A 135633-nucleotide genomic window follows, 5' to 3' on the forward strand; every position below is an offset into this window, starting at 1 on the left:
CTATCTCAAAAGGCAGTGGCATGAAACTCAAGAAAATCTTAATCACTCAACGGAGCCAACGCTGGAATCATGCCCCGTTAAGAGAAAGCTTTTTTTAGGCTCTTGGCCACTGCCAGAACCACCTGCTCAAAGTGACTGCTGTAATTTACTCCCCTAGCACTTCTGGCCATGTGAGACATTGCACCAAAGGAATCCATCAGCAATCAGCCTCCTGGAAAAGGACTCACAGTGAGCTTGAGGAGAGTGATATGTGAACAGCTAAGGGTCTGGTGCCACATAGTGATGCAGTACCTACATTAAAACAGCCTTTGAATTTCTAATCCAGTTGGTTTGCGTTTGGAACTACAGTATTTTCTATGGGTTCTGCCATTCCAAGTTGCTACAGAATGAGGAATAGGTACTAAATAAAGAGGGGGAAAACAAACAAAAAGAGAGAGAGAGAGAGAGAGAGAGAGAGAGAGAGAGAGAGAGAGAGAAAAGAAATCAGAGCACACATTCATGAATCAATACCAAGCTTCAGAATTGATTGGCTACTAGAACAGAATACAACAAGCTGTGAGATTTATACAAAAGATGTTCGTTTGGCTCATAGTTCTAGAGGCTGGGGTGTCCAAGGACTCAGAGCCAGCATCTGGTGAGGGCCTTTGTGCTACATTATAAGGTGGTGGAAGTGGAAGTGAGGACACAGGAGACTAAGAGGAAACCTAGCCAAGCTACCCTTCTTATCAGAAGCCCATCTGGGGGGTAAGGAACCCACATCTTGATGACAGTTCTCATCCATCAGAGGCAGAGCTCTCAGGCATCTTTTACCTCGTAAATACTGCTAAATACTCTTAATACCAGTACAACCTCTAAATACCAATACAAGAGAAACAAAATTTCAACTTAAGTTTGAAAGGGAACACTCGACCTTCCACCTTCCGCTACAGGTGAGAACATTTTCCAGAGGAGACAGAGGCCAATGATTGTGTAACATCCACACTAAGCTGTGGTAGAGACAGATCTGGGCCTTCAGTGTTTTTGAGGTGGGAATTACACGATGGAAGTAAGCTCTGAATCCTGCAGGATTTGAGGTATTTACCTCCATTTCCACTGACAGTCTTACATCCCTCTTCTTAAGGAAGTGGATAATCTTTTAAATTTTTGTTACGGTTTGGATCTAAAATGTCCCCAAAGGTCATATGCTAATGACTTGGCTGCCCGATGACAGGATTTTGGAGGGTGATTAGGTCACAAAGGCGCTTTACCTCATTTACCAATGAATGGATACTTTGATGACATTATTGGTAAGTGACAGAAATTTAGGAGTCAGGGCTGAGTTGAAGAAGATGGGTCATGAGGAATGACTTTGGGGGCTATATCTTGTCTATAGGTGCTCTGCTCTGGCTCTCTCCCTCTTTCTGTTTCTCTCACTTGCTCTCTCTCTCTCTCTCTCTCTCTCTCTCTCTCTCTCTCTCTCTTTCTCTCTCTCCTCTTTGGCTACAGGAAAATCCAGAGTAAACCGTTCTTCCTTTAAGTTTTTTTCCTCAGGCATTTTATCACAGCAATGGAAAGCTGACTAGTGAGGTTAACTGTTCATAGGTCAAGGGCTTGAGACAGCATGGCATAGATTTTTTTATTCCAAATGTAGCAACTCTTCACTCATAATTGTGTCTAGATTGAACAACCTGGTCACGCTGGTATTTGAACAAGATGAACACAGTAATTTTCTCTGCTCATGAAAGGCTTAGTGCCGTTCTCCAGTCCCATTAGCTCAGGAGCAGCAGCAGGCAGGGCAGCCCCCCTCCCCACCTTGGGCATATCATACCTGCCGCTGGGCACAGCTTCACGCCTTGGATGGGATTCAGAAAAGGGATACCAATACTGCAGAATATTCTTTCTCCTTTAGGTGATGCCTTTGTGATTGGTTGCCCTCTGAAAAGCATAAAGGTTAGAAGTGTTTATTTGCTGCTAAAAAAAAAAAGGGTCTAAGTTTGGCAGAAGACTGACTACACTCTATGTGATTCTGAGCAGCACAACTGTCAGTGAATTAAAGAAGAGAAGAAGAGCAGGAAGTCTGTTCTGAGCAGGTTTCTACAGTGTGGAATGGTCTCCCTGCTTTCCCCAACATCTAAAGGCAGGCTCTTGACAGTCACCAGAGCCCCTGAGATCTGAGAAAGGACAACTCTGCAAAGCACCCCGCGAGATCCCAACACACGCCACACATTTGATAGACTGATTTAGAAATGCATCGCAACAAGCATTCCCTAATCACCCTCTCTCTCCTGGCCCATCCTCTGCCTTGTGGTTGTTCAATGGGCCTTTTCTCCTAGAGGTAAAGGTGAGATCACTACTGATACATTTTCATTAGTGAAAGAATCAATCCATCCGAAAGGACAAAAAGAGCAACGAAGGGAAGAATCAATCACATGGGCATGGATCCCTAGAAGGATTCCAAGCTGCTCTGGGTTGAGCACCCCCACCACACACACCTCTTAGCCCTGCTTAGTGCTCAGGTTTACGGAACTCAGAAGGGCCCCTGTGTTACACTGACAGGTTCCGTGTTGGACCTCTCAGTGCCTCGCCTGCAGCTTTTAGCCTCGCTTGTTTATTCCAGTGAGACTTCAGAATCTATTTTTCAGTGTGTGTCATAATGTAAAAAAGTAAAACTATATTGGGTGTGGTGGTGCACACCTGTACTCCCAGTGCTCTGGGAGGCTGATAAATTCAAGCCCAGCCTGAGGAGCTTAGTGATTTAGGGACACTTTGTCTCAAAGACAAAACAAGGACTGAAAAAACACTTTAGGGAGAAAATCTTGGGTTTAATCTCCCGTATACTGTGCATAAATAAATAAATAAATTAAATAAGAGCAGGAAACACTGACATTTTCCACCCCAAACATATGTGTTTGCTTTTTTTTCAACTGGTTGCTTTGGAGTGGGATATCTTCAACACACTATTGTTGAATAGGACAAGGAGGCAACATTGTCACATACATGTGAGTTTTTATCAGAACTCACATGTAGACAAATCATATATATAGATCAATGGATGCCTCTGAGGAACAGGTGGAAGTCTGTGTTGCTGCTCTGTGGTTTCCTCGTGTCCCACACTGCAGTCTGTTCCAGAACCTCCCATTTTAGGATCCTCTCCTCTCCTCTCCTCTCCTCTCCTCTCCTCTCCTCTCCTGTGGCTTTCTTTCTTTCTTTCTTTCTTTCTTTTTTTTTTTTTTTTTTTTTGTCTTTTTCATTTTAATCGGTACCAGGGATCAAACTCACGACCGCACACTTGCAAGGAAGGCGCTTATGCCGCTAAGCTAAATCCCCAGCCCCGTGGCTTGCTTTCTTTCGGAGTTCACTTCTCTCAGCCCTGGCTGTGTTATCTGGATGCTCCTGACTTGCCAGCAATGAGAAGGAAAAGTGCAGGGTGGTAGAGGAGAATGGAAAATTCAGAGGCAGATGTTCCCCTACCATATCCACCTTAGGCTACCCTGATGGAAAGATCCACGCATGCCCTTGTCCCTGACAAACTGGACACCTCAACGACAAAGAAATAGGTACTTTTCCACTGTCTTGTGTTAAGATTCGCCAGGGTAACAGGGAGCTGTGTGGGGCTGTGTGACCTCAGATACTCGTCCACACCACAGCAGTTGTGAGTCCATTGCTGAGCTGAGGGATGGACCACTTGACCATCTGCTTTCACCCACGGTTCCTCCAGCCAGCCAAGACATGATGAGGGCCTGGTGAAGAATATTCCTGGCAGCAATGCTTCCAACATTCCTTTTTCCAGAAGAGTAACAGCAGCAGTTTAGGCAGACATGCCCCAGCTGGTCGTTTTCCTCTGGGAAAGGAGAGCAGTCATATGCTAACTTTTGTGTGCTTAACTAGCACGTCAGGGCATCTGTCAAGGGAGCTTTGGCAATACTGCCCATTTAGCACAGCCTTTGTCCACCACTTTTTTGAGGACAAAACACCATTACTAATTCAGTGCACTCCTTCCCAGACCCCAGATGCCAGGCAGCCCCTTGATGGTTTTACCAAGCTGTTTCTTTGTTGTCTCCAGGAAGTTATAGGCCTTCTCACAGGTCTTCCAGATAGAAAAGGCCAAGGGGGCAATTGACTAAGAAAAGGGGCTATTTGCTACACCAGTTTTAATTTTGTTAACAGTGTGATGCATATTTCAATGGAAAGTGATGCTATCACGAAGGTTGGATCTCTGCAAGAGGATTGATTCACATTTACATGATGAAGGAATATTTGTGGTTGTACATAAATAGAGTAACCCATTCTCGTGGTTTATTTTTACAATCTTGTGACTTGCAGTAAACAAAACAACAAAAGAAAAGTATCAAAATGTAGCAGGGTGTGATATAGTTTTAAGTGAGTTTTCTCTTTCTTTCTGTTGGATATATTTTTCCAGTGTTCTGTGCGCAGCACTTACCTTCAGTATAATCAAGAAGAAGACACACCACCTGGACACTACCACACCACAGCCTATAGTGTGAATGCTACTTAGTGGCTGATGCTTCCCTGAGGGTGGGCAGGGAGCAAGCATGGTAGGATTATTTCCATGAATCATGCAGGTGGAATCTAGCCACAGAAAATCTCCTGATGGGAGGAACCATCTTCTCTCAGCAACGTGCTGGAAACCTACCTCACCCTGTGCAGGACTTTAGAAGCAGAGATTAGCAAGGAGCTAATAACCACACTGATGAAACCAGCTCAGTACAGGTTTCTAAGAAAATGTATAAGCTCGGGAACCTGCATTTTATAGAGACCTACCATCAAACATCCAATCTTGGATAAAAGGTCAGGGAGCAAGACTGGAAGAGAAAGGGAGATGAATGGGTTTCCCCTGACTTATCTGATTCTGTGTCTCTGGCCTGGAAAAATGGCAAACATCAGCAATCCTCTTGCAGCTTGCATAGCTTGGGTTAGCAAATCAGTCCTCCAAATTGTGGTAGCCCTGAGAACAGACTGGGGATAGGAAAGAGTGGGCATATGCAGACCTTTCTAGGTAAATATATTGAATTAAGCCGTCTGCTTAAAATAGGAAGCAAATGAGAACTTTCCCTCTTGCCAATTTCTAGCATGGATCTTTCAGGGTATGTGAGGGACAAAGAAAATACTCACTCAGTGTGGCAGATATTGCCGTATCTATTTATTTATCACAACCTTCTTCTAATAGTGCTCTTATATTGTAAATTGAATGATCCAGTCTTGCAACTGGATCATTTAGGTGGCACCTAAATGCAGCCATGCAGTCTTGAACTGGGAGCTGAGTTAAGCAAAGAGTGAGGCAAGCTTGTGGATGCATTTGTATCATAAATATTTTTATCCCCGGATCTCAACGGGACAAAATTTGCGATATTTGTAAAATATGCTGCTTCCTGATCTTGGGGGTGTGGCTGAGGGGTTTGAGGGTAGGATTCCAGAGCCATGTACTTGCTATGGTGGCTTGCTGATTCCCCAGTTCCCTGAAGTTCCTGTTCATCATGCTGCTAGGGAGACAAATCTGCCCCCTTCCTCTAGTGAGCTCAGAAAAATAAAATATTCTCCTGGAAGCAACTGGGCTTTGGAAGATTTTTTTCAGTGTTTGTTTACTTTGTGATACCTACTTGTAATATTTACTTAATGTATTTAATCAATACCATTTATTCATCTGGTTGTTCCCAAGACAGAAATTTAGTTTATTCTTCCATTAAACAAATATTAGAAGCCTCCACAGTTTCCCATATAGAGTGGTATATTTGACCAGTGAAAATGTCTTGTCAGCTCCTGCGCTGGACATGCTATAAACACAGATAAATATCTGACTCACACAGGGGGACATGTGTCTCTTCAGTGAATCAAGGATTTATGTTTGGGACCCATGCGCTTTGCTTTTAAAATAGATTCTCCTCTCATGTGCCTTTCAGACCCTCACAGCAACCCTTCCTACACGTCACTCATTCATCTGGACACTCCCAAGGCTGACATTACTCCCCTAGTGCTGGACACTCAGGGAAGCATGGAACTCTCTAATGCCACTGGACACCAAGTTGTCACACTCGCCAACCGCCACTCTAGAGTGGAATGGTGTACAATTGTCCGTATGCCATGGATAAGTCAAGGCCTATCCCCACAGAGCTCTTCACCATCCCCACAAGCCTCCTCTATTCAGCCCTAGAACTTTCTATGCATTATCACAACGATTACAGACATATATTAAACCCCAAATAGACATAGATTCCTTGGTCTTGTCACCCATCAGGGTCAGCTCAGAATCCTTAACCTGTTTAATGGCTCCTGCTTCACTCAGGTCAAAGTCCCAACTGTTAACATGCCAGCAATGCCCTTCCTGACTGACCTCACTCACAGGTGCCAATCCTGCAGACCTCACTGAGGCCCAAAAGCACCATCCTTATTCTCAACCTGACATGCCCTCTGATGAATTACCCTTCTCCAGGCTCCAGTGCTATTGCATGCCCTTTCCTGACTCATCCCACCAAGTCTTCAGATCCCAGCACCGTGTTCATGCTGGTATTCACAGCTTTTGGCTCTGGTTCCTCTGTGTGCTGTACCAGGTGCTATCAGTACAGCAATGAACAAGCTGACCTGGGTTTGCCTGCCCAGAGCTTTTGGGTCAGTGAGGCAGTGGAAGGTCATAAGGGACCTGGCAAGGACATGACCCTGTGAAGGTGCTGTGACAGAATAGGAACAGCTATGCTGAGACCTGACTCCTGTCAGGGTTCTTTAGAGAAACGGAACCAACAGTTTGTGTGTGTATGCAATAGAGATTTACTATAGGGGATGGACAGGTCCCATTGTCTACAGGGTGAGTTGGCAAGCTAGGGACTGAAGGAGTTCCAGCCCAAGGGCAGGAGGAGGCTGATATCCCAATCTAAAGGCAGTCATGTCGAAGGACATTGCTCTCACTTGCAGGACATTGGCTTTTTGTTCCATTTGGGCCTTCAACTGAGTGGATGAGTACATACATGTGTGCGCACACACACACACACATACACACACACACACACACACACACACACACACCCAGAGTAGAGGGGGCAATCTACCCAGTCTACCCAGCAAATGTAAAGCTAAGCAAAAAACAAACAAAAAAACCCAAGAACATTCAAAATTATGTTGGACTAAATATCTTGGCATCTTGAGGTTCAGTCAACTTGAAGCATAAAACTAGTCATCATGGGATCCAGGGGGACCCAGAGTCCCAACTCCAGAAATGCTTCTTTGACTCTCCTGTGTCCACAGGGCTCCACTGAGTGTCTCCCTCTGCTTGCCCTGCTCTCATCACAGTCCCTATCATATCATGTCATGCATGTCAAACCATAGTTCCTGTGGGCTTCTTGCCCTCCCACTAGACTGTAAACTCCATGGTATCTTCACAGTGCTACTGAGATCTTTTATTTGGCTGTTAGACCAATGAAGTCTAACACCGTGGTCCTCCCATGGTTATCTGGATACTTGAGTCACTTTCTTAATAACCCAAGCCTCAGCTTACTTCTCTGTAAGAAGGGATAGCACTAGAGCCTGCTGGCCTCACTGGCACACCGTAAGGGTCAAACAAGCTGTGCGTGTGAAGATGTAAAGTGCTTAATGCTATGCGGGCACTTTTGAGATCCTCAGAAAATAGATGCCACTATTCTCACTGAACATGGGACTCCATCCCCAGTCCACTTTCTTTTATGTGACACTTATTGGGCACTACTCTTGTTGAAGCAAAACTGATTCAGGGAAAGGAACAATTCCCAGGGAAGTCAGGAGGCAGTGAATAGCTTTATTTTACACTGGTGGTCTTGGCTGAACAACTTCCAACAAAAGCCAGGAAGTAAGTATACATGAGCCAGCATTTTTATATGAAGCTTAATCAGGGGTTACAAAAGCAGGACAGGACAGCCTGGCAGTTCCTTTGATTAGCTACCAGGATAGGATCATCAGTTATGGGGCTAGATTAATGACCACAAAGCTTGGTACAATAGAGTATCCTGAATTTTGGTTATGTTTTCATAGTTATAGTAGTCAAGAAAGCAATTAGAGAGCCATGAAATAGTTACGGAGCTAGGCAGCTTTGAAGAGAACAAAGCTTTAAAAAGAACAATTTTCCCTAGTAGAGTCTTCCCTTTTACTCTGACTCCCACTTTCTCTCACTTACCTTGGTATATTTGTGCTCAGCAGCGACTGAGGACTTTTTAACATTTTCAGTACTGGGGATTAAATCAGGGCCCTCACACTTAGCTGCATCTCCAGTCCTTTAAATTTTTTAAATTTTTGAGACAATCTTGCAAAGTCTCTGAGTTGTCCACTTTGGGCTTGAATTTATAACTTTTCTGCCAAAGCCACCCAGAGTTGTGAGAACACAGATGTGTACCACCACATCCAGCTAGGAATCTGCTGGCACTGCTGAGTTCCCTATCGACCGACTGAGTGGGCGGGGAAGTGTCTGACCACATCTGCAGGATGAGGGTAATGGGATGAGCAGCTATGTGTGGAGGCCACAGGGAGCTTTGAGCAGCTGACAGGAAGATATTCCCAAAGGGACTGAGCACTTATCTTTAGTGACCCGCACAGTTTGCCTTGCTGTTTAGTTAATGGCAAGACTGACTTCAGTTAGGCAGTTGATTTCAGGCCAATCACTCTCAGGAGGAAAGGTCTTGGGATAACTCATTATCTAGCATTTAATTTCCACTCCAAGAAGAATCAGCATCCAGGAGAATGAATGGACAGTGGGCAATTGCTTCTCTTCACATCAGTAAGGATTTTCCTCTCTGTGAGAATTTTGGGACCAGCCCGTTCCTTGTACAGACTGAATTCATAGGTGCACACAGACATGGAGAGATGTACAGAGTCCACCAAAAAAAATGTATCCATCAGGAAAAGAAAGATGTGTAAATATTTTAATATTAAATTTATTGTAACATCATAAGATTAATACAAGCTACTTTTGGCCTCTATAATTATAAGAGGTGCTCAAAGTGATGGCCATTATCGTGTCACATTTTTCTGAGGAGGGGGGCTCTGTACTGTTCTCCAACCACAGCTTCTGCCTGAGGCTATGGAACAAATTCCAGAGCAGGGATTCTGTTTGGGTCCTGATTGTCCCTCATCAGCCTCTGAGTATCACTGTACCTACTTTCTGTGGAGACAGTCACTCTCTATATCCTTCAGAGTGCAGTTTATCTAATAAAAATAGGTGACACTTGTGACAATGTGTGAGGGGGTGAATAACACTATACAAATACAGAGCAGGTTCTTTATAAGTGAAAGATTCATCCTGAAGGCATCCTGAATGTAACGGACTGGAAAGGGCTGTGTTCAACCTCCACTACTGTGATTTTTTAAAAAAAAATTAATTTGGTGCTTTCTCTGATACTTCCCTGAACTGCCTCTGTTTTGAAGTTAATAGCATTATGATCATGTTTGCCTTTGTTATGATTTGTATCTAGATGTCCCCCCACAGCTTCATGTCTTCATAGGTGAGGCTTTTGGGAGCTTCACATGCTCATGGTAGCATGATACCCATCAGTGGAGTCCACTGAGGAGTTTATGTCTAACTTGTTAGGAGGAGGGATTCAGTCATAAGAGCTGGGTCACTGCGGGCATGGCCTGGAAGGGTTTCCTTCTTCCGCCATTCATCTCTTCACTCTCTCTGCTTCCACTATCATGCCTTGAGTTGGCTCTCCTCTGTCATGCTGCCCTGCCTGGGAGCCACCTGACTATGGACTGAAACCTTTACAAACTGTGAGTCCAAACAAATGTTTCTTCTTTCTAGTTGTGGGTCAAGTATTGTGTCTCAGTGATGAAAAAGTAATTTAGACAGCCTTTATCATAGTTTTCACTTCTAATTTTCATTCCAAAGCATTTCTAAGTACAAACATAAACTGAATGAATGCTCACTGTAAGATATAACAAACGATGTTGAAAGACGGCAACAATCAATGGTAAAAGAGGAGTGCGTGGACCCTGATGTCACTCTGGCTGGAGTTCCTCTGCATGGAACCACAGTGTGGTTTGGAATTGGGTATTTAGTCATCAGCTAAAGGGTTATCCCTTGGGATCAGAGCATAAGTACAGTCCTAGCTCACTGAGCCTAGGGGGAAAGCTGTAAGTTGAATTTCCTCTGTCCCCTAAAAAAGATATTTAAGTTCTAACCTCCAGCACCTGTGAATATGACCTCATAGGAAAGGTGCTCTGCAGATTATTACATTACAATGCAGTAAGTAGGATGAGATCTAGTCTAACATGACTGGTGTCCTTACAAGAAGGAAGAAATCTGCACATTTAAAGAGACATATACAGAGGAATGTGACCTGAAATCAACAGGGAGAACTATCTATGGATGAGCCCAGGAACCCTGAGGCTGCCAGAAGCTGAGGAAGGGCCTGGAACAGGTGGTGCCTCGGAAGGAACCAACCCCACCAGCAGCTCGACCTTGGCCTTGGAATCTATGAGGCAGTAAACGTCTACTGTGTTAGTCACCGTTTTACTGCACTTTGTTATGGCAGCTGCAAACTATTATCTCAGCTACTCTTGATCATATTCATTTGGAAGGACTGTCTGCCATAAGGTAATATCAAGTATTTAAATAATCTACTTCCAATGTACAAAATTAGTGGCAGGAATCTAGAGAATGCTTCAGAAAGAAGAAAACACACTAGTCTAGACATCCTACAGGTGAAAAAGGAAGTGAAAGAATTTAGGAGTACATGTTAATAATAAAAATAATAGCCAGCAGGGCTGGGGCTATAGCTCAGTGGCATGGTGCCTGCCTGGCAAGTGCAAGGTCCTGGTTTGATTCCCAGTACCAAAAAACAAAAGCCACCATTTACTGAGTATTTTATATGCCAGAATTGAATTAAGCACTTCATATGCATTAACTTATTTTACTGGTATAGTAACCCTATACAGAGAATAAAATAATCACCCTCATTTTCAAGTGAAGACAATGGGACACAGCGAAAGTTGATTATTTGTCAAGATGGCACAGCAAAAACATGAGGAGGCTGTGATTTGATGCTAGGCAGTCTAGTTGGGGAGCACACCTACAGCTGGAAAGGGTTAGTACATTGTGGTCAATGCTGTGATCAACATCTGTTTACAACTATTCCTGCATGTTTTTACTGATAGCAGACCATGGCCATGCATTGTGGTGGGTGCTGGGCATCTGAGGCTGGAAAGAATCCAGACTTATCTTAAGGGATGCCCTGTCAATTGAATACAGACCAGTGCATGCTTCTTTGGTTTCACTTTTATCTTCTACATGCTAGCTCTTAGTTCTGCCCACCACAAAATTGATGCTTACACTAAAAGATTTCTGTAATATTCTGGTGGTGGGTAGTTTTGTGTCATCTGGGCTACCCTGAAATACTTACTATTCAATCAAACAGAAAAGGTATTATTTGGATGTGGTTAACTTCTACAGTTAGTCAACTGTGAGTAAAAGAGATTGACCTTAATGGGTACAGTGGTCTCATTCAATCAACTGGAGGGTTTAAGAGCAAAATTTGCAGTTTCCCTGCACAGGAAGTATTTCACAGAATCAACAACTGAGATCTCATCTTATTAAAAGTTTTGCCCATCAAAAGGAATCACCAATGGCATGAAAAGACAATCCACAGAATAAGAAAAAAAAATTAACTAACTGTCCCTCAGACAAAGGACTTCTACCTACAACATATAAACAATTGAAAAAGTTTAGACCCCCCAAATTCAAAGACCCAGTCCAAATATGGGCATCAGAGATGAATGTACATCTCTCAGGTAAAGAAATACAAACGGCAAATAAGTATATGAAGAAGTGTTCAACATCATTGATCATTCAAGAAATGCAAATTAAAACAACTGTGAAACTCCATCTCACCCCCAGAAAGAATGACTATTGTCAAGAAATCAACCACCAACAAATGCTGGAAGGGTAGGAGGGAAAAGGAACCCTCTCCACACTGGTAGGAATACAGACCATTGTGGAAATCAGTGTGGAGATTCCTCAAAAAACTAGGATTACAGGTCCCATTCGACTCAGCTATTCCCTTTGTGGATATTTTCCCAGGTGAGTTAAAAATATCATACAACAATGATATATGTGCACCCATGTTTATAGCAGTACAATTTTGGAAACCAAATGCCCATCAACTGAAAAATGGATTAAAAATTGTGGTATTTTATATAATGAAGTATTACTTAGATATAAAGAAGGATAAATTTGAGGCTTTTATAGGTAAATAGATGCAACTAGAGTTCATACTAGTAAGTGAAATAAACCAGACCCACATGTATAAACATTGTATTATCGCTCTAGTGTAAGAAACTGAAAAACTAAAGAACAAAATCTACAATAGATATTGTGAAAGGGAAAGAAACAGCACAAAAGTAAAGAACAACTGGAATGGGTGAAAGGATAAAAGAAGGAAGGGAAAAAGATATACATATATGTTACATATAAAAGATAACTAAGATAATTATACTGCTGATTTCCATTAGTTCATTGAAGAAAGTGGTATGTGCTTACATTGTTTACTAAGTTATGCTTGCCTATATCTTATAATCTGAGCAACTACTTTGAAGATAACAATATGCAATATATTAATCATTGTCGATTTCTTATTTTCTTTTTGAAACTCCATATCTTTGTTTTTATTGGTTTTTCTCTTTAAAATAAAAAATTGCAACTTCCTAAAAAAAGAGTAATTTATTTCCTCAAAACTGCAGCATTAACTTCTGCCTGGTTTCTTATGTTTCAAACTTGCCAACCTTCAAAATACCATGAGCCAAGTCTTTATAATAATAAATTGCACATATATATGTGCATAATGCTTATGCAGACACTTATATGTATATACACACATAAAAACACATACACATATACACACTTGAGTGTACATTCACTGATGCATGTGTATCCTATTGTTCTGTTTCTTTAGAGAGATGTGGTTAATTAACACAATGGTCTTGTTTAAAACTCACAGGATAACATGTGAAAGATTTCAATCTGTGTCCCACATCCAGCTCATTTTATCTGTGGGATCTTTAGAAATATCTTGAAGATCTAAATTTTTCTGCCATCATTAAATTCCTCATCTATAACGTTACAATGGGAAATGGTTTTGAATAACAATATTTGCCACACCTATTTCATGGAAATATCAGATGACAGAGGTAAAAACATTGTTTAAATAATAAAATGCCACATTAATGTCATATATCAAATGCCAAGGATGTACTTCTTGCAGATGACAGCAACCATTTCTAATTCAGTCTGCAAAATTAGTTTCCAAGTGGGATGGTGAAAGAAGGATGCTTGGTCTCCAAAGGAAAGAAAAAAATGCATATGAAGCTGGGCCTGAGGTCACCATGCATCCATCAGTCAGGGAGGTAATCAATCCATTGCCTGGCCTGGGCTGTCTTTGCCCCAGGCAGGCACTGAAGAAGACAGAAAAAACTATGGGGGCTAGTCAGTTTTCCATTGCAAAGGAGACACAGGAATGAAGGTATTTTCCCTCTATCCTGCAGTATCGGGATATGTAACCAGAAAAGTGGACAGGCAATGTGGCACCCCTCAGCTTTGTGGGTGAACTGCTATCTCCACAACACAGTTATGAACAGCTTGTGCTTGGAACTATCCCTGAGCATTGCTGAGCAGGTTCCCCACCGTTGATCTGAGAGGTAGAGGAGAAGCTCTTGACCTCCACAGTACCTGAAATGGACCTTCAGAGATGTGCACATCACTTGCAGAGGACAACACTGTCACCTGGAAGGGGTGGCACCGACTTGGTGTCTCCTTGTAGAATAGCAGACCTAGGAGAAGACAAGGTAGTTCCAGAGCACAGAGTGTAGGCAGGGTCACAGCACAGCAAGTGCCTGTGAGCACAGCATTCGGTGTGTGCAGCACTCTCCAACTTCATTTCATCAACGACAGAAAGCCAACAGCAGGAAATGCTGACCAGCAACCCATTAAAACACTATGTACAGATGGAGAAAGGTAGGAGAGAAGTAATGGGGTGGTGGTAGGCAGGGTGTGGGGGTTTAAAGCAGAGAACAGACTCTGAATTCCATAGCAATCTCAATGAAAAGACAGAGAGAGAGAGAGAGAGAGAGAGAGAGAGAGAGAGAGAGAGGCAATCTAAGACAGCAGGGAAGAAACTGTACAGTGGATGCTTCTGCTTATGGAGAGAATCAAACAGATTACAGCTACCAGAGAATAGTGAGAGCCACAGAGAAAGCCTTGAGGCCAGGAACAAAGATGCGGCTAATTGGAGTACATAATTTAAGAGGTGAACACAGCACAAAGCCCCAGAGGGAATGACTGCAGGTTTAATTAAAGATGATCTTCCATAACCTTGTCCTTAATTTAAAAAACACTGGCCTTGAGAAATGCTTGAGAAACATGTGTACTTCATTAGATGGGTTTTTCTTTTCTTTCTTTCTTTCTTTTTTTTAATCTTAGATATGTTGTTCATCCAGGGATTCTCTTTGTTTAGTTCCTCCATTTTTTAAACTGTGTCTTCTTTAGATATGTTCAGCATCTCTTTCATTTCTTTTATAATTTCTTCTTTTACCTGGGAGATTATTTCTAGTTTGAATTCCTTTAAAGCTTCCTGGATTTGCTTCTTTATTTCAGTTGCTATTATTTCAGGTATTTCAGGTGTATGGCATACATTGTGTTCTTCTGTGTACATAGCTCCTAAGGTTTCTTGGGATGGGCTGGAGGCTTGAGATTGTATTTTGGTCTTTCATTTTGTCATTTTCCTATATTTCCATGTTTCAAGTGTTATTCCAAAGCTTCACCTGGGCCTGCTAGAAATCCTCTTCTATGCTCTGAGCTTCTGGGACCCTGGCCACGCAGTTCCCCGGATTGAGAGATGGTCACTAGAGGTGGGGCAAGCAGGGCCAAGCCCTGCTGAGCCCGTCCAGTGTGGCAGGAAGACATAAAGTTCCCTTGCTGGTGCGAGCTAGGATCTTGGATCTTAACTCCCTCCTGGGGCTCAGGATGGTGCAGGGACACTCACCCCAGGCTGCCTAGTCTCCAGAGTTCAGAGCGCCTAATCTTAGATATGGTGAACCATTTTTCTACCTATAATTTGGCCCACGGAGATGGAATTTAGGACTCTTGTTCATTGGCTACCCCAACCTCTGGCCAGTTGTAACCCCAAAAGAGATAAAGGAAATAAGCACATTTCAATATTAAAAAGGACAAAGTGTCACACAGAGACAACAAAGCTTTTAAAACTTTTTCTTTCAGGTCTTCCAACTCTCAAACTGGAATTCTAAAGCTAGAGAATTTTGAGATAGTCACTGAGATAATGACCCTGGCCTAGCCCTGCTTCTAGAGACATAAATTTGCAACCTGGAAGGTGTCAGATAAACTGGCAGCATCTATGGTTCCACAATCATGAGCAGCAGGCACTGATTCAGAAGGAAGAGGAAGAGGGAGAGGGAGAGGAAAGCAAAGACCTTAGGGAAGTGGCCACTGTTTTTAAGAGTCAAGCACCAAAACTACTCCAAGTAAGTATACCCAGGATCATTCTACTTGTACACGGAGGTGCTTTCTATATAAATATACATTTACACAGATTATCCCTGACTTAGGATGGTTCAACTTACACTTTTTCAAAATTTTGACTTTACGGTAGTGTGAAAATGATAGGCATTCAGCATGCATGACTTTGAAAGAGGATCTTTTCCCAAGCTTGCAATATGTGGTACGATCCTCTCTCTCTAGGCGCTGGGTAGTGCCGTGGCAGCAAATGGTGCTTCACAATGGACTGCGCTGCTGGCATTTATGGGGGTGTTGTGTTCAGGTTTTTATATCTCATCACATCATCAATAAGTTACATGAGATATTAAACACTTTATTATGATGTGGGCTCAGTGTTAGATGCTTGTTGGCTAACAGATGTGTTCTGAACAAAGTTTAAGGTAGGCAGCCTAGAGATAATATTGGATAGGTTCCATTTCCGACTTGCAACTTTCAATTTATAATGGGCCATGGAAAAACATAATCCCACTGTAAATCAAGGAGCATCTTTAGACATATGAATGCTAATCCTGCAAGTGTTCACACTTCACAAGTAAAGACAGCAAAGGACACGTGCTTAAGACAGCCCTGGGAGTCATTCAGGGACAGCAGAGCTGAGCAGGAGTGGATTCTGATTCCGATCCCAGCCCTCTGTTACTGATGCACTGATGGCTGGGTGGTTGATTGGTTGGGGAGTTTGTCAACTGACTGTTTGGCACCACATCACTGCAAGTGCTCAAGCTTCCAAGCTCATGAACATATGTCCTTCCTCCTGTAGATGTTTACACTGTGCCAAACCTTTTCTCTTTAATTGCTCATTTGAGCCTTGATACCCCATGGGATCATCAAGGCAAGTGTTTATAAGTTTACAGATAAAGAGACTGCAGTCCAGAGGGGTTAAATCACTTTCCCAGACACCAGGCTAGATAATGACAGACCCAAATATTCTTCATACTCTTATATGAGGCTCACAGAAAAATCACAATTAAGACATGCCCTTATAAATTATTGTTTTGAACAAAACATTTCCTATAGTATTTCCATTGCTTAAAATAGTCTGTGAGTGGAGAAAATATTCTGATCAATGTACCATAATCACAGACCACTTAATCTAGCACCTAATTTAAGACCTGTCTCAATACATGTACGTATCACAAGACGGGAGCTAAAAGACATCATCATCCATGTTTTTCTATCCCAGATAACTATCCATACAGAATTCAAGTTCCACCTATATACAGTTTAGCAGAATTAGCCTTGTAATCAGATTGTCTACCTTGAAGTTGAAGCTTCATCATCTACTGACAATATGTCTTCAGCATATAATTGGCCCTCTGTTCTGTGGGATTCTGCATCTATGAATTTAACTAACTATGGATCAAAAATATTTAAAAAATTGTGGCTGTGCCTGTGAATATGTAGAGACTTTTTTCTCACTATTAGTCCTTAAACAGTACTGCATAATAAAAGATTTACAGATTTACAGGATATTAACTCTTCTATCCAGTGGTAATTTAAAATGTAGTCGGTGAGATGGCACATGTAGATGTAGGCTATATGAGGGACTTGAGCATCTGCAAGTTCTGTGACTTGGGGTGGGGGATTCTTGGAACCAATGTGCTGTGGATGCCAAGGGACAAGTATGTTTAATCTCTCCAAACCATAGCTTCGTTGTCTATATTCATGGGAACAACAGCAACCTCCTGCAGCAGATATAAGCATGAGGATTCCTTGGGTAGTGCATCCTGGGTCACAGAAGCCAATTCAGGGGGTATATAGTAAATGACACCAATTACTTGGATATGGGTATGATGACTTGGGTCTGGAGAGAGACTTTTCACAGACTCTGCATAACGTCATGTGCATGGGGCTGAAGCTGGAGGACTGCATGGGATTGTCTAAGATTCAAAGTGAAAGATGCAGGCTCCTCTGGGTTATTTTCGCTACAACTGCTTGGGCTGTTCTGGAGAAGGGAAAAAAAATCCCTTGGTCAATATGTTACAGAGGAAGCCAATCCCAGTCCATCTCTAATTCTTCAACTCATATGTATGAATCTACTTAACCCTCTGTACTTCTAAGGTCTGCTCAATCCTCCCTGTTGGAGTTGGACAGCAGTTTTTTCTGCCGTTTCATTTTCTGCTTGACCAGGGCTATGGATCACAAGTGCTCTGGCTGAACAAATCTTATGGCTGTTATTTCTCTGCATGGCCCACTGGAAATGTTTCAAACCTGTGGCACAGTCACATGGGCCCAAAGCACAGCCAGCTCTTCTGACAAGCTAGACACATGTGAGGCTCCCAGGGGCACAGCTGGGAACATGGGCCAAAAACGTTGCTCATGAGCTGTGTGACTTTTGGCAAAGATGTCTTATTTTTCATTTCTGTTTCTTTTAAATCCTCTGCTATGACTTCTGCTACTCTATACTCAAACCGTGTTGCTACGATATAATGTTCTATGGATGAATATGGGGGTTGTTTCCCATTGAGAGTGTTTCACATATATATGTATGTGTACAGGTACAGTATCAGATACATTTTTAGAAGTACAGTAGAATTGTTGGATCAAAGGCTATTTGTATGTTATATTTTAATAATGATTTCAAAGTTGCAGTTCCAGTTTGGACAGCAACCCTGCTCTGTCATTGTGCAGCTCGGCTACTAACTATAAGTGCTGGCATGCTGCTGCTCACACCATGCAGCTGCTGGAAGAGGTAATTTAAAACATTTTGTAAGCAGCTAATGACATCCAGGTGATGGCTGTAATGGTCCCCTTTTCCCTAGCTCTTCACAGCCCTCTCAGCCAGATCCTTCTCTTTCGCAAAGAACTTGATAAAAGTCAAAATGAGTGATGCTTCAGTCCCTTCCCCCATACATGTAGGTTCACTAGAAAAAGAAGGGACATTGATTGCAGGACCTTGGGCTTTAACGTGCTAGGGGGGCAGTGACATTCAAGGGGCTCCCTGTGGCCACTGACACCTCATCTTAACAGTGCCTGCTAGCTTCACCCCTCTCAGGAACCAGGTTGGCCTATGTATTCTTTTCTTTCAAAACCTGTATCATATAGTTTGGCCTAGGGGCCAAATTTAAAAAGGGGAGGGCATGGGCTGCAGCAATATTATTTTTAAAACCCAGATTGTAGTATAGTGAGCAAGCTTCATCCACTTCCTTGAGGAGACAGATCCCTGACATTACAGGTGATTTAAAAGCTTTAGGGAAGCCTTAGATGAGAAAACAATGAGACTTCTAAATCCAGGCAATTCAATACAAGCACCTGAACAGTGGGCCAGACAGTCTTCTTTCCTAATCCCTAATAGACATTAACATTTCACCTTAGTTACTTTTTTCCTGTTGTTGAGACAAAATATCCAACAGCCAAAATTAAGGAAGGAAAGTTTTACTTAGCTCACAGTTTGTGGAGGTTTCAGACCATAATGGATTAGCTCCAAGGCAGGATGGCATGGCACAAAGGCAACAGTTAAAGGCAGCAAAAGACAGCAAAAGCATCATGAACAAAAAATGGGGGAGAACAAGCCTCTTCTCTTCCGTTATATTGTAAGCAGTATACCCCATCCGTTATATTGTACCACCCCATCAGAGAAGGGATAGCAATCACAAAATCTCCATGACCCCCTCTTCCACGGGCTTAGGATGTTTACGAAATAAGGACCCTGGCTCCCTGCTCAGTGACTCAATGAAACTTCGCTAGTTGATACAGTGTTTCAACCATAACATGTTTACTTCCCAGTTGCCAACAAATTACCTCCAAGGGCTAACCTCTGACTACACAAAAAGAATAACTCTCTTAATAATAACATGCCAGAGAGGGAAACAGTTGCATTGATGGTGTTATGATTTTGAAGCCGTTTGTTTGTGCTTGATTTTTCCTTGGACATCAGCATTGAGTGAACACTGTTTGATATTTGTTGTTGGCAACAAAATGGAAATTTCAGCTCTTACAAGGTTTCTGCCTTCAGGCTCTGGAGTTCACTAGACACTAGGCTCTGTCTGGTTCATTATATGGTTGAGTCATTCTTAATCTCTGTTCGTAGAAGGCTGAGCAAATACGCACACCAGGGCACTTTCTTGCTTAACATTAAATGCGTGACCTACTTTCTCTGTACAATGGCAACCAAGAGATACCTTTAACATTTCCTCAACATAAAAATCATAAACTAAGGAGCAGTACCTTAGAATAAATGAGACTCATAAGTAAAAAAGAACCAATTAAGGGCTTACTTCCTCCTTGAAGATATTAAAAAACATTTTATGGAAGTATAATTCTGAGCCCAAATTCAATGCAACAGCTATATTTATTTGCACAGATATAAAACAATACAGAAATATAGAAAAGGACACAGCATCCTTCATGCCCTTCTGGTCCTCATTTTTTCAGGGACAAGTTGACAGTATGTGGCTTTTATTGTGTCCATTGCTCTGCATTGTACACTGCTATTCACATGCTTATCTTAATTTGCTTTTTCACACAATGAAGGATGAGGGAAGGGTGTACAAATGGCTTTGGACCCTGGAGTAGAGGTGAGAAACTGAGTGGGTGACAGATGAGTCCACAGCAGGGTGTATAAGACAAGAACTCCAGGCAGAAGGAAGGCGGGAGAGACTGGCACCTTCCTCCCAGACAACCAGCATGTGCATGAGGGGTGGGAGAGCCTAAGCCAGGCTTCCCTGGCACGCAGGGCCTACTTGATCCTGTGACAGCACCGTGGGGAGAAGCTGCTGTCCAGGGAAGGGACTCAGCAGAGTGGAACATCTAGGAAGAGAAAGGCAGAAGAACAGGAAATCCATCAGGGTCAGGTTTAAAACTGAGGACAGGAGGCACAGATGGACACCAGCTATTTCTGGGATATTCAAGCCTGGCTTCCAGCACAGCTGTAGCCTCCCTTGGGCCTTGGCTCCAAGGTTCTGGGACCTGGTCTTTCACCGGTTCTAGCTCTAGACATTCTGAGAATCTTATGGTACCACAGGGCCTTTCCTCCCTCAAATGTTTATATCCCTCCATTACTTGGTCTATTTTTCTTTCCAGCATTCTGTTTTTGGCTCACAGTCTCTCTTGGCTGCTCTGTGTGGCTGGGTCCATCTGTCTGTCTGCCAGTCTTGGACAATATTGCAGTTTCAGAGGTTGTGAGGATTTCCAAGGCCCCAAGAACCGTAGCTCTAAGAATCCGCAGCATGTGTGTTCTCTTCAGCATAACCTACAATAGAAGATTAGTATGGCCCCCCCACAAAGTTGATTTGCAAATTCCTGAAGTGTTCCATATTTTTCCTTCCAAAGAAGGTGCATCTGTTTACAGAGATACGTCATTCCATCCTTTGGGCCCTCTGCTAATGCCTTTTTAACTGTATCCTCTAGTAGTATAGATGTAGGTCAGCACTGTTGCATACCTCTATAAATACAAAATATTTATGATACATAGCAGTTACTGTACTTTATCAGAGCTGTTTAGTTATGTTGCTCTAGATGATGATTGAGAAGCTTATAAAAATGGTGGCAGGTACCTCAAAGTAGCAGAAAAAGAAAAGAAAAAATTGTAACATAGAGAGGTTTTGGGGGAAGGAGTTCTTAGCTCTAAAAGGAGCAAAGTGGAAAATAGAAATAAGATTTCCAAAAAATTATGCTAGCTTTTCCAGCCAATTTGAAGTGGTTTTGTTTGACTCTTCATCCATCAGCAATCAGGATTCACTAAGTTTTCAGGTCATTCTGTGATGATGATATAGTCCTACGGTCCCCAGACGTGTTGGTCCCCCTTCTCGGGATTATAGCCATAGAGGGCAAGAACTGTCATGCGTGTTGTAAGATAATGTTATAAAAAGACAAATAGTCTTATTTTTCCTTTATCCATGAGCTATCAGAAGGGAGGTTTGCACCTTTAAAAATACTTAATTAGCACCAAAGGAATAATTTTCTGCTCTTAACAGGAAAAAAAAACCCTAAATAATAAATCACTTAAATCACTTACCCTCAAGTAACTTGTGACCCAGAAATGTATTGGGTTATACTTTATGGATCATGTTAGTGCCATGAACAAAACCAATTGGTAGCACCTTATTTTTCTTCAGCTCAGTTTCTATTTTTTATTTCAGTAAACACTGGGTGCACCGTGATCTTACAAATAAATCAAGTTACTACACATAAATTAAGTTAGCAAGCTGCTTCCAGAGTTTAGTTTGGGAACATCAAAGTGTCAAGCAATGATATTATTTGTAATATTTAGGCATGTATGCTCTTATTCTATATTATTAATAGGGTTTCATGTGACATTTACACACATGGTTATTGTGTGCCTAGATCATGCTTAACCTTTCCCTTGCACTGTTCCCAATTCCTAATAATCACTATTTCAGTTCTAGGTCAATTTTTTTTCCTTTCCTATGTAGATAGAACACACACCTCGTCTTTCTGTGCCTAGCTTGTGTCATGTCCTCCAGTCCCATCCATTTTGCTGCAAGTGACAAGAGTTCACACTTCTTTACGGCTGAACAGTACTCCATGGTGTATATATACCACATTTTCAATCCATATAGTGATTGATAGGCACCTCGGCTGATCCTGTAACTTAGCTATTGTGAACAGCACTGCCATAATGTGGGTATCTCTTTGGTATACTGACTTCATTTCTTTTGCATATACACTCAAAAGTGACATAGCTGGATTGTGATAAATCTGTTTTTAGTGTATTTATTTTAAAGAGAAACATTTGAAATGGGAACTTATGTTTGCTTCTTTTCTCTACCTCACTTTAGGGCCTCATTTTTCTGTAAATTCCCAGGACAGTATCTCTCTTCCATCATTGTGTCTCTCCTCTACCAGCTAGTATTCACTTCACGTTGGCGACAAGGAAGGGGAGAGAAAGTGGCTTGTGTGAAATTATATTTTGTCCACAGAACAACCATTTCCAGGCATGAAAGCACTTTAAAGAAAAATTTCTGATCCTATGTAATTGAAAATGATTAATGAAGTTAGAGTCTGAGTACTGGAAAGATTCTATTAATGTAAGAATGATACAAATCATATTGAAAGAGACTAAGAAGACTATTGTTAAGACTTGCATGGGGTCTCTGAGATTTTACCCTGCTAAAAGCTCACAGCCGATCACAGAAGCTGTTGGAAGACTCTCAACACTCCTGAATAAAGAGAAAGTTTATTACTCTAATAATAGCTGGAGTAGTGGCTTTGGGGGGGGTGCTGCTTTTACTGTCAAGATTTTGGAAATCTCAGTTGCCACAGTGTTGTAAAGACAGTCAAATGACACCTGCCCGTGTAGTGGGGTCGCATTCCGAGATGGAACTCTGAGCTTAGGGAACCCAAACCTTTTATAATGGGCAATAAACATGTTTGCCTTTTGCTCTGGAAGGAGCCATTCTCTCTTGCCTCCAAAGATGTTTGCTACACATGTTAACATTGTTGAAAAGATGGTCTGGAACAAAGGCAGCCTTTAGCCACAAGGCATTCACGGAAGTGAGCGATCCCTTCAGAAATTGACTCCAGACAACTGAGTCCTTCCACTTGACTCCTAACATATAGAAACAGGATCAAGCCTATGTAGCAACTTTGCTGGAAGTTTACCTTTCTTTTTCCTCTTGATATTTACTAGAACAGTGCCATCTAGGCTCTGTGGAGTTTCCTCTCACTCCTACTCAGAAACAAATGCTAAAAGAGCTTTGCTTTTTAAAAACATTTTGATACTTCTGATACTACCATGAATGCTTCCATGAATGCTCTTGTTGACTGATGTAATTTTCCTCAGAGTGTACTTTTTTTTTTTTTTGAGTTAGAGTTTCACTAGGCATTTCAGACTGGCCTTGAACTCACTATAGCCCAGGCTGCCCTCAAACGTGCATTGATCTTCCTGCCCCAGCCTCCCTAGTGCTGGGATTACTGGCACAATCCACCACACCTTTCAGGGTGTTATTTTTAAGACTATACTGTCTTCCTCCTCCTTCACTCTGTACATCTGCACACCATACAGACATCTCAATACAGCACTGATTCTCAACAAGCTGCAAATTAGGTCATTGCTGGCCTTTTGGCTGGGTCAAACAGATCAATAAGGCTAGAGCTAATTTTGGCACATTTCCTTCCCTTTTAGACTCCTCAAGGAGTTTTCTATAGTCTGGTGTCTATTAATAATCAGGTGCCTATAGTGTTAAATGAAATGGGCTGAGTGGCTTTCCTTGAGCTCACCATGTTCTGGTGGGATTCTAGAAGCAGGTGGTCCCACCAAGCTAGTTTTTAATAACACTTGAGTGTCATTTGGGTTGGAAGGAATTCAAATGAAGAAAGACCAGTGGCAGAAAATACTGTCCAATTTGAAAATGGCTGGAATTCTCCATACCCAGCTGCTAGGCCTCAGTCCCGGGACATTGTCTCAGGGCAAAGGGAAGGGGATGGCAACTGAGGGGCAGAAGCTTGGGGCCCGACTACACAGCAGGGGAGGACTCTCTTGTTCTTGGGAGCATGGAAGAACCCTGTATGTGACTGCGGCATCCCTTCATTTACAAATCTACCACTCTTATCCACTGATTCAGGAACCTGAATCAATTTAGATGCAGATCTGGGGTTTCATTTTTGTCAGTGAGACTGAGGGAAAAGATTCAGGAAATCTTAGTGCTTCTGGGGTGTGGAGTCATACAGGCTTGGTTTTGTGTCTCAGCTTTGTAACTATGTGACCTCAGGTGCTAAACACTGAGGGTTTTTTTTATCATCTATAAAATGAGGATAATGTAACCTATCATAAGATTAAAGTCAGGATTAAATGAGATAAGCCATGTAAACATTTAACAGTGTTTTTGTTATGACTGTTATCAAAGGAAGCACTTCATCAAGTTTAAACTTAGATTTCCCAATGTTTGAGCAGTGAACTACTACTTTGGACCCAGTTCCTAGTGATGAGAACCTCTGAATGAGAATAAACCATAGCGCTAAATCCAATGAATTTATGTCATAGCTGCCACGTGTTGTTACCAGTACAAATATGGAGAGATGAGCTCAAACCAGTGAATCAGACCACACAAAAATGACCAGAGGGGCCAGCAGTGTTCAACCTAGGGAGCTCAAAAAGAATATCCCAGCTTCTGGTCCTAGAGATTCCGGTATTACTGATCAGAACAGACTGAGGTTCGGGGCCTCAATTGCTCAAATGTTCATTCAGATCTGAGAACTACCACCCTAGCTGAGAAGTAAACTGTTTTCTTGAAGAATATATATCATATTCCTTCCACTGGAAAAAACATATTGATCTCTTTGACAGGGACCAAGCATAGGACCAGATGCTGGATTAAGTCATGGCTTCAAATTTAAGATTCCTACAAGCTGACAGAAACCTACAAGCAGGCAGGTTTAACACCAGTGTAGGTGTGTGTTCATAGGGGGAAAATACCACAGATGTTGGGGAAGATCAAGATGTCGGAGATGTTCTTGATTTTTGGGGAGGATCTGCTCCAGCCTGCTGGTGGAGAAGGTGCTTCACACAGAAGCAACAGGTTAAACAAAACCCCAGAGAAGAAAACTCACAGAGTGCTCCAGATAACCCAGTGAATTCAGTGAGACTGAGTACAAGAACAAGTCTAAAAGATGAAGAAGGACAGCCAGAACGAGTTCCTCAGAAGGTAGGCAGGGATGGGTTTTAAGCAGGAGGTGGAACAGTCAGATCATTCTGGCTAAGAGGTGAAGAGGGGAGCAGAGAGAGACCGAGGTAGAGTTGCAGAAGACAACTCCAAGGTGCCTACAGCAACCAAGAGAAGTTTAACATGCAACAAACTTGAGAGGTGTTAGAAGAGGACATGCCTGATGACTAGGGCCAGCTGGGGAGGACAGGAGTCAAGGAAGAGGCCAAGCCTCGAGTGGGAGCATTCAAGGGGGTCAGGTGATGTCTGCCAAGCAAGAAAGGGAAGGAAAGGAGGCAAGACAGGTATATGAGGGGATCAGAGCCTTCAGGGGAAATGTTAACACTGGCTTCATCTGAAGACCATAACTTGCACTGGTCAAGCCCAGGAAAAATCCTGAAAATTTTGTTTCTGATTTATTCAGTGCATGATATTCTAGTAATAATTGGAATATCTTGTTCATTTGAAACCTTGAGGATTTCTATCAGACAGGAAAAATAGAGTTTTAAGGAAAAGCACACATGTGGACCTAAGTATGTTTTGTTCTCTTGTTCCTTGCTCAGCCCAAGAACATGTCCATGGCTGCCACCAGGTCTGAAGATGGCTCAGAAGAGGACCAAGATTAAATGCTTGCAGGTGTTTTGAAAATGAAAGGCTAGGTACAAGAGTGCTTGGTACCCTCATCTGCAGAGAAATTAATAAAGGAAGTTATTACATTAATATGTTCTGCAAGGCATACATGGAAACAGGTTTGTAAGCAGCTCCATTTATTTGAGTAAATAGCTTGTAAATAAATCATTGGTAAACATTACAAAATTAAATACATTTTCAAAAGCTTGCCAGTATACATAAAATTCACAAACATAGTTTTCTTAAAAAATAAAATATGTTCAGAGCACCCTTGATATAAAATGCCCAGTTCCTGTCCTCTGACAGGACCACCTGGAGACATCTTACAGTAGGTGGGGTTTCCATGAGGAGGCAGCAGGGACCTCCTATAGGGCAGGAAGAGTTTCTCCTCTCATCCCCTCAACCCACAACCACCCTGCCATGCCATCTGAATTTGAATTCTTCTCCAGAGAGCTGGTATCTAATGGGGCAGGGCAGGTGTTAGGCCTAGCTTCAAGCATGGAGAGCAAGGTCAAAATTAGGGCCAGGTACTCCACAAATCCTCCCCATGAGCCACTGAGAGAAGCTAAAATTCAACCGTGTTGCTAAACCTGCAACCCTGCTGTATCAACTTGCAGGAAAAGATGATGTCTTTTTATCTCTGTACTTGTGCAACATTCAGTTCATACTCCCACTCTGATGCTACCCAAGTGCAGAAGGAACCAGAATCTACTTTTAAGGAGGAACACGCTCAGTCCACTAACTTCTGACCTGCTTGTGTGGAGAAAAAATAATATACAGTATTTGGCTGAAAGCAGAAAATTCACTGCTTTTTCCATTGTAAAATACCATCCAGATAGCATGGGCATTTCTCTAGAAATCATGTTAGTTCTTCAAATTAAGGGTTCATAAAACTTTAAACAATCACAAATGAGGCAAAAATGATCTGGCAAAGCATCCCAACCAATGAAACAACAGAAAGTTCAGAAATTAAGCCCTTGACCAACTCAACATTTTTGTAGTGTAGCTCATTTCACTTTGGTACAGAAAGTAAATGTTGAAGGTCAACAGCATTCACATGAAGAATGCCTCATGGCCTCTTGAAAAACCCATGTGCTGTGACCTTCCATGAAAGAATGATCACAAGCTTATTCCATCAAGATGAAATAAAACTCACATCTACATTTTAACTTAGTTGTGTGTAGATATATACAAGTACAAGAAGCTAGACATCTGAGTCAAATGTACAACTTGAGAAAAATTATTACCAAACTGCTTGTAAGAAAACCATCTTCCCTGTATAATAAGGTCCTAAATATCTGAGTCTTTGCAGAAAACAGCCTGGCCCGGCCTATCCTTGTATGTCCACCTGCTTTAATTATCCGTGGTTGGACTGCAGTCAGAGTTATGATATCTTTTCTATTAAAATATTACACTAATAAAAGCCTTTTAAAAAACGACAAAAAAGAACACTCTTGAATAAATGTCTAATAAGAGTCCCTCCCCACACCCCAACAAAACGTTTTTCATAAGAATGACTATTGTTTAATAAAAGTCTTCATGAAGTCTACATTGCAGGGCCTTTCTTTATCTTTGACAGAATCCACCATGTTCAGAATCATACATTCTTCTTCTGTGGAGGGCTCAGTTTCCTCATACCTCTTATCCGAGACAGCAGCTCTTTGATAAATTCCTAAAAGAGATCAAACAAGTTAATACGAAGTGTCACAAATAAAATTTGTGTTTCAAGTCTGCTTAAAGTAATTGGTGCTAACTGCAATTAATCTTAGTTGATGAATTTGATTGGGTACATTAACCTTAACTGGTCTAACACAGGAAATTTTTAAACAAATGAGTCCTTAAATGTCACAGCAATGCAATCTCTCTGCTCTACAGTCCTTGGGAAGGAAGGCAGACCACTTTCCCTCCCTACATGACCTGTGACAGATGGGTGGCTTCAGCACTCCTCAGTCTGGCTGCCAGCATATGGATTATCTGCATAAGATTCTGACTGAGTAGGTCTAGATTGGGGGCTTAGATTCCAAATTTCTAACTAGGTCACAGGTGGTACCAGCGTTGTCTCCAGGCTTTTCTCGAAAGAGCAAGGCTTGCCTAACTAGTGCTTCTTCAAGTAGTTCCTTATGAAACCACAGTGTTGGACACCCCCCCCCCGCCCTGGTGTCTGGTTCACGGATGGGTGTGGGGTCCGAGTTTCTGACTGCCTCCCAGGTACTGCTGATGTCTATGGTCCCAGGAGCAAATTGAGAATCACTAGTCCAGATCACATGAAGAGTCTATGCATATGTTTTGGCTGAAAACCATAAAAAAAGCCAAAACAAAACAAAATCACATTTATGTTATGATTTTTAGTACCTGCACATGTCAAAATTAAAATTTACAGAATATTTACCACTTGCGATGAGTTGTGATTTTTTTATTCTACTAATTTCATTTACAAAGGAATATTTTTATTCTATTAATTTCATTTTCTACAATGATTTCATAAATGCATCAGAACCCAAAAACTGAAGAACCTCTAGAATATTCTCTACTTTATGCCATCAGAAATCGGCTAAGTCACTTTTAAAATGTTTGGCTATTGTTAAGTCACATTTATTAAGTAACAGTAACTTCCTCATCCTATTTTTTTATATATGAAAGACAAAGCTGACAGCCATCCTGACTTTCTGATTAGCAAATAACAGTGAGGAAGAAAACTAACCATATCAGGATCACCGCAGGTAAAACCCCTGTACTGATTTCCAGTTCTAAAACAGTGAGCTTAAATAATTGATTTTTGTACATCATCATAATTTGCTTCTTTAATAGCCTTTTGGCTATTATAAAATACATGCTTTTTTCTTCCTAAAATGCTTGGAAAACATAAGCCAGTTACAATGTATTTCTTAGAATTTTCTACTATGGATATTGTTTTTACCTAATTAAGATCATACTGTATAACTATATCATTTTTTTCCTCACTCAGCATGATGTCAGAAGCTTTTTCACAAGTTACAGTTTTCCTGAAAATTATGTTAATGGTTATACAATGCTTTATTATATGGATTTTGTTCACTCTGCTTAATTTCTCTAGATTTCTAAATGGTTCCTGGCATTCTAAACTTATAAACAATGATGCAACATGTGTATGTATAATTCTTTGTTCAAAGTTTAAATTATTCCCTTTTGATAGCTATCCCAGAAATGGGTCAAAGAATGCAAATGTTTTAATCACTACCATTTCTGACCTTGGACAGAATGGAATAGAAGTCAAGTAAAATGGAGGCCTTATTTCAATTTTCTTTGAACACTATCTAATGTGAAGAATTTTGTTAAGACAAAATTATGCCACATTTTCTTATATTTAATATTCATTGTGAAAAGTTAAATGGATTTCCTATTGCCCCTTTTACTATGTGATTTAACCAATATAGAGTATTTTGTACATATAGTTTCAAGTTTGTTGTTTTTGGAATCTGTTATCCATATGACTATGGTAAAGAGTTTCAGCATTTGCCTATAATTTTGCTTTCTTTCTTTTTTTAAACCAAGGTCAGAATCACAAATCTTGTAACCTATTTTGTTTATTAACTCTGGTACTTTATTTGCATAGCATGCACGAAGTCCTAGGTTCAATCTCCAGGCCTGCCAAACAAACAAACAAACAAATAAAAAACAGGTGTGGTGGTGTATGCCTGTAATCCCAGCATTTTGGAGGCTAAGGTAGAAAGATCACTGTGAGTTTAAGGCCAGCCTACACTACATAATGAGACCCTATCTCAAAAATCAAAAAACAAAACAAAACATAGACCTTTTTCTTCAAAACAAAAATGATTTGGTATTTAAATAAAATCCAAATATTCTCAAAACTTTGGTTATTATGTGCATAAATCTCAAAAATTAGAAAGTTTAAATAAATGATAAAATTTGCCTTGTGCTTATGATGTATTCACAGTAATGCAAAACTCTCATTTAAATTTTATTTCATCATAATTTACATGTCAGTATCTTAATATACTGTTTTGTGCACAAACAGTTAAATTTGCATACTTGGGTGCTCAGCTGAGAGGTTAAAAAATAGCACAACCAATATTTATTTTTCATATAGAATCTTGGCAATGCCACTTAAACAGAAGGATTCTGTTGATTACAGATGATTGTTGAGGAAGATTCAATCTTAGAATCTTCAATTAGAGATTCAAGGATCTCTAATCAAAAATACTTTGATAACTCTTGGTTTATATTACTCAAAAGCATTAGAAAGCAGTAACGACATATATCATTACTTCCAAAACAAATCACTCAGCCTTGGATGAGTTACACTGATTTCATCAGACAGGGTCACTCTTTTGAGGAAATGACCTCTGAGTTGAATGCTGATTTAACACAGGCCAGTGTGGAAAAGTCCTGGACATCCAGCTGGCAGCATACAAGCAGAGCCCTGCAGAAAAGCAAGCCAGGAAATGGGGGCCATAGCCAAGAAAAGCAAGGGTGAGCAGGTGGGGCGATGCTAGAGGTACTGGGTGAGACTATTAAGGCTCCGTAGGCCACAGTGAGTTGATGATAGACAGCTATCCGGGCAATGGGAAGACCCTGGAAGCTTGATGTCACAGCAGTATCACCTGATTCGTGTTATTAAGAGTCCTTTGGCTGCAGTATGATGCATGGATCTTGTAAAGACTGGAGCTACTGCAGTGGTGCAGGTGAGAGATGTGGATGGAAACCAGAGTGGCAGAGCCAAGAGACCTTGCTGCTGGGGGGACTGTGGAAGGAAGGGGCAGCTGAGAGTGGGGCAGGAAAGAAGGGAATGAAAGTCATACTGCTCCTCACAACTAGCTGGTAAAGTGGCATCATTTGCTGAACAGATGGGGACAACCAAAGAGAAAAGCAACAATTTACAGATTTGTGACGAGATGACAAGAAGGCAGATAACTACGACTTGGAGTTACAGCTGCTTCCTGGAGACAGCATAGACATCACCAGCATCCTGATCAGAGGCTTTCAGCTTAACAACATGACAAACAATTATATTCATGTGACTTACAGAGACACAAGCCTGAAATAAAAGTTTCATGAAGAAAATATAGCTCTCCTATCTTATTTTGAAATAATACAGGTCAAGACCAGCTACTGGAATTCACATCTAGAGTTTGTAAACACAATGGTCCAGACCTAAACTACTGACTACAGCAACCACTAACCACATGTGGTGACTGAAACTGAAATTAGTTAGAACAAATTAACACTTAGCATATATTTTGTTAGTCACAGTAGCTACCCTTCAAGCACTCCATAGCCACATATGGCCAGTGGCTACCACTTTGGACAACACAGATGGAGTGTATTTCCGTGGTCATTGAAAATTCTACGGGTGCTGAAGCTAGAAAATGCAGGACAAGTCGGGATAACCCTGGAGGTGTGAACAGAGAGGAAAAAGGCAGAAAAACAAGACTGACAGGCGAGGGCTGGTGGAGGAACTGGACCCACATGTGGCAGCAGGCAGAAACAAAAAGAATGCTGCTAGGGTCCACGAAAAGAAAGCATTTTTAAAACGAAGAGATGTTCAGTGAAGTCAAGTGCTCATGAGAAGATGAGCAAACCAAGAAGACAAAGTACTGGATTAGGCAAGAGAAGGGTCATTGAACCCTGAATCAGAAAAGTTTCAGCAGAATGGATGGAAAAGAAGCTCCCACCACTACAACTGTCCCAGTGACTCTTCTGTCAAACAGCTTCCCTGAGGTACAACTGACATGCCATAAAGTGAACATACTGAGGTTTACAATCACCACAGCCATCCTCTCTGTATAATCAATATAATGGATATATCCAAATTTCTGGAAGTTTCCTCATAATCCTTGGCAATGCTTACCTATAATTAAACAAACAAACAGGGTGTCTCCAAGCCAGGTACTTTGTCACTGCCTTTATGCAGCTGCTTCCCTTGTGACTCGCATATGTACTGAAAATGCTTAAAGGATGAACGCAAGCTCCTCTCCAGCCCCAGGATTTCCAAATGAAAATGAAAAGTCATTTCAGGCAATTCCCTCACAATGAAGGGCATGATCCTCTGTGATACTCAAAAAAGAGCCCTTAACTCTGTTATGACCTCTCAACTCCTGGCTCTGCAGCTGGTTGAGAATGGATGAGGTGCTCCACATCCATTGTGGGCGTGAGAGTGGCTTCCACACCAGGAGGTGGGCTGGGATTTCCTCACACAGAAAGAAAAGGGAACTACCACTGATGGAGGTCTCTGAGGAGCCCTTTTCCATGGTACCATGTTTAATCCAATGCAGCAGGTTTTACAGTTCAGAAAAACTTATCTTCTCATTTGTTACAAATCATTTGCCCAGTGCCACAAAATCAGTACAATATTTGAATGCAGGACCCTTGATGCCAACACAATTGGATAAATATGTACCAAGCCTCAACTTGACCCTAAGTGGAGTCCGTGCCAGATTCTGCCCTAAATTCAGAGCTACAAAGCAGAAAGGGCAGATGTGTTGTTTTCCTGGGGCTTCCAGGCCTGTTGGGAAGGAAGACAGAAAGAGGACAATCTTAACAAGGCCTGAGCCACAGAGCCATGTCACCTTGCAGGCAGAGGGACAGCCCAAGCCAGCCTTCTCCTGCTTCTCCCACTCAGCCTCTTGCATGGGATGACAGGGCAAAAAAAAGGTCACTGATAGCTTCAAGAGCACCTGAGTGAGTACAAGCTCTGTGTGCACACAGGAACCATACAGTATTCAAATTGCCAGTTCCCTCTCCCTCCATCCCCCTGGCTTCTCTCCTCCCCCATGTCTCCTTAAAGGGAACCTCGTTTACTGATGGTCTTGCCAACAGTTTCCAAGGTGTGTCTACTCTGATTTCCTAACAGTGGAAATACTCTTTCAGCCAACTGCTCCAATTTTAAAAAGCAAAATAGTGCCCTGAGCCATCTTTCAATACAATCTACTTTTTAGGCTGTTTCAGCAGCTTTTGTCCAAATGTTCCTCAAAATGCCACCTAAGATCCTAGATGGGCCTTAGGCACCTCAGACTTTGCCTACAGCTGAAATGCTCCCCCACTGTGGGCTGCCAGACCCAGCACTGGCTGGGTACCCAACGGCCACTGCATGGATCACTGAGCGCTGTGGTTAATGTGTGCTTGGGTCATGGTATGAACTTCAGGCTGTGAACAGCACATGTGCTGCTTCCAGGGAAGCCACCAGTGACTCAGCCAAGCATGTTTCTGCCTATGTGGGTGTCAGATCCCCCACGGTCACTGCTGAGGAGATGCACCCTGGCCTCTCGCAGTCCTGCCTGCTGGAATTGCACCTACCTCAGCAGCTTGCTTACCTGACTCCTGCCTTTAACCTCTCCTTCTGCAGTTCGAGCAATAGCCCAGTGCCAAATCTACCCCTGCAGGGCCACTTCAGCCACAGAACTTCTCCTCTCAAAGGCCACAGATGTGTAACTGTTCTTCACTTCATCAAGTGTTCGCAATGGACCTGAACGCATTCTTTCAGGATCATTTGCCTATCGGCTACCATGCCATGAACACACGCACGTGTGCACACACACAAAGCCAGCACCAACCACCACTGCTAGCCCTTCTTCTTCCTCCCAACTGTGTGCCCTTGAAAGTCTCACTTGTTCACACTGTAAGCAAAGTCTCCACCCTTCCCTCCAACAAAAATCCTCTCTTAAACCAAATAAAAAATTCCCATCTCCAATATGTGCCTCTCTAAATTCCCCTGGACCCCAAGCCCAGCCCTTCCCCACTGCTGGACACTACTTTTGTATTCATCTTTTTTTATACATTAATTTACATGTGTACTACTCTTTCCCACAGTGTGCGTAGTTCTGTTTTGCTGTACATGTTTCAAGTTCAGATTCAGTTCACTGAGCAGCTTCTTGGTGGTAGGAACACTGGACATTTCATGTGTCTTCTTCGTCTGTCTGTCTGTCTCTCTCTCTCTCTCTAAAGAATGGGATAGGGACCTAATCTAGCACCCACGGCCATGCCTCCAGGATTCACCCAGACACACCCAGGAGTATGCTTTACTAATCCGCTGGGAGTTTCTCAATCCAATGAATCTGACATCGGGATTAACAGTCACCAAGTGTGTTGATTTAGATGTGTTGGTGCCCTCACACCATCACAGTGCTCTCTGAGAGAGGAAAGGGTAACAGAGAGAGGCCAGGCTGCAGGCCATTATGAAGGGACGAGATGATACTCTGCCCTGCCAAGTGATGGGCATCAAGGACCATGCCAAGATCCCCAACTGCCTGTATGAGGGGTAAGGTGAAAGGATGCAGTAAGAAAAAGAGAGAAATTTAGTGATGTATGAGAGAGGGCCGGGAGGTCAATGCCTCTATGTGGGCAGAGACCTTCGCATTTAATAATTAAATGCATATTATAAAAAAGGCTCAGCAAAATTTAGGGCTTTCCTGAAGTTACACAGTTCCTGAGTGGTCAGAGCAGCATTCATATCCTATGTCAACCTAAAGGCGTAAGGAATCTGGGATCATCACTCTAGAACGGAGGTGTAATTTCTCTCTGCATGAGAGCTCTTGCTTATTAAACCATCATTTTAGGTCATTTTGGTCAATTGCCAGCTCAAATGGCTTTAGTACATACAATACACACATTCATCTTTTAGCTTGTGAGTATGGGAAAAGGATAACAGACTTTATCTGTGAAAATGACTGCACTTTGTAAGTAGACTGTGAAAGTTGTCACCGCAGTGTAAACTTTTCCCTCTAGTTCTCACCAGAGCCTCTTCCCAGACAGTGACAAATCCCCAGAAGCAGGTCCTGTACACAGGGAAATTTGATACACTGTATCTCTGAATTGTACTTCTGTGGCTGGGGATCACATCCAGGGACCACAGAAGTGCAAAACAGAGAAAGATCAAATGAAATCCCTGCCTCAAACCACACACACAAATAAATTGAGGGAGTGTCAATACCTGGGTTTAAACAGTCAAAACTTTTAAAACTAAATATGAAATTCTATTAAAACAAAACATAAGCCTTTATGTTACCATAGATAAATTCTGCTCTGACCACTCAGGAACTGTGTGACTTCAGGAAAGTCCCTAAAATTCTCTGAGCCTTTTTTAGAACATAATTTTAGTTATTAAATGAGGTCTCTGCCCATCCTGAGCACCAGAATAGTAAAAGATTTCTTAGATAACATTTTTTAAAGCACATGCCATAAAAGATATCATTGATAAATCTGACTTCAAAACTTAATTCTCAACATAAAAGGCATCATAGTGAAAAGTAAGTTGCATAGTTTGAGAAAATAAATTTGCAATCTACATAAAGGTCAAAGTATTGTCATCTAGAATACTAGAATATATAAAGAATTTTGAAAAAAATCAAGAAGTAAAACTCAACAACTCAAAGAAAAGGAGTCACAGAATTTGACACAAAAATTCCCAGAGAAGAAAAATAAACAACCTATAAAAATGTGCCTCCCAAAGGCTAATCTTCCTGCTCTTGTCACTCCCCTCGGTTGCAAGTCTTATTCACCCTTGTTTTCTTGGCATATTGCTTAATGTGTAAGAGGCACTCAGCAAAGTTTGCAAAGCAAAAGAATTATACTTTGTCAAGTACAAGGAAGGAGAAATGTAAGAAAGGAATGAATCCATAAACTGGCATGAAAGGCGCTAGAATCTCTGATGCCCATTAAGTGAGAGGGAAAAGAAACTGTATCAATTGGTCTAACAACTCTGAAAGCTCTCAAAGTGATTCTTAAGTGCTGTGAAACTAGCCAGGTGCAGAAGGTGGGCCAGGGGAGGCATCTGAGGAAGAGTGGAGCCTAGGTTGTTCCTTCACAGGCCTGCACACAGACACAGGTACACACACACACACACACACACACACACACACACACACACACGATGAAAGAAGCAGTAGGAAAAAAAAGGAACATTTCCTGGAGTGTGAAAACTGACTCCATATAACACATAGCCACCTGGTTTACAGGCTTCTAAGAAAGAAGTCGAGACGGGTTCTGAGGGGCTCTGGCAGCTGCCATGAGAACAGAAGGTGCTTTCTTACTCCGCAGTTCCTGCCACATGGCTGTCACAGGAGCCTGGCATCGCAGGGCACTCTGTACTCTGAGTCCTCATCTTCCCCATCCTTCTGACCCTGGGGCATTCAGTGCCTGCTCCAGCCTGCACCACAGGCAGCAGATGGACACACAGCTTGTAATTATCACTATAGTCAGGCGTCTGGGAGCCTTCCCTGGTCAAAGTAATTAATGTGTCACACTCATTGATGATAATGTGCTGCTTTAAAAAGATGGGTCCATTGGAAATTAGGAGTAAAAAGGAGAAACCGCAGTGTCACTGAGAAGCATCACTTTGTGCTTACAGTGCATTTATGTCAGTCTTCCAAAAAGTTTAAGACATTAAAAAAATATAAATAGATATCATGCAGTATCCTTTTAATCAGAAATATTTCCCAACAAGAGGACTTGTAAAAGAAAATGTTTTGAAGTCACTGCCTGGGAACAGTGTCACTCGGGCAAGCTCCCATAACGGTCCCAGGAAGAACCCTAGATGCTCAGTCTGCTTTTCCAGAAAATACACAATCCAGAGGCACAGTGCATAGGGTGGGGGCCAAGGGATGCAGCAGGTAAAGATTAGAAAGGTTGGGATCCACATAGGTCACACACCTCTCTGTGTGCCCTGTCCTTTTTCTTCTCCAGAGCAGTCACTGCATATTCACAGGTTGCTCCTGGCCCCAGTGTCACTGCCAACTTACAGCACCTGTAGTCACCTTGAGTGCAAATGTGACACAGCTGCCTGGCACTTCTTCCAAAAAGCCTGACAGTCAACAGGGGAATGAGGCAAGTTTGCATCCAGGTGGAGAAAAAGAACTATCAGATCCACCAAAGTTTAGATCAGTGAGGAAAATGAAAGGGTAGGATGTGCCTCTTTGAAAAGGTGATGGTAACATCTGAAAACTGTTCCAAATGGCAAAAAGTTGTCACCCAGAGAACCAACTAAGCTCTCCAGATCACTGTAAACTTCAGCTTGACTGTGTGGGTCCCTCGGGAGGCCAAGGAGTCAGTCAGTGCACCAGCACAGACTGAGCTGTGGGCTGTGTGCCAGCCTGCGGGGCTCGGATGTGGTCCCCACTGTCACAAATGTCCCAGCCTCCTCAGGAAGGCCTGTACCTCCTCGCTCACCACTGAGGTGGTTCCTTTCTCCTCTTTGCGGTGAAGGAGGCTAGGACTGCTATCTTTTCTTATCTGAGTGGATTTTGTTTTTCTTTATCTGAAAAGAGGCCTATGCTTACAAGCCTCTTACAAGGAGGTGTTCGTGGCCACTGCTTCTTGCCACTTCTGCGTCCTGGTCCTTGTTTTCCTTCTTCAGCTAAGTCACTGTTATTTTCTTGACTATCTGCCTTGAAGGATTAATCTGTTCTGCTCAAAGGACAGTCCCACTCATCTATGTCACAGCTTCAGCCCACTGCTCTTAATTTACTTTTTAATGTAAATTCCAGGCTTTACTTGAGGAGTTCACTTACCACCATCGGATGGCATGTAATTCTTTCCTCACTTACTGAGCGAGGATTTCTCAGTCTTCACATTTGCAATCCAGGCATCAAATAAAAGCCACATAAATAACGTGACCTCAGTAAATAGTTACTGGGGGGAATTCAGGAAAAATAATCTCGTTTTATAATCACTAAGGAAACTAAAGTAATTTCATTAAGATTCCTATTATCCACAACAGAGAATACTGTTTGCTGTGTTGTTCAAAAGAGCTCACACAATCAGTAAATCAAAAACAAATTTATTTGAGGTTTTAGAATTGCAATTTGGAAAGCAGAGGTTCCTGTGGAAACTACAGTTAGGGAGTGGTTTAGAGGGCTCTTTCAAGAGTGAAAGGAAGAAATTAAAGTGGGTTGGCAGATTGCTTATCAACAATAGTGACTGTAGGGAAAGTTTACATCCATAGCTTGCAGGTCTGACTAGACTACAGTACTTTTCCAGCAGAGTTAAGTTCATCCAATTCGCAGGATATTGCATCTCTGCACATGACTTTCTTAAAGAGAGACAGTGAAGTTCACGGAGGAGCCCCCGCAGCACAGAATGGGGCTGGGTGACAAAATGGAACTGCTGGTGTCAGCCTTCTTTCACATATCTAAATCTTGTCTACATAAAAGAAATTCACTCATAGACTTTTTTATTTGCTTTTTTTTTTAATCTTAACTCTTTGTCAAAGATATGGAAATCCAAGTGTCATTTGTGGGATGGTCCTTTGACTTTTTTCCAACCTCACACTTGCCAGGTGTGGGATGGTCTTTAAGTCAAATTATTTCTTCTATCCAAATAAGTTTAAACACAGGAAGAGAAAGTAGAGCTTTTTCAATATAGGATCGACCATTCTGTATTTAATGAGTAAGAAAAAGCCACAAAATCACAGTCAATCATGAGAAATGTCTACCAGGTGCAGTGCCTTTCAAAATCTGTGATCTGGAGTCGGAGGTATTTTAGTTCATGGGTAGAGCACTTGCCTATCATTCACTAGCCCTTGAATTTGATTCCCAGGACCACTAAATAAATACATAAAGTATAACATCATTAATTATTGGGGACAGGGTAAGATACATTTGGCTTTTTGGATACTGGGCATCTTTTTTATGTCATTATTACTGTTATCATCATCATCATCATCATTTCTTGTGGTCATCCGGTGTCTAAAAGCATGTGGTAAAGAATTTAACTGTGTTACAAAAGGACTATTCACTGCCCTCCACTCTGAGATGAGTTCCACACCCTTAGAACATCTGCCTCAAAAAAAAAAAAAAAAAAACTGTCTTCTGTTTACTCTGGAGCTTGGGCCACAGTGGAGCAACAAAGTGATTTGGAATGGGGGCTTGCAGTCATGTGGTATCAGCCGGTGACAGAGGTCACTGTGTGGGCAGTCAGCCGTGTTAACATGACTCACCAGGCCCATGCAAGCTTGCCTGGCTGTTACTCTGTTCATACCGCTGCACATCATGGTCAAAAAATGTCAGTTCCACTGAGCGGAGACAACTGGAAGGTTCCTATTTGGAAATTACCTTGACTCAACCCTATACATCTTCTCTTGGCTGATTTTAATCTGTAGCTTTTCACTATAATGATGGACTATAATTTTAACGAGTTCTATGGGTTCCTCCAGTGAGTTAACAAACCTGGTTCTAGGAAGAACTGAACTTGCAGCTGGTGTCAGAAGGAGGGTAGTCTTACAAACTACTTCCCTAAATTGACAAAAAGTGCTAAATAAAGACCAGGAAATAAGGTAGACTTCTGCTTTACAGCTGTATGTCTGGGGCAAGTTGGTCTAACATTTCTGGAATGATTTTTCCCAGTGAAGATAATGTTCATAAGCTTTATAAATATTCCACAGTGGAGCTTGTGCTCATCTGACAAAAACTCAGAAAAAGACAATGTTGAGTAGGCACAACATAGAATTTGGACTTAAACGTGGATCAAAATGCCAGCTCCTGAATGTCCTGGCTGTTTCACCCTGGGCACACAAAGTCAGATTGAGAGTAGGTGACCAATTGAAAGACTGGGACTAATATCTTTTCAGCTACTAGAAAAGCCACTTGTCTCTGGCCAGCAAACCCCAATCCTTTAAAACGCCCCTGTCCAATTACATTAAAACGGTGTGGAGCCTTCACAGCCATGACCACAATCACTGGAATGCTGTTTCCATCTGACTGTGGTCTTTAGAAGCACCTAATTCCCTAAGTCAGAAACAATGTTCTGAAGATGAGAACTCTTTTTAGAGGAAGACCCAGGAGGGGCCAGACTGGAAGGGTCTGACATAAGACAAGTACTTCTTCACTTGGGCACTGAAACCACAAGTTTAAGCTGAGTCATGTGGCTGCTCACCTAGCATGAGCAGATAGGTCCCCTAAAACCACAGCTGGCAAACAGCTTAGTTCCTAACTTAGACAGTCACTGAATAAACTGACGGCCTGACAGTTCTGTCTTTTATGCCTATCTTATTATTGGACATTTAAATTCTCACCAAATTGACCTGTGGCCTTCTATGAGATATTTTTTAAAAATGAATACAGATATTCACTGTTACATCCTAGTTTCTAGACAAATTACAGACAGATATTTCATATGCATTTATTAAACAAATGAAAAAAGAGAACGTAGTAGAGCAGGAAGCTTTGTCTCCTCTGGTCACTCAGTTTTTTGTGTTTCAAATACCCAGTTTGGATGTTCTCTTTGCTCTAAATTAGCTAAGTAAGGACTGCCTGTACTTCCATGCATATGTAAACTAAACAATAATTTTTAAAAATAGGTTAAGAAGCTGAGTTGATAGGAGCCAGTGTGAACTGGGTAAGTTGATAATGTGCACTGCCAAACCCCATCAGAGAAGTGACACACAGACATGATACCAGGGTTAAAAAAAGGGAAGTCAACAAAGAGAGAAAAATAGAGCCAGCCTGTCTTGCAGAAATTCTAATTCTACTTTTACTTCTAATTCTACTTCCAACCCAAGATCATCTGCACCATGGCAGGGCCATGACATTTCTATGATGACAGCAGATGAGGGACCTAAATGCCTCTCATCACTTACACTCAGACTGAATCATTCAGGTAAAGCCTTAATGCATAGAAACTCACAGATTTCAACTGTTAAAAAAGCTCAAGTTCTATTATAACCTCTGGTTCAAAAAACTAAATAAATGCACAGAAAGAAAAACAGTGTTTATCAGAAAAATGATGCATGAGCTCCAACCAGAGACATGTTTTTCAAAGCCCACTGATGGGCCTGACAGCACTAACAGATGGTAAGGCAGAGCCCTCAAACTATACAAAATGCATTTCCTGTCCATCTTCCAGGACAATGAAGCTGTTCCTATGTGACCACAACACTTAAATGCCATTCAAGTCAAAGATGAGAAATAGGAAAAGCAGTTCCTTTCTGGCCTGATTGCATGTCCCCAAACCCCATCTCTAACATGAACCACCTCCTTTGGGCCACCACTACTGATTATTCAAGTCCAAGTAATAGCCAAAATGAAACACCTCCTTTTCTTCTCGTGTATTATACACACATCCTTTCTATGCTCACTTAGATCAGTTCAATTCTTATATCAACTTCATGTAAAATGTATTTACTACAGGAAAAAAGTAAAATGTCCTTCCTATAATCAATCATTAATACATTATTAGTGTGGTGCACACAATTATATTACTATGTTTTGATGTGGTCATATTAGGAAAGACTTATAGGTCACAAGTCTACAATTTGAATCAAAATAGGGAAACACAAGTTTTTCCCTATTGGCCCTATAACCCATATAGGAGAAAAACTACAGACTCAAAGTATATGACAGAAGGGGATACACCAAAAACAGTATCAAGAAATTAACAGATTTTTAAATGCCTATCTTCACATTTAATAGTCTAAATAATGTAATTACTGTGAATAAGAACATTTCTCATACACAACACATGGTGAGGAAGCATTACTTTCTATGGAATTAGATTTAATGAGTGTGTTAAGGACCTAAGGTATGCCAAGCTTTATATTACACGGTTTCCTACATAGCCTGACTTTTCCACTTGTTGTGGGACCTCAGGCACTCCTTCTATGTCTCAAATTTCTTAACTGTCAACAATAGAGTCTGTTTCATAGCTTTGTTGTAAAGATTAAATAAGATTTTTGATTTCTAGGTAGCATGAAAGAAACTTAGATGCTGCCACCCTATCTTGCCAACAAGTAAAGAGCTACACAAACTCAAACATCAACAACTCTCTGAAGACCCATAAAAGAAGTAAGATCACAGAGCAAATGCTGCCCCAAAGTAGACAGACGGGCAGATAAGTAATTAGGACTCACTGAAGCATAAACCCTAAGTAGCCGCCTCTGTGGGAATCAGGAGACAAGAAATCTCAACTGTAACTGAAAAACTGCTAGAGGTTCAGAGTGGATGAGAGGGAGATTAAAACTCCAAGGAGACTCAGTTATCAAGGAGCCCCCATTCTCTGCAAGTTTTACCTGTAAGAATTAGCTCTACCTGGCCCTCACATTGACTACAAGAAGGAAAGTCCTTTGTGTTTCCAGCATGAGGTGGATGAAGGGACCACTGTGAAACATACCACAACATTCCTTCCTAACAAGAACTGCTCTCAGGAAAAACTAACCAGAGCTTAACCTGGTTGTCAGGTTTTATCAGAACTTAACTGACCTAAAGAAAAAGAACACCCAGCTCTAGCTGGCTTGAACCAGGAGCCCAGGCTAAAGGCAGCAGGGTAGGAGCTGGGGATGGAGAAGGAGAAGCTCCTGTGAAGTTTGCAGTCGAGGAGCACAGGCTCACTGAAAGGCTGCGACCTAGTCCTAGGATCTGAAAGTGCTTTTCCACCCTCTGTACCCTGTCACTGCATTACTAAAGGCTTTTACCCAGTACAAAATGCCCAGTTATCAAGAAAAATTATAAGACAATAATAAAAGACAAAACTAGCAGTTTTTTAAGAGGGAGAAGTATCAAAACCAGAATGTTGTAGGGATGTTGGAATTATCAGGATGGGAATTTAAAACAACTGTTGTTAACATGGTAAGGACTCTGCTGAATAACGTATACAGCATGCAAACACAGGTGAGCAATGTATGCAGAAAGATAGACATTCTAAAAAGAAACCAAAACGATTTCTAGAGATCAAAAACACTGTAGTAGAAATGAAGAACATCTCTGATGGGTTCAACGGTAGATTAGATACACTAAGGAAAGAATCTCTAAGCCTGAGGCTATCTCAGTGGAAACATATGGTGAGATATCCCATGCTCATGGACAGGAAGGCTCAGTAGTCTCAAGATGCCAGCTTTCCCCACTCGACCTACAGATTCAATGCAACTTAATCAATACCCCAGAAAATTACTTTGTGGACACTAACACTGCAAATAAAAATCAGATAAGGAAATTTTTGTTCTAGGGGCCAAGACCCACAGTCTTCACTTAGCTGCATGGTCATTGACCACTGTAAGAATTCTCATTTTTAGACACTGGGACAGGAGGGGAAGAAGGACAATGCTCACTTCAGGGGAAAATAGATGTCAGTCTTGGCTTCCTGTGGAATTAATGGAAGAGAAATCTGTAAGTTCAACCTTTCTCACCAAAAACAACAACAACAACAAAGCCAAGAACTTCTCCAATGGAGGAGAATGAAAAGTGGAATGGATATATTGCATTTCTGCACTACCAATCTGGTTACCTTCAACAGCACACCATCCACCTCCACAGCACATGGCTGTTCATCTGTATAATTCATCACTTTTCTTCACTAAGGTCCTACTACTCTAACCCACCACAACGATTCAGAATCACTCTCCAGGTATCATTGTTTTAAATCACATTATTTCCCAACTACTTATAAACAAAAAATTCCATTTCTAAAATGACTAAATAGGAACTCTCTTGCCTCATCCCCTCTGCTTCCAGAAATCCTGAAGTCACATTGTCAAGCTGCAGGCAGGAGATTAGACAAATTCAATAAAACTCAATTTACCCAGAGAAACAACATTCTAGTAAAGTCCTGCATCATTTAACACAAGGGGTACATTCTGAGAAATGTGTTGTTGAGTGATTCTGTCATCATGAGAACATCATGGGGTGTACTCACACAAACTAATATCACTAGGTAATACAATCATATAGGACCACTGTTTTGGGGAGTTTTGTTTTGTTTTGGATACTAGAAGTCAAACTCACAACCTTGGGCTTTCCAGGTAGGTACTTATGCTATTGAGCTATAACCTTATCTTAGACCACTGCTGTATATATGGCCTGCTGTTTACTGAAAATTATAACTACTATAGTTATACTAACACTTTAAGAAGTACTTCAAATTCACATATGACAGAGTATATTAAAAATTTCTGGCTTTCAACCTGCTGAATGCATAGAGAGACCCACCAATGGACAGGCTATGCTCATACACATAAATGCCGACCAGTCTACTGTTCCCTTATATTTCAAAAGGCACGTGCTGCCAAAAATCAGCAAAGATAGGTCAAAATGGGCACTAAAAAGCTGGATTTCAGAGGAAAAGAAGGACAATGCAGATACCAGAGTAATCTTAAAAACAAAAAAATATTTGATTAATAGCCTTGTAGAGAAAAGAAAATAAAATGAATCTATGACACAAGAAGAAACACTAAATCAAAATGGTAACCAAATATCAAAAAGTAGCTCTGGGATACTAAAACTAAGACAGGTGAAATTTTAAAATATCAGTAGAAACAGTAGGAAAAAAAAAGCCAATGAAGTCACTTAGAAAGAACAAATGATTAAAAAGATCTAGATACAAGATCTGTTTTCCAGAACGAAAGATCTGGAAAATAAAAGAAAAAAGAAGTTAAAGGATTCATCTAAAAGGTAATATCCACTGAGGTTATTGGGCACGCGCCACCACACCCAGTAAGTTACCATAAGAGCTGCCTACCCATTAGGTTACCCCCACCCATGCTGGTCCCATTTGCTCTCCATACTTTTCAAAATGTCCCTCTGATTACATCACTCTACTTAAAAAACATCGCAATTACATCCCAGTGTTCAAAAGACACACCAAAGAGCTCTAGATGAGAAAGGAAATGGACAGGTCTCCACCTCTTTAAACACCTCAGTTATGTTCCAGCTATAACAGGCCTTTTTTTATCCATTAACATGTTAATTGTACATAAGACAGGATCAGTGTGATACTTGCATACACACACTCAGCATGCACTGTGTGTCTATGCCACATTTTCTTCATTCATCTGTTTTTTCCCTTGCTTTTTTTTTTTTTGAGACACTACATAGTATCTCACTATGTAGTGCAGGCTGACCTTGAACTCATGGCAATTCTCCTGCCTCAGCCTCCTGAGTGCCAGGATTACAGGTGCGTGGCACCATGGCCAGCTTCATTCATCTGTTGATGGCCACCGAGGCTGTATCTCAGCCACTGTGAAGTGCTGCAGGAAACATAGGCAGGCATCCCTCTGGAGTGATAACTTCCTCTGGATACATACCCACAAGCAGGCTGGCTATGTTTTATAGTACTTAGTGTTTTTTTGAAGGTATTTCCATGCTCTTCCCTCTAATGAGCATACTGATTTATATTCCCACCAACAGTAAGTAAGAATTTCTTTTTCTACACACATCTTACTTTGTTTTTTAAGTAGCAGCCATTCTAACTGAGGTTAAATGGTATCTCACTGTAGTTTTGATCCATATTTCCACGATGGCTAATTATATAAAACATGTTTATATTCTTTTGGGGAAAAAGGTAATATACAAAAACAGGAGAATCACAAATACAGAATACTGGAAAATAAATAAATAATAAGCCAGCCCATAATGAAAGAGAATTTCTGAAAAACTGAAAGACGATTTCTTCAGACTGAAAGAGCTTGCAAAGCATCTATACATGAATAGAAAAACACCCACTCTACAGCAGGTACCTAACTGTAAAACTTCAAAATATAGAGAGCTAGTCATAAAAGTGAACTGAGAAGAGGGAATAGATCATACGGAAATACCATCAGGCCTTTTAAACCCAGAAGTAAGACAACAGAAAAATATCTTTAAATTTGAGATTCAACAATGCTTGTTAGCCTAGAATTCTGTACCACTCAAATTAACTATGGTAGAGATACACTGTCACTTAACAAGAATACAAAGAAAAGAACTCCTATACATTCTTTCTTAAGAAGAAAGTGGATGAGGTACGTCATAAAAATTCAGGAGACTGAGACTTAAAACCAAAGACTAAACACTGCACAGCAGTGAACAAAAAGCTCAGAAGAGTAGATAATCAGCAAACTCATATAAAGGGACTGAAGAAGGGAAGTCTGGGGTGAGGAGACAGTAATGAAGTGCTTGTGGATACAGGAAATGTATTACATGCTCAACAAAAACATTTGGATGATTCATTATAAAACAGCAACTGATCCTAGACAAAATAAAAGACAAGAAGTTATCAATTTCAGGAAAAGTAAAGGGCTATTCCAGGAAGAAGACATTGTCATAATTTATTGTTGATTGAGGCATGAAAATATTCATTAAATCATAATATTATAAACCTTAACCACAGATTTAATGAATATTATTACATAATTTTGAGGGGATGGACAGAAAGGAATTATATGGAGAGCAAGAGAGCTACCACCTTTTCCTTTAAATCAGTAATGTTTTTCAAAAAGTACTAAATACATATTTAGAAATACGAGAGTATAGAACAGAGAAAAGCCCAAAGTATTGTATATAAGTGTATAAATAAAATACGGAAATATAAGATATAGACCTTGAGGGAGGAATGTCAAAGGATGAGGAACAGTACTACTACCTTTTCTTTGTAAGCCTTATAATACTTTCTGTTTTTAAAAGTGTGAATATGTATTATTTTCATTAAACAATTTATTTTAACAGCTAAAATTAAAAATCTATATAACTGCAAAACAATCAAAATTGGAGGTTATAAGGATGCAGGTCAAATAGGTGACTAGCCTCAAAGTAAATGATCATGAAACATCTTAGTCATTAAAATTTTACACTCTCATAAAAGGCATGCTTCCCTTTCTCTCTGTAATTTACCACTTCCAAAATCAGAAATCTTACCCACTGCTTTGATTTTAAACATATTTCAAAATATCTGATGAGTCTTTACGAGAGAAACAAACTGAAATTTCTTTCGATAATATTTTCGTAACTAATCAAAACCTTAACTCCACGCTATTCCTACTTTTGGTCATTAGAATAAACATTTATATGCTCTGGATTTATCAGATTGCTATGCATGACTTTTTATACTGTTTATACTTTTGATAAATATCCAAAAAAGCATAACTTTTTTGTCCCAAGAAAGGTAATTTTCTTGAAAACCAGAACTTTAAGCTTTTAGAAATTACATACAAATAAACTAGCAGAATGCATTCATGAGTTATGAACCTAAAACTTTTACTATGGGGATTCTATATCCTCTTATAATTTTATTTGAAGTTTGGTTTTCATCTAAAACTGGAAATATACCCATTACATTAGTTTTCAATCTTCCTGAGCTAGACATGTTAAGGTTAGAATTAAAGAAGATCGTATTGTGCAAACACAGGCTCTCATGAATGATAGTTGCTCATTAATATTTGTTTATTGTGCTTTAGCTTAAAACTAGACAAGTAGACTTAATAAAATCCACTTCAAACACAGCATTTAGGAGAAATGATTTATTTACCTCTGTTGGCTTGTAGCAATCCACAAGAGCTTCCTAGAAAGAAACACATAAAAACTCAGTTTCATTATTTTAAATTTCAATATAGTTTTCAAAATTAAAAATCATTTCATCTTTATACTAACATTTTACAATAGCAGATCGAGACTTCAATCCACTATCTGCAATAACTCATTTCAGCACCAACTGGTCATCCAAAGATACAAAAAGATCATTAATATGCAGGAATGCTTTGGCTAAATGCACAAGCACACATGCAAGAGGGCCTGCACGCACATGCACACACACACATATGCACACACACTTCATGGGAAATCCTTTTAATAAAAAGATTTGTTTTATATGCTACCATTGCACTGAAAATAAAATATAGCTCTTGATCAGATAATAGATCCCTCACTGAGGAGACGAGCTTAAAGCGGCAGAGGTGGGAAAGCTTGGTCTGCAGAGAGATGCAGCCCAACTCTACGCCCAAACCCTTGCTGGCCCTCAACAGGAGCAGAACACTATCACCACACACACCCCTCCCTCCAGCTTCCCTAAGACTCCAGTTCTATGTTATAATTAACTGAGTATAATCCAGAAGGCCAAAAGATTTCAAACCTATTCATCCAGTAAATGACTTTCACCCCCTCTGTACACACACACACACACACACACACACACAGGCACCTCTCTTTCCCCCTTCCTTTTGGGTTACCATTTGGTTAATATTAAACTGGATATCCTTTACGGTAAGACCGCCTGTGCCAGACGGTGACAATCACAATGGACATCTGAAAGAGGGGGCTGTGGCCATGATTCAGCCACAGACAAGCTTGGGACTCAGCTACCTCGGCTTCAGGGTCCTCACTTGGAAATCAAGCAGGGTAGATAACCTGAGGTCAGCTAAAAAAAAGCCCCTTTCAAGTTCTCAATTTTAAGACTATTTTTTATGTCATTATATTTGCTATCAAAGTGATACTTGTTTTAAATTTTTATTTACTTTTTAAAACCTTTATAATTAGGATGCTATTATTTCCAGCTAAATCTACCCATAGGAATAATCACAGTAACTAAGGCTTTTCACCATATAAGGGACACTAAGAATCATTAACACATTGAATATATCAGTGCATTAAAATGTGCCATTTGATTTGCTTTAGTGTCCATTTCCCATTGATGAAAACCAATACACAGTCCCAATAATTATCAGTGGACATTAGGTACAGTGGTGGGTCAAAGGATGATTAGTTTTAGAAACTCCTAAGTGCAGTTTTTAAAATGATAAATTTAGCCTCTTGTGGGAAGGACTGAATAAATTCTATTGCTTTCCACTGAAGAATATTAAACTGCTCAACCTCCACTAATGAACTAGAATGCTACTGGCATCAGGTAAAAACCATTTTTAAAAAGATATTCTACTAAGTTGAATTATATCATGAGTCTAATCTAGAAATAAATTTTACAAATGTCATAATCCATAAATGTGAGACCAGAGCCCTGGGCTTGATCAGATAATAGATCCCTCACTGAGCTTGAATATTTCCAGTTCCAATCCAGTCCTTTCCTTATTGACCTGTGGGCACCATTACCTTCTCCAGAGAATGATCTCTGGGGCAGAACCAGCTCTTTCTCCTAAGGAAAATGAGGCTGGAGAAAGTCATCTTACAAAATCTCCGGAAGACTGGCTGTAGCCAAGAGCTGTTTTACCATCACAGATGCAACGTGTGCAGGTGAACACCCAGCATCCCACTGTTTTCCCTTCTACATAACGTCACTGGCCACCTCCTGGTGCTACTCACAGCAGGGGGAATCAGCTGGATCACACCTCCTCACTTTATGCCATGATTTGAGGACTCAATTGAAGTCAAACAGCCATGGCTGGAAGTTCAAGTCTTTGAAAGCTGCTCACCTGTAATTTTGAAGCTCTCTCTTCTTCACTGTCTGAATCCAGAAGATCATCAATGTCAATTTCTACATCTGGCATTTCTTCTTCCTGGGGCGGGGGGAGGACATGAAAGCATTTTATTATTTAGGGAGAAACTAAGTTGTGCCTGACCAAGCTAGTTGAGTCATATATTCTAGATTATCAATCAAGAAGAGTCGGTGGATAAGCATAGGGAGGAGAGACCAGAAGACAGAGGCGGTAAGAAGCAGGGCCAAGAGAAGAGGAATGAGAGAAGAGAAGAAAAGGGAACCAGCAATGCGGAAAGAGAAAGAAGGGGAAAGAAAGGACAGCAAAGAGGAGAAAAGAGAGAGAGGAAGAAGAGAAGGAAAGAGAACAAAGGAGATTTAAGTCAGAAAAGAGTAAAATGTATTAGTTTAGAAAACACAAGTTTCCATTTTCTAGCAGAAAAGCACACCTGGGGAGCACTCGACACGGTTTGGATCCAAAATGTTCCCCCAAATTCTCATGTGTGAGGAAAGTGATTAGATCACGGGGTGCCATACTCATCAATGGAATCCTCCACTGACGGGTTCAATAGCTAACTAACTGCTTGATCAGAGGCAGTTGCTGGGGGCGTGATCTGGAATGTGTGCTCCCTGGCTCCTCTCTTCTCTCTGCTTCCCAGCTGCCAAGAGATGAGCAGCTTCTCCTACCACGCCAGTTCCAAACCCTTGATGGCTTTGCCTACTGCTATCCATGCTGACCCGTCACCCAGTAGCCTAAATAGATAAAACATGAGCCAAAATAAGCCTCTCCTCCTTTTGGTCGGTGAGTATAGGATATTTTGTTCAAGCAACAGAAAAGCAACCAAGGCAGTGCACAAATAGGGGTTTGTCAGGTTACAGAAAGGGAAGTGAGAGTTCCAGTTTCTGTCCTAATAGCTCCTCTTGGTGACTTCCTCCATCTACACATATTTAGGAGTCTACATCTCACTTCACAGCTCTGGGTCAACAGAAAACCTTATTCCACCACAGGTTCTTAGATGTCAGTGTTGTCCAGCACAGTTAATTTGGAGATGGTGTATGACCCAGCTGAGACCAAGGGGACTTTAGGAAAGATTCCCTCACTCCCTGTGAACCGAGCACAGTTCACATTGGACATTGCTAGAAGCCTCCAGCAACCATGAAGAAAGGTTGAGGTCAGGACGAGGCTGACTCCATGGTAGACACACTGCGGGTGAAATGGTTAAAAAAACAAAATCCTAGATAAATCAAGTTTGCAAGTCAAATCACCCCTGAGTAGGGAAGCATATCCTTTAGGTTGTTGGATGTCTGGTGGTACCGTGCAGGCTGGACAACAAAAGACATCCAGCAAAGAGACAAAAGCAGTGAGCTCACTGGTTTGGAATCTGAAATTCAACACAAAGCAGGCCTTACCTCTCTCTCCTCTATCCCCTTATCTGAGTCTTCTCTGTAACTCTCAGAACAGCATCTTAAGATGTCAAGATAAGACAATAAGGAAGAGACACCGGTGCTTTTCCATTTCATCTTACCACACACGCATTCACCTGTGGCCCAGCTGCCTGCCTTGGGAATAGCTGAGCAATGTCTGCAGACATGCCTGGGCTGCCACCTGGGCTCAGCTGCCCTGTGTGAGCTGCCTCATCTTGACTTCCTGGCTGAGGCTGATTTTCTGAATATTTCCTTTTTAGGAAGATGCATTTATCAAGCAACTGTGCTCAAATCTTGCTCTGTGTGTATATACAAAGGAAGGGTTCAAATGTATTGGAGAAACCAAGGATACCTAGCTGCCAAGAGCAACCCCCTGATGGGCCAAAAATTCAAGAAACAGATTTTCCCTGAGCCCCAGTGGCTTGTTCTCTGCTTAGGTATTAGGTGGGATAACCTACTTTCAGGTCAGTATTCATCAGTGTGAATCTGTTGTATTTCCTATTTGTACTTAATGACCATTTACCTATCAACCGAAGCTGGTGATCCACAAGTAGGGAGTTTCAATGTTTTAATGAGTGTAGGGCTGCAGGGAGACTTTCCTCCCGCAAAGAGCATAGGCTCTTGAGCCAGGACACCTGGGCCAAGGCCAGCTTCACTGCTAACTTGCTGTGTGGCATGGGGCAAATTTCTTAACCTCTCTGGACTCGGTCTATAAAGATGGGACAGTAAATACCGAATGTCTTACAAGATTAAAATGTGAATTAAATTGATGGACTGGGATTAAGTCCTTAGAACAGTACCAGCACACAGCTAAGACCTAGCAATCACTGATATTTTTATTTGTATGATATGACATGTAACCTATGAAAATTGGACCTTAAATAGAGGGGCAATTCTAGCGTTCTTAGTCTTATTAAGGTCAAAAGTTTAAAATATGCTGGCATGGTACTGCATATGTCAGGATCTTCCTCATATACGGAAGCCGAGGCAGGAAGACCACTGTGAGTTTGAGGGCAGCCTGAACTACACAGTGAGTCTCTGTCTCAAGACAATGACAACAATGAGAAATCTAAAATAAAGAAAATTAATAATAAGATAGGAAAAATGCGTCTCTCAGAGAATTCTAATGACTTAGAGCTGGAAACAAGAGTTTCTTAATGGAAAGTAGTCAAAAGCATAAAATTAAGACATAGTCATCTGGCTTATCAGGGTATCAGAAAAGTTGTACAGGGCACTGTGTATCTCTGGTTATGAGAAGAGCTGACGGTATCCACCTTGATCCAGAACTTCACCTATATGAGCCTTGAATGCAGGCATCACTGGCCTCTGATCAGATGTCCATTGTTGGATTTCCGAGCCTTTTCCTTCCTTCTGCGAAATCCACCCCACCCTTATAGGCTTCACAGAGTGGCACAGTAGCCACTACCAAGGACACGTCAGTTATTAGCTCACCCAGGATACCGCTATGCCTCCATTAGGACAGGGGACGCGAGGAGAATCCAAAGGTGGCACTTTATAGCCAGACCTCTGGGAAACCCGAGCAGCACATGTGTGCTACCTCCCCCTCTTCCTGTGCTAGCCTCTTTGGCTGTCACCACCTGCCCCTCTGCAACACCAGCATTCTCTCACCTCCATGTGGTTATGTCAGGCCTCCTGATTTGTGTATATTTGAAACAAGCTGAGAGGGACACTGGATGGGGGAGAAAGGGAACTACTGGGGGTCCGACTAGAAAGTGGTACGCAGAGCTGTCAAGGCTTTCCATGTGAGAGGAACAGCGGGGCACGAATACATAAACCCACTGGGTTACAGGCACAGGCAGGCCATGCGGCAGGAATGCAGATGGCTGAGGGGAGACCCCCAGTCAGACAAGGTGCCCACAGGCCTTCATCCCACTCCCGGGCCCATGGAAGGCAAAGGCCACAGTGAAATGGCCCCTGAATAAGAGCTGGGCATACATTGCAGGTATTCGGCAAAATGCAGCTGGAGGTTCATCCAGTTACAGGCACAGCATGGGGTCACTTCAGTAACTACCACACAAGGCCAGACCACCCAGATGCCTCAGCCCACTGAACACGAGAAAAACCACGGGAAGCAGATAAACCTACACATTTCATTCTGTGTAATGGTCACCCAGACTTTCTCCTGCATTCCCCTAGTCCTCCCCCAAAACAGCCCTTTGAGTTCGGCACTTACACTATGGACATAAAGCATGTATGTATGACAGCTTTAATACAATCAAGCAAAGGAAGCCTATCCAAAGAATTACAGCTAAGGAGAATTTGATGTCTGTCGTCAAAGTGGGGTCAGGGGTATTGAGAAAGAGTCCCTCTAAGAGATTCAGGCTGGCTTTGAACTCACTATGTAGCTCAGGCCACCCTCCAACTTATGGTGATCTCCCTGCCTCAGCTTCCTGAGTATCAGGATTATAGGAGTGTACGACCACATCTGGTTTGGTCATTCTTAAAGGAAATAGACGAAAGTATCCAGTGCCTTCCTCCGAATAGCACAGCAACAGGAACCCTGGTGAACGAACAGTTTTGATGCTTGGTGAAGCCCTACCCCACTTCCCTACTCCAGGCAGAAGGCATCCTCAGTCAGGTGTTCTGGCATTAGGCTCATGCATAGCTTTCCATCAGGTGCTGAATTTGACCCTTCTCCCCAGCCCTTGAGATCTGAGCTGTCCAATATGATAGCCACATGTGGTATTTAAATGTAAATTCATGACAGTGAAACACGAAAAATTCAGTTTTTCATTCACACCAGCTATATGGCAAGTGCTCAGCAGCCACAGGTGGTAACTGGTTACTGCCCTGGAAAGCATAGGTATAGAACCTCTTTCCATCACAGATGGGTCCACTGGGCAGCACTTCTCTAGAGGACACTTGTCCCCAGCCCAGAGTTAGGAAGCGAATTTCCTTTCCCCTCTGAAAGAGAGATGACAGGAGTAAAGGAAATGCCTGGTTTCTCATGTCACTCCCACTACCCATGGACACAGTGCTGAGAAATGTAGCCTAGAGATGAAAACTGAGCATGCACTAACCAGGTAACCACAGTAATCACTCTACATCAGCAATGTCTATCCAACTGTAAGTCACTTATTCCTTGACCACATTCATCCAAAGAGTGGGCAGAGTCCGAGCTCAGCATGCATGCTAGGAATAGAGAGCAGGGGGTTCTGAATGCTGCTGATTCTACATTCACGAAGATTCTCTTTAGCTCTAAGTTCTTTGTTGATGACTGGCCCTAGTGACACAGCAAATCCTTTATAAGTAAGTGAGGATACCCACAGCCCACTATGGTATATCTCGGTGGTTCTGCTGTGTTTGGATATTTGCCCTGCATTTAACATGCATACCCAAACTGTGGCTTGCAGACAAAAAGTGAGACAATGGTCTTCGGAGGTGCTGGAGAGAATCACTACTAACACAGTTCCTCACTACTCCAGGGCCATCTTGGTGGTGCTCACAGAAAGAGGCCTCTGATCACCACAATGCATTTTTCTGGTCATACATTTGGTGCAAACCCGTTCTGTGCAAGGCACTGTGTCAGGCACTGGGAGGCCCAAGCTCTGGAGGGACAGTCAGCCTACACTCAGCTCCAATAAACAATAACACTAATAATACCAAAAACCACAAACAACCCCAAGTGCTTTAGTGATTCAGGGTGCTGCAATTAGAGTGTGTATGGAAAACAATTTAATACAAGAGACATAATTTATAGAATTATTTTATAACAGTCACCTAAAGAGTCAAATACAAAAAAGTTCAGGAAATCTATCCACACAATAAAGACCCAAAGAATCCGAGGGCCTGGATACCACAGCAATATCCTGCATGAGTCCAGCTAAATACTGAGAGCCCATGACGATGTCTAATGCAAGTCTGTTTCACAGATCTGTGCTGGGAAGGCCCAAAGGTCAGTAGTGGAAGCTAGAAAGTCTGTGCCAGTAGGATAAGGATCTGTGCCAGTAGGTGGAGGGTTCTGCACTGGAGATGAGAAGCACCACTCAAAGTAAGGACAAGAGCTCCCCCAACGATGAGAACCAGTGCGACAAGCTTTTCCAAGAGGTTGAACAGCACACCACCTTTCCCTCTGGAACCAAGAAGCAATGCATGAAGTAAGGACCAAAGAAGTACTACAGCCATTCTCAGCAACAGTGAGGTCCTGAGCTCCTCAGAACAGCCAAGTTCATATCGGAAACCCCAGCATGACAAGCTCCTCCAGAACTAACAGCACCAGGAGAACCAACAACACTCCTCTTCCTCTTCTGTTCTTTTTATGATGTTGGCAACAATCTTCAGGTGGCCTTACACACGCAGCACCACACTGATCCAGTTCAGCTGGGTGTTACAAGTTGCCCATCAGTTGTTGTCAACCCACCACACAGAGCGAGAGAACACTTCCACCTGGTGCAGGCAGGGAGGTTTCATGGCAGAAAGAGGAGGTAGCTGGCCTTGTGGAATAACAGGATTTGGACAGATTCAGAGGCAGATGGAGCAAGCTCACAGAGGTAAAATGGTGCCGAGGCAGCAAAAGTACAAGGTGTCTTCTGAATATGGGATAGAGAAAAGTCCGCAGCTCATTGCTTGGACAGAGATCCAAGCAAACATTAATGTGCTAGAGGGTACAGATATGACAGAAATAAGGCAGGTGAAGATGCCATAAGAGACGTACCCGGGAGTGTGACAAGCTGGAGGAATGTAGCCTAAGGAAAGGCAGCAGAAAATACTCCACTCCCACCTTCTGTCACCACTCAGGAATATATGCTCAGTGCTGCCAGATTTTCCAAGTTTTCAAGGAAAACCCAAAATAGAGATTTTTATTGCAACAATTTTTTATAGGGTGGCTAACAATTCCTTAAAAGAATTATGTAGGACAAACAAAATCCATCAGCCCACAAGCAGCTGGCTTCCCCCTGTCCTACAGAGACACTGTCTCCTGAACAAGGAAATAGAAGGACAGAGACAAGGTGGCCTAGCTGCAGGCCCAGGGTGCTGGGGAGGAAGTAGAAGACTGCAAGATGTGGTCACGTTCATCCAGAGATAAGGCAGGGACTGGGGTGCAAGTCATGGAAAAAGGGGAAAGAAGATTTTAGAGCGGTGATCAATAGGGAAGGGATTAATCGGATGTCAGATAAGATGTCAGATAAGAGAGAAGGGAAAAGTTAAGAGAAGATTCAGGTTTTACACCCAAGAAGTTCTGGAGGAAGATATTAATAACAGGGACACTGGGAACTTGAAGACATCCCCAAGCCAACCAGCAGTTGAAATATCGCTGTCTCCAACCCCCAGGGCAAGTCTGAAGCAGAAGCAGGATACTCGCCCAGTGCCACACAGGGGCATGCCACAGAGCTGAGTCACAGGCACAGCCCCAGGAGGCAGAACTAGCAGCCAGGCCTGCAATATCAGGGAGCTCAGCACAGGCTCAGGCTCTAGTAGGTGGGGGTTGTAACTATAGTACAGTCTCAAAAAAAGCAGACTGCAGTGACTTCCCACACACATCACCCTCACACATCATGCAAACATACCATGCATACGCTCATACACATCACATTCGTACTGATTTAAAGCAGATCTGGAATCTACAAGAAATTATTTCCACTTAGAAAGAGGCCCATCTGCCTCCTGAATATCATGGCACAGTATCAGAACCTTGAGGATATAGGGAAGATCTTGGGAGCTTTTGGAAGAGAAACAGATCATACACAGAAGGATGGAGAATCAATGCCAGGAGGCTTCCCAAGAGCAATACTGAGTATTCAAATCCAGGATCTATATCTTAGCCTGTTCTGTGTTGCTAGAATGAGACACCTGGAACTAGGTAATTTATTTACAAAGGAGATTTATTTATCTCACCTCGCTGGAAGTTGAGAACGATGCCAGAATATTCTCGTGAAAGCTCTGGCAAGGCACCCGTGGTGATGGTATCACACGGCAGAGTATGTGTGAGAGGGCACACTGCCAAGCAGGAAGCCAGAGGCTGAGGAGGGGCAAGGCTCACTCTTCCATGACTACCTGCTCCCTTGGGAACTGATCTATTCACTCCTATAGGTAGGTCTCTCTGGTCACCCCACAAGATCAACATTCATCTGTTCACAACAGTGGAGCCCAATTACCTTCCACCTCCACCACCTCAACACCATCACCCTGGGCATCAAGTTTGTAGCACATGAAACTCCATCCAAATCACAGCAGGCAAGGATTACAGAATCCTAAGGACAACTAGTTTCCAGCCTTGAAGGTTTCCAATCTCCTCCAAAACTGTCAATGAAGAGTGAGAGGGAAAACAGACATTAGACAGATTGGGACATCTTACTACGTTAGCTCCCCATTCCAGGAAGAAGTGGTCTAGCAAGACAGAGACCTAAACTAAGAAAATCAGTGGGAGTTCACAGAGATCAGAGGGCACACTATGAAATCAGGACTGGGGAAGGTCCAAATGTAAAAAAGGAGGCAGACAGAGGCTTGGAGAGCCGGCGCCTGGGCAGGAGCAGTGTGGAGGAGCTTGATGCAGGACAGGACCAGTATGTGGCAGGTACCAGCAGCGCAGGTGGCCTGGCCATTTAGAGGTGGGGCAGCCCCAGCTTGGGCCTCAGATGGAACTAACCTGGGGAATCAAGTGTACATGATTCCAGTTGAATGCCATGTCACCAGTATTTCCCAAATACACACTTGTTTTAGAGAATTTCCAGGCTACAGCCTGCTCAGAGGCAAACAGCACAGTCCTCTCAGCCTCTTCTTTAAAATACTCTGACAGCTGACCCAACTTGACCCAGGTGAAGAGTTGTTTTATAAACCATTACAGGAGTTGCTATTCTTGCCACTCTGGAAAGCAGCGCTTCCACCCAGATAAGGTTCATTTCTAGAGCACTTGAGGCCTAGCCAAGTGATAACTGCAGCCCGAGGGGCAGAACCACAGGTGGGTACCGACCTAGCAGCCCACACAGAGTGCCTCCCTGTCTTACCCCTGATAGAAACGCACTGGAATGCACGTGAGCAAGAGCAGTTCTTTTTTACAAGCACCCTATAGTTTGTTTTAGTGTTTTGATAGTTCACAGGCTTCATTTAATTCTTCTAGGATTACTAACAAATGACTTGTGATTCACTCACATGTCAGAGAAACTCAGTTCTCATTGCTACCCTAACAATCAACAACACAAAACAAGCTCAGGCAGGTAGATCAGGATATCTGCATACCTCATCATGTTGGACTATTCATAAATGAGGCACATCTGTATCCGGGGCTCAGGGTATCCGTGGATCCTTGTAGCATCTATTTTCTGAGCACCTACTACCTGTCAGGGCTAAGGTACAAACAACTGAGGAAAACGTTTGCTCTTTTTTTTTTTTTTTTTTTTTTTTTTTTTTGTCTTTTTCATTTTTATCGGTACCGGGGATCGAACTCATGACCGCCTGCTTGCAAGGCAGGTGCTTATGCCGCTGAGCTAAATCCCCAGCCGCGTTTGCTCTTTTTAGGGTGGATAAACCCTCCCTGGGGAAGAGTGACAATGAACCAAGAAGTACATGGCAAGAGTCCCTTCTCCAAAATAGTCAGGAACGAAGTGCTTTGGGATTTCCTAGACCTTGGAGTATTGAAGGCACAGGCTCTACCAGCTAAAAATCTTCAGTGCTCCAAAATCCAAAGTTGTTTGAACACTGACATAACACTCGAAAAGTTTTGCATTTAGAAGCATCTTAGATTTCAGACTAGGGATCCTTAATCTGTATAGCACATAGTTTGGCAAATGTGATAAACACTGTGGAGAAAAGTTAAGGCAGGGAGAAGGCTGGATGTAAGAAGGGAGGGGTCAGTGAAGGGACATGAGCATAAAAGGCTTGGAGAAGGTGAGAGGAGAACTGTGTCACTGGAAAGAGAGGGCTTTGAAAGGAGGCCAGTAGGACCGAGCTGAACCCGAGGAGCTGCCAGGAGCTCAGTGTCACTACAGTAGAGTTGGGGTTAGCATAGAGAGGGACAGGCCCATGGAGACTCAGAAGCCCTATACCTGTACCCTGCTCAGAGAATAACCATGGGTGGGTCCAAGCAAAGAGAGACACAACCTGAGTTACCTTTGAAAGGGATTTCCAGCTGTTGCAGGAAGGCAAAGACATCAACAGAGACCACTTACAAGGCCACAAAGATAAGCTGGGAGAAGATGACTATGGCTTAGATCAGGGTGGCTACATATAGAGATTTTGCTCTGGCAGGTGAGGTTTTCTGTGAGTTACCATGACACCTAACCTCGGAGCAAACTGATTTGGCAGGTCCACCAGGTGCTGACGCTGGTGGAGGCTGAAGATTCTGCAATCTGGCAGGAATCAACGCATGCTCACTGAGCCAGAGCAGCAGCTGGGTGGCGGGTGAGGAGAGAGGATGTTGACCCAAGTCTTCCCACATTAGCTCCAGGCTGCCCTGCTGCTTGGCACAGGTGAGACCCCTCAGGCCAGAACAAGCAACAATGCATTCAGATCATGGAGTAGGGAAAAAGACCTAGTGCCAGGTCTGCCACCCACAACCTATATGCACTGGGGAAAAGTCAGTCTTCCTCCTCCGCCTGTTCTCAGCCTCACAAAAAGAGGCCCAGTGTCTCAGATGGAGAGCTGGCAATGATCATGCCCAAGCAGGTAATGCGAAACAGCGTTGGCAGGTACTAAGTTGACTGGGCACATATGATCAGTCAATTCCTCTTTTAAAAAAATATACCTAAAGTAAACATCCCCTTAAGAAACTTATTTGTGGGTCAGAGGTTAAGCTCAGCAGCACAAGCACCTGCCTAGCAAGGTTGTGAATTTGATCCCTGATACCAAAAACAAAACAAAACAAAAACACTATTTTGCTGCTGATGTCTAAACACTGCCAATAAAGATGTAACATGAGACTAACTTGTCCAAAATCAAAAGTTAAATGTAAGCAAAAAACTCTGCGCAGGCAATAATGCTTTGCCTATGAACAATGAACATGCATAGCTGGCTTTTAATGACACCAAAGTGACAAGAAAACCAGGACGCTTTTCCTAACAAGGTTTTTTGGAGTAAGTGCAGCCCAGGCAGTTCACAGACAGCAGACGCCACCTTCTTAGCCATGCCCTAAATAAGGGCAATGAAACTTTTGAGGCTCTGAATCAGGGAACAGAAGACCACCACTTCATCCTCCCGTCAAAGGAGGCTCTCCAAGGTAGCACCTACAATGAAACACACTAGCATGTCTTCAGGCAGGATTACACATCCCCTGTGCTCATCCAGGAGCACCAGGGAACCAGGCAAGGCAATACATCAATAACCACACATTGATATTGGCCCCAGGTAGTGGAAAAGGACATCGGGAAAAATAAAAGGCTCTTCCAAAACAGAGATGATGTCATCCAAGGAAAGGACAAGGCAGTACCAATTAAGCATGCCCCTAAAAAGTCAAATTTGGTTTGTTCCTGCTTCCCAGGAATTCAGGAATCAGGCCTGAGCTGGAAAAAGATAATCCTGAGTCACATTTTAGGGTAACTCTGTAGGGGGGCCAAGCAGAATTCTTTTTGGCTGTGAATATTCAGATAGCACAAAGACAAAGCCTGTGGCAGCCCACCTCTCCAAGAGAAGATGGTTCCCTCCACTGTAATACCATTAAGCACATTGTTCGTGACAGCCTCTCTGACAGCAATCCAGGGCCACCACAGTATTGGATTTCCTAACATGGAACACTAAATCCAAACATTGCCCACCCCCTGTGTTGGGAAGGTTCCTAAACCAGCTATGGCCCAAATGTGCTTGGGGTTGGCAGGCGTACAGAAAGCGAGGCTGAGAAGATTATGTGGAAAAGCCACTTGGAGGAGACTGAAAGGAAATAAAATCCTATCCAGAGGCTCCCAGTGGGAAGCGGGCAATCTGTACTCACCAGACTCAAAATCCATTGTTGAAATGAGCTATCAAAGCAGAGAAAGACACGAGAGATTCTTCTATGCATATTAGTACAGTGTGTGAAAGAAGCTTCTCCGAAGAGTCTCTACCGTAGTATATGGTTGCAGCTCCACAGCGTTCATTGCCACGGCTGCCAGGGGCTGGCAGGGAAGGTGGGAGGGAGGAAGGGATGACAGCAGAGTGCCGGTGTTTATTCTGGATAATCTCATAAGGGTGGATACTTGTCATCACATATTTGTCAAAACCCAATTAGAGAGTAATTGCATATACACAAAAAACCTATACAGTGTATAAGAAAGAATAAGCCCAAGTGCACACTTTGTACTCTGGCTAATAATACGTATGGCCTTAGCTTCTCAAGTTGCAACAATGCTAAGCAAAAATGTTTCTCCCCTTTCTGGTTGGCCACCTGGGAGCAGAGGGCAGAATGGCAGAGCCCTTTCAGTAGCATAGGCATGCAGCCTAGAGGGCCTGTGGTTCCAGGTACATGAGCATTGGCTACGCCTTCACAGCTATCTGGAACCCAAGGACCCGCATGGAGCCTCAGAGAACATTAGTATTGTGACACTCAAGGATCCACAACACCGCCCCCACACCCTGAGAGAGAAGTGTATGAACTCGGGTATAAGTGAAGACCCAAGGAAAGGGCAAATTCAGAATGGCTGACCATTTCTGCAAGACATGTGAACCCCCAGGTAGAGGCCTGGGTGTGGCCTGTCGCAAAAGGGTGGCGATGGCTGCTTTAAATACTGCTCATCTCTACGTTTGTCACCTGATAGGAGTGTCCAAACAACAGGGATCCCACCCCAAGAGGCCAGTCCCACTGTCTGTCTCCACTACCTCCACTCCCCCCACCAAGCAGTGGGAAAGGAGTGCTCCACCTTGAATTCTGGGCCTTAAGCTTTGCTTTGTCTGTAGATCAGTTAGATAAGGGCTCAATTCAAACCCTGAGATGGAAGAGAGTAATTATGGCCCTGGCACCATGAGGTGGTACAGGTTTGGTGTCTGGCTAGAGGCATGCTCTCCATTTCCAAGATGGCACCCAGTTGCTGAGTCCTCTTGAAGGAGGAATGCTGTGTCCCGCATGGTGACAGGAAACAGGGAATGAGTCCAAACACTGCACACTACATGAACCCTCTATTAAAAGGCACTTAAACCCATTCACTAAGAAGAAGCCCTTATGGCCAAACAATCTCTGAAAAATCTACCTCTTCTTTTGTTTGTAGTACTGGGCAATAAACCCAGAGCTATATACACAACACTTTTTATTTTTTATTCTATTTTGAGGTGAGGTCTGAGCTCGTACTGAGCTATATACCCAATACTTTTTATTTTGTGTTCTATTTTGAGGTGAGGTCTTGCTAAATTGCCTGGGCTGGCCTCAAACCTATAATCGTTTTTGCCTCAGCCTCCAGAGTAGATGGGAAATAAGGAGTACAATACTTCTGACTTGTAGCTAGATGCCTCCCCCAAAGCCTCATGTACTCATAGGTGGGGGTTTTGGGAAGTGGCTGGGTTATGGGTGTATGATGTTGAATTAGAGTGTGTGACACTGGGATTAATAGTGTATGGTACTAAAAGTGTCCACTGACTGGTGGAACATAGTCCTTGGTATGGATAACAGGAAGGCCAACCCTGGGAGTGGATGGCTTTCCCTTTATCCCAAAAGGCTTGTAGCCTGGATGGGATACAGGGAAAAGGCAAGCTGACTTCATCGATGCTGTTGCTCCTTGTTGCTTCTGCTCTCTGGCTGCCATACCTGAACTGTTTCTCCTCTCACAGCACCCTTCTGCCATCCCACTCTTGGAGCCAACCAACTACGGACTGAAACATCTACAAACTGTGAGCTGAAATAAACCTTTCCTCCTTTATCTTATGAGTGTCAGGCACTGTGTCTCAGCAAGGTAACTAAGACACCCTGGCCGTCAAATTTCAATGCCCTAAGTTCAAACCACAATAGCTCAGTTGAAAGCGGAAAGTGTTCTTGTTCAAGTCATAAGGAGCTCCTGCCACAGAATACCCACTGAACTCTTAAAATCACAAATTCCTGAGAGCTTCTCTCAAAGCAAATGAACTCAAAGGCTAAGCAAGGAGCTGAGGAAACGCTGCATGAGCAGCCACACTGTCAAATCACTGTTTCAGAGGTTTTGTTTCTTTTGAATGAGAGAAGACGTTTCATGGAAGATGGTGACAATTAAAAAATGCAAAAGCCATTCCTCCCAGATGGTTACTGATTTCCAAGCTCCTTTTGGAGAAAAAACTCATGCATGCCACACTTACTGGCTGCTCAAGGCAGGTTCAGCACCATGGTAGGTGCTTAGGATTCAAAGAGCAACAAGACATGGGACCCAAGACCACACTCAGAAATAGAGGGCAAAGGCAGTCTGTACGCAAGTGACGAGCAGAGAGGCAGATGGCTGTTACCTGAGCAAACACTGCCCCTTGCCATGAAAGCTAAGCTCGCAGTGAGAGCCAGAGGGGCTGCTTGGACTTAACCAAGGGCACATCACTCTGCCACAGGCTTCTCCTGAGACCCTTGGAGAACAGATGGCCTTGCTCAGGCCCCCTTAGTGTTTCCCAAGCCTTGCTGGCACCTCCATTTGGAAAATGATTCAAGAAAACCATCTTCCATGGCCTCTGTGATCAGGTGGAAAGGATGAAGCGAGATCAGTGCATGTTGGGAAGAGACTGCAGGGAGGGGGATCCACACCTCCCACAGCAGATGTCCTTCTCTCCCTGGGAAGGGAGCACCTGACAACCTTGCAATCTGTGGCCAGAGCAAGTGCACACAAAGCCAGGCATCCAGGCTCCCCTCCACTTCCTCCTCCTCCTCCTCCTCCTGGACCTTGGCAGCAGAAGACAGATGTCATACCAGGCTGCATCCACAAGGGAAACAGGAGCATTTTTTTCTCTATCCTGTTGCAATGACCCAGATGCCCATCACCAGGCATCCTGTGACAGTATGGAAATTTATGATTTGCCAACCTTGATTTTAGGCCACCTGCTCTCTTCTCCCTCACATTGTAGACCACAGGCAGGCAGTGAATAAAAATCAGTTCAATTCAAATACTTTTTCTCTCTCCATGCAAGGGCAGTGTCCTCTGAGCTGGTGTTCTGAGCCATTTTCTGGGAGCACTGCTGTGGGTGGTAGGTCCAGGGCTTAACTCTGTTTACAGACAAATCTAACTACAGAATGAATCCAGTGGCATGCAGCAGTCCCACAGTTAAAGTCTAAAATCATCAGGACAGGGCCGAGACCTTTACCTTGGCTTCTCTCTTAGCTTTCTCCTCTCCTACAAAGATGCCCCATTCTCCTCCTCTTTGAGGCCCAAACAAGGCAGAGACAACCAAAAGACAGTTCCTCAACTTTCTACTCCCTTCAACAGTCTCAACTCATCTCCCAAGGTTACATGTTAAGGGTCTGAAGGGAGGGGGCCAGGAGTAGAAGTTCACATCTTAATCTCTGGGGGTGGAAGGTGATGTCCACAGGGAAAGCAGGAGTATCAGGCCCTTCCTGCTCTGGAAAACGCTTGCCTTGCTTCCACAAGTGCTGATGAGCCTTTAAGCTTTGTCACTTAGATTCTAGGCAAACAGCACATAATCATAGTCCAGTGATTGTTAAAATCCCAATTTTGTTTGTGTGACTCCAACACAAACTAAGTTTCAACTATCAGCCAGCAAATTGTTCTCTCCCCTACATCTGTTCTTTCTCCATTAGAACAGGCACTCTCATTAGATAAGGGCAGATGGAAAACAGAGATGCCATACTTTAACAAATAAACTGACTGATCCATTGATCTATAAAGGATAAAAAATGGTGGCAAAACCTAGGGGTAAATTTCTTTATACTGATGTATGCCCTCCCCCTCAAGAGGTATTAAACAGTGCAATTTTTCTCTAAAGCTGTATTTATTTCTTTCACTCATGGAACACTTTGGATTAAGGATGACAAACTCAACACAACTCTGCAGCTTAAAAAAAAATTTTGAAACAAACATTAGATTCAAGATTCTGATGCCTTGCTCCTATTCCTGCTAAATACTGACACAAAAGAAAAGGGGAAACAGAACGTCTTGTGTCTAGTGAGTATTATCTGTGGAGTTACTGACTGAATGATTTACTCTGAATCCCAGTAGCTCTTTGTACAAGCTTCCTCAGTTGTTTCAAAGGCAAGCAGGGCTCAAGATTTATGGGTGCCCAGTTGCCCCTAAGGACCATAAATCCTTGCCAGCTTTTGGCTGTTCCAGGCAGCCCAGCTAGCAGCTGAGCAGATATAACAGGAGTATACTGTGAGGCTTTCGTCCAGAGGACAGGGCTCCTATGTCGGAAGGGGCAGGCATGAGCGAGGATCAAAGTCTTCAGTCTCTTTAAACAGGAGAGGAATATCTCTATTCTCTACTTACTGAGACACATTCTGCTACCCAGACAGAAGCCACACTGAAGAACCTTGAGTCTTTGATCCTTGGTGTTCTAGGCACATCAGGAGATGGGGTGAAGGCCAGTCAAGATGACTGCTGCCTATGACCATGACCCAGGACTGCATCAGCACCAGAAGTTTCCAGTCCTCGGGTCCCCACAGCCCTATGGTCATTTGCTTTTTGAAATCCACCATAAATGGGTCCAGTATTCCAGTTTGGAAAAATGAGACAGTTCTGGAGATGAATGATAGGGATGTTTGTACAATGTAACTACTCTGAATCATTTAACTGAACACTTAAAATGTCTAAAATGGTAAATTTTACATATATTCTACCACAACAAAAATAAAAAACAATATAAAACATCAAGATGTATGTGAGCCATCACCACCAGCAAGCTAAGAGTTCCTGAAGAGCAGGGACTGTGCTTCATTTATTTTTGAAATCCTCATACACAGCATGGTAGTCAACATTCATATATACACATACTGTGCAACATTTGTACTGAGTGGATAAATTGGAAGCTGTCTCCAAAATAAGATGCATAGGCCTAAAACTACCACTAAGCACATTTTCTAGAATGTTGAAATTAGCAAACATTTACCATCAAGCAGTTCAACTAAACAAAACAGGGTTTTTAACTACAACAAATTACCAGAGGCTTTTACATTTTACAGTAGGTTAATGGAGGCATTTTTATCAGATTAAGAAAAGATAAAACCGCTTGAACTCCAGGCAAGATGAGGCAAGAATAGTAGGAAGCCAAGATGCCTTAATAAAATGTAAAAGATTCTAAACAAAACACTATTTCATCATTTTAATGTAACAAAACATCCTAGGATAATAAATTGTTGGTCAGTAAACAAAGAGTCTTTCCTTTAATTAACAGACAAGAATTATTTATAATTGGCATACAAATTGCAGCAGCACACAGTTAGATTTACTTCACTAAATTACACACACCATTAAAATCCTGCTTATGATATCACCATTCTCCAAAAAAACACAGAGGAGTTTGCTATTCAAAGATGATTCTTGCCTCAAACTTTGTTCAAATCCCCATAAAGATTTTGAATTACTTGAATAACCGTTTCTTGGACTAATGGGAAGGTAACAGAAATAGAGGATGGATTTTGAGAAAAAGGAAATGAAAAAACATGCTCATATTATGCATTCAACAAAGGCTGCTCAGGACCGTGAGCTCTGGAGTCAATCAGAAAAATGGCAGGAGAAGGAAATGAGGACTGAGTCACTATGTGAAAGACCAAAAGCAGAATGGACTGCCTTGCAAAAACACCACAGATGTGAGTGTCACAGTGAAGGCTGACAGACTGCTGGGCTCGCCCATCTACTTGTCATCTTCCCTACTCACCATCTATAGCACGAAAGCCAAATGGTCTTTTCTCATGCTACCTCTTATCCCATCTTGCTCCTTCTTCTTCCTACACTTACTGGAAATTCTTTTGAAAATGCAGACTTTAGTACATACAGCCACACGTCCCAACTCTTTTTACCCACTGCCTGGTTTAGCAATCTTGGGTTTTCCCCCAAGAAATCTAACCTTCTTCGATCTCTTTCTAAAAATCTAACCTTCTTCGATCTCTTTCTAAAATATTAATCCTTAGGCTCTTTCTCTGGAGACACTGATTAAATATGCCTAGATGACTTTTATAGCTCCCCTAATGACTCTCATAATTGTTAGCTTTGGGAGACACTGGGCTTGCTAAGCCCTAACCCTCCTGCTCTCCATGAATCAAAGCCTGGCCCATCTCTGCCAGAGGCAACCTACAGCCCTGATGTTGCTGTGTAGTTAAACAAGATATTAAGAAGATGAAAATTGGAAAAAGAAAATTCATCATATAGAACATCCCAAGGTCAAGCTCCCTCCCACTGGAAGCCCAACCAAGTGTACTATTGTGCCTACGCCATAGTCTGTTATGCTCAAATACAATACAAATACTCTGGGCCAGGGTTTATACAGGATGAAATAACTACATGGAACTGCCAGGACTCAAGTCAAGTCTACAAAACATATGGGAAAATACAGACAGGATCAATCTAACTCTGTAGTCAATCCAATCTCAAGTTGGGACTTTCTATTGTTTGTGAGGACCCTAGAGAGGACTTCAGTAGCACCCTTCAAAGGAGACAATGCACTTCAAGAACAGAAGACATACAAACCAACAAATCCAAGACATTCACTTCCCACAATGATTGAAAGCACCAATCTCCACACACCTGGGCATCTCTGCATGTGCCCATCCACACCTTAGTGCTCCTCTCTCCCCATGTATACCTTAAATCCCAGCTCTAAGTCCCACTGCTGCCTAAAACCATTTCCTTCTTGCATAGTCAATGGAATTTAGCAGCAAACAGACCAGGACTTTGGTGTCAGCTCTTCCATTTACTAGCTGTGTGATCTAACCTCTCTATACCTTAATTTTCTCATCTGTGAGATGGGAATAAACAACAGACCTTGCCCAGAAGGCTCTGCCAAGGACTAAGCCACATGCTCTTGGCCTGTCTACCAGGCTGCACAGCATGAACTATTCTGAGACTGAGGGAAAATGAGTCTTGATTCAAATTCCTTAGCACATCTGGGTGACGTTCCATTTAGAGCTCAAAATGTGTTTTATTAGATAGTGTTTCAGTTTTTGGTCTCTGTCCAGAACTCAACAAAGACTGGCTTATATCCTCTAAGGATCAGTGAAGGCTTTGTGACGATCATGTTCATTGATTAACAACAAAAGGCAAATTCCTGAACCATAAATCAGTGCCTTACAGTCCATGCTTATTTTATTTAAGAAATGTATGAAATACAACCACACCACACTGTCCTATTCTTGTCACAAAGTACAAAACTAAATTAGACAGTTTTTTGCTTTCAAGATAATAGTAGCTATGGTCTACCAGCCTTTTGGTAGCAAGCATCATGCCAACAACGTTACAGTCAGGAGTTAATTACTCTTCATATCAGCTCTAATAGTGGATACCCAGGAAGACTTAGAGAGGTTACAGGAATTGCCCTGGGTTAGGCAGCTAGTGTGTACATGTGTGTGCATGAAGGGTGGGAGAGGATAACCAGAACCATCACTTTTTACTCCTAAGTATAGTCAAAGCTAAGTTCAGAGACTAGAGGCCTTGCTGAGCAATCAGTGTCCTGGCCTTGCCTCCTGTAGGTTCCTGGAGGTGTCCTGTGGGGTTAGGGATAGTTACAACCCAGATCAGATCTGTATGACTCAACTGACTTGATTCAGAAGGAGCCACACATTTGTAACCTCAGGTTCTTGGTGGGCTGAGGAAGAAGGATTTAAAGTTGAAGTCCAGAAAGGGCAATTTATAAAGACCATGTCTAAAAGCATTCCCTAGGTTCGATCTCCAATAAAACCAGAAACATCAACAGAAGGAGGCAGTTTCTGCTGGCTTCTGTCTAGAACTACCCCAGGTGAGGACTTCCAGAGGTGGCAATGGTGTCAAGGTATCTACAACTTTTAAACTTCACCAAGAGGTGTGCTGGGTAAAAAACATCTGTGTCTATGAGAAGAAAGGTTTCCAAGTCCTAGAATACGAGGCAAGAAAAATTTCCTACTAAAGGAAAAATGACAATAATCACTATCAAAATAATAAACTCAGTCATCACCAGAAATCCCTCCAAATGAGAGATGGTGTGAGTATATACAGCACATGAGATGAGTATTTCCCCAGCCACCCATGCAGTGTCTTCTAAATGCAATCCAGGACACACAAGCTTCTTCCCCATCCAATCAAGAGGCCAGGGCCCTCATCAAATCCAGTAACAGTGGTAATGAGATATGGGACAAGAATGGAAATCAAGTCATCCAGGAACATGAAATCTGCTCTATTGCATTGTGACTTCTGTCTGAGGTGGCACTGTGTCAACAGAAAAAAAAATTACAAGACAGTGTACGGGGTGGGGTTGAGCACTGGGCATGAGAACAGTTTATAGGAGGTTATCCCTATTCATTCAGGGGCAGTTTTGAGGCAAAAGGATTGCACAGACCCTCAAGGTCGAACTTCAGTGTGTAGGAGAAACAAAGAATGAAAGAAGAATGTAGTGAATGAATAAAAAGGTGATTAAAGCCTAAGGAGGTAACCGTCTGCCCTATTTCCATAAAAACCAGTCTGATTTTCCTCCTGATCTCCCAAAAGGACTGCCCTGCAGCACGTATGTCCTCCTCCTATGTATAGCGTGGAGCCCCTAGAGGCACCGCCTGTTCCCAGCTGGCCGGCAAGCCTTGGCCCAGGCCCAGGATCCTGTCCTGTTTCCTGCTAGGCCTCCTCGCTTTTCCTTCCTTCATGACTGCCTGTTCCTGTCCTCTCTCCACAGAGGCAGCAGGTTCTTGTTATTGTTTTTTAATTTGAATCTGCCTGCCACCACAAAGGAATCTGTCCTTTTTGTAAGGACAAAATTTAAGGTTTTAGAAAATGCAGTATAAGTATTTGGCCATTTAAGTTTTTACCCAAAGAAAAATTCTAATACACAGATTATCTTACCATAAAACCAACCAAATCAGAAGTAGGTTAATCTGTTTTACTTTAGAAACCCTCAATACCTTAAATACATAAGCACAAAGTTAAATTTTGAGAAAGCAACGAATTGCAGCAATCATCTAATGAAATAAGAAACCCTGCTAACAAACATATTCCTTACCAGCTACTGAAATTATGTGAGTTGGTAACACTCCACTTTTGTAGGTTTGTTTTTTGTTTTGTTTTGTTTTTGGTACCAGGAATTGAATTCAGGACCTCTGCGCCCGCCAGGCAGGCACTTTGCCACTAAGCTAGATCTGCAGCCCTTCACTTGGTTTTCTTTGTTTACACAGCTGAACTTTCTGAGCAAGTGAAAAAGATCAAAAAGGATCAGTTTTAAATGTGAAGTGATTATTCAGTGTAAAATACAGCGTCAGGTTTAAAACAAATATTGCAAAAAAGTAATTTACTATGGAAACATAAACCATACCAAGAAGTAAAGCATTTAAAAAATAAAAACAGATAAGGATGATTTAAAAAAAATCAAACCACCTCATTCCCCTGCATCAATGAATTGTCACTGAATTTAAAATTCTGACTCCCACCCATGGAGCCTGACTACACAGGGTTGAGAGACGAGAACAACATATTCAAGGTCAGCCTGAGAAATTTAGCACGATCCTATTTTAAAATAAAATTTAAAAGGCTGGGGATAGAGCTGTATTGTACAGTGCTTGCCCACCATACACAAGGATCTGGGTTCAACCCCTAATTATAGAGAAAAACAAAAATTCAGATTCCATAAAGCCCTCAAGGTCTCACAGTCTGACCACATCCACTTTTACAGCATCATCTCATACAATGGACCTCAGCCAGAGCCCAATAAAATAATTAACTGAAAGACTTCTCTTACAAAACACTCCCTTGAAGGCCCAGCTCTGGATTACATGGCACATTTGCTCTTTAGACAACAGAATCAGATCCTTCACAGTGAATGGTAAAACTACTTCTGAGGGCTTCTGAAGAGGTTCTCAGACAGAAAGGCCCATTTATTAAGCTTCTAGGCATTAATGTCTTTTACCTAATAAGTAAATAAAATAATTGCTTAAAATGAGGTTGCAAATAGGGTGATAACAATGTTTTGGAGGAGTTCCATTAATGAGGGAGCACCTCCTCCCTGGTCACAGCCATGGGGCTGTACAGTATCCTCTGCTGGCCTCCTTCCCGGCACACGACTGGCTGGTGCTTTGCTGGCCCTCTGAAGCCAGGCACTGTTGTATGACTTGTTCATCAATGAACTCTGAGGCAGAAGTAAGGTGTGCACTTCCTAGGTGCTTCACATGGGCCTGGCTCTAATCACTGTGAAATGTGTCGGAATAAAATTGGAGTTATATATATAAAACCCTAATAAAACAGAGCCAGGAGGGCTTGAAGGGAAGATCCTCAAGCACGATTTTCCAGATAACAGGAACTTCTATGAGACAGTCCATCAAACCACAACCTTGCTCAAAATCCAGCTCTATAAGAATGCTCGCCCAGTAGATATCTGTTCAACCTTGGACTGATGCTGCCTTTGCCAGTGATCTGCAAGGCCCAGGATAAGTTGTTTGAAACAACTTACATAACCTTCCTGATTTTATCTTTAAAAGCTTTGTCTTCTTTTGCCTCCTCAGATATGCCTGTGATCGATCACACCAAACATATCTCTGCAGTTTGGAGTACATGCACTGCTTCCTAGAGAGCCTTTCTCTGTTTGTTCTTCATGTTGAAACCATGAATGCATGCGTCCAGGCAGAGCTTTACTAGCCTGAGTCCCGGAGTGTCAATTTGAAGGCAGAACACTTACATGAGCCAATACTAGCTATACAGCATGAATGAGAAATATCTCTTAGCTTTTATTGTTTTTTACTTTCTGTTTTTTAGATAAGGTTATCTTTTTTTGTTTGTTTGTTTGTTTGTTTTTGCCTTTTGATACCATGGATCAAGCTCATGACCTTGTGATTGCCAGGCAGGCGCTTGTGCTGCTGAGCTAAATCCCTGACCCTTAGACAAGGTTTTGTGAGCAGGTCAGGATGGCCTTTGAATTCACTTTACAGTCCAGGCTGGTCTCAAACTTGAAGTGACCCTCTTGCCTCAGTTCCTGAGTGCTGGGATTACAGGTATGTATCACCATGCCCAGATTCTTGGTTGCTTTAAACTACTGAATTTTGGAGTCACTCCTGATTGTAACATAGTCTGTCCTGATTGATACACTGAGCTGTCTTGGCACTGGTTGTTAGAATTATAAATGATCATTAGGCTCCTCTTACAGATAGATTAAAAAAAAAAAGCTATAGAGACTTTACGCAGATATAGCACTTGCAATGCAGAATCCAGAGCTCCACACTCAGCAGTACAGAGTGGCAACGAACCCTTGCATCTTGCCATCAACAATTGCCGATGTTCATTACCACTCAAGCATGGGGTGGGGGGAGTTGGAGACAGTGGGCCATATCTGCAGTCTATGTGAGGAGGGTCCATCTGACAAAATAAGTATTAAAAATGCAAGAGGTTGGCAAGGGAAAAGAGTAAAGGACAGATGGCAGAAGACACAGCAGGAGTAACTCTGTGTGATGACAGGACATTCAGGAGACATGAGACATGTTCCAAACTGACTGTTGCTAGGCACTTTCCTAAGGGCTTCTCCTGCACTTAACCACTCTCATCCTCACCACACCCTGTGACACAGATGACAGCATTGTTGTCATTTTACATATAAGGAAAGGGATACGGAAAAAAGTTGAAAAATTTAACTCACCCAAAGAAATCCATCCAAGCTAAAAGAAGTTAGACTATCAGAAACTGGGTATGGGAAACATTACAATAATCTAGAATCAAAACATCACGGGGATAAGACTTTGCTATGGCTTGGATGTTGTTTGAATATGTCCCTTGTAGTTTCCTGTGTTGGAATCAATGCAGGGAAGGCTTAGGTCCATGCAATAAGATCATGGGGTGACTGCCTAGAAGGACGAGCACAGTTTTCATGAAGTGAGTTCATTGGCTTCCATGAGAATGAGTTGCTACAAGACAGTGAATTTGATCCTTGCATCTCTCCTTAGCTTTCTGTTTCAACTGTCTTCCCTTTTCCTTTCTCCCACAGAAGCTCCATCATGATGCTATCTGCTACCATGAGACTTGTATCAGCAGCTGAGCAGATGAGGCCACCCAATCATGGACCTGCAGGCTCCAAACTGTGAGCTAGGTAAATCTCTTTTCTTTATAAGCACCTAGCCTAGGATGTTTTGTAATAACAGAACATGGACTAAATAACCATTTTAGAACATGTGACAGCAAAGATTCAGCAGCAGATGATATACTTCACATGTTGGGTCAAGAAGAGGTCGTGGGCAAAAAGGGCATTAAGGAGGGATTAGACAATGCTACCCCCAGTGGATGATGAAGTCCACACATGTGTGATCAAGTGTACCTCTGCCAGGCTCTGTAACTACCTATGTGTGCCCAGCTTCCGTTTGCTCAAAGATACAAATTCATATACTCATTTACACATCCACGAACTTGTGGGGGAACCCATCATGCTCTAGGATGGGAATCCCCAACCCGAGGTGCAGTTTGTGCCGTTAGGAACTAGGCCATGCGGCAGGAGTTGAGGTAAGTAAATACGTGAAGCTTTATTTGTATTTACAGCCATTCCCCATAGCTTCCATCATGATTTCCTTACCTGTCAGGTAGGGGTGGCATTAGATTCTCATGGGAGTATGAACCCCATGAGAATCCCATGTATGAACATGTATGTACACTATACATGTGAAGGATCTAGGTTCTCATTCCCTTTGACTTACTCTGAAACTTCTCCCCTCACCCCAAATCTGTGGAAGAACTGTCTTCCATGAACCAGTGCTTGCTGCCAAAAAGGTTAGGGACCACTGCTTCAAGGTATCACAGTAAACAAGTAGATGCAGCAGCTGCTTAAGCCAAAATCAGTGGTGAGGCTCCAGGGGAAAAACAGAGGTCACTTATCTACATCTCTGGTACAGAAAAGTTCAAAATATTCTTAAACATGTTGTCTAGAAAATGTAAGTAATGGCAAAACATACCATGTGGTTTTGAAGGGATGGAATAGGAGAAAAGTCAGAGATTGGTGTCCATATTTCCCAGGAGATGGCTGGATGTGCCAGCCAAGGGACATCAGCTTTGCCTGGGAACAAGAGGAGGTGATGGTGACAGAGATGACCCCCATGCCTCATACAGGAGCCGTTAGCACAAAGCCATGACCAAAGGAGGAACTCTTCTGTTTCCATCCTGCCCTCTTGGGATGCCTGTGCAGCAGGTGTATGTGGACATGTGACAAGACCTGCAAATGATTTACTCAATGTCCTCACATTAACACAGGAATCCATCCATATGAAGGGAGAAACTGACATATGACTTGTCCCCAGCTAGCTCTCCAGGTTTTTTTATGTAATTAATCCTTCTTCAAAAGCCAAAAGAAACAGCTCAAAACTTGAAAAATGTGTAAACTGTCAAAAAGTAATCATTGTATCCTAGCCAGTCTCTGCTGTTCTCAGACATGGCAAATGACTGTATCAATGTGAGATCCGATCTATACCACTACTCATTTTAAGAATGCCCAGTTTGGTGGCTGACATGCAGCCTATACTCAGAGGTAAGCAAGGGATTCATTACAACTCTCCATAAATTCTGACATTGATAAGCATTCTTCTGAACACCGAATTTCCCAAATGTCTACGACAAAATACATGTTTGAAAAACTCTACTTCTTTTCTGCAAACAGATGAAATTAAATTTATAACCCATTTTCACCAACTCACTTCCTTTTTATAACTTCATGACTAACTGTACTTTGGAAAATTCAAGTAAATTTTGAATTTTGCTGAACTAACATCAACAAGACTTGCTTGCTAATAGTCTAAGATAGCTCATTTAGAAAAAAAAATCTCTTCCTTTCAATGAGAAAACCCCCGTGCACCAAGGTACTCATGTACTTTAAATGAACACATACAGATTTCTACAGTATGTTTTGCTTCCTTGGCAATAAGCATTATCCTGTGTCCCTTACATGTGTTATCTCATTTACATGTACTTTCTCTTAGCAACCTTTTAACACAGGTCCACACCATTTTTTAATCTTTATAATTTTACAGTGAAGCAAATACAAAATGCTATGGATTTAGTGTTTATGTCTCCTAAAATTCATGTTAAAGCCCTGCTACCAAATATGATTTGGAGGTGGGGCCACTGAGGTAATTAATTAGGTCATGAGGGTAGAGCCGTCATGAGTGGGATTAGCGCTCTTATATGAAGAACACAGATAGAAAGAAGTGATGTTTCTCCCTACCACATGTTGTCACAGTGAGAAGGCAGCCATCAGCAACCTCCAGGAAGTAGCCCTTTCCAAGACACCAAACTTGTTAAACCTTTGGCCTTGGAATTTCCAGCCTCCACAATAGTGAGAAATATACACTACTTACGTCACAAAGTACATGTGATTTTGTTATTACCAGGCTGAGCAGATGAAGACAAAAAGGTTAAATAACTTGCCTTCAACTTACACAGCTTGGAAGTAAACTACCACATTTGAACCTAGGAGGTTCAGACATAGCGTCTGTGCCTTTAGAGACCCTGTTAGCTAACACTGTTCCATCGCTGACCATAACTTGAAGATCTCAACACACGTACACACACATACACATAATGCACATAATTTTGGGGGGAAGTGCCTGAATTTATTCAAATAATATGATTAGCTTTTATATTTCTTTAATGTCTTTTATACCCAAGCTAGTTATGTAGCAAATTTGACACTTACCATTTTCAAAAATCTAACTTTATTCCATTCCTGAATCCTATTTCTCACTTCAGCCAATAACTACTATGGAAGAGGAAGGAAAAAATAAACACAGTGCAACCATTTACTGTAGAAAGTAATTCTATTTCAAGTCAAATTAGAGAAGCAATGAAAAAGAAAACCTGCCAGAGACCCAAATCATAAGTAAATCAATTCACATTTAATGAAAGATCTTAACAAAGACACAAAAGTGTGCTCTGTGTGTCAGAAAGAGTGTTCACATGGACTTGGAACAAACCTAATGGCCTAGCTCTCCAGCAAGGTACAATTAAAGTCAGGCACAAAGCATCTTATTGCTTATTGTGCTTGGAAACAAAAGGCTAGGCTTACACATGACATTTTTCCTAATTAAGGAGTAAGCGAACTCCCTTCCAAAATCTTTGCATGCAAAGAGGCATGTTTTAATTGGAAAAGTAGATTACTTGTGGAAGAAGAGCTAAAGAACAAAACATAACATTGAGAGCTCACAGCTAAATGTTCAAAACATTCTTAAATGTTCTACCACACTATTAAACTCTCCCCTGAAGACAACTGGAATCCAAGAGCAGAAAGAATACAAAAATACCCACCCACAGCTCCTCTTCTTGAAAAGTAGCCTTGAAGATCAGTAACCTCCAAGAAGGGGCAATCTGGGCAACTTGTCAACCTGCAGAACTGCAGGCTGAGGTGAGCGAGGCCCATACTCACTACTGCATGGACTAAAAAGGGGCAAACGCCACACTTGCATAGATAGCACTGTAAAAACTCTCTTACCAAGTTTTCAATGAGAAGCTAGTATTTCCTTATCTTCATCAACTTTGACAGTCTGTCCCTATTTAGGGGACCCTGTCAAATGATAGGGACACTGATGATATGGATTTGTATCAAATTACCTCTAATTTCATCCAAGGACTCCCCCACCCAGAGAACCGCTAACATGGTCCAGTGTCATCTATCATTCTGCAGCCAGACTTCCTGCAAGTTCACACAATCTGAGATTCTCACCCCACACTCACACCCAGTGTAATCACACTGCTGGGTGACAGTCCTAACTTACTGCAAAATCCTCTGGTGTCACTCCATCTCCACATCACATGGTCCTGAGGAGCTTATAAAGAGTGCTCTCTTGTGCCACCCACTGATGTGATCACTGGAAGGTCCTCGAGACATGTGACAACATGTACATCAGACAGAACAGAAGAGAAACTGAGGAGCTCATGAGCCTTATCCACATGTGTGAATGCCCTTATGCAGCGTGTGATAAAATGTAAACTATCACATCTCTGCCTCATTGTGCTTGTACCACACCCGCAGGCTTTCCCAAGCCCTGCCATGTGTATCCCACAACACCTTTCCTACAGACACAACACCATCCTATAGACACAACACCTTTCCTATGGAAGTAACACCCTTATTTTATATATGAACACACTGAGTCTCAGAGAGGGAGTCTCAGTTATTTGTTTACAGTCATACAGCTTGGGATGAAGCCAAAGCTTATACTATGCAGACCCAAACATAATAATAGGAGGCTTCCTATCTAAGACACTATGCCAAGTGCTTTATTACATGGAGCATCTCAGTTAATTCTCACACCCCTTTCATTACTCCTAACTCCAGACACACAACACTCTTCATGGATGAGAAAACCAAAACATGGAGAGGCTAAGGAGCTTCTCCAAGGCCACACAGTCAGTGTATGGCAGAGCTGGGACTTAAACCCTTGTGTTTCTTAACTTATTGTGAGTGTGGATATTATTCTGCAGTTTTGTCACAGCCATGCTTTTGCCAAAAAGTTGTTTCATCTCACATAGAGAAGAGAGTCATTATAGATATTATCCATTTTTTGAAGTAAAAACGGCAGAGATTTAACACAAGAAGACAGATGCTGGAAACACAGATTCTAATGAAGGGTAAACCTGCAGTTGGTTTCCACTTTAAAAGACCCCTGTGGCCTGGAGATTAGGTGGTTTACCAGGCCCTTCCACAAATGGGCTTTCCACTGGGGCCTCACTGTGGAGATGAAAGCTCTCCCCCTCACTGCCCCAGCCTCTCTGCTCTGCTTAATTTCAGAGCAGGCAGACACCACAGGCTTCCCTTTCTTCCATGAGGAAGTGGACTATGGAAGAAGACAAGAGCTTTGACAAGCACTTGTGCAACTTCTAGTGACAGGGGAGACTGCAAAACTGATGAGTACCATTATCTAGAGCTCATTTTGCCCCCAGCAGCCCTGGATCAATCTTGGCACCCAAGAACTGATCCCTGTTTCTCTCCTTTCCTGTGGATGAAGGAATTTGTCACCTGTGATATATGAAAATCCACGTGCCAGAGAACATTTCCTCAACCCTGGTCAGGTTAACATTTCAGAAAAAATCCAACTTATCTATCTCTTCATCTTACATTATCATTGCCATCCACAGTCCCAAATAACCAATGACCTGAACACCCTGCTTAGTGTTTCTGATACAGTGTTGTGTATCTCAGGATAATCTTGAAGGCAAGAGTATATTTGGGAGGTAAATTCGCATGCTGGGGTAGAAAGCCAAGGCATTTATATTGAGCTACATCCCCAATCTTTCTTAGTTTTTATTTTGAAATAAGGTCTTGCTAAATTGCCCATATAGGATTTGAACTTGTCGTTTTCCTGCCTCAGCCTCCCTCAGTGCTGGGAGCAATTGTGCCTAGCAAAGCTAAGAGTACTTTATCCAATGATTCCACAAAAATGAAAGAGGACACAAAGCAGTGGAGGCACTGTATGTATTACCATGGTCAGCTTAAAGAGAGAAATCATCTTTCTGGCCAAAACTTTGAACTTTAAGGGCTGGCCTGGAAGAGCACAGAATAACCACTCTCAACCTGCAGTAATCCCTTTGCTTTTGTCACATCTCAGGGTCTCCTGAGAATGTTGAGCTGGTTTTGTTCTTCAGTCCACCTGTTACGGCTAATGTTTAGGTGTCTCCACAAAGCCTCGTGTGGTCATAGGTGGGGCTTTTTCAGAGGTGGCTGGGTCTAGAATGTGTAATGCTGGGATTGATTCATCGTAGGCGCAATGGTAGGACCAAGGGCACTAGGATTAAAGGTGTATTACTTTCCCTAAGTAGCCTGAATAAGATAAAAGGGATAGAAAGACACCGTTAAGGTTCCTTGCTTGCTTGCTTGTCTTGGCTTATGCTTTCCATGAACTGGTTCAGCTCTGTGATGCCCCTCTGCCATGCCACCTTGCCTTGGAGCCAGCTGATTATGGACTGAAACTTCTAAAAACTGTGAGCTAAATAAACTTTACCTTGTTAGCTTTGAATGTCAAGTATTTTTGTCTCAGCAACAAAAGAAAAGTAACTAAGACACTGCTGCCACAGGTAGCTTCCACTATCCCACTGTCGCCCAAAGGCTCCTCTGCCTGCATTTGGGTTTCCTCCAGCCTCCTGTAGGAGACAGATCAGAGGGACTCCCAAGGGTTCAGACTTCCCACCACAGCTCCCAGGTGAGCCCAAGAATAGTGACCTGATGTGCCAAGTAAGTAATCACAAGGTACAGAGGTCTAGAGGGGACATGAACAGAACAAGCAAAGTTCTGCATAAAAGCCCTCATGATGGCTGCATGTGAGCAGGAGAGCCACTCTATGAATTAGAGAACACAAGCACAAACTCTCTATCACACAGTGGCCACAATGCATAGCCATCTGGGAAAAGCATATTCCCCAGCAATGACAACTAAAGAGTATTTATATCACTACCAGGATTACTGCACAGTAATGAGGAAAAACAGATCAAGTGAGAGAAGTACATCTTCAGGCCCTCCTGAACAGGCCAGCAATGCATCTTTTCCTAGTGTCCTAACCCCTGAGTTTTGGCTGCAGATCCAACCGGTCCAACTAAAACACCTGATCCCCATTCTCTCCCTACTATCTATCCTGAGCCTTATCTAACCTGGGAATCCAATTCTTCCCAGGGTTCAGAGTTTCCAGGAACACAGCATTGGGAAAAGTGTGTGTGGCAGACAGTGACATGAAGAGAGAGGCAACTGTGACTTGGAGCTGCTTGTGTATTTGCTCTCCATGGATTGTGTATGCTTAACCCTACTAGGGAAGGAAAAATAGAAAAATACAGGATGGAGTAGAAGGGACAGCTCATAATGACATCATGGATCCTCACAGAAGTTCATGGCCCCAAAAGCCAGTGTCAGGACTCAGTACACAACCTTTCATCTGTTTCCTTTGCTTTTGACAGGCTCCAGCCCTCAGGCACAGAGGCAAGAATTTCTACTTATCAGCCAAGATAGCTCCCTTCCAATACAAATGTGGCCCTAACTCTCACTCCGTGAGGTACAACCCATATATAGATCCCAAACTCTCATTTCTTTTTCCTCTTTTCTCCCGGTCCCTTTCACACAAACAACAGCAGGCAGAGGAAAAGTGTGCCTTAATCTTAATCTTGTGGAATCTTTCTTTCCAGACAAATGTGCGATGGAGGGAAGGCCAAGCACTTTCTGCTGACTGTAAACACCAGCTCAATATGCTCAGAGGACATTTCAGTGTCCAGAACACTTACAACAAAACCACCCAGGAGGAATCTTATAAGAACAAAGGAAATGTTTTTAGGCTAAGAAGTGTGGATATTAGGATTTCTGGTATAAGAAAATCAGCAAACAGAATGTGGAGTCAGGAACAAGGAAGTTAGATGGCAGAGAGACTGCGAGTCTATGTACAGGTAGTGCCAGATCGATTAGCTCTCTGGGCAGTAGGAATGGGCGTACATAATTGGCAGTTCCTACTGATCTTCCCCCACCTCCCTGCATGGCCTTGTCTCTGTAAAATCCACCTCTGGGCCCCAGGTTTTCACATACCGACTGAGATTCTGCTTCAAGCCCCTCCCTGTGGTACACTACCAAATCCGAGTATCCAAGGCAAGGGCAGGGGATGGCCCTTGTACAGCCCTCATTCCAGGGATGATTTAAAGGAAATCTCACTGCAGTGGTAGACAGGGATTTTCTGGAATGTGGATAACGTGAAGTCAATGACAAAACTCCATGGGTCCCAATGACACCAACCAGTTTCTTTATCAAAATTAGCATTAGAAAGATGCAGATCATGAATTAGACCCCGCCAAAAAATCCTTCAAATACTCTTTTCATATGAAAAACTCTACTTACTCAAATTAAAAGTAAAAATAAAAATAAAGAAGGTCTTGTATTTCTTGGACCCTGAACTTACTCATTTTAAATAATAGAAATAAAATGTTATTTCACTGTCATTCCTTTGGTACTAAAATTTGTCATTCAAGAAGAAAGTTTGGTTTAATCTGAAAGACACAACTGTCTTAAACAGGAAAACCAGAGTAGTTGCCAAGGAAATCAGGCACAAACTGAACCATGAATCCTGCCTCCAGTTTCATTTTTAGAAGTAATTACATGGCCACAGGCACCTCCTGTGTAAAGGGAGGTGGCAGCCCAGGCCGGCCAGCAAGGTCAGGTATGCACGGGCTGTATCCACACACCACGGAGTCCCTCCAGCCCAACCCAAGCATAAGAGCCCAGTCTCATTTATGCAGGTAACCAATCAAGGGATAACTTCACAAGAAAAAAAAAATATATATATATATATATATAACCATGACAAGTCAGTGTGTAGTGATTTGTGACTTCAGTGTGACAAGTACAGAGATCTCAGTAACAGACAAATTCTGAAAGTTCTGGATCCATTGTAACAAATTAAGACTGTCCAGCAAAACAGCACTTTGAAATACCACAGGGAAAGTGCCTCCAGTTCAAACTGCATTTTCTAAAACAGACCAGAGTATGGCATCTGGGTTTTATTTAAACTGATTCTGCTGAAGAAAACACCAGCACTAACCCTATCCCAGCCAAAGCCATGTGCTGTTACCTGGTAACACAGTTAGATGCTGTAAGTTGATTATGCATTTGACCAGAGTAAATACACAAGCAGAGTCCTGGTAAATACCTCCCTTTCATGAACGGGCTGATCAAACCACCACTGAGGAAATGTCAGAGGGACTCAGAAATACCAACTCTGTGCCTGCTCAGGATCTACTTTTTATTAGTGCTTTTTATTATTGAAGCGAATTTTACAAAAGAAATTATTAAAAATTCACAATATTAACAGACTCAATTTTAGAAATTGTACTCAAGGTATCAAAGTTCTCCAGTCTTAGTAAATGACCACTGTGACATTAACAAAGACAAGACGCACACACTCTGGGTTCACCTGTGACTGCTGTTGACAGAGACCTTATCAAGCAGATCCAAAAGATGCAAACCATTCTATCTTCATCACCTCCCCGGCAGCCTTAATCAAATTATTGAACCTCTTTCTGCCTGATTCTTATCCTTAAAATGGGATTACTAATACAATAGATACCACTATAGATGGGTACACTTTCAGATCCCTAATAGATGTCTGATACTGCAGATAGTACTAAACATGTTTTTTCCTATGTGCCTTGCAGCTTCACCACTGTTTTAGTCACTGTCCTGTCACTGGGACACAATATCTGACATCCACATCTTTAAGGAAGAGAGGTTTATTTGGCTCCCAGCTCCAGTGGGTTCAGTCTGAAGACAGCAGGCTCCAAGTCAGAAACACAGGGCAGAATGGTGTGCTGGAAGAAATTTGCTCATCTCATAGCAGCCAGGAAACAGAGAAAGAAAGGAGGAGCTGGGGACAAGAACATAGGTCACACACTCAGTGAACCCACCTCCAACCAGGCCCATGGAAGAATGACTTTTAAATATAGCATCCCCAAGATTCAATCACCTCCCTAACAATGAGACTTTTGGGGGACATTTTAATAGTATTACAGTTAACCTATCTTTCCAGATTTCACATCCTGGTGTTACTTTTGCATTGCTACTTTTCTGCTTTAGGGTCATTATTAAATAAAAACAAGAGTTACTTGAAAGTAAATACTGTAACACTGTGATAGTCAATCTGGAAAACATGATAGCTACTAAGTGATTAATGAGATGGCGAAGTGACTAATGGACTAATCCTCTGAGAATACACTGCACCAGGGGATGATTCCCCTCCCCTGGGAAAATGAGAGATTTCATCATGCTACTCAAAATTGGGCACAATATAAATCTTACGATTTATTCTGGAGTTTTCCATCTAATATTTCTAGACCACAATTGACTGCAGGTAGCTGAAACAAACAAGAAACTGAGGAGTGAGAATTTCTATAGCACACACCTCACAGGTGGATACATGAATTAATGTGAGCAAGATCTTACAGAATAATCTCAGCATATAGCAAACCCTAAGTGAGTTACTATCATTATTGTTACTTTATGTTTTATTATGTGATGAACAGAGCATCATTCTAGCATCTTAAATAACGCTCTAGCCAATGGTACTATGTCTCAAATAGAATGAAACAAAAAAAAAATCTAATCACTACTTATTATCAAATGACCTACCTCTGAATCATACTGTTATTAAAAACATTTATTGAACACTGAAATTTGGCAGGACATACTATACTTTTAAATAAAAGTTCTACTTGATGGGGACTTGCAGTCAAATTAAGATGATAAGATGAACACACATAAGAAACCATATCATAGGCAGCACACAGCATACAGTGTATTGGCTAGCTTTCCTGTCCTGCGATACAATACTTAGCAGCAATAAATTAGAGAGAGGAGGTTCAATTTGCCTCAGTGTCTGGAGATTTAGTATGGGCATATGTGGCTCCAAAGCAGGAACAAAGTGGCAGATCAGCATGGCAGCACAGAGATGCTTAGTTCACGGCAGCCAGCAGCCAGAGCAGGGGAACAGCTCCAGAGAAAGGGGACAGACTCTGTATATAGTACCCAAGGTCACACCTCCACGACTCACCAAACAATATGCTTTATTAGTCTGTTAGCCAGTTCCCAAGCCAATCAAGCTGACACAATTAAACTTCACCATTACAGCAAATACCTGCTGAATAATACTATCATATGTCCTTCTAGTTGATTTATAGTCATTAAAAAGTACTAGGTAAGATAATGCTCTCACCACGAAAAAAAACTGTAGGTATGTAAGTAATGGATGTCTTAGTTACCTTCATTTAATTATTTCACAGCATATGGATCAAAGCATCACACTGTATGTCCCAAATATATATATAATTTTTGGTAAGTCAATTATAGCTGAATAAAACTGAGTGGTGGAAAATGTTGAATAAGCAAATTTATTTTAACCTAAAATTAAAGGCATCTTGGATATGGGATGTAAATTAGGCTTTGGAGGCTGGAAAGGATTCTGAGAGGGAACGGTTTGAGGAAGGATACTGAGAATGGTGTGAGTGAAAATTATGCAGCTATCCTGAATTTGGAATGAGAGATTAGGGTGTATACAACCTGAGATAAGAGCCAGGGATTTAGCTCAGCAACATATGCGCCTGCCTGGCAAGCAGGAGGTCATGAGTTTGATACCAGTACCAAAAAAAAAAAAAAAAAAAATCAGAGATATGTAGTCAAAAGTACCTCAATGTTGGCCTCCCACCTATTACCTGGTGACCGTGGACCAGTTACTTAAACCTCTCTGGACCTCATTTACTATCTAGTTGCCATCCCTGGAGACTGAAAAAAATGATGCATATGAAGAACACACAGTAGGAACAAGGCATCATGAAAAGCTGAGCAGTGTTCTGCGGACTCATCCGTCCACAAAGAAGGCTGCAGTTGGAAAGTGACACAAGACACGTTTGGCCGGTGAGAAGACTGGAGTAGCGAGCTCAGATTTCATTTGAAGAGATTTGAGCTACAGGAGAAGAGTCATTCTGTGATGGGGCACCTGGCTCCTCTGGGTAGCTTCCAGAAAGTGGGAGAACCTGGAGACAGGAGTCCAAAAACACATGACAGAGTCTACTTGTAAGTGTGAGGGGCTGAGCCTGGGCACTGTTCAGAGGAGTGAAAAATGGGTGAGTAAGGGAGCCAGATTAGCAGACCCAAACAGGGGACAGAAAATGAGATGAGTTAACAAACCCCTGGAGTCAATGTGGTCCCAGAAGAGCAAAAAAGACATTAGTAGAAAACTGGGGAAAGCTGAAAAAAGGGCATAGCCTAGCTATATGGGACCACTGTTCCTAGTTTTTAAATGTAAAAGGTTATACAAAAATGTTAACTTGAGAGGAAGCTGAGTGAAGGGTGCAAGGGAAAACTGTACTATTTTGGGAAATTTTCTGTAAATCTAAAATTATTTTAAAAGCCAAAAAGTAAAACCTTGCAGGGTTTTTTAGGGATGGGAGGGATTCATCACATCTTGAAGAGGAGGAGAAGACAAGGCAAGCCCCAGACTGGAGTTGAGGTGATAGCTGACTGACGTAAGAAGGCAAAATGGCAGGTGGAAAGGTCAGACCTTGACCATGAGCACTGCCTTGTAACCATATCCAGCCAAGGGACTCATTCAGATGAATCTGGCCTCACAGGGACATGCAATGGATGACTGTGGTCTCGGGTTGCCAGGCTCTCATTCTATTCACAAGCCATCTCCCTCTCTTACCCAGTATAGTACCCCCACATGCCCTGCTTCCTATTGTAAACTGCCCACCAGAGAGGACAAGGTAGCATTTCCAAAGAACTTTATTTTCAGGCAAAGAAGCTTCTATTTTGAGTCTTATGATAAATTAAAACTTCCCAAGGAATAAAAAATATCCAGAACTTGGGCTCTTAAGAGTCCATATGAAGAATAACCACACAAAAAGTGGCAGAGCTGTGATATAGACTCCATCCTGCCTTGCTTCATGCCCTTCCCACAGTACCACGGGGCCTCAGATATCAGACATTGCAGGGTCTAGGCTGTATACACACACACACACACACACACACACACACACACACACACACAAGTATGAGCTATGAAGAGTTTCTCCCTCAGGCATGAATCAACAGCATGTGTTAGAGAAGTTTTTTAGAAAGTTGCCTAGTCAAGATTGAGAGAAGATGGTGGATAGATAACAGCAGCTACAGAGGCTCTCTGAGATAGCCATCTTAGATTTCAGGAATGGTGCAGTGTGAGGAGTCCTAAGCAGAGGGAGATATACCCTGCTGACCCAGGAACAAACTAAGCTGAGAGAAACCAATTGGAAATGCAGTTCAGGTACTACAATTGGAACAGCTAAAGTCTAGGTGCCACCACTAGAACCTGCAGATTGAACTCGCTGCTGCTGCCACGCCTGAACTGGCACAGCCGGGATAGCCCACTAGTTCAACTTACTGAAGACGCGAATGCTTGGAGAGCAGGAATCGGCAAATTGAATTGACAGCAGAGCTGGCAGGGAGCCCTGCATCAACCTGCGGTGAGCCAGAACAGGGTGCTGCAGTGACTTCAGTCACATATTCCCCTCTCAAGTGGGATTGGTGGGGAGCACTTGACCTGGGTGATGCCACGGACTGAGGCCCAATAAGCTAGCCCAAACCAAGTGCACCCTAACATAGTGAAGCCCTCAGTAGGTTGACCTGGAGGGGCGGGCCCAACATAGGCTGCCCAGGTCTGTACCTCCTAGTACACTGCAGTGGGTGGGACCACCTAGTCAGTGCACTTCAGACAAACTGAAACCGACAAAGAAAGAAACTGGGCCTCCTATATACACCTGTATGGAAGAAACAAAAAATATGAGAAGAGGAGGCAACAAGAAAAGGTCCTCAGTCCCCAATCCTGAGAACACTGATCCAGGAAAGGTAAATGCAAAGGAGAATGAGGACAGAAAACATGCAATATCAGGCATGGCACCAATAGACATAAAGCAATATCTTCAGGACCTCATAGACGAGTTCAAAGGTGAAGTATTTAACCAAGTAAAGCAAGACATAAATAGAGTAATTAAAGAAATTCTAAACACCTCCCAAGAAAAAGATGGTAGAATGGAAGAACAAAAAAAAGGGGGAGAATTGTTTGATGGAGAAAATAGAGAAAACATAGAATACATGAAGCAGGTTCAAAGAGATTACCAGGAAACTAAAAACTCTATTGAAAGCTGGCATAACAGCTTGAAAGAAACTAAGGATAGATTATCTGAACTGGAGGACAGGTTTGTAATGTGGAAACATGACAGGAAAAACTTCTTAAAAATAACAAGGAAACAAACAGTAATAATACAAAGGCTAGAAGATGACAAGAGGATCTATAACTTAAAACTAAAGAATATGAATGAAGAAGCAGGGGTACAAACAAAGAAACTGCAAAGGCTATTCACAGAAATAATCAAGGAAAACTTACTAAACACAGGAAAAGGAAAAGATGCTCAGATGTATGAGGCATACAGAACTCTAGCCACCTACAATCAAAATGAACTACACCCAGGCATATAATAATCAAGATTCCAGAAATCCAATATAAGAACAGAATATTAAAAGCTGTCAGAGACAAGAAACAGATTACTTACAAGGGAAAGCCCATCAGAATTATGGCAGACTTCTTGGCATATACCATCAAGTCTCGAAAAGTGTGAGGTGAAATAATCCAAGCCTTGAAAGACAATAACCTCCAGCCAAGATTAATATATCCTGAACAACTGTCCCTAGAAATTAATGGAGAAACAAGGTGCTTCCAAGATAAAGAGAAACTCGGGGAATTCACAACCACCAACTTTACAGAGAATACTGCAGGACATTCTAGAGAGAGAGAAAAGTACCAGGATTCCAGAAATAGTGGCAGAAAGGCCACAATAAATGGAGCAGAAAGCGAAATGAAGAAAACAAACAGACAACTAATGACAGAAAAAGAGCACAACAGAAATGAGGCAAAGAAAGTTGGATATAATTTCTAATAAATGGCCTAGATACACTAACTTAAGGGAAAAAAGAGAATCGCAGGCAGAGTGGATCAAGAGATAGGGTCCACCAAGATGCTCTTTATAGGAAATATAATTAGCCTGAAGAAAGTTATATGGACCAAAATCAAATATGAGAAAATGAAACTTGATATGATAGGGAACCAGAGAGTAATAGGGGTAACTAGACCAGTATTTATGGATAGGTTGAACAGACAGGCTTTAATAAATGGAGAAATATAACTAGAAATCCAGCCCAGGAGTGAGAAAGTTTGGAAACACTTAGGTAAACAGCAGGTTTCCCCCCCCCCCAATATAAAACTATGAGTGTTGGGGAGACCCAAAAATACAGAGTTCATTCTGGGGAGTAAAGGGTAAGGAATAGTCTTCAAAAAAACAGCAGAAGATATAACTAATAGTGTATCAGTAATTAAAACCCTTATTACTCCCAACACTCTGCTTGATTGGAACTTGTTACATCCTAGTTTGTATACAAGCACTAGATCTGAGGGCACAGACAGCTGTCCCAAAGATATCAGGACATAGCACAGTGGTCATCTTTAATTTCCTATTAACTCAATCAGGATCCCTGCATTACTTGTACCATTGTATCATGACTGATCTTAGTTCAATATGACTTGTTTGAATACTGCTTATTTTTGACAGATTTTATTCAAAATTGTTAGGTTTATGGTATCAAGTTGAGGAGTATAGACAACTATACTGAAAATGACAATGATTCATCATGATAATCTATTCTGATTTGATTACTATCTGTTTTTGTAGCTCTACACTATCTACAAAGTTGTATTTCTGTTAATTCTGTTATGTACTAATGTGTTCAACCATACTTTATCAGATGATATAGCCAATTCGGTTGATGATAACAAGAAACAGCACAATAACCATGGTAGAACTCCTTATACAGCACTTTTATGCATATATAGGAATATGTTTAGTTCTGTTTCTCCCTCTAATATAGAAAGGATAGAAATACATGTTAAGACTCATGCTTGTGTAAAACCTATAAATAGTTTATGAGAACTGATTTAATGACACATGATGAAATGAACAAATACTTTGAAGGAAAGAAAGGGGCACTGCAGTACCCAATCCTGATTCCAGAGTGTTATGATGTGAAAGCTAGCAATATTATTCTTTGTTCAGAAGGATTTTAATCCAGTAAGTTTTGTTAGGTCTCAACATAAATGAAGAGATGGATAAATGCATACATATCTTAGTGTATAGGATTGGTAACCATATTACTTAGTTTTTGTTGGATAGTTGAATAGAACTGTTTGCAGTCTCCCTGGTTGAATTCCTACTTATATGTTCCACTTTTGTATCTTGAACAACTATTTGTGGGGGTCAATATGTATACATCAACTAGTGATTTATTACTGTTTATTTTTCTTTGAAAGTATGTACTACTTCTGCCCATTTTCTATTTTTTTGGTCTTTCTTTAAATAATAATTTAAAAAAAGAAAGCTGCCTAGTCTCACTGGCTTGAGGGAATCAAGTATTTCCTATATATGGTAACTTAAGCAATTATTCTGAATGTCAAAATATTATACACTATATATATGTGGTATGTGCTTTATCATATATGTATATATGTTATAAAATATATACATGTACCATATAGTGAGTAAATATATAGGTTATCTATAACCAATTTAATGAATGTCCCTCAGATAAATTCTGAGACACACAGGGTGGGGGGGAAAGAGAGAGAGAACCTTGAACACTCGATAAGCACTTGTTGATTTTACTTAATGATATGGTTTTGTGGTCTTAAGTTAATCTCTACTTAAATGAAATATATGCCTGGTACTAAGTTATGAAATCAGAAATCAGGTTGTTTTCATGAGAATGAAATTGAAAGAGAAACAGGGGAAACTAGATTAAATTCTAGTCGGGTTTGCAACCCAAAGAAGGTACCCTAGCTTTCAAATGTGTATGTCAATCACAGTTCTGGAAATGTTTGGAACACAGTTTGGAACATGAGAAATCTGAGCAGCAGTGGCCCAGGAAGATCCTTTTACCACACTGTGGATGGCATTTGTCAGGTGGAGAAGTCAGAAGGTCTCTGTTTAACTACAAACTCCTGGGAATCTCTTATGGAGTTTAGTTGTGAGGCTCAAATAAAATTACAAATCATTCCTCAACTATGAGATATCAGGTATGTGTAATGGTATACAGGAGCAGGCTTGTACCAGCACATGAGAGACAACTGTTAAATATTTTTAAAAATATTTTTATAAGTGTCTATTTGTGGCACATAATAATTACATACATCTTGGGGAGTTATTACGTTCATGTACCACATCTGGATCATTTTTGATCCAGTTGCCCCTTACCACACCTTCCCTAAATCCCTCCTCTTCTTTATCTCCAAAATGTCTACCTCCCTATTTTTTATCATCTCACATTTGTTTTGCTCTTTAAATCACTTATAGTTGGGGTTTTTCATACAATGTGATATTTAAGTTTGTATGCATGATTTATTTCATTTACTATTACAATCTTGAGCCAGGGATTTAGCTCAGTGGCATAAGCATCTGCCTGGCAATCACACAGTCATGAATTCAATCCCAGGTACCAAAAATATTGCAATCCATTTTCCTACAAATGATTTAAAGTTATCCTTCTTTATGACTGAGTAATATTCTACTGTGTACATACCACATTTTCTTTATCCATTTATCTATGAATGAGCATCTAAATTATTTCCATCATTTATTTAGTTACTTTGAATTGCAGTGTTGTAAACACTGTATACACATGCCATTGTAATTTAATTTAATTCTTTTATGAAGATATCCAGGAGAAGTACAGCTAGGTCAAATGGAATCTCTATTTTTAGTTTTCTGGGAAATTTCCATAATGGTTATACTAGTTTACATTCCTACTAACAATATAGAAGTGTTCTTTTTCCCCTACAACTTCACCAATATTTGTTGTTTTTGAGTCCTTGATGATCATCATTCTTACTGGAGTAAGATGGAATTCAGTGTTGTTTTGATTGCATTTCCCTAATCGCCAAAGATGCTGAGCATTTTTTTCATTTGTTTTTTGGCCATTGTACTTCTTTTGAGAAGTGTCTATTCATTTCGATTGCCCTTTTTTAAACTGGATTTTTAAAAAATGTTTAAATCCACCTGTTAAACTATGTCAAAGGATTTTTACGAAAGTGAAACTATTCTGCAGGACATTATGAGAGTGGGTATATTTACCCAAACCCATAGGGTGTACTGAATCAATAAAACCAAGGATAAACTCCAATGTAAATGGTGCACATCAAGTGACAATCATGTGTCAGGGTGGGTTCACCAACTGTACCAAGTGTACCACTCTAGAAGGGGATGTTAGTAAGGCATATGGAGATACATATGTGTCAAACATAGAGTAGGTGAAAACTACCTTACCTCAATTTTATTGTGCATCCAAAACTGCTATAAAAATTATTTTAAATAATTTTTAAAATAAATAAGAAAAATAAAATAATAATTTATATACACTTTGACAAACTATGCTAAATAAAAGTGAACATCTCTAGCAATAACAAACATCATCATATTACTTCTCTGCATAAAACTAGCATACTTGGAAACATTGAATTCCTTACCATAAAAAAGCATCCCTTACCATGACCTGGTCCAGGGTTCTGCCCTGGTAACTTCACCTCCTATCACTCATTTTATTAGAACATAAAACTCATAAAAGTGATTTTTGTCTCTTTTGTTGAGTGCTTCAAAGGTATCTAGTACACCCCAGAAATGTAATGAATTTGTATTGAATTCAATTCTAATCATCCCTATTTTCTTATGCCTTCTTCTGTGGCTGATAATATTTCCCAAATCTGATTCCAGTACCATTGCTCATTCTGCTTCCCTTTCTACCTAGGGGTTGACTTGATTCCTCTTCCACCAGACATGGGGACATTATGTGACCTCCAAGTGGAGTCACTAGAAACTGTATAGCTTCTTCCTGATTTTCTTGAAATGTTCTCTTAGGCCCCAGTCACCATACTGTCAGGAACCTGAAGTGCAGACAGGAACCCCCTTTGCTGAGCAAGTGGCACCATGGCCCACAGCCCCAAAAGTTCTCTCAATGAGTGAGGCAGACAGCCCTCAGCCACTGCCCGCTGATTCCTAGTGAGGCAGAGATGAATCACTCCCCCTCACACAAAATCCTACGCAACCTGCAGACAAGTAAACAAAAATTTTCTGTGACTAAGATTTGAGAAAGTCGGGTACATCCTACTTTCAATCCCTTCCCACACTCAGGTCTCATCTACCGCTGAGTTTCATGTACCTAGAATTTCCTCCACTCCTACTCACTGTTCTGTGTTTTCATTCTGTGCAAGTCTCTGGTCACGATACTTTCTCTTTCAGAGATTGGGTTTGGCTGTAAGTTAACAGAAACAACTTATTAACTGCAGTTATAATAACCAAATATGATTTTTCCTGTCATATACAGAGAAATCCAAGACAGTCAGAAACTGACATTTGCTTGACACTTCAAAGATGCATTGGTAGACTCTTTTTGCTGTTTTTAATTGTTTTTGTTTTCCCCTTCTATAAGGAAGCCAGGGAAAGGATGAAAGTTCCTGTATCAACAGAATAAAATAAATCAAATACCACTAAATAAATTTTTATTTAAAACTCCATACAATGAATTCTACTTTCATTATATTAGTGCAGATAGCTATAGTGAAAGATTATATATTTTTAAATGTGTAAAATTATTAATAATTTTATATTTATTGTATAATTAAAAGATAGTATTTTGGATATACTGAGTTGAATGAGGTATAATATTAAAATTTTTAAAGTTAAATTATGTAAATAGGCAAGTAAATTAATTATACTCAAGACAAAGTTGTTAAATATTCTAAACTCGTCACTTTCTAATTAGTTCGAAGCATTTCATAATCATCTGTGCTGATGAGTCCCCTGCATCTGTGCAGAGGAAACATCGCTCACTCTTCCACAGCAGCAGCTCCCTAATGGGGGCCTAAAAGCAGCCTTAGGGAGAGGGTGGTACTCATGCCAAAGACACTAACACATCTGAAACCAGGGATTTTTTCTTCCCAAGAACTGGCTGCTAAATGTTTACCAGCAACTCAGTAGATACAAGTAAACTTCAAAGACAAGGGAAAATGGGAAAGTATATTGTGCTGGGGATGGGAATTTGGCGGGTGGGGAATGAGTAGACAGGGAAGAAATAGAGGGAGGAGAGGATGGAAAAAGGGAGGGAAGAGAGTACGAGGAGGACAAAGGAAGAGGGGAAACACAAGAGAGACAAAGAGAAAAGGGGGATTATTTACTGAGTTAAAGGGGGAGGGTGCAGGGGGAAGAAGACAATAGTTCCATGTGAGTACAAACGAATTATTACAGAGAAGGAATATGTAAACCCTTTGCCTAAACTCTGTAAATGAATTACTCACATACCTACTTTCTGGGGCAGAAGATTCCAACATAATCCAGCATTTCCTTAATGACTAGGTCATCTATGATCAGGTGTCTGACTGCACAGCACTGTGGTGACACCCTGCAGCTACTGCCATACATGGAGCTCTTTTTGCCTTATATAAAATGGCTCCAGTCTTCTGAGCTTTTTATAGATCCTGTCTCTTCCCTAGCTGTCAGCTGTCATGTCTAGATGTTTTCCCAGCACTTATATCCAGCAGCCTAGTTTACTGCTTCCAAGTCACAGTGAACTGCGATGCCAGAAAAAACAGACTTGTTAGAATTGTGTCTAAAATAGCAGTAAACATGCCCTCCATGCCTGCCTAAGGCTCTGGACAATAAAGAAAGAATATGACAACTCTAGGATCTCTCTGGGTTTTCAGTGTTACTCCTGCTTTCTTTCATGTTCTTTACTGTGTCCTAAATGATGGGTGTTAAAAAATTAGTGGTTTCTGGATAGGTGAGCTTTCAATCAACTGTATAAAATATTCTATGGGAACAAACTAAACAATAAAGACAGTAGAAATCACATTAACTAAATAAGAAAGAGAATCAGTGTTCATCATGTGAGTCATAGTCAATGTCACCAGAGAGCCCTTAGGAATCTATTTCCTTTCCCTGAGGATGACCCAGCTCCATGGCTGCCTCTCTAAGAGTCCACAAGAGGCTTTGGAGCAGCTATAGCTGGCAAGCTGCCACAGGCAGAGGTGGACAGGAAGTGCTGTGGGATGCAGCGACCTTCCACGAGCCCAGTAAGGGCATTTACCCATTCCTTCCTCATTCACAGATCTGGAAGGAGGATGAAGCAGAGAAGCCCTGGGACATGAATCCACGATCTGGTATAACTTAGCAAAATGGCAGACATAAGAGCAGCCTCTAATGGACAGTTACTCAGAGCAACAGCAGCACTCAACCCAGGGCCACTTGCAGCATAATGTGATTTATAATGCCTAGGTATTTCCTATGTACACAGCAACCACCAAAAAAATGAAGTTGTCTATGGTACTAAATTTTGAAAATGAGAAAAAGATTAACTGCTTACTAAATTCACTATATGAAAAACACTGTACTTTAAAAAAATTCTTTTGTTTTTACATGATCTGACAGCAAAATAAAACTCCAATTCTTAGCCTGCTGTCTACCCATAAAAAAATTTAAGTAACTAAATAGACTAAAAAAATTTAGTAACTAAAAACATTTAAGTAACTAAATGTTGGAAATAAAAAGAAAATTCCCAAAATTACTCTCCTGTGCCAAGTGCTAAAGCACTTGTAAAGAAAGAAACAACAAATGTTCTAAAATTAAAAATAGAAAACCTGAAAGGGAATCTCATTATGACAATTAAACTTTATGCCTGGCACATAGTAGGCCCATAATAAACTCCTATCAGATGGTTGGAGGGATGGTTGATTAGACATAGACTGACCTTCCTAGGGCTTTAGCCAACAAGACTGGTCCAAAATTAAATCTAGGCCTCTCAAAGAAACACAATTAATTAATCACATATAGTCTTCTCTAAAATGAAGTTTGTACATCTTTTTTAAAAAATTTAGTCATAAATTTACCATAACAATAATTTCAGACCTGTCTTGTGATATTTATTGACCATTTATAGTATATGGGCCATTATGCCATAGAGAGAAAGTTAAGTGAACAAGACAGGAAGGCTCAACCCAACATTAAAACCTACTCACTAGAACCTATTCAGACACACATGTAAGATCACCTGTCTTAGGCAATTCAGACTGCTGCAACAGAATATAACTGATAGTACAAAAATTCATTATTAAACAGCAAAAAATTATTTCTCATGGTCCTAAAGGCTGCAAAATCTAAGATTAAGGTGTTAGCAGACCTTGTGTCTGCTGAGGGCTCACTTCCTGGTTCAAATGGTATCTTCTTGTATGCTCACAAGTAAAAGAGCAAAAAGGAGAAGAGATCCTTCCAAAAAAGTAATAAAAACTGTGGGAGTAATAAAACCCAAAATGTGTAATAGTCATTGTACAAAAGAGAGGAAAAGAAAGTGCTCTAAACGATATAACTGCATGTATATTTAAGTGTATAAGACAGACAATGATATTACTGAGTTTTGTTGGATCATAGAACAGAACTGTTTGCAGTTTCACTGTTTGAATGTCCACTTTATATGCTTTAATTTTGTAACTTGAACAAATATTTCTAAGATGATAATATGTAATCCATTAACTAGTGATTTCCTGTTTATTTTTTTTTCTGAAATTCTGTATAACTTGTACCCTTTTTCTGCTTTTTTTTTTTCTTTTTCTCCTTAAATAAAATTTTTTTAAAAAAGGAGAAGAGCTCTTTTATGACGTCTAAGGACACTAATGCCATTCATGAATGTTCCCCTTTTCTGACCTCATTGTTCCAAAGGTCCACCTCCAAATACCATCACACTGGGAGTGAGACTTGCAACATATGAAGGTGGCGGACACACAAACATCCAAACCCCTCATTTTATATGTTAAATAACATCAAATGCAGCACAGCATCCCCTGATGTGTGACTACAATGCAGTGACAACAGATGACCTTTTCAGTGCATGGTGCTGGGTCAACTGGATGACCAAGAGGAATAAATGAGCTTCAATTCATATATCTTGCCACATAAAAAACCATTTCATATGGATACAAAGCTACATATAGATGCCACGATGAAACAATGAGGCTTAGAAAAGACAACATAGAAACTTTCCATGACCTCGGAGCAGACAAGCATTGCTTAAACAGAATATAGAATAAATGAGCCAACTGTAAAGGAAAAAAATTGACAAACTGGACAATATTAAGAACTTCTGCTCCTCAAAATGTACCAATGAAGGAATGAAAATGTAACTCACAAAGTCAAAGAATATTTTCAACATGTATTTCTGACAAAGCCTATACCCAGGATATACAAAGATAGGCCAGGATGTACAAATATCAGGCCAGAATATAGAGACATCTCAAACCCAAACCCAAAGTTGATACTCAAAAGGCCAATAAACATATAAGAAGGGGGCTGAACTTCTTAGACCCAGGAGAAGCCCCAGAGCAGGTGGAGGGGCTGAGCTCCCACAGGAAATAATGATCTCCTACCTTTCCTTCTGTCTTGTGGGTGGTGTTGCCATCCACACTAGAGACAGTCCTCCCTAAAAAAGAGGACGTCCTAACTTCCCAAAGTGTCACCACTGCTTATTCTGAAAATGTAAAGAACTTGAACTAGTATGTTGGCTTTTTAAAATCTTATTTACAATTTAAAAAATTAATGCTTGCCTTCCTCAAAAAGAAGAGATGGCAAAGCATCATCTAAGCTGTTGCAAAAAAGCCCAATGTATGGTAAGTGAAGCCTTGTGCCCTGCTGTGACTCAAATGTCCTAGCAAAACTCATGTTGAAATTTAACTGCCATTCTAAAAGTATTATGAGTATCATAAGTAGTATAAGGCCTTGAAGGGTGATTAGGTCACGAGAGCTCTCTCTTCTCTCATGAATGGACTGATACCATTACACAGGAGTGGGTTGGTTATCACCAGAGCGAGTTTGTGACAAAAACAGAACATGCATTATGCTCTGCCCAGTTTTTCACTCTTGTCCTAGCATACTTGTTTGCCCTTCCACCATGATGCAGCATGGAGGCCTCTGCTAGATGCCAGCACCAAGCTCTTGGAATGCTCAGCCTCCAAAATGTTTAACAAAATAAGCTTCTACCATGTGTAAATTATTCAGTCTTTGGTATTCTGTTATAGAAGCAGAAAACAGACTTAAAACACTCCCTTGTCTTGTCCATGACTATGAAAAAGAGTGAGATATGCATGCCTACCCCTTCTGAACAATAACTTTAGGATTCTTCTCTTATAAAAGAAAGACACATTTATTGAACAAAACAGGTAAAATAAAAATTATCTGTAGTGGCACTAAAATATCAATATTTATTTATTATGTATTCTCCAGTATCTTTTCTAGGCACACATAAAAAAATAATAGTTTGTATGAAAAAAAGATTCTTATTCATAATGAAAGTTATCGATTGCACTTAATTTAAATGTGATATAGTTCATGTTACAAAAAGTTAATTGGGTTGAAGCAAACTAATAGGAAGATTTTTCATTAAAGATATCCTATATTCTTAAAACCTGGTATGTGACCAAAACTGCAAAGAAAGCAGAAATTCTACCCCCAAAATGTAAAATAAAAATCCCATAGATCCCTGCCTGCTTCTTAAAGAGCACGCCTATAATTTGACTATATGTGTTAACTAGGCAGAATTAGTTAAGGCAAAAGGATAGTAGATGCTGCTATTGGTTTGCTTAGGATGGTTTTTAATATTATGAATCCTCAAAACATACCTGAGCAGCCTAGATTATTTAAGGAAAGAAATTGAAGTCACCCAAGGAAGGTGGTATGAACCACTCCAGGAATTAAAGTGGATGGGAGGCGGGGTGGCTTCCTAGTCCTTCCAGGGGACCTAACTCCTCACCCCAGGGAGATGAAACAGTTGATCTTACAATGCTATGCCCCCTAATGGGGCATAAAGAACAGAGACAGTAACCAACAAGGATTCTAAAATGAGACAAGTTATTTCCCACCACCAGTAAGAAGCTATATGTTAGAACCGACTAGTTGTCATTTTGCAAAGTGGAACAAAAGGGAAGAAGATATAAGCCTGGATTCCTGGAGAAGAAAGCTGTGATTTCAGTCCAGCCCACCCGTCCTGTGCAGAGCACGGCCTGGCACCCTTGGAGCCCACAGCCAGGTGGGTGGATGCCTTAGCTATGATACAATGGGATTCTCATCATACTGAATGTTCTGTATGTTATCTGTATATCATTCTTTCCTCCTTCACAGCTTACAGTGAGATGACAGCAATAAACTAGGTCCTAGTTTTATTCTTATTTAGACAAAAGAGGCAACTCAGCTGTGGGATGGTTCACTCATCAAATGGATTACAGCCCACCATCCATCCCTCTCGAAGTTTATCATGGGACTGTTTCAGATCTTTGAGGCTTGACCAGCAGCTAAGTACCTTCAGAGTCTCAGGCTACATTTGCTGATGTCTTGTTCATCTACGGGTAGACAGACTTTCATTAGCTAAACACCCATCCATACAAACTGCTCCTGGAAAAAGTTTCTAAACACTGAACCTCCTGGGGTTTGATGAAGAAATGGAACATTTTAGCCTAACAAAAGGCACTTGTCTACTGGAGACAGTACATGTTGGGTTTCTTTTAGTTCTAATATTTATAGGGTGTTTTCACTATAACAAGTATAATCATGTTTTAGCACTAAATCAATGACTCATTTTCTTTTGACTTGTCAGAGAGCTGCCACACCCCACTGCAGACATGAAAAAACTCAGTTAACTAATTAGAATTGTTGTGTAGAGTATTGAACTCATAAGAACTAGGCAGAAAAGCCATCCTTGTCAGTCTGAAAATTCAGCAGTTTATCTCCTTGGCCTGAAACAGATTTGAGTCCATTAATATTAGCAGAAGTGAATGAAGCAGCTATGTTCACTGCACTGGTGACATATAAAATATAAGAGAAAAACATCACATATCACTTGCCATCTCAGCTGAAGAGTTGAGCAAAAATATCCTCTACCATAAGAAAAACAAGTTAAGGGTTTTTAAAAAAACATAATATTTACAAAAATCATTACTTTGTTTCTGTCGTGTCAAAGGTTCTATCTGCTACTTTAAATAAGAAGGATAAAATACACATTATGTACCCAGTGACTTAAAATGTACTTCTAGAGACTGGGGCTATAGCTTAATAGTAGAATGAAGGTTTAATATGCTCATGACTCTGGCTTCAATCTCAAATGCTACAAAAATAGTAATCTAACTTGCAACCTCAAAAAAGGTAGAGCATGGAGCCAATCCCATCCAAGGGGATAGACAAAGTACCTAAGTATCCATTACCAACCGCTCACGCACACCTGGCAATCAAAGAAATAAACAGCACAGCCTTTGCAGTACTTGTTCAAGAGTTAATGGATTTGGATTTTTTAAAGAAACTTCTGAAATGGTTCATCTAAGAAATAACAGAATCTTATCAATGGGTCAAGAAAGATGAAGCATAATAAAAGATGTACCAAATAGAGTAGATACAAAAGGCAGACCCAGTAGATGAGTCAAGCATGTGAGGGAACTGCATTCACAGACTCCATGAGTCAGACTTCCCCTTTTTCTCCTTCCTCTCTGGGCAATTTAAAGTTGGGCATGCTCCACAACCTTCTGTGAGCTTTCATGACCAATTTTTTTTTTTTTTTGGTGCCGTGGATCGACCATTACCATATTTTTAAAATGGAACAATATCACATAATTTTTGTGAGAGCTGAACAAGACTATCTGATGGTGGTTTATGATCTGTCATGATACAAAATAAACAAATACTACAAACTTTCTGCCATACCCTGTACTTCCTACCAAATTGCCCATGAAATAAATCTTAATTTTTTTCCTACTCTGTCAGGTTAGTTCTAAAACTAACTATAAAGTGACATTCCAGGAATAAATTCCCCAGTGAAAATTGATCTATTTAATATGGATTTATTCATGCTCTTTTCAGGTTACTTTGTGCAGTTCACTTTTTTAAATTTTAGTCCTTAAAGCTGCCATGATTTTTTTCTCTTTGATACTCATTTTACATTGTAACTCAAACTTCCCTCAAGTTAAAATGAATAAATTACTTCATTAGCAGCTGCCAAGATACAGGACAAATAATAAAAACAGAGAAGGCCTCCTCAAACAGCCAATATTATAAGTTGTGTGTCTAAAAATTTTAAGTCAACATCACAGTTCTTTATAAAGATTAGCCCAATTAAGTGCAGAAAATATCTGTACTGTTGGATTTCAAATTTAACTTGAACCCTAATAGTTGGATGAGGTTTTAGAGAAGAGGAAGATGACTTTCTTAAAGAGGACTCCCAATCTTGTCCTTGAATACTACTGGAGTCCTGTTATAAAAGCCGTCACGCCCAGTGAAGGATGCCTTGCTCCCACCCTGGCTAGACGCAGATGCATCAATTAGATGGCCCTTTGGTGAAGCAGTCTAATTCCTGTCTCAGGCTTGCTTCGAAGGGAAAGACTCTTCTATTTCTTCCTTTCAGTATCTTTAATAAAACTACCTTTCTCTAATACATTTCATACCATCTTTAAAAAATTGAGCTAAAGTCCAAGATCTACCCCTTTTTTTTCTTTTTCTTTTTAGGTAAGGAAAGAAAACCTGACAAAAATGCCCTATGATGCAAAGGAATAGCCCAGGTCACCCAGTCAGTAAGCAGCATCCAGGCAAGAACAAAGTTTAACAGGCCACGGCCCTTCCAGTTTCGTAGTATGGGAAACAGCTGGCACAGTTTCATTTCACAGATACCAACAAGATTCCCCCACAGCTCAGAGTAATACACCTGCTCTAGCCTGTTCATTCCTGAAGTTTAATCGTAAGAGATTATTTTCTTTTACTTTAGAACTCACACTTCTGTTCAAATGAGAAAGAAGTTAGCTTTAGTCATTTACATTATGTCAATGAATTTGTCATATCCTCTCCGAATACAGGCTTTGAGTAAAAGAAACACACAGCCATACCTTCTAAATGAATGTACTCATACATACACTAACACAACCGTGAGCATAATTCCTGCATTTGGAACACTTTCAACCATACAGATCCCTCCTTTCTTCTTTTATAACAGGAAAGATGTCTTTTATTTTCTATGTTTTCCTTTACATGGCTTAAAAGAATGCACACTCCTGCTCCCTTTTCCTTCTTTACATAGTCTCAGTTGAGTAAACATGAATGAATGAATGAATACACCTGCCCCCATCATAGCTCATTACACAGACTGCCCTAAAGTCTTTCAAGAAGGAAAAGCTCTACACTGATCCTTTTCCCATATCAGAAATTGATGTCTTAGAAACTAATTCACACCTTTTTATCTCTCCTTTTTTCTAAGCTTTACTCCATGGAACAGATTTCCAAAATGCCAGTGCTGACTAAGAAAAACCTGGTGAGAATTTATTGGCTTGAACTTTGAAGCAGAGGCAGACATCTGAGTTTTCACTCCTTGATCTAGCAAGACTTGTGTGAGCCTGACACCCTGAATTTTATCTACAGATGGAAAAGCACTCACTACTTCATAGCACAAGCATTTCCACTCACAAAGAAATGAATGATTCCAGTGCAATGCAGCTGTTCTTGTACAATCAGAAAACTTAAGATTAAAGAAAAGAATGGCAGTAACCTGTGATTTCTTCTTTGAAGACTTTCATCACCTATGTATGCATCTCTGCCTTATTTCATGACAACTTCCCTTTAGCTTTCAGTTCAAAGAACTGCTGGCTATAATTCATAACCATCAAAAAGAACTGTAACTTCAGGTTGACAATGAAAGAACACAAGTTTTAATGCAGGCAGAATTAAACTATATTAATGCAGTTAATTCGGGGTATGTATTTCTGGAATGTGGTTACTAAACCTCAAAACATTGCCACTGACCTAAATAACCAGTTTCTGTTTTATTCACATTATAGTCAGATAGGGACTTTGTTGAGTTAAAGTCCAGATCTCCCTATTTTTGTGGTCAGTTCAGAGTGCTATAATAGAACAGTACAGACTAAGCTCAACAAACATGTATTTCTCACAGTACTGCAGGCTGCAAGTCCAAGGCCAGGGTGCCAGTGTCTGGGTTACATAAGGTCACCTTCTTGCTATATTGTACTACAGCAGGAAGAAAGAGCTCTGATCCCTTCATCCCCTTACAAGGGCATGAAACCCAACATGGAAAGGTCTACATTCATGATTTGATCTACATTAATCTCTTTCCTAAAACCCCACCTCTAGATACCATTACCTGGGAGATCAGGGTCTCAACCTATGAATTTTGGAGCAACCAAAAGTGTCCATAGCAGGAACACCCAACGGCAACCAAGATAGTGAGTCACTAGAGCTGCAAAGAGGCACAAGATTTTCTCTTAAGAGGGTGCAGGGAGACAAGAATGCAGCAAGGGAACCTAGGAAGGCTTGTCAACCAGCCTGTGGGGAGACAGAACACAGCCTTGCAGGAGGAGATGCCACCCAGTGCCAGCATGGAAACCAAGTAAGAGACAGAGAGCTAAGAGGTGAGTGGTAGAGACAGTGGTCAAGTGAATACTGCTGACTCCCATCATGGTCTCAATTGAGAACTCAGGAAGCAGACGTGGGTACCGAGGGGGAACAGATGACTAGTTGTGGTGCACCTATGTACGGCACATATGCCACAGCAGGCACGTAGGGCCCTCTCTGTAGGCACACAAGCCAAGTCACCCTAGCATCAGGTAACATTTGCTTTTTCTAAATTAAAACCTCAGTATTAAGGTTTAATTGTAGCATTGTCACTTTGCAATAAATAAGTGGGTTTTGGGTTGTACTTGGTCTCTAAAACATTCGCCATCGGCTACTCTAGAGATGTGGGCAGGGCAGCCCTTCGGGCACTGGTAGCCTGCTTTGCTATTCACACTCTTCCCTAAAGCCTGGGAGGATCAATAAGATCCCATTTGGAATTTAGAAAACATTCAGGCAGCTGTCTGTGGAGGTGCCTTTCCTGGTGCACTGTGACAAGGAGAATCTGACCTCTGGCCAGGGCCAGTGGCTCAGGCTTTCTGGCTCCTGGCTTCATCAACAACTCTCCAAAGTTACTATAAGGATTAAATGACAGTTCATGAAGGTGGGGCACTCAGTCAGATCTTAATACATGCAGTTGTCAAGGGCAATGGTAGTATCATGGCTAAGTGACCATGGAATCAGTGTAACCTTGGACAAGGACAAACAACTTCTCTGGTCTCAGTTTCTTTGACTACAAAATAACAGCAGTCACTTCAGAGTTACTGTGAGGAATGATGGCAAAAGACTGAATGGATAAACCATTTGACCTTCACCAGAGAGCTGAATTTGTAACACAGTAGCAGTAATCGCAGCAGCAGTAATAGAGACTACTAGTCATACTAGCAATTTGAAGGAAACTAGACTCATGTGGCCTAGATGAGAATTTGTAAGAGGCTAAAGTAGTGGCTACAAGAAAGAAATCAGAAATCAAGGAATCAGACTGGGCTCTAAGGAACAGGCATGGACAAGACTTCAGGACTCCTGAGTGTAACACACAGGATGAGGCAAGAGATAAGACTGTCACATACTATTTTGCTGAAGCAGCTGTGCTTAGCAGCACTTGCCACACACAGAGGGAACTGAGGAAAAGCAGGTTTGCAGAGAAAACCCTTATTCTCACACCAGTTGACTCAGGGCATCTAGTGGTGTCATCTATTTTTCAAAGCATTCTGCGTATGTCTGGCACCCAGAAAACACACCAGGCTAAAAATACAGATTTACAAGTTGCCAGCAGATGGACATCAAATGAAGTCACGGGAATGCCTTCACATCACTCAGAAAGTGTACTCAAAGCGAAAGAACCAGAGAAAACAGGTGAGTGGGAGCCCAAAGACAGATTCACAGAGTCCTCAGCATTGATGAAGCAAGCAAACAAAACAAAACTGCAGTCAGAACAAAAGGACAAGAGCCAGGAGACAGGCCAGCTTCAGAAGGCAACCGTGAGCTGCCTTGTGCTAAAGGAGATCAAGTCGGAGATTGAGAAACAAGGTCCTCAGGTTGGCCACAGTGGGAACTGAAATCAAAATACGGTTGCTAAACCATTATTTACAGTGGAGAAAGATCTTTTGGAAAACTAGTAAGGGAAGGAGCAAGATGGGGTGACAGCTCGGGGTGCATGATAGAGGAAGAGAAATACATTTCATGGTAGTGAACAGTGATGGTGCTAGTTACTTTTAGCAGAAGACACAGACCATCTCACATTTATGTTGAATTGAAAGCTCAGTAGAATGGGAGATTGAAAACACAGTCAAGAAGGAGCTTAATGAATGGAAGGAAGTGTCTAGAGTGGGCCTGGGCTGGCTTGAACCGGAGGAGGCTATGTGGCCACCAGCTAGGAGGACACCAGCTGGGCGAGGGAGAGGCAACAGAAAAGTACCTCGAGAAGACAGGCTAAAGTTTGAAATAGCCAAGGGCAGGAAACAAGAAAGACTTTTAAAAAGAGGGGTCATGGCTTGTTGACTGCAGCCAATAAACTATAAAATATAATCGTGCATGAAAAGCATGGACCTTATTTCTCCCACTAAATACAAAGTGAAGACTTCTTGGAGGAGAGCACGGGGCTAAGCAGGGTGCTGTCACCAGGGTAGAAGACAGAAGGCACCAGAAGCAAAGAGACATCAAAGACGAGCATGGCAGGCAAAACTAGTGTGACAGAAGCACCTTAGGGGGACAGCAAAGACTGGTCGAGGGGCTCCAGGGGGATTTGATTTCCAAAAGCACTCTCTCAAACTAAACTGAAAAACCAGCTAGCTGCCACTACTACCTTTAAACTCCTATTTGGAACAGTGTAGGTCTATTTTTCAACACTGCTGAAACGAAACAGCAATAATGCAAGAGTATAATACAGATTATAATAACAAAACAACAGACCGATTTTTCTCTAACCACATCTATGGTCAAGAATCACCACCAACTAATTTAGAGAGGAAAATAACAATGACTTTGGAAACATTTTCAGAAGACTGATCCTTTTTCACTCATCTAAACAAATCCTTAAAGGGTGAAGAATTGTGCCTTACTACAGCACACGCAATAAACTTTTAATTAAGTTTCCTGTCCTCATATTGTTAAATAGAATGAAACCGTAAAGGTGAGGAAGGCTGCAGGATACAGGAAACAATTTAGCCACTATTTTGCCAAGTGCAAATTCAAACACACAGTAACACCTCTGACTACAAAATCTAGCACCTAATAAATGTAATATTTGTTTTCTCCCTCTACCCATCTCATCTTCCCCACATAACACAGAAGGCCTCAGTAACACTGATCCTGACCACACACCTATATTCCAGCATGCTTGGTGCTTTATGTCCAATCCTTACCCTAAGTACAATCCTCTTAAATATCTGAGAGTTACAGCAGCAGGCTGGGGAAGATGAACTTCAGGGGAGTACAGAGGATTCCAGTCCTGTTCCTGCACCTGACTTCTGAGCTCCAGCCCTCTCTGTCAGATCCCAGCTGAAGGCTCAAGAGGAATTTCTTGAGTGGTCTATGCCTGGTTCCACATCCATGAAATGGTGGTATTAGAGGTAGTTACTAGTTCTGTATGAATTCTGTCTAACAAACAGAAACTATCAATCGATGTCAGCCAATTCTAATACTCAGGTTTAGGTTTTTCCCTTTGTAGAAGTATTTTCTAAACTGTGGGTCACAATTCAGAAATGTGTCCAAAATGTCATGAAATCAACTTAAGAGGGTCACAACCGACACTCTCAGAAAATTAAACAGAATAGAACATTACACTTAAACGTTAATCCAGTCATATTTTAGATGATTCAAAAATTTTCTCTTTGGCATAAATGGTAACATTAAGTGGATCTTTCTCTATACATGCATGTATCTGTTTAAGGATCAGGCACCAGTTGAAAGGATATTTCTGTGTCACCATCAAAAACTCAAAAAACATTGGTTTATAAGATGGAAATAGTGAGGAGTTGGGAAAGAATGAGAGGTGCAGTCAACCTCTTTTTAAAAAGCTGACGCATGAAGCAAAAGAAAGACCTCCCAAATGGTCAGTCAGGGTAACACAGCAGGTTCCCTGAACACCTGAAACCACTACGGCAAGGCTGCTACTAGCATTTCAGTAATAGGAGCTTAGCAAAACAGAGCAAACTGCAAAACTGGGAGTAGAGATGTTATCTTGATGCTAGGCAAGATTGAAAAAAATTGGTATGACTCATCTAATAAATCATCTTACAATACTTGTTGGAGTAGACATCATGCCAGATTTAAAATGCTCTTAAGAAACTGTCAGGATTTGGAAGAGATACGAAAATGTCTTAAAACAGAAATGTTCACATATGGATACACATTTAACCTTATGGTTCCACTACAACAAAATTCCTATCTAAAAAAAATGTAATTATCTGTACAAGCTTTCCCATGAGAATATGAAATGAAAAAGAACTATGAGCATATATTTTAGAATCTAATAAAAACATTTATTCAAGTGTCCAAAAGGCTGTACAAGTGTTACTCAACAGTGTCACCCTTAAAGTAGGTAAGTGGGATCACACTTTGGGTTCCACACCTACCACAGCCTTCCCTTCTGGAAGATTTTCCAGGACCACGTAGATCAACTGACCTAGAACCAGGGTCCTTCCACCTGGTTATGAGCATGCTCTATATCCCCAGAATTCCTTCATCAGGTACCAAACAGCCTCTAAGACATGAACACTATCCTCTCAACCAGAGGGATACAGTCAAAGAGTGTAGAAAATATGTACAAAGATTTGCTATGGCAAGTGGACACAATAGCTTCCAACAGGTGGGAATGTACCAGGCATGGGAACCAAAGGGAAAACACTTGTCCCAGGGGCAGATTCTCCCAACGGCCTTTCAGCTCAGAGCTCTGAGAATGTGGAGAGCTCAAAACTCAAACCTAACCTTCAAGGTCACTTGAAGATACAGTTATGAAGATAGGTGAATTGAACAAAATTATATAAATGCAGTGAGCTTATTCCATTAAGTTTGGAGAACTGAGACATATTGTTATATCCCTTTGTTGTCTTGCAAAGGACCCTGCAGTGTTAAAGCCAGGCCTGCTAGTTACATAGTGGTCTCAGAGTCACGCTGCCTGAGTTTATATCCCTCTTATGACTCACTTCTCAGCTATGCAAGCCTGGAAAAGTCTCTTGTACCTCTCCAAAACTAAGTCTAAAACATTTTTGTGTAAAACAAAATAAAATAAATAAATTCACCTCTTGTGAACACTAAATGAACTAGTGCATCAAAGTGCCAAGAACTGCACCTGACACATAGTCCTGATGTTGTTTAATGTATTTCTCCAGACAAAACTGACCGGCAATCTAAACTGCTAGATAAAACCACAGCCAGGTCTATATATTTCTTCTTTCTCATTCCTTTCTAAGTTTAAATATCTTCCTTTAGAGAACTCCTTAAAAAAAGTTATTTTCTATTCTGAAAGGTCACGTCATTTAACTGCTGACATGTCTGGTACAAGTTCTTCTGAAACTTAAGTATGGATTCACCTTGTACCCCAACTCAGCAGATAACTCAGGCCTTTGGTGAGTGTGAACTCTGAAGTCTCCAAATTGGCCTTTTGTGTCAATTTCATGCAATAAGCATTTGAAAATACTACCAATTTAAAATATGAAAGGATATTTCTTACTCTTCATGTTCATGTGGTTTAGAGCTATAAACCAGGGATAGAGCCTTCTCGATTCACAAACCAGAGACTGAAGTACTCAAGGTCATTGGCAAAGAAAGGTAACCAAAAGAGAGAAGTAACACCAAAGTACTGCCCCACCAGTGAAGAAATAGATGGGAAGAAAGAATCTTCGCTTGGCTGTTTATGAGCATCCACTTTTCTTCATTATCATTGAGGAGTACGAATAATTTAGAAACTGCAAACTGCCACCAATCCTCTCAATGATCTCTCTCCCTTTGGTCTTCAATAGCTGAAACAGCAACTTGAAGAGAAATTCTGGCCACCTTCCTAGGCATATAGAGCATCTGTATTATTTCACCACAAACATCTAGCTATTTGCTATGAATTAAAGGTATAAAATCTGAGGGAAAAAAGTACCAGGAAAAGATTCAAGATCATATACATATAAGGATCAGTATGTTCAATGCGGTGATCACCTAAACTTACATTTTCCTCCAGGTATTCTGAAAATTTTTAAGAAACTCTTTCTAGCTTCCTAAGCTACATCTAATGAAGCATTGTTAATTTCAACAGTAGATTTTCTACCAACTACAATCTCCAACTCCAAAATGGAATATAAAGCCAAGTAGGAAATAAATGAAAATTAACTGGATTCTACAGAAACAGGACTGAGCACATCCATTCATCCAACAGAAATTCCACCTAAATCAATTATATTGTTTCTTTAAAGAGTCTTGCCAACTTTCTATTAAAAAAACCACCAACGCTTCGTATTTTTGCCAGTTTTTATTTATGCAATTAAACTGCCTTTTTGAAAGAGCTGGGCTAGAGAAACAATATATCTTTTACAAGCTCATTAGTTTATAGTCAAGCTGCATTATACCATAATCATTCACAGGAGTTAGCAGTGAGAATGTTGCTTCTTTGTGCCATGAGAATGTAAAGGAAATAAGTACTCACAATAGGCTATAAAATGTGTGATGTACAGAATGCCCGAAATCAGTGGTAAAGCCAGTGAGTTCATCTGGCTTTCATTGTCTCTGGAAAAACATTAACAGTTGTATAGACACAAATCTAGCTTTAATTTAGAAGCCCTATATTTAATTATTAATCTTCAAGCTTCCACCCTTTCCAAACTCCACTCCCCTACAAGAAGCAGAACCACAGTTGTTAAAGACTCATGGGAGAGCATAAGGCTAGGATCATTTTTCCAGTGTATGCTTGTAACAGCTTCCTTTAAATATTTGTCCTCTTATCTAATGTCGTATAGACCTGTGTCAGGTCAGATCCATACATTACCTCAGTCCTAAACTATGGGAAGCCACAATGCCCTGTACAGGGGAGCTGGGCCCCAAGAGCTGGCCGATCTCAGGCACCCCAAAAATCATCCCCCTGAGCACTCTTAAAGGTGGTCCAAGGATCTCATTCTGTGCCTCTGTCCATGTGTAACTAAGCTTGGGGAGCCAAAAATAAAGCTGCTACAACAAAGCCCGATGTGTGCAGCTTTGGGAACGCACAGATGAATTATGCGGACACTGGTTGGGAGGGGGGTCGGCTAGAAAAGGGTAAGCGTTCATGTGAGGATATTAATGTGGAATTTCAGGAACTAAAGGGGCACAGAGAGATCCCTTGAACGTTTTTTCTTGTTAAGCAGCTTGAGGTCCCTGTTCCCTCTCCACGGAAACCTGGGCTGCCCAGAACCTGGGAGTCAATTCTTTTCTCCCTGGGACTCTCAGCGACCTGCTTCCCTCGGGCAGGTACAGCTGGAGCCTAGAAACGCCCAGAGCTCGGCGGAAAGCAAAGCGCATTGCTGGACCCAATATCCCCCCATCTCCGCCACAAAGACCCCCAGCTCCCCAGCGCCTGGGAGCTGAACCCAGGAGGCAGCGTCCCAACCGCAGGCGGCGCCCCACGCGAGGGCACCCCGAGGAGAGCGCGCGGTCCCCGAGAGCTGGCGGTGCGCACTGGGGAGCTGGCGCCCCACGATTCCAGCGCGGCTGAGAGCGCAGGGCGCCCCGACCCTTCCGGCCCTGCGCCCAGGTACCTCGCAGCCGTACAGCTGCCCCAGCTGCTCCACGATCCACTCCTCCAGCACCAGCCGCTTGCGCAGCTCCTTGCGGTCGTATTTCACCGTCACCTTCCCCTGCTGGTGGCGACGCTGCTGCTGCTGCTGAACCTGCCCGGCCGCCGCGGGCACCGGCGCCGCCGAATCTTCCCGGGAGGAGCCCGGGCTGCCGCTGGCGCCGCCCCGGGGGCTCTGGAAGAAAACGCGCGTGCCGTTGCCCCCGCCGGGCCCGCCGGCCGCCTCGCTGCCGCCGGTCACCACCGACATGGCCCTGCGCCGGAGCCCAGCGCGGCCCGGCCGCTACCAGCGCCCGCGCGGCCGCCGCATGCGAGGGGCGCGGGCACCTGCTCGGCGCGGCGCGAGCTGCGGGCTCGGGGCGAGGGCGGGGAGGGAGCGACGCCCGCGAGGGCGGGACCGCGGCCTTAAAGACGCCGCCGCCGCCGCCGAGCACCGCACCGGCTGTCGGGTCGCGGGAGGCGGGATCTGGCCCCGCCCCGGAGGGGCCCGGGGCGTGAGAGGCGCCCGTGGAGGCGGGGAGTGCGGGAGCGTGGACGGTGGGAGGCGCTGGCGCGAGTCCGGGTGCCGAGGCACGGTCCTCTGGCGGGGTCGTGGTCTCTGGTCTTGCAGACGGAAGGAGCGCTCCTCCAGCGGTCGCTCCACTCCCACCCCAAGCGACCACCAAGGAAGGGATGTGGGAAGGGACGCTAGGTTCCTCGCCCAGGCTTTCCTTGCCTCTTGGAAGGCACAGCGGGGCGAGTAGGGGTCTCCCCACCGGCGATTCCTAAGGCACATTCCTATTCTTGCCACGATGGATGCCACCTCCTCTCTCCAGGATTGTGATAAAAATTGATGTTTGTGCAATCAGGCAATCACACATCTGGGAAGTTATTTCCACACCAATTTTTCTTTCCTTACCAAGCGTCTTTTTGATCACTAAGGTGTCTTTGTAGCTAAAAGGGCAAGGAGTGTGGTCAGCGCCAGAGCTGAGGGGCTAAGGGCTTCCTGACCCTAAACATGTCTCTAAAAGGGAGGGCTTGCTGGGTTTAAAAATACCATCTTGTTTTCCTACTCAACCAGCTCTCCCTCTCTTTTTACCCAGGAAACCAACTGCACTAACAACTCTCCTTGAAAACCATCAAGCAACAAAGTGGAATTTGGAATGAATGGACTCATTATAACATTTAGGGTAAAGAGGTGAGTGGGCAGTGAAGTTATAAACAGACAACTGCATGTGTATGTGTGTAAAATTGCAGAGAGACACTAACGTGTTTCTGTTGTACATAACAATACTTTTCTGTACATGCAACTGAAAGAAACCACAAAGATGTTTGGAAATGAGTAGTTTCTATGAATGTTAAAAAGAGCTGGTAAAGTCTTCTTGTAGTTAGTCAAAGAAGTTTCTCAGAACTAAAATAGCCAACCAAATCGATTTCCTCTGAAAACTTTCTTGGTGGAAGGAATTCTGCGTAAGATTCCAGCCTAACAGCTATGAAGACACCAAAAATAAAAGAAGAAACCAGATGGCAAGGGCTCTGTCATTACCAAGTGTTCAGGTCTTCTGATCATTTACAGGACTGCCTTTCTTTGCTCCTTTTGGGGTTTTCCAGCAAGCGCCTGGAGTAGGGATTTTTCCAAGATTTTCCAGGAGGCCTGCAGCTCAACAGTTCAGGCTTTGAAGAATGAACAAAAAGGACCTAGGGGAGGATTGTGTGGAACAGGGGGACACAGGGATGCTGATACTGTTCTTGGACTCCTGTAATAATTAAAAGAAGTTTAAGGTTAAAGGATCACCTCTCCACCCCAAAGAAGAGGCTAGCTGTCTTTTAGAAGCTGAATTTTTCTACAAATCTATTAGGAATAAGGAAAGTAAATTACCATGATTGGCTCCGGCCGACAGATGACCATTTTCTATATCTCTGCCCCATTTGCCTTGGTACGATAGATCATTTTAAACCCTGAATGCATAGCAAAGAGGGTGAGCACTGTCAGAAGCAGTATCCCCACACATAGGATAAGCTTGTCTCTGTCCAGACAAGTGCCACCTCACATTGGCTAGCACCAGCCTTAAGCCATACACTAACCAGGAGAATTTAAATCAAAACCATAGTACCTAAGACTTTAATTAAAAAGGAGAAACTGTATAAAATCTCTGCCTTGTGGCACATCGATCAATAATAAACCAATTACTTTGAAAACTCTGCCTGTGATCTGGCAGTGTGGCAAAGTGTAAGAAATTCCAATTCCTTGCTTGGAGTCCTTGGACAATGAAGCCAGTCATTCAAGAATAACTTCAAACAATTTCTGCAAATTCACATAGCTCTTTCTGAGGAATTCTTTTTTTAAAAAATTATTTTAAAGGTAATAAAACCAAACAAAATAAAACAATAAAGTCAATCAAATCAAAACAAGGAAAGTGATACAGAATTCAAAACAAGATAATAGGAAATCAACAGTGGCTACCATAATGCTTCTTATTATCTTCAAAATAGCTGCCCATATCATCAGACATCATAAAGTCAACCACAGAAAAATAGAATAAAGTCAATCAAAACAAAACAATGAAAGCAATACAGGACTTTGAATATAATAGGAAATTGACAGTGGCTACCATAACATAGCTTGTTATCTTCAAAATAGCTGCCCATATCAGATATAGTAAAATCAAACCAAACAAAATGGAAAAAAAACAAACAGGTCAAAACAGGGAAAATAATACAAGACTTCAAAACAAGATAAAGAAATTAACAATGGCTCCCATAGAAACTCTTATTATCTTCAAAACAGCTGTCCAGACCATTAGACATAGGCACGTAAAATTAACCAGTCAGTACAAAAACTAAGTTGCTTGTTTACTTCCGTTGTTATCTTTTCAGAAATTGCAGGTATGTGAACTCTAATTTGTACTATATCTGTGTCATCTGAACTTGTTCTGTGTGGGCTGGAGTTCTGAGATTGTGCCTTGCTCTTTCATCTTGACTCCGAGGAACTCTTTGTTGAGTTTTTGTCACTGCATAGATTATACTTTCATTTGTGCTTAAAACAGCTTTCACTTAAAACTTCAAAAATGATAGGTACTAGAAGACCTAAGTTTTCAGTTCCTGGACTTGTAAAAAAAATAGTCAATGAGTAGTTAGTCACTTTCCAAGGACATGTTACCTTCAAGTACCCAAATGAATCACCTGGACTTGAGAGTCCTCTTTCTACAGGCCCACTTGCTCCAGCTGGGCTGTACGTAACTACTTACAACGGAAGTGAATTCTGTGGTCTGTCTCTCAAATACACATGCTTCATTCCATGTTCCAAAAAGTAAACTTCAATGTTCAAGTCTTTTTTTTTTATTTAAGGAGAAAAGAAAAGAAAGAAAAAAAAACAGTGAAGGGGTACAAGTTATACAGATTTACAGAAGAAAAATATGTGCAGTAGGAAATCACTAGTTAATGGATTACATTTTGCCATCTTAGAAATAATTGTTCCAGTCACAAAATTAAAGCTTGTAGAGTGGACATTCCAACAATGATACTGCAAACAGTTCTGTTCAATGATCCAATAAAACTCTGTGATATCATTTTCTATCTTATGCATTTAAATATACATGCAGTTATATAGTTTAGAGCACTTTCTTTTCCTCTCTTTTGTACAGTGACTATTACACATTTTGGGTTTCATTGCTCCCACGGTTCGTATTGCTTTTTTGGAAGAGAGTAAAACCAAATGTGACATAACAGAACAGAATCGGTCAAGTCAAAAGGGTGGACATAATAGATAATGTAAAAACATAATACAAGGTGGTCAACAATGGTTACCATAATGCCTCCCGCTATCTCTAATAGAATTGCCTATATCATTAGTTATAATACAATTGAACAAAACAGTAAAGAACAAAACCGACAAAACCAAAACATTGGAGACATTGTAGGTCTTCAAAAGTAGATAAAAGTCAACGAGAATGGGCATTATACTGAATCTCATTATCTTCACAGCTGATGCCTAAACTTTCGAACCTGATACTATCCAGCAAAACAGAATAGAGGAACCTCATTCAAAAACAAGATGGTGAGAGTAATACAGGGCTTCAAATCGAGATAATAGAGAGTCAAAGTGGGTTACTATATTATATCCTGCTATATTTTTCCCTTTAATTAAATGGATAAAAATAAAAAAGTAAATAATGGAGTGGAGATGGAGAAAAAAAGAGGGCATAACAGCGAAACAGCGCAGATCAAAACATAACCATTTAAGCAGAATAGTGTTTCACCACCAGATAATCCTGACCCAAAAATAGTTACCATATTGACTCCCTCCCTGAAGTCCTTGAGTACAACTTCATATACTGTAGCATTAAGTATATCAAAACAATGTAAAACCATTTAAGAGAATGACAGCATTATAGAGTATTTAGAATCGACTAACAGAAAATGAACAATGGTCTCTGTATAATCTCCTTGTCTTTAAAAGGTTTTTGCTTATACTATCGTACATAACAAAATCCAATAAGATACAACCTGTTTAGACCATTGGAGACAGAAGAACAAAAGCTAGATGAGACTTCAAAACAAGATGGTACTAAATCAGCATTACCTATTAAGATGTCATTTTCTCCAAAAAAAAGCTGTTCCTATCATCCAATCTTCTCTGTCTCATTTCTGTTGAGCTCTTTTTCTGTCAGTAGCTGTCAGTTTGTCTTCTTCATTTTGTTCTCTGCTCCATTTGTTGTGGCCTCCCCGCCACTATTTCTGGGTTCTTTGTATTTTCCTTTTTTTAGAATATCCTGCAATACTTTCTGTAGGGTTGAATTGGTGGTTGCAAATTCCCCCAGTTCCTCTTTATCCTGGAAGCACCTCGTTTTTCCATCAATTTCCAGGGACAGTTGTGCAGGATATATCAATCTTGGCTGGAGATTATTATCTTTCAAAGCTTGAATTATTTCTCCCCATGCTCTTCGTGATTTGATGGTTTGTGAAGAGAAATCTGCTGTAATTCTGATGGGTATTCCCTTGTAAGTGATCTGTTTCTTGTCTCTTACAGCTTTTAATATTCTGTTCTTGTATTGAATTTCTGGAATTTTTATTATTATATGCCTGGGTGTTTCTCTGTTAGGGTTGTAGGTAGCTGGGGTCCTGTATGCCTCATACATCTGAGTATCTTTACCTTTTGCTAAATTAGGAAAATTCTCCTGGATTATTTCTGTGAGTAGCTTTTGTAGTTCACTTGTTTGTGTCCCTACTTCTTCTTTTATGTTCTTAATCCTTAAGTTATGGCTCCTCTTATCATCTTCTTGTCTTTGTATTATTGCTGTTTGTTTCTTTGTTATTTTTAAGAAGTTTTTCATTTCATTCTCCCATGTTTCAAGTTTGCCCTCCAGTTCAGATAGTCTGTCCTTAGTTTCTTTCAAGCTGTTATGCCAGTCTTGGATAGACTTCTTAATTTCTTGATAGTCCCTTTGAACCTGCTTCACATACTCATTGCTTTCTCTGTTTTCTCCATCAAGCAATTCTCCCCTCTTTTTCTGTTCTTCCATTCCACCATCTGTTTTTTCCTGGGTGGTGCTTAGCATTTCTCTAACTATTCTGCATACTTCTAGCTTCAGGTCATTGATAACTTCATTCCTGAATTGGTCTATGAGGCTCTCTATATGGCGCTTAATGTATATTGGTGCGGTGTCCACTATTGCCTGATTCTCAGGATTGGGGGCCGAGGAGCCTTTTTTGTTGCTTCCCTTCCCCATATTTTCTGTTCCTTATAAAATGCAAGCTTACATGGGAGGCCCGGCTTCCCTGCCTGTCAGCCACAGCCTGATCAAATTGCGCTGGCTAGTTGTTCCCGCCCACCGCTGCGCCCCAGGGAGTTGCGGAGGAGGCAGCCTACGCGGGAGTCGGTCGCTCCTCCGGGCCACCGTCAGGCTCTGGGATCTGGGTTAGGCCAGCCTAGGGAGTCCACCAGCAGCGTCACTCAGGCCAGGCACTTTTCACCAATCCCGTCCGAGAGGGGAATGTGTGGCTGGAGTTGCCACCGCGCCCTGCTCTTACAGGACTGCCTGAGCCCAGAAAAACCTCCGCTGGAGTCAAACTGTGGTAGGGGGTCAGTTTCTCGCTCACCTCGCCACCAGTCAATTTTCATGTACACCTCCTTGTCCGTCCTGTTTTCGACTCCGTTCGCAGACTCCCGTTCCCAGAGCTCGGCGCGTCTCTCCTTGCCGAGCCGCTGTGGAGGCAGCCAGCCGCCGGGCGGCGGGAAACCCAAATCGCGGCTTCCAGTGGCGCGGGGTCGAGCCTCTACACCGAGTCTTTTCTGTTCCTATTTTAGCGCCAGGACTGTATCCTAAGTTGGATTCTCTCAGCCCAGTTCGTTCCTGAGTCAGCAGAGCATATCTCTACTGGTTCGTATCTCCTTAGTCCGCATCATTCCTGGCCTCTGAGCCGAGCCTTTCAGAGAGCCTTCAGTAGTTGCTGTTGTCTGTCCGCCATGTTCTCCCGGAGTCCCCAATGTTCAAGTCTTGATGAACAGTATAAATACTGCTTTTGCAGATTTCCAAAATTAAAGAGAAAGAATTTGGAAATGAAGGAAACTGTTCTGCAGGGCTGAGAGAAGAGCTTGTTGGAATAATACTCGCTTAATAAACTTGAGGCCTTGGGTTCAGTCCCTAGTACTGCAAGAAAATAAAGATAATAGTGAATTCAGCAATACAATAACACTTTGCATCTATAAGATACAAACACATATACTTATTGAAAGCAAGTTGTTTTTAAAATCCCAGTTACTCAAAAACAATGAATGGAATAGACCAGGGAATTTTTACCATTTAAGGGATGAAATTTTACCTTAACTAAGGCATTTAGTCCCTCTTCTAGCCAAACGCCTTTTCTCTCCCATTTTACTATCCAACATTTTGGAAAAGTCAGCCTTTACCCCACATCTCTGTGACTTCCCCTGTCAACCCTCCACAATCCACTGCCACCCCTTGACTAAAGGGACCCTCACAAAGGTCACGAATCAACTCTGTATTGCTCAAATCCACGATGTACTTGATCTCCAACCACCCCTGACAATCTTGAAGCATGCTGTTCTCTCTCGCTCTCTCTTTTCTCTCTCTCCCTCTTTCTGTCTCCCTCTCTCTCTCTCTCTGTCTCTCCTTTACAAACTCTCTCATCTCTTGGCCATCAAATGCCAACACTCTCCTAGGGTTCTTCTGTCTCTTTGTTTATTGCACTGAAGATGTTTTCATGAGCTCCTTTTCCTAGATCCTTGACTCAAACGTAGGTGGTTCCCAGCTCTGCTCACGACCCTTTCCTTGCTTATACACAATCATTTGTTATTTATGTCAACCTATCCCACAAATAGAGATTCTCCAATGGTAATGTGTTTATTCAAGAATAGCAGAACTGTGTAATGGTTATACATGTGGGCATATTTAAAAAGGATGGAGCAAGGGGAAAATTTTAAAGGCAAAGTGACAATGATTACATAAGCAATGAAAATCCTTTGCTATAAGACTTAGTAATAAGAGTGGCTTCAGTCCTGGATTGGATAGGTAGACACTGGACAGATGTACTTACTGAAGTATTTTCTTAAAAAATACAGTTGCAGTGGCCTCTGTACAGGTTATCATTTTGTCTGTGCTGCAGCTTCCTAAAGCTCTGACAAGTGCCTACATGCTACAGGCACCCTGAATTAAGACTCCAACAGATCTCAGCTCCATACTTCAGATCTATAGAACATCATGTATAGTGCTAAGGCACTGTGGAAATATACCTAAAGTGCATAAACATAGACTTATGGCAATTCATTAGAGAAAAAGCAGATTTTTTATCATATATGTCAGCACTGTAAAAAGCACTTACCCCAGTGCTTTGAAAATATTTTTAAACCATAGTAAAAAATGCATTTTACCATGACCCAAATATCTATAGATACATACACACACACACACACACACACACACACACACACACACACTGACATATCTTATTCTGTTCTGTTCCATTAAGTTTTAAGAATACTGGTTACAACCTACTAAACTGATTTCCCAACCCACTGAAGGATTTCAATCTGCTATTGCAGAGAGCCGAATGTACACAGTACTTCTTTTGGCCAGAAGTGTGCCTGCAAGTGCCAATCTTGGCTCGCCTTCATCTTAATGGCACACTCCAGGCTTGTTATTGCTCCCTCTGGCATTCTCTTTCTGCCATTTTTGAGTTATTAAGCATTCCAATGAACAACTTTCACCCCAAATGGCTGACACAGAGCATGCCTGTGATCTTCCTAAAAGTGTCACAAAAGAACCAAAAATGAAGAATATTTCTGGACTTTAAGATTTTTGTTAGCGGGACCTCCAGTCTCCTGCAAGAAATGGCAGAGTGCCATGGAGGTAAACATAAGAAGATAATGATTGCAGTGCCTCCAGCTTGCGAACAAATACATTACCGCCTCCCCAGCATGTACTCAGATCTTGGCTGCCTGAATTGACTCTGACCTCTGCCACGAAGGCACTGGGTGACCTTGATAAGATTTAACCTCTATGTGCACTATCAGTAGTGCTTGGCTCACATGTTGTCAGCATAAAGTGAGATACTAGGAAAAAGCACCTGGTCTGGCACCTATTCTTATCCAGTAAGGGATGATAACACAGTGGGTAGACATTCCCACAGTGTCCCAAAGGAACTATGTCCTGAAGTTAGAGCAAAGGAAAAACAGGTACAAGGAACCTTGCTCTGTCCATAGTAAATTCAATTTCTGTTTCCTCCCAATGATGAGTTCCAACAAATGGACAGCACATGTGTGTATCCAATACCTTGCTCTGCTGGCATCTGAATGTTTTGTAATCATCTCAAACCTAAAAACAGCACAAAGTGATGTCCCCAGTTCTATGACTTGAGTGTGTCCCCCAAATTCCCATGGATAATCTCCAATATGGCAGTCATATTAGGAGATGATTAAATCATGACGGTGGAATCCTCATGAATGAATTAGTGCCCTGATGAAAGAAGCAAAAGGGGGGTGGTCTCCATCTTTTTTCCTCTGGGTCCCATCCACCATGTGCAGTTACAAGAAAGCCCATGCTAGACACTAGACGTCAGGCCCTTTCTTTCTCTCTTGCCCTCTTTATTTTTCTTTCTCATTTATGTGACTACTTGAAAACTACATATGCATTTGCTTATTGAACCTATCAGACTGTAAATTCATAAGGACAGAAACTTTCATGTTCCCCTAGATTTCTCTACTTCCTGGAGCCAGAGAAATCAACAGAAGTGACAGTAGGGCTTTGTATCTTATTGAGAATAGAAATGGTTTGCTGGATCATCTGTCCCCCTTTACTAAACTGAAAATGAAGATGTGCCTAATTGTTTTGTGCACCTTCAAAATCAAGAACAATGCTTAGCACATGGTAGATGCTCCAAACTGGTTAAATGCAACTGTCTCCATTTCTAGTTGCACACATTATTTTCTTCATTTTCCAATACCAATACAAGAAAGTGCAGGTCTCTTTCATGTCTCCCAGCATAGGCCGAATCATGTGGTGGTTTTAAATCTTGGGGAGAAAGCAATTCATTAGGACTGACTAGAGGCAGCAAATGTTCATTGGACACTTGAAGAAGCACAGATACTCAGGTATGGGGAGCTAACAAAGATACAAATAGTGAAAGATGATTAGAAAAAGACCACCAGATAGATTTCAGTTGACAGATACAGTATTTCGAAAAGGAATTAGGATTGCCCTTGATCCTGGCACTACATATACCTCAAGTTCACAAGCATATCATCTTGGGAAAAGATCTAAGACCCTGAAGGAAGAAGCTAAGTACAGCAGCAGTAACCAGGATGCTGGGATCAGCACTCAGTTTGACAGCCACTGTCCAGTGCTCACTTATCTTAGCTCCCTTCTCACTGGGAGAAGGAACTTGGAAGGTATTCACAGAAGAGGACACTAGAGAGACTGAAAGTCAGAGAGTCACTCCGAGGACAATGACTGAGTTAAGACTGGTGCACGTTGGGCATGAGGAACACAGATATTACTCTGGTTATGATCCTGTAACCAGAATCAGTGATCTGTGGTTCACTGAGTTGCAGGGGTGGGTAGCAGTTTCAACCAGTGTGATCAGGAGAGAAGACACTAAAACAGTGCTGAGGTTGACACTTTCTCACTGCTCCTCCAAATGCCAGAGAGCTCTGTCTCACAGGATATCCTGCCCACCACCCACCATCCAAAAGCCCCACAGCTCAGTGCCCACGTGGGAACCCTCCTCACATCAGACAAAAGCTGATAAACTTTGTGAGCCCTAGATAGCACTGAGTTCAAGGGCTGGAATGACACGTTTTATAAGATGCAGATAGAGAATTCAGCTCTGGCAGAGAGCCAGAAAAGACCTGCATGGCCAGAGCCATGTGCATAGCACATTTACCTAAGTGATACAGAGAGAAAGGATGTAAGCAGCAGGGATTATCTTGGGGGGAAGGAAACAAAGGTTAAGAAGCCTGTTTAAAAATCAGAGGAAGGCCATGTGCTTGACCAGCCACACTGCATCCTCCCCCAAACTCTTTACAAAACTGAAGATACCTGCTTGTAAGACAAAAACAAAAACCTCTGACTAGCTACACCCACAGGAGCACAGTTGAAACCTCTGCCTGCAGAGGGAATGGAAAGTAGGCTCAGCAGTCCTTTTAGACCCCATATTCCTTTACACAATGGCAGCCAAAAAAACAAATTTTAAGAGGGGAACGTCAATGACCAGTAGACACGTCTGGCTTCCTGGACTCAGATGAGCCTAGAGCTCAGCCACCCACAACTGCTACAAGGCAAAATTTCACCATTTGTGAACATACAGGAAAGAGTACACTGGTCTTATTCTACCTGCAGGATAAATAAGACTGAAAAGATTCTTATATGTGTGTGATTGTTTTGGGATTTTTTTTTCTCTTCTGGCTTGTCTTTTATTCATATATATATATATATATATATATATATATATATATATATATATTCATGACCAATATATGTATATTTTGTGTATATGAAATGGACACTAATAGTTAATTATGTTAATTTATATAACATACTTTGTGGGTATGTCATAGCAGAAAATTATTTGAATCTATAGAAAAAAATTAAGATCCAGGTAAACCAGGCATATAGAAACCCAAAGAACTTCTCCATGACACATCATAGCTACAATCCCAGAAATTCAGCACAAAGAGAGAATACTAAAGATACTACAGAAAAACATCAAATAAATTTTAAAGTCAAACCTATCAGAACAACAGATTTTGTATCATGAAATTTGAAGGCCAGAAGAGCTTGGAGCAGAGTTTTTCAGTCCTGAAAGAAAACAATTTACAAACCAGACTAATATGTCCTGCAAAATTATCTTTCAAAATTGATGGAAAAGTGAAGATTTTTCATGACAAAGAGTATCTAAAGAAACCCATGATCACCAAACCAGCATTTCAAGAAGTGCTCAAAGGAATCCTAGTTTTTGGCCATTGTTTCTGGCCTAGACAGAAACAGTGAGGCCAACATCCACAAAGAGTCTAATAGAAAAAGCACATCTAAATACCTAACTTAGAGGGTTGTTAAATAAAAGGGAGAAAAAATAATGAGCCAAAAAATAATGTAATGATAGGATTTAGTAAATACCTTTCAGTAAAAATGCTCAATGTAAATGGTTTTAATTCCAGTCAAAAGACACAGACTGGTAAATTGTATCAAAACATAAAACCCAACTATACTTTGCCTATAAGAGACACACTTCATCCATAAAGAAACATATAGACTAAAAGTAAAAGAACAGAAAGTGGTACTCCATGCAACCAAAGCCTAAAAGCAATCAGGAATAACTACTCTATTTTTAGACAAAGCGGACTTCAAGCCAAAACTGATCAGAAAGATACAGTAGGTCACTGCATATCAGTAAAGGGAATAGGAAGAGATAATAATTGTAAATATATATCTACCAAATGCCAGGGTACCCAGTTTAATAAAACAGTTATTAGTTGGACATAAAAAATCAAACATCAGTATAACCATGGTGGGTGATTTAAGTACCCCACTATCACAAATAAATGGGTCAAATAAACAACAAAAAAGAAATGTCAGTGTTAAACCACATCATCAAACAAATCAACTTAAATATATCTATAGCCTATCATCCAAAAATAATAAAACACACAATTTCTTCAGTAGCATGTAGAAATTTCTCCAAAACAGATCATATCTTAAGCCATAGAAGCATACTTAAATAAATACAAAAGAATTGAAATAATCAGTATGTTTTTCCCTTTCACTCTTGCTGCTTGCAACTGCCATGAACCACTGCCCCTCAGCCACACTATCCTGCCTTGGAGCCAGCTAAGTATGGACTGAAACCTCTAAAACTGAGAAATAAATCTTTCCTGCCTAAAAAAAGAATTGAAATAATCTCCTGCATATAGGATCATAGTAGAATGAAACTAAAAATCAATATCAAAAGAAACCACTGAAACTGTGCCAATATATATAGCTTAAATAATGTACTCTTGAATAACCACTAGGTCAAAGGAGAAATCAAGGAAAAATTAAAAATTTCTTAAAACCAAATGACAATGGTGTAATTCAACATAGCAACACCTACAACTAAAGTAATTCTGAGAGGAAAGTTCATAGCTGTAAATGTTCAGTTTAGAAAAATAAAGCCATCCCAAATAACCTAATGATGTACCTCAAGGTCCCAGAGAATTGGAACTATCCAAAGCCAAATTCAAAACTTTCAGAAGGAAAGAAATTATAAAGATCAGCATGTGAGTTAATGAAATTGAGACTAAAAACTACAAAGGTTAATGAATTAAAGAGTTGGCTCTTTAGCCAGGCATGGTGGTACACTCCTGTAATCCCAGCACTTGGGAGGCTGACGCAGGAAAATCACTGCAAGTTAGAGACCAGCCTGGGCTACAAAGTAAGTCTCAAGGCCAGCCTGAACCACATAGTGATACCCTGTCTCAAAAAGACAAAAAAAAAAAAAAAAAAAAAAAAAAAAAAAGGATTGGTTTTTCGAAAGAATAAATAAGATTGGTAAACCCTCAGCCAAATGTATCAAAAGAAAGAATGAAAATATTCACAACACTGGAATTAGAAATTTAAAAAGTGTAATCACAACAGGCACTACAGAAATCTAGAAGACTACAGAAACTATTTTGAGTACTTATATCCCAATAACTTGGAGAATGTGGTAGAAATAGATAAATTCCTAGACACATATGGATTATCAAACTAAACCAACATGATATAAAAACCCTGAAAAGACCAATAATAGGCAATGCAATGGAGACAGTAATCAAATCCCTGCCAACTAAGATTAAAGCCCAGGACTCATGGATTCATCACTTAATTTTATCAAAACTTCAAAGAAATCTAATACCAATACTCCTCAAACTCTTAGGTGAAATTGAAAGAGGATGAACACTATCAAACTCATACCCTGATGTCAAAACCAGACAAGTACTTAATAAAAAAGAAAACTACCTATCTCTTAATGCATACTGATGCAAACATTCTTAACATGATACAAGAAAAATGCAGAAAATGATTAAACAGATGTCATGTCATGACCAACTTGGTTTCATCCCAAGGACACAGGATGATTCAATATATGTAAATCAATAAACATATATAAGGATAACAATTACATGTTCATCTCAGAAGATATAGTAAAAACCAATTACATGTTCATCTCAGAAGATATAGTAAAAACCTTTGAAAAATGCAACATCCACGTATGATGAACACCCTAAGAAAATAGGTATAGAAATACCTTCCCTAAAACTGACAAGCAAACTGCCAACATCATACTAAATGTAGAAAAGCTGAAAGGATTCCTTCTGAATTCAGAAACATGACAAGGGTGTTCATTCTTAACACTCGTGTTTAATATAGCACTCAAAATTTTAGCCAGCACATTCAGGCAAAAGAAAGAAATAAAAGGCCTATGTAGGAAAAGAGTAAGTCAAACTCTCCTTATTTAAAGATGACATGATCCTTTGTACAGACCTGAAATACATTAGAACTAATAAATAAATTCAGCAAAGTCATGGGATATAAAATCAACATACAAAAATCAATCTCATACTTCTGCACTAACAATTACCAAATTATCAAGAAAAAATATCACAATATTGACAATATCTTAAAAATTAAATGCCTAGGAATTAACCTAACCACAGAAGTGAAAGATCTCTACAATGAAAATTAGAGTATAATGAAAAAAGAAATTGAAGAGAACATCATAAAATGAAAAGACATATCCTATTCTTGCATAGCCAGAACAAATATTGTCAAATGGTCACACTGTCAAAAATTATATCTTAACTTAATGCCATTGCAATCAAAATATAAACAATAGTTTTCACAGAACTAAAACAGTAAATTTAAAAATGTGTATGTAACCAGAAGAGTAAAAGCATTCCTGCGAAATAGAATCAAAATATAAGGGAGCAGGACCTAGATTCCAAGTTATATTACAAAATTATAGTGATAAAAACAGCATGATACTGGCACAAAAATAGAAATGTGGGTCAATGGAACAGCATAAGTGTGCAGAAACAACCCCAGGCACAGTCAACCATCTTCTCTTTGGCAAAACATCACTAACATATGCTGAATGAAACTTATCTTCTTTAGCAAATGGTGCTGGGAAACTGGTTATCCACATGGAGAAGAATGATCCACACCTCTTATCCTGCAGTAACGTCAAATCAAAATGGATTAAAGACTTTGATATAAAAATAGAATCACCGAAACTGCTGGAAGAAAAAGTTGGCAAAACTCTTGAAGACATAAGCATGAGTAAAGACTCAAAAGAGAAAAATGGACTTTATCGAATTTAAAAACTTCTGTACAGGAAAAGAAACAACCAAGAGAGTAAAAATACAACTTAGAGCATGAAAAAAAACAAAACAAAAAAAACAAAAAACATAGCCAGCCTCTCCTTTGACAGAACTCAAAACAAGAACAGAAAGAACTCCAAAAAAAATGAAACCTCTCAAAATAAAAGACCCAATCAAAAAATGAATAGTGAATAGACACTTTTCAAAAATGTGAATAGACACTTCTCAAAAAAGAAGTACAACTAGCCAATAAGTATATGAAAAATTGTTCAGCTACTTTGGCCAATAGATAGATGCAAATCAAAACAATACTGAGATTCCATTTTACTCCAATAAGAATGACTGTCATTAGGTTTATAAAAAACAATCAAATGCTCATGAAGTTGTGAGGAAAAGTAACCTTTCTACATTGTTGGTGATCATGAAAACTTATACAACCAATATGAAAATTGGTATGGAAATTCCTCAAAAACTAAAAATAGAAATTTCACCTAACCCATATACCACTTCTGGGTATCTGCCCAAAAATGTTAGTCACCATATTATAATGATATATGTATGCTCACATGCTCATAGCAGAATAATTCATAATATCTAAATTATGGATGTGCCTTATTGGCCCATAAACAGATGAATAGATAAAGAAAATGTAGCATACACCACTCTGCATAAAGAGAGATTAATTTAGCTGGACATTGTAGTGCAGGCCTGTAATCCTAGTACTCCGGAAGCTGAGGCAGGAAGATTGCTGTGGGTTTGAGGCCAGGTAGGCTACACAGGAAGTTCAAGGCCAACCTGAACTATATTGCAAGACCCTATCTCAAAAAAATAAATAAATAAATAAAAAAGATTAATTTGCATTGTTGGAAAATATATAGATCTTGAGACTATAATATTACGTGAAATAAATCAAACACAAAAGATTGAATCACTTGGTTTCTCTAACATGGGAAACCAAAAATATAAATAATTTTAAAAGAAAAAGATGTGGCAGGACACAGGGACCTAGATTCTATGAAGACAGTAATGAAGGAGAGGATAAAAATGATCAAAATGCAATATACATATGTACCAATTCTCCAAGATGAATGTAATTATTATGTATTGCAAATACATACAAATGAAAAGTGCTACTTTATTCTTTTTGCTTGGTTTTTTGTTTGTTTGTTTGTTTTTGTTTTTAATCACAGGAAGCCACACCTCACCATGTGGAGAGACACTCCTGGGGTTTTTTTTATGTTTCCATGACGAACAAAGGAGTAACTATCACTCAGTTCTTCCAAGGTCCTATGCATAAGTGGAACCTCTAGTCATCTTTGTCTCCAGAATTGAATTAACTCAGCTATTCAATAGCTTATTGGTTCAAGTCATTGTTTTGATAAAGTGCTAAGGAATCATGTGCAAAATCACATTGTAACTCCAACTCTCACCTGCAATGATTCTGAAAACTATTTTCTAAAGCCCCTGTGGTGAAAGACCAATTTTTCCCCTAAATTTATGACAGAGCAAGGTGTGTGGTCCTGTAAGTATATTATTAAAACTTAGTGCATATCAGCTGCCACTTATCACAATATTAATACGGTTCAAGTTGATCTGAATCCTGATCTATAAGACCAACTTATACCACTGCTGTTGTCAAGTTCCTCAAACCTTTGTAAACACCTATTCTCCATTTCTGTACTTAATTCATCATGGACCTATAACAAATAGTTTACCAGATGCTACTAGTCCATGAAACACTCGATATAGCACTGTGCTAAAAGATCTAATTTTATAATTATGAATGGCTTATAAACTTTAATAACTCTAATAATACCAATAATAATTAGATATCACCTTCTGGCTTGAGAAATGAGATACTAGTTTTAATTTCCTTTTCTAGAAATCTTTCATAAAAATAGAGCTGGTCCTAGTAACCTAAAAGAATATGAACCTTGCAACTAAGGCAATATAATCTTTGCACTTTTTCACTACCATGTGATACAGAATAATGCGTAGAAATCAACATGCCTGCCAGGAATGGTGGCACATGCCTGTAATCCCAGCATTCAGGAGGCTGAGGCAGGGGGATGACCATGAGTTTGAGGCCAACCTGAGCTACACAGTAAGGCTTTGTCTCAAAAACAAAACAAAACAAAACAAAAACCCCCTTCTCTATGTAGGTCTCTTACTACTGTTGAGATCATGCCATGCTATTGAATGCTACAAGTAGGAATCTGTGGTCCTCATGAGAGAGCCTCAGGGGACAATCACACACATAAATACTGTCATTCATTTTTATTAACGATGTCGGTTTTCCATACCCCTCCCCTCTTCTTGAGAACTAAAACACTCTAAGATCAATTAGTGATTATATTTGTTATATATGGCATCTACTAGATGTACAGCTACCTACCCCCTGACACATGGGAATAAATCAGATGCTGGGTCCATATCAGATCTATTAAGTCAAAGTTCCTGGAGAGCACATCTGGCTTGGTGTTTAAACTTTTTCAGGCTTAAAAACCAGTGTCCCAGACTATTTGGCCTCAAACATACAGGTGACAATTATATTCTACTCTTTCCTTTTCCTAGTTACTCTGTCCGCCAAGTTTTTGCTCCTCAAAAATCTCACAATCAATACTGTCATCATCATTCCCCCATAATTTTCCTATCGAATATCTGTCGATAGTAATACTCTATCTAGTCACCACATGAATTTCATTATGCAATTTGAAATTGGTAAAGCAATTTGCCAACTGTTTTGAAATATAAAGAGCGGATCTTTGGGACCAACAAAAAAACCTATATTATTGAATTACAAAGAGTTCTCATATTGTTATATAATTGTATAAATAAGCAAATCTATCATACTACAAAGAAAGCAAGTTATTTAATTTTTTTAAAAAAATTTAAGTGTATGGTCTTTTATATCCATGTATAGAGAATTATATTGATCCTAGATAACTTATGCTGAAAAAGTAAATAATGGCATTTCTTTCGAATTTGCATTTTAAAATGCTGAAAAATCTTTTACAGTATGGTGCTACATACTGTTTGAAAAACAGACAAAATTATAATATTATATGTTGTGGGGCCACAATAATGTCACACTCTAGAAAATAAACTAAACCTAAGTGTACGTGATCTATTCAGTCTAGACAGAAAGCAATAAGCTACAAAATAAGTAATAAATAGCATTAACCTCCTCTGCCCTGACTGCCCAACTCATGGATACAGAAAATTATAAAACATTCTACAGATGCCCTTTGGCTGTCTGAGTTTTTATGAACTTAAAAGAGGTTTTATTCTGAAAAACCCAGAAATGTAGTAGCGCATAATGGATGAAGATAAGCCTCAAGGTATTTCCCAAACTGTCACTGTTTAAATTGTGGAACTACAATCTCAACCACAGCCATCACTTCAGTAAATAAAATTTCAAGCAAATGTATGATTCTAGTGAGCCAAGAAATGTGGACTCTTCCTGGGAAACATGGTAGGAGTCTTCTTCACATACTGCGTGTAAGTTCTATTTTGTCGTTTAAAATCAGTGAGGTGGAGCAAGGAACAAGCCAGATACTAAGATGAGGAAGACAAGCTAGGCCACCTGAAGATGCTGATCACAGAACACAGTAGCAGGCTGGTTCTCAGTCTGGAACCAAACTGTGAGTGGGTCAACCGTGTCCCTCTTCCTAACTTCTAGGTTGTGCATTTTGAAATCACGTTTCAGATGCCCTGTTCTCCACCATGGCCCATCCTGGCACTCTCTCGTGAGCCTGGACCTGCTCCACCTCCCCTGTGCTCTCTCCTCCCCCCACCAATCCTCTTTCTAATTCTTCAGGACCAAAATGGCAAATACTAACTGAAATAAATGACTTGTGGTAATGACAAGGGAAAGCACTACACCCTGCTTCACATCCTTCCTGGAGCCACAGAATGTGACTTTATTTGGAAATAGGATCGTTGTAAGTATAATTACTTAGGGTGGAGTCCCAACAAGACTAGTTTCCTTAAAAGGAGAGGAAAAAGATAAGTGAGAAAGGTGGTGTGAAGCCACACGGAAAAAGCTGTGTGATTACAGAGGCAGAACACTAATGATTGCTAAGAATCAGCACAAGTTAAAAGAGACACAGGATTCCCACCCAGACTCCTCAACAGAACCACAGGGACCCCACCAACACTTTAATTTTTAACTTCTGACCTTCCAAACTGTAAGACAATATTCTGGTGCTTTAATCACCCAGTGTGTGCTATCTGATTGCACCAGTTCTGGAACTAAACCAGAGCATTCAGAGGCAAATGTGTGTCCTTATTCTAACTGTGGCCTGACACAAAACTGGAGTGGAAATAAGTTTCATCTCCAGTAACAACTTACATTGCCCCTAAAAGCCATTTACCTCCCTGTGTGGGAAGGGCTGAGACCATGTCCAAGTTCAGCAAGGAACTGTACATCAAGCAGTGTCCATCTGCCAATAGCCTCATGACCCATCTCTCCAGCCCAGCTGGAGGAACCTCCCAAAGCTCATGTCCTCTGCACCCACATCCCAGGTGCACAGACCCTGGTCATCCGCATCCATCCCACCATTTCAGTGTTTTCCATTGCTCACTGGGGGAGATGGACATATAATAGAACACTTAGAATACGAGAAATCATTTTCAAATGCCAGTGACCTAAAAAATGGAACAGTTAATTCTTATACAAATGCAATGAGGCCAGCTGATCCCTTAATTAATGGAAACTGAACCTAGGACCTAATGAGTAAGTCAAGAAACTAGAAAAGAGTTCTGAAGAAAAAAAAAAGGACTAGCTTTTAAAAAGTGTGAAAATTTAAAATATGAAGAGATTTCAGAACATTTACAGAAAAAAAAAGACTTTAATCAGGGTTTAGATTATAAAATCTCAAAAGAAAACCAGAATGGATTTGGCTTTCTGTATTAGCTTGGTTTCCCAGTACCTACTATAGTATCTGGAAAGCAGTTCATCTAATGAATAAATTCATGATACATATGCTAATTTTTAAAAAATGCATATAGTTAAACTCCAAATGCCAAAAAACATCATCTTGATAAGCTATAACTATTTCATTCTTTTTCTACTCTGTTTATTAAAAGAAAGGCATTGGAAATTGCTTCAATAGTCTGAAAGTCAATATTCATGGGGAAATACATTATTACAGTATTATAGTTATTATAATAATAGCAGTTTTCATATAAGCATTACAGTGACTGTCATAAAGTCTTTATTTACATTTACTGTTTAATCCCACCTCATTACCTTAGGAAGGCAACAGAGGCTCTGACAGGGTTAAGCAATTTGTCCAAATCGCACCACTGGTAATGGGTAGAGTGAGCCAGTGTCACCCCCATGTTGTGTAGCTTTTTGTTAGGACCCAGCCTCTCCTTGGGACTATCCTTCCATCAAATGCTTGCAGAGTGCCCACTGTGTGCATGAACTGTGTCTGGTCATCCCAAAGCAAAGTAAAAGCATCAGCCAGTGTCTGCACAGTGAGTTCCTCCCCATCACAACCCTCACGTATTCTTTCACACACTGACCCACCTCAGCCTCCTCATAAATCTGGTTTTCAGACTCAGTAAGCTCTTGCTTATTCAATTCCCTTTGCCTAGAGTTAGAGGGTACAGGCAACCCTTACAGTTCACACTGTGAACAAGGTGTGAATTGTGGTGTAATTGTGAAGAACCCTGAGTGCAGGCTGCCTTCCTTTGGGGAAAACAAGTGCTTGCAGTAAATTAACTGAGCTCGTTTAAAAAGCCAAACTGTTTGTTTGCCCCAGTATCTAGCTTTCCAGATGTCACATTTCCCCTGAGCATGGTTAGAATGCCTAGAATTGAAATGAAGTGTTAATCAGACAAGCCAAAGGACAGGCGAAGGCTCTGTTTGCAGGATCAGAACTAATGATTTCTTTCCCAAGGGTTTTAGTAAATTTTCTGAATGTGCATGAAAAATTAGAACGAGATATAGGGAATTTTGCTAATAGGCACCATTTGCCTGCTATCATCAAGATAACGTAGGAACCGTATTTATTTATGGACTCTTGAAACTATCCCGTGACATCTCCCAAACTGTAGCCAGTTAGCTGATCCTACTGGCATTAAATAACATCCTAAGCTATTCAGAAAGACTTGAATCAATACATTTATTTTTCTAGGAAATAAATAGACGCCTCAGAAGACCATTCCTGGGTTTTATGGAGCGTGCATTTCCATCTGGCCTGGGCACTCTTATGCACCTGCTGCTATATTGGTAGCACGGTATGTGTTCATTAGAGTAAGCAAACCGCTATGGCAGACGCCCAAAATATATAACAGCTCCACCACCAGGTCCACTCATCCATGCTAACATATTAGTTCTGGATAAATGAACACCCCTCCTCCATGCAGTCGGGTAAAAAGAAGCCCAAGTTCATGACATTTGTGCCATCTTCAATCCTTCAACTTACAAGCTGAAAATCAAGTAATTTTCAAGGAAGTACTCTATGTTGAAATGAAGCCTTCAGGAAAAGCAAATAGCATTTTATAGGTCAGGCTGGAAGTGGCACACACCCCTTTTACTCACTTTTTATTGGGTAGAACTCAGTCATATTAGCCACTCCTAATAACAGAGAAACCCAGAAAATTGAATGCAGCTAAGTGCCCAGGGAGAAAAGCCAAGTCCAGATCTGAACCACAGTGATTTATAAGATTATGGGTTAACGCTGAACTTTACTCCCCACTTTCAATAAAGTTACCTCATTTTGAACAACATAGTATATAAGAGACCTATTGTCAGTGTCTTAAAGCTGTATTTTCAGGACAGCACTTAACAAAAACCTGACAAAAAAGTCTTAATGATTGCAATAATCTTTGTTGGACCATGGAATCAGATAGACTAGGTTTGAAACTGTACTCTGTCACTCCGTAACTGGTTGATCAGGGCAAGATATTACATTCCTTGACCTTGTTCTCTTATATGTAAAATGGGCACAAGAATAGCATATATATATATATATATATATATATATATATATATATATATATGCCTATATATATGAGGTGGCATGAAGTTTAAATGAGATCATGCACATAAACTCTGTATTTCAGAGTGATTGCCATAGAACTTGGCACAAAGACAACTATAGTAAAGAGAATCAAAGCTTATTTCACTTAGATCCCAAATGACAATCAATACCACATTTCAAAGTAAGATTGCCATGTAAGATTTGCAAAAAATAAGAGAAAGGAGTAGGGGAAGACTGCAAACCCCCTCTCAGGGTAAGAGAAGAAGTTGGGGAAAGAGGGCTTTTGCTTAGAGATCATTCATGCTCTCCCAGGGGTGGGATGTAGATGCCCGACTTGAAATCCTTAAGTGCACAGTAGCATTTGGGAAAGCCTTGGGCTGGTGTCTCACTGAGGCCTGGAAACCAGCCAGCCAGTCTGGCTGACTGATTGGCTACAGTGTAGCAAAGCTGAAACAGGCAGTTGTCAAGGAGTTTGTCAAGGAAGTTTGAATATTTCACAAGAACCTGGTGTGGGACCCAAGTAGGACCAGGTGTGGCCAATGGACAACTACAGCAAAAGGTTATGGATCTTCAGGAAAGAGCTTTGTGGAGAGGTCAAGATAAAGCAGCTAAAGAAGTCCTTCCAGGTGACAAGAGTCATGGATCCATAGCTGACAAGATGTAGCAAAGATATTTCATCCGCATCAAAGAGCTACAAGTGAGAGACCTGATGATGAGAAATTGGTATTGATCTGGGCAGGAAGGACTTGGCCAACCCATAAAATGGCACAGGAGAAAAAAGTCAGCAATCCAAACATGTCAAGCCCAGAAAGATGCTACATATCTTTTGTTAAATTCATGCATTCTTTCATCAAATGTTCACTGAACACATATTAAATGACTTCTAGAACTTGAATCACATCTGTAAACAAAATGAGTCCTTGCTTTTGTGGAGCTTACAAACAAGGAGACAGAAAATAACAGAGTGAGTAAATAAACTATAAAGTATGTTAGAAGGTGATTGATTCTAAACAGAATAGACAGCTATTGTGATAGGTTAGGTTGTTAATTAGGTAACTTGAAAGCCACATAAGTGACTGGTAAGGTGCACTTCTGGGTATATTTGGGTGGGTCTTGGAAGTGTGACTTTGGGTGCTATATCTGCTCCCAGGCCCCTTCCTCTTTGGTGCTATTCTACTGCTCTGTTCCAAACCACCACAAACTGAGCAATGTTGGTCTGCCATGCCCTTCCACCATCAACAAATTAGGTAAAGAGGAATTGAATCTCACCACATTCAGTATATGACAAACCTGCAGCTAACGTAATTCTAGATGGTAAGACATTAAAGCTTCTCCTCAGCAAGTTCAAAAAGACAACATGCTTGCCCTTACCACTCCTACTCGAAATAGTACTAGATGTCTGAGCCAGAGTAATTAGGCAAGAGAAAAAAATAAAAGCTATCCAAATTAGAAAAAAGTTAAATTGTCCCTGTTTGTGGATGGCATGATTTTGTATATAAAATGGCCCCATCAAAATCTTTTAGAAATAATACATGAGTTCAGTGAAGTTGCAGGATACAGAATCAACATTTTAAAAATCATTAACATTTGTATACACTATCAACAGACTACCTGAAAAAATTACAGTAGTACCATTTAAAATGAAATCCAAATTGGGAATAAATTTAACAAAGAAGGTAAAAGAAATACATGATGGAAACTATAAAACATCAATAAAGAAATTCAAGTAGATACAAATAAATGGAAAGCCTTCCCATGTTTATGGATAAAAGAATTAAAATTGTTAAAAGTCCACATTTTGTAAGGCGATCTACAGGTTCAATGCAATCCCTATCAACATACCACATTTTTCACCGAAACAGAAAAACATCTTAAAATCTTTATAAAACTACAAAAGACCCTGAATAGCCAAGTATATACAAGCAAAATAATCAAATCTGCAGGCTTCATACCACCTGACTTCAAAATCTACTACAAAGGTATAGTAATCAAAACATCATGGTTACTGGCATAAAAACAAACATTTAGTCTAATGGAACAAAATGGACTTCTCAGAAAAAAGTCCATCTACTTATTATCAAATGATTTTGGACAAAAAAGATATGTATAATGGGTAAAGGGCAGTCGCTTAAGAAATGTTATTTCTCTGTACAAATTAATTGCCAAATCTGACTCAACAAGATATAAAAATTTTAAATAATCCAATATCACCTAATGAAATTGAAGATGTAATTAAAAACTTACCAACAAAGAACAGCCCAGGTCCTGGTGACACACTGCTGAATTCTCCACAAAATTTAAAGATGATCTAATGCCACTACTGATGATATTCTTTAATGAAATTGAAAGGAAAACAATACTCACAAAATCATACTTGGAAGCAAATATTATCTTTAAAAAGCCAAAGGAGGACCCAAACAAAAAAGAGAACTGCAGGCCAATCTCACTAATAAGCATAGACACTAAAATTCTCAGTAAGATACTGGTAAACAGAATGCAGCAAATTGTCAAGATTATTCACCATGACCGAGGAGGATTCATCCCAAAGATACAGGGATGGTTCAACATATACAAATCCATAAATGTAATACACCATATCAATAGAGCTAAAGGAAAAAAATCACATAATCATCTCAATAGACGTAGAAATAATATTTGACAAAGTCCAAAATCCATTCTAATAAAAAAACCTACAGAAAATTAGAACAGATGGTCTATACCTCAATCTGATAACAGCCATCTATGACACTCCAACAGCCAACGTCATACTAAATGATCAAAACTGATAACTTTCACTCTAAGATCAATAACAAGACAATTATGTCTACTATCACCACTCCTATTTAATATGCCCCTGGAAACATTAGCCAGAGTGATTAAACAAAAGAAAGAAATAAAAAAAATAAGGATACAAAAGATAGAAGTTAAATTATAAATATTTGTGGATGATGTAATACTCTATATAGAAGATTCCAAACAATCTGCCAAAAGACTTGCCAATTTAATAACCATATTCAATAGTGTACCTGGATGCAAAGTAAACACTCAGAAATCAATAGCATTCCTGTACACAAACAAGAAACTCACTGAGAATGTGTGCTTTTCACAACAGCATCTGCAAAATGAAATACTATGAATCAATCTAAAAAGGGAAGTAAAAGATCTATGCATTGAAAATTAATATACTCTGAAAAGGAGATTGAGAAGGATATCAGAAAATGGGAAGATATCCCTTGCTCATGGGTAGGAAGAATCAACACAGTGAAAATGATCATATTCTCAAAAATTTTATACAGATTTAATGCAATCCCAATCAAAATACCATTAGCATACCTCACAGAAATAAAACATTCAATAAAAAAAGACCAAGAATAGCACAAGCAATTCTCAGCAACAAAGGCAAGGCTGGAAGGGAATCACAATCCCTGAGCAGAAATATACTGCAAAGCTACAGTGATAAAATCAGCATGGTATTGGTTAAAAAAAAAAAGACCTGGGGACCCATGGAACACATTAGAAGATCCATAACAAACTCCAAACACACACTAGCAATTTATCTTTGACAAGGTGGCCAAACACATTCATAGGAAAAAAGATAGCCTTTTAACAAGTGTTGCTGGAAAAACAGGCTTTCCATGTGTTGAAGACTAAAACCAGAACCATGCACTAAACTAAAGTCAAAATGGGTCACAGATCTAAATATTAAAACACGGGCTGGGGATTTAGTTCAGCAGCATAAACACCTGCTTTGCACGTGAGCGGTCTTGAGTTCAATTCCTGGTACCCCACCACCACCAAAAAAAAAAAAAATAAAAAAAAAAAATTAAAACAGAAACACTAAATCTTCTGGAAGAGAACTACTGAAGACTCAGGTTTAGGCAAAGACTTCATAAACAAAACCCTGGTTTCATGGGCAGTAATACAAAGAATCAACAACTGGGATCTCACCCTACTAGAAACCTTTTGAACAGCAAAAGAAACACAAAGTGCAAAGATAGCCCAGAGAGTGAGAAAAGTTAGCCAGTTGTTCCTCACAGAGAAAAGACTAATATCTAGGACACATAGAGAACTGAAAAAATTCGGACCTCCCAAATTTAAAAACTCAGTCTGAAAATGGACATCTGAAATGAATGCACACGTCTCAGAGGAAGAAATGCAAATGACAAATAAATATATGAAAAAGATTTTCAACATTACTGGTCACTCAAGAGATAAAAATTAAAGCAATGCCAAGATTCCACCTCACTCCAGAAAAAATGACTATTGCAAAGAAAATACCTAGTTACAAACGCTGGAGGAGCTGTGGGGAAAGATGAACCCTTCTCCACTGTAGGTGGGAATGTAGACTGGTGCAACTACTGTGCAAATCAATGTGAAGATTCCTCAAAAATCTAAAATTAGATGTTCCACTTGACCCAGTTATTTCCTTTTAATTCTTCTGGGTATTTTCACATAAGAATTAAAAACATCATACCACGATGTTATATGCACACTCATGTACATAGTAGCACATTTTGTAATAGTTGGATCTTAAAGGCAACTCAAATGCCCATCAATGAAGGAATGGATTAAAAAAAAAGATATGTTTTTTATATAATGGTGTACTACTCAGTCAAAAGGATTTGGGTTTACTATTGTCTTGTTTTGAAGTCCTTCATTGCATTCATTGTTGTGCTTTTATTGATTCTATTCTGTTCTGTTTTGTTTGATATTTACTGTCTGAAATTATCAGCAGCTATTTTGGCGACATCAAAAGGCATTATGATAACTATTGTTGGTTTTGTAATGTTTTGAAGCCCTGTGTCACGTTAGTTTGTTTTGGTCGGCTTTATTTTGTTTTATTTTGCTTGGTTTTATTCTCTTTAAAATAGAAATTTAAAATTTTTTAAAAAAGAAGGATAAACAGGACATTGCTAGATAAATGGATACACCTTGATACCATATTTTTAAATGAAATAAATCAGACACACATGTGTAAATACTGAATTGTCTCCTTGGTGCGAAAAACTGAGTAAGTAAATAAGGACGAAAATTTTGTGATTTTACAACAGATTTTATGAAATGGGAAAAGTGTTTCAAAAGGAAAGAGGAACTAGGGTGCAGCTGGGGGAAATAAAGGAAGGAAATGAAAAGGGATAAAATGATTTTTAAAAACCAAAGGACTGGGCTGGGGATTTAGTTCAGTGGTTTAAGCACTTGCTTGGTAAACATGAGGTTGTGAGTTTGATCCCTGGTTCCAAAAAAAGAATAAAATGGAAACAAAACTTTGTAAATAAAAAAGAGAAGAGG

The 135633-nt window shown here is 40.9% G+C and overlaps 1 protein-coding gene across 1 annotated transcript; it reads right to left on the reverse strand.

Moving 5' to 3' along the window:
• Positions 1-25863: 25863 nt before the first annotated feature.
• On the reverse strand, positions 25864-108869 carry Ppp1r14c (protein phosphatase 1 regulatory inhibitor subunit 14C). Its single transcript, XM_063233011.1, has 4 exons — positions 108479-108869; positions 48833-48916; positions 46942-46974; positions 25864-27415 (listed from the first exon to the last, which is right to left on the reverse strand). Exons 1-4 carry the CDS (start codon positions 108764-108766, stop codon positions 27341-27343), a joined length of 480 nt encoding a protein of 159 aa, XP_063089081.1. The 5' UTR covers positions 108767-108869; the 3' UTR covers positions 25864-27340.
• Positions 108870-135633: the final 26764 nt, after the last annotated feature.

The sequence above is a fragment of the Cavia porcellus genome, unplaced genomic scaffold (assembly GCF_034190915.1).
Source record: "Cavia porcellus strain 051 isolate PalLab524CR breed Dunkin Hartley unplaced genomic scaffold, mCavPor4.1 scaffold_22, whole genome shotgun sequence".
NCBI lineage: Eukaryota > Metazoa > Chordata > Mammalia > Rodentia > Caviidae > Cavia > Cavia porcellus.

Excerpts from the sequence above, each read along its gene's own strand:
- Ppp1r14c (XM_063233011.1), bottom strand. The coding sequence starts at position 108,766 with ATGTCGGTGGTGACCGGCGGCAGCGAGGCGGCCGGCGGGCCCGGCGGG. Across the intron at positions 48,917-108,478 it reads GGCAGCTGTACGGCTGCGAG|GAAGAAGAAATGCCAGATGT; the intron begins GTACCTGGGCGC and ends CCCCCGCCCCAG. Across the intron at positions 46,975-48,832 it reads AGAGAGCTTCAAAATTACAG|GAAGCTCTTGTGGATTGCTA; the intron begins GTGAGCAGCTTT and ends GTTTCTTTCTAG.